This window comes from Salmo salar, chromosome ssa09, assembly GCF_905237065.1.
Source record: "Salmo salar chromosome ssa09, Ssal_v3.1, whole genome shotgun sequence".
NCBI lineage: Eukaryota > Metazoa > Chordata > Actinopteri > Salmoniformes > Salmonidae > Salmo > Salmo salar.
The window spans coordinates 24,414,047-24,558,225 of NC_059450.1; the positions used below are offsets into that span (position 1 = coordinate 24,414,047).

The window sequence follows — 144,179 nt, forward strand, 5'->3', positions numbered from 1 at the left end:
AACTCTGTTCAGTGCGCTCTCCGGTGTGATACCCGGATGTATTGCAATGTACTGAACAAGACCGGTTACTCGCATCAATGTCTCTGTCATTTAACATTCAAACATGGTGTCAGTCGAACAACTAACCATGATTTCCGCAAATTAGAGACCCCTGTTCTGGTTTACAAAAAAAACGCTTATGAGTAAAATTTCGCCGGAATTGACCATAGAGTGAGTTTGCTAGTTAGCTTCAGTGTTGTTAGCACCAGTTAGACATGGCAGCGAACATTTCCCCCTCTCAACGTTATGAAGCTTACCGGAGATTGGAGCACGAACTGGGATACGTTTAGAGGTGAATGGGAGGGCTATGCACTAGCAACGGGACTTCTGAAAAGGACGATGAGGTAGTGGCTGCCACTTTGAGGACCATAATGGGAACTGATTGCCGACAAGTATACAAACAACTTGAACCTAACAGCAGCTCAGCAAGGTAACGCAACAGCTATTCTTGATGCTCGTTAAAATTACTTTAAACCAGTAAAGAACGTTATCTACGAGCGTTATATTTTCGGTTGTTGCAAACAGTAACTGATGAGGACACGCGCAGATGTTTGTTGAGTGAATGTGATCTGATGCTGGTCTTGGCAGTGGAGACATGCCGTGCAGCAGAGCTTACTGATATAAATAAGGATAAGGTCCATGGAGCTAGAAAGGCAACATATTGTAATGACCTGACTAGATCATAAAGGAACAATTGTCCAGACAGAGGATGGAGTTAACGAATTGACGGTTTATTAACCCAACTTAACACAGGCTACTGTTTGGCCGTAGCCCACGCCAAATAAATGAAAGGTACCCTCCAAACCAACCGTGACGTTCTCTTGTGAAGCCCAGACGTAAGTGAGAGAACAATGGCTAAACCCGGTCTTAACTTCCAATGCTCCATCCCCCTGCCCAACCCCCCTCCACGCCACTTCGCCAACCACGGTATCAGAATATTCCAGGCATTCCCGTCATTGGCAGATAGCAGGTTGATTGGCATGACCCCGCGAACACTGGTAAGTACAACACAACCCACTAATAGCCTAACACATAACCCACAGCTGTCTGTGCGGGTCGCTACAATATGGACATTGTCAATGCTACATTCAGGCAGCCAGTAAAGGAATTCCCCTTTGCCACAGCTAATGCTAATACTACAGCAAACTCTGCAGTAAGGAAAAGAACACTGCCCAGCAATATGCAAATCATGTGGTACAGCTAATCTCTTCCGCAAGGGTCTGCATGAAAAGCAAGAGAAAGGAGGATGAAGTGCACTCCATTTAAACAAACACAGATGAAGGGAACAACAGCACTGATGATGTATATGTTAGCGAGTGCTTAGGGGCAGTGAGGGCAAAAGGAAAAAAGTGGTTTGTCACTCTACTACTTAATAATAAAGCACAACAATGCCAGCTAGATTCAGGGGCCACATGTAACGTTATGAGCCTTAAAGACAAAAGGAGGCTGGCGCCCAGAGACAAACTCACACAGAGTAGCACCAAGCTGAAACTGTATTCAGGCCAGTTCATGACCTCTTTAGGCGTGTTTGTGACAGTGTGTTTTACGTGGCCAGAAACACACCCTTGAGTTTGAAATAGTTGAGGCTAGTCAACAGCCATTACTGTCAGGTTCTACATGCGATCGCCTTGGGCTTATTAACTTAACCATCCCAGCAGACTGTAACAATATAGACAAAGTCCAGGCTGGGCCCCTGATCAAGGAGACACTTCTAAACAAATGCCATGATGTCTTCAATGCACCGGTCGAGTCAGTTCCCGGCGAAGTCCACTTTGAGTTGGATGCAGCAATCCAGCCTGTCCAGTGTGCACCCTGCAATGTACCAGTGACCATGAAAGCAGCTACGAAGGCTCAGCTTGACAAATGATGCAGATGGCCACATCATATCCGTCACTGAGCCTACAGACTGGTTAAGTAATATGGTTATCGTCAAGAAACCAGACAAGCTACGGATATGCATTGATCCTAAACACCTCAACTGGGTTCTGCGACGTTCACATTACATCATGCCCACGTTGGAGAATGTTCTTTACAAGCTTCTTCACGATCATTGACGCCAGAGATGCCTTCCTGCAGTGCATGCTCGACGAGCCCAGCAGCTACATGACCATCTTTTGGACACCCTGGGGCAGGAAGAGGTGGTTGAAGCTCCCTGTTTGGGGTGTCCGTGGCTCCAGAGGTGTATCATCGGAAACAGCACGAGCTGTTGGTGGGAATCAGTGGCGTGGAACCCATAGCAGATGACATCCTCGTAGTGGGCTGTGGGGACAGTGATGAGGAGGCAGAATGTGACCATGACGCCAAGCTGCTGGCCCTGATGGTCAGATGCAGACAGTTCAAGCTAAGGCTAAGCATAAAAAAAGCTTCAGTTTAAAGTGCCAGAGGTCAGCTTTCATTGGCACATCTTGTCCTCCACTGGATTGAAGGCAGATCCTGAGAAAGTGAAGGCTGTCTTGGAAATCCCCCCCCCCATCTTGCAGCGCTTTGTCAGATTCGTCACCTACCTGGCCATGTTCCTACCGCGGCGGTGAGGTTCCCAAAACACGACGCAGCGGTGAGGGAAATGAAACAACTGGTCACCCAGACACCTGTACTGTGATACTACGATGTGTCTCAACCTGTCACGATTAGAGGTCGAGCGATATGATTTTTCCACGCCGATACAGATTTCTTGGAGGACCAAAAAAAGCTGATACCGATTAATCAGCCATTTTTTTTTTTTATGTATGTATGTATTAGAGGTCGACCGATTAATCGGAATGGCCGATTTTAATTAGGGCCGATGCAAGTTTTCATAACAATCGGTATTTTTCGCCAGTGATTTGCCGATTTCTTAGTTTATTTATTTTTAATTTTTTACTCGTTGTTTTTTTTTTTTTTGTATTTTATTAACAACATTTAAAAAAATGTATTTATTTATTTATAAAATTTATTATTTTTAGTATTTTATTTTTTAAATAATATTTTTTAATTTATTTTTAATTTTTATTTGAAATTTTTTCTTTTCTATTTTATTCAATTTTTTACTTTTTATTATTTTGTAATTTTATTTATATTTGTATTTTTTGTATTATTTTATTTTTTTAAAAATTAATTTTTAATAATATTTTTTAACTAGGCAAGTCAGTTAAGAACACATTCTTATTTTCAATGACGGCCTAGGAACGGTGGGTTAACTTCCTTGTTCAGGGGCAGAACGACAGATTTTTACCTTGTCAGCTTGGGGATTCAATCTTGCAACCTTACGGTTAACTAGTCCAGCGCTCTAACCACCTGCTTTACATTGCACTCCACGAGGAGCCTGCCTGTTACGTGAATGCAGTAAGATGCCAAGGTAAGTTGCTAGCTAGCATTAAACTTATCTTATAAAAAACAATCAATCAATCATAATCACTAGTTAACTACACATGGTTGATGATATTACTAGAGTATCTAGCCTGTCCTGCGTTGCATATAATCGATGTGGTGCGCATTCGCGAAAAAGCACTGTCATTGCTCCAACGTGTGCCTAACCATAAACATCAATGTCTTTCTTAAAATCAATACACAAGTATATATTTTTAAACCTGTATATTGCCTGCTAACATGAATTTCTTTTAACTAGGGAAAATGTGTCACCTCTAGCAACAGAGTCAGGGTATATGCAGCAGTTTGGGCCGCCTGGCTCGTTCCGAACTGTGTGAATACTATTTCTTCCTAACAAAGACAGCCAACTTCGCCAAATGGGGGATGATTTAACAAAAGCGCATTTGCGAAAAAAGCACAATCATTACACGACTGTACCTAACCATAAACATCAATGCCCTTCTTAAAATCAATACACAGAAGTATATATTTTTAAACCTGCATATTTAGCTAAAATAAATCCAGGTTAGCAGGCAATATTAACCAGGTGAAATTGTCACTTCTCTGGCGTTCATTGCACGAAGAGTCTGGGTATATGCAACAGTTTGGGCCGCCTGGCTCGTTGCAAACTAATTTGCCAGAATTTTAAGTAATTATGACATAACATTGAAGGTTGTGCAACGTAACAGGAATATTTAGATTTAGGGATGCCACCAGTTAGATAAAATACGGAACGGTTCCGTATTTCACTGAAAAAATAAACGTTTTGCTTTCGAGATGATAGTTTCCGGATTCGACCATATTAATGACCTAAGGCTCGTTTTTCTGTGTGTTTATTATATTATAATTAAGTCTATGATTTTCTATTTGATAGAGCAGTCTGACTGAGCTGTGGTAGGCACCAGCAGGCTCGTAAGCATTCATTCAAACAGCACTTTTGTACGTTTTGCCAGCAGCCCTTCGCATTTCTTCAAGCATTGCGCTGTTTATGACTTCAAGCCTATCAACTCCCAAGATTAGGCTGGTGTAACCGATGTGAAATGGCTAGCTAGTTAGCGGGGTGTGCGCTAATAGCGTTTCAAACGTCACTCGCTCTGAGACTTGGAGTAGTTGTTCCCCTTGCTCTGCATGGTTAACGCTGCTTCGAGGGTGGCTGTTGTCGACGTGTTCCTGGTTCGAGCCCAGGTAGGAGCGAGGAGAGGGATGGAAGCTATACTGTTACACTGGCAATACTAAAGTGCCTATAAGAACGTCCAATAGTCAAAGGTATATGAAATACAAATCGTAGAGAGATAGTCCTATAATAACTACAACTTAAAACTTCTTACCTGGGAATATTGAAGACTCATGTTAAAAGGAACCACTAGCACAGAAAAAAAATGTATGAAATGTATGCATTCACTACTGTAAGTCGCTCTGGATAAGAGCGTCTGCTAAATGACTAAAATGTAAATGTAAAATGTTCTAATAGGTACCATTGCCAGCCTAATCTCGGGAGCTGATAGGCGTGAAGTCATAAACAGCGCAATGCTTGAAGCACAGCTTACGAGCCTGCTGCTGCCTACCACCGCTCAGTCCGACTGGTCTATGAAATCATAGACTTAATTATAATATAATAACACACAGAAATACGAGCCTTTGGTCATTAATATTGTCAAATCCGGAAACTATCATTTCGAAAACAAAATGTTTTCTCTTTCAGTGAAATATGGAGCCGTTCCGCATTTTATCTAACGGGTAGCTTCCCTAAGTCTAAATATTGCTGTTACATTGCACAACCTTCAATGTTATGTCATAATTATGTAAAATTCTGGCTATTTAATTACTGTCTTTGTTAGGAAGAAATGGTCTTCACACAGTTCGCAACGAGCCAGGCAGCCCAAACTGCTGCGTGTACCCTGACTCAGAACGCAAGAGAAGTGACACAATTTCCCTAGTTTAAAAGAAATTCATGTTAGCAGGAAATATTAACTAAATATGCAGGTTTAAAAAGATATACTTGTGTATTGATTTTAAGAAAGGCATTGATGTTTATGGTTAGGTACACATTGGTGCAACGACAGTGATTTTTTTTTTCGCGAATGCGCTTGTTAAATCACCCGTTTGGCTAAGTAGGCTGTGATTCAATAATAAATTAACAGGCACCGCATCGACTATATGCAACGCAGGACCGGCTAGATAAACTAGTAATATCATCAACCATGTGTAGTAAACGAGTGATTATGTTAAGATTGATAGTTTTTTATAAGATAAGTTTAATGCTCGCTAGCACCTTACCTTGGCTCCTTGCTGCACTCGCATAACAGGTAGTCAGCCTGCCACGCAGTCTCCTCGTGGAGTGCAAGGTAATCGGTGTCCAAAAATTCAGATTACCGAGTGTTACGAAAACTTGAAATCGGCCCTAATTAATCGGCCGTTCCGATTAATCGGTCGACCTCTAGTCAGATTTAGAGTGACTCGAGCCAGTATGGCCTTGGCTGTTGCCTCATGCAGGAGGGCCAGCCTGTGGCATTCGCCTCTAGGGCACTCACTCCAACAGAGCAGAACTATGCCCAGATAGAGGAGTGCCTCCGCATTGTGTTTGCATGCCAACACTTCCACCACTACCTGAACGGGCGCAACAACATTACCGCAGAGACAGATCACAAGCCCCTTATTGGTATATTCAGCAAGCCTCTCCTGAATGCCCCGAAATGACTGCAGAGCATGCTACAGGCCCTACTAAACTACAACCTCAAGGTGGTGTATAAGCCAGGGCCAGAGATGTACAGTTGAAGTCGGAGGTTTACATACACTTAGGTTGGTGTCATTAAAACTTGTTTTTCAACCACTCCACAAATGTATTGTTAAAAAAAACTATAGTTTTGGCAAGTCGGTTAGGACATCTACTTTGTGCATGACACAAGTCATTTTTCCAACAATTGTTTACAGACAGATTTCACTTATAATTCACTGTATCACAATTCCAGTGGGTCAGAAGTTTACATACACTAAGTTGACTGTGCCTTTAAACAACTTGGAAAATTCCAGAAATTGATATCATGGCTTTAGAAGCTTCTGATAGGCTAATTGACATCATTTCAGTCAATTGGAGGTGTACCTGTGGATGTATTTCAAGGCCTACCTTCAAACTCAGTGCCTCTTTGCTTGACATCATGGGATAGTCAAAAGAAATCATCCAAGACCTGCTTTGCTGCAGGAGGGAATGGTGCACTTCATAAAATAGATGGCATTATGTGGATATATTGAAGCAACATCTCAAGACATCAGTCAGGAAGTTAAAGCTTGGTCGCAAATGGGTCTTCCAAATGGACAATGACCTCAAGCATACTTCCAAAGTTGTTGCAAAATGGCTTAAGGACAACAAAGTCATGGTATTGGAGTGGCCATAACAAAGCCCTGACCTTAATCCTATAGAACATTTGTGGGCAGAACTGAAAAAGCGCGTGCGAGCAAGGAGGCCTACAAACCTGACTCAGTTACGCCGACTGTGTCATAAGGAATGGGCCAAAATTCACCCAACTTATTGTGGTAAGGTTGTGGAAGGCTACCCAAAACGTTTGACCCAAGTTAAACAATTTAAAGGCAATGCTACCAAATACTAATTGAGTGTATGTAAACATCTGACCCACTGGGAATGTGATGAAAGAAATAAAAGCTGAAATATATCATTCTCTTTACTATTATTCTGACATTTCACCTTCTTCAAATAAAGTAGTGATACTAACTGGCCCAAGACAAGGAATTTTTACTAGGATGAAATGTCAGGAATTGTGAAAAACTCAGTTGAAATGTATTATTCTGACTTCAACTCTGTGAGTGACACGCTCAGCAGGGCTACTGCTTCAGGAACACACATATGCTCCATGCATGAACAACACGCAGTGTACAGCTTACAAACAGAGCAAGTGGATGTTTAACACATCAACCAGGCTGACTACCTCAATGTTACGGACCAGCGCGTTTACAAATCAGACAGCACACAGATGGGGACGAGCAACTCCAGGCATTGAGGTCTGTGATTCTCATGGGCTGGCCCGACTGCAAGGAAGAAACTGCTTTAGACGTCAGAGAATATTGGCCAGTCAAAGAGGAGCTCAGTGTTCAAAACGGAGTAATATTCAAGGGTAAGAGTCGTTGTTCCTTTGTCTCTGCGCCCTGAGATGTTGGCGCGCGTGCACTCAAGTCACATAGGAGGTGAGGCCTGTTACAGACAAGCATGTGACACACTGTTTTGGCCAGGAATGTAGAGTGAAATCAGACTGTCAATAAATGCACAGTCTGCAATGAATATGCCATTGAGCAACGGAGAGAGACGATGATGTCCCACGAGCTACCGATGCGCCCCTGGCAGATAGTAAGTCTAGATCTCTTCCAGCACAGTGGCAAAGACTTTCTGCTGGTAGTCGATCATTACTCAGACTTCTGGGAGATTGACCTCCTCCCCGACCTTTTAGCAGAGACAACGATCAAATGCTGCAAGGCTCAGTTTGCCCACTATGGCCAGCCAGATAGGGTAACTTCAGATACTGCACCCCAATTCTCTGGATTTGAGTTCTGAAAATTTGCTGCAGAATGGGAATTCGAGCACGTCACCTCATCACCACGACACTGAAAAGCTAAGGGGAAGGCGGAGTCAGCCATCAAAATCGCAAAGAACGTCTGCAAAAAAAGCTCTGCAAGAGGGCAAAGCTGCCTGGAAAGCAATCTTGTAGTGGCGCAATACCCCGACAGAAGGCATGGATAGAAGCCCGGCCTCATGGCACGGTGCTTAAAAGCAGCTCTGCCTGTAGCCAGCACTCTCCTGGAGCCATGTAAGGTGACAGACATGCTGGTGATGCTACATCACAGAATACAGGTCTCCAAGTTCATCTATGACAAATAAGCAAAAGACTTACTTACCTGAGCTCAGGGTGGGTGAAACAGTGCGAATGAAGCCACTACCAGGGGACCGGACGGGCCTCTGGAGACTCGGATCCTGTGTACAGGAAGTGGCACCACGCTCCTACTTGGTCGAAGTGAATGGATCACTGTACCGTCGTAACGGGGTTGACTTTCGGATTGCTGAGCCAGCACCTACTCAGAACCCTGATGGTCATAGGGGTCGCGTGACAAAAGACGGAACCCCAGCAAGTCACATGGGGCCTGAGGCACTGGGCAAAGAGCCAGGTGATCACTGGTCGGCCGCTCCCTCGCCCATCAATACTCCCCTTAGACAGTCAGGTGACAAGCCTGTGCGGGAACCCGCAGTCCTCGCAGACAAGCCCCCTGTCTGTTCATGCTGCGGCGCGTCTGTCCCAGCCACCTAAAACACTTAATTTGTAGGTTTCCCATTTGGGATTGTTGACAGACAGTCTTTTCACTGTTATCACTATCAAAATGTGTTAAGTTGTTACCTGAAGAAAGGAAGAAAAAAACCCGAAACTGTTCATGTTGGAAATTATTACTAGGTTTGTTTTGTTAGTGAATTGAAAGCTCCTGTCCTATTAAAAAAAAATAAAAAGGTTCAATTTAAATAAAAAAAGGATTTAACATTTTTTTATCACACGGATGTAGACCAGAAAACACACACACAGTCCTAATGAGAGGTGTGCAGCTGGTTGAAGTTTTTAACAAGCATGTCTATTCTGGGCTCATTTTTTGACAGTGTAACATTGAAGTCATGCTCAGCATTCTGTACTTGTTTCTGAAGTAATCCAGAGTTGAGAACCCTGACTGACATAGGTACGTGGTGCAAAACAGGACCAGAACATCTACTGCTTTCTCAGTCAGGCAGGAGACCGCTTCCTGCTGTAGATGAGCAACCCAGAACTGTGTGTGTTTGCCTCCAAAAAGTATATTGCTTCAATCAGTTTATTCCAGTTCAGAATAAAAATTATGACTTGTATTTTAACTGCAACGGTTCGAATGTTAAATGACGAGACAGAGGCATTGATGCGAGTAACCAGTCTTGTTCAGTACATTGCAATACATCCGGGTATCTCAAGCACACCGGTAAAAACACTGGAGTTGCAGTAATTAAAATTTACCAACAGATGGCATCACTGTGCCATCTTACACCCATAGCATCTTCCCTTTTATAAACTAGGCAAGTCAGTTAACCTCCCTGGGAAGGTGGGACGCTAGTCAACAGCCAGTGGAATCGCGTGGCGCGAAATACAAATACCTCCATAAATGCTATAACTTAAATTTCTCAAACATATGACTATTTTACACCATTTTAAAGATGAGACTCTCGTTAATCTAACCACATTGTCCGATTTCAAAAAGGCTTTACAGCGAAAGCAAAACATTAGATTATGTCAGGAGAGTACCCTGCCAAAAATAATCACACAGCCATTTTCAAAGCAAGCATATATGTCACAAAAACCACAGCTAAATGCAGCACTAACCTTTGATCTTCATCAGATGACACTCCTAGGACATTATGTTATACAATACATGCATGTTTTGTTCAATCAAGTTCATATTTATATCAAAAACCAGCTTTTCACATTAGCATGTGATGTTCAGAACTAGCAAACTTCCGGTGAATTTACTAAATTACTCACAGTTAACGTTCACAAAATACATAACAATTATTTTAAGAATTATAGATACAGATCTCCTTTATGCAATCGCGGTGTCAGATTTTAAAATAGCTTTTCGGCAAAAGCACATTTTGCAATATTCTGAGTACATAGCCCGGCCATCACGGCTAGCTAATTTGACACCCACCAAGTTTGGCCCTCACCAAACTCAGATTTATTATAAGAAAAATTGGATTACCTTTGCTGTTCTTCGTCAGAATGCACTCCCAGGACTTCTACTTCAACAACAAATGTTGTTTTGGTTCCAAATAATCCATAGTTATATTGAAATAGCTCCGTTTTGTTCGTGCGTTCAGGTCACAATCCGAAGGGTGACGCGCAAGCTCATTTCGTGACAAAAAAAATTCAAAATATTCCATTACCGTACTTCGAAGCATGTCAAACGCTGTTTAAAATCAATTTTTATGCGATTTTTCTCGTAAAATAGCAATAATATTCCAACCGGGCGACGTTGTATTCATTCAAAGTCTGAAAGAAAAACATGGAGAATTCTCATGAACGCGCATCTCCAATGTCACTGTCCTCAGCCTGACCAGTAACAAACAGAGCTGCTGTACTTCGCCCAGAGACTGCAGACACCTCATTACACTTTCTGGCGCCTTCTGAGAGCCAATGGAAGCCTTAGAAAATGTCACGTTACAGCACAGATGCTGTATTTTCGATAGAGAGGCTACAGAAGGACAATAAATTGTCACACAGGGCACTTCCTGTATGGAATCTTTTCAGGTTTTGGCCTGCCATATGAGTTCTGTTATACTCACAGACACCATTCAAACAGTTTTAGAAACGTTTGTGTTTTTTTTCTATCCAAATCTACTAATTATATGCATATTCTCGTTTCTGGGCAAGAGTAGTAACCAGTTTAAATCGGGTACGTTTTTTTATTTTTTATCTGGCCGTGCAAATACTGCCCCCTAGCCCCAACAGGTTAAGAACAAATCATTACTTACAATGACGGTCTACGCCGGCCAAACCAGGACGACGCTGGGATAATTGTGCGCCACCCTATGGGACTCCCAATCACGGCCGGATGTGATACAGCCTGGATCAATCAGTTTATTCCAGTTCAGAAAAAAAAATGATGACTTCTATTTTAACAGCAACAGCTCCAACTTAGACTTCGACAATAATTTCTACAGTAAGATGTAATGTAGACCTGATCATTTTTCATCTTAATCTGTACTGTTACTTAGGGTTGCACTATCAAAAAGCTTGCGTGTCTGTTCTGCATCTGTGTGATGTGATCAATCAGTTTGTTCCAGTTCAGAATGAAATTATTTATTGAATTTTAACAGCAACAGTTCCAACCTAGACAGATATAAAATAGTTTTGAATGGGGGAAATTAACATGACTAGCTATTTATATGGCTATTTCATTTAATTGTTATTTGTTTTTGTCTAATATTGTATTTATTTTAGACATAAGGGCAATGAATTGTACCAATATTTACATATAGTTGCATGTTTTAATAAGCTTGGGTCCCAGGAAAACACAGAATTTCTAATTTGGGTCCCAGGCTGAAAGGTTTAAGAACCCCTGTCCTACATAATAGTGAAGACATCAAAACTATGAAATGACACATATGGAATTGTGTCTTTGGCATCATTAAACTGAAGACTTATTTTTATCAAATAAATGATCCGTAATTATTATTACGTGATTAAACTAACTTAACTTGTTATGGATAGGGGGCAGTATTTTCACGGCCGGATAAAAAACGTACCCGATTTTAATCTGATTATTACTCCTGCCCAGAAACTAGAAATGCATATAATTATTAGCTTTGGATAGAAAACACTCCAAAGTTTCTAAAACTGTTTGAATGGTGTCTGTGAGTATAACAGAACTCATTTGGCAGGCCAAAAAGATTCCAAACAGGAAGCGCCCTCTCTGACCATTTCTTGGCCTTCTTGATCATCTCTATCCAAAACAGGGGATCTCTGCTGTAACGTGACATTTTCTAACGCTCCCATAGGCTCTCAGAAGGCGCCAGAACGTTGAATGATGACTTTGCAGGCCATGGCTGAAAAACAGTAGCGCATTTGGATAGTGGTCGATCTGAGAACAATGAGACTGGGGGCGTGTGCACGAGACGACTCCATGTTTTAATTTTTTCGTCTTTGAACGAAAACAGGGTTTCCCGGTCGGAATATTATCGCTTTTTTACGAGAAAAATCGCATAAAAATTGATTTTAAACAGCGTTTGACATGCTTCGAAGTACGGTAATGGAATATTTCGAAATTTGTCACGAAACGCGCCGGGCGCGTCACCTTTCTTTACCCTTCGGATAGTGTCTTGAACGCACGAACAAAACGCCGCTATTTGGATATAACTATGGATTATTTGGAACCAAAACAACATTTGTTGTTGAAGTAGAAGTCCTGGGAGTGCATTCTGACGAAGAACAGCAAAGGTAATCCGATTTTTCTTATAGTAAATCTGAGTTTGGTGAGTACCAAACTTGGTGGGTGTCAAAATAGCTAGCCATGATGGCCGGGCTATCTACTCAGAATATTGCAAAATGTGCTTTCACCGAAAAGCTATTTTAAAATCGGACACCGCGATTGCATAAAGGAGTTCTGTATCTATAATTCTTAAAATAATTACGTTTTTTTGTGAACGTTTATCGTGAGCAATTTAGTAAATTCACCGGAAGTGTTCGGTGGGAATGCTAGTTCGCTGTACACAAAGAGGGCAATGGCATTGACATCAAAACTATGAAATAACACATGGAATCATGTAGTAACCAAAAAAGTGCTAAAAAATAAAAATAGATTTTATATTTGAGATTCTTCAAAGTAGCCACCCTTTGCCTTGATGACAGCTTTGCACACTCTTGGCATTCTCTCAACCAGCTTCATGAGGTTTGAAAGGACATCCAGCCAACTTGACACTACTGTGGGAAGCACTGCAGTCAACATGTGCCAACATCCCTGTGGAGCGCTTTCGACACCTTGTAGAGTAAATGTCCCGACGAATTGAGGCTGTTCTGATGCGGAGGGTTTACAATCCATTCAGCAATCATTAGACTGTTCTCTTATATTTGGCTGATTGTAGAGTGTTTAGGTTATATTACTTCTTGCCAAAGTGTTAGGCTACAGGCTTGAAAAGTTGCAGTAAAGCAGAACATGCTGTTTAACTAATTGAGAATCAATTTCATTTTAAATCAATACCTAATTTGAAGTAAGTTTCATGCTGTTGTAAGGATAATATTGCTTGTTATTTCTCTCTTCAAGTAGAATTAACCCCTCTACTACTTGTTTATCTCACATCCAGTAAAACTGCTGCAGCTGATGCATAGAATCCCTAATGCAGAGACTGGCGTGGAGTTGGCAGTAGAGTTCATGCATTATATGTGCTGTAAACTCCCTCTCTGATTGATGGCATTTGTGTGTGGTAGTTGGTGGAAAAAATTACAATACAATAAAGTTTCTTTACTAATCGTACTGGATTCCAAGTGTATCAACCAATCACTCTAATCTTAATTCCATTGAAGCATGATTGTTGTTGCGGATATAGAATAAGCTACTGAATGTAGTGCCGTAATTGTTTGGAACAAAAAACAGACATTTGAGGGATACGTCATCACTGTATTGGACACACATCACCAATGGGTTGTGCCAACCCATCTGAATATTTCAGCCCTCACCACACACCTGTTTCCCTGACCTCTCTTCAGAGACCAGCTTCATCCTGGGGAATGCCCAGATCGTGGAGTGGCCTGTAGTTTACAGTAATGACGAATTCTGCAAGCTCTCAGGGTTCTCCAGGACGGAGGTTATGCAGAAGAGCAGCACTTGCAGGTAAGGATGGTTGTGGTATAGTAATCATCTTATTTTCCCCTTTGTAGGTGTAATGTATCTGCTGTTAAAGATGAACTCTAAACCACTGTAGAATGCTTTCAAAAGGGCTTTCATGAAGTGAAGTAATTCTGAACATCACAGTACAGGAGTCACTGAAAACCCCTTGGTATCTGGTGTTCCACTAGTACTGAATGAGTGCCTGTACTGCCTGGTGAGCATAGAAATTGTTTCAAATGGAACCAATTTCCAAATCAAACTGTATTGGTCACATACACATGGTTAGCAGATGTTATTGCGAGTGTAGCGAAATGCTTGTGCTTCTAGTTCCGACAATGCAGCAATATCTAACATGTAATCTAACAATTCAACAACATATATATATATATATATATATATATATATATATATATATATATATATATATATATATATATATAACACACACACACACACACACACACACACACACACACACACACACACACACACACATCCTAAGTAAAGGAATGGAATAAGAATATGTACATGGAAATATATGGATGAGCAATGACAGAGCGGCATACGCAAGATGCAACAGATGGTATAAAAGACAGTATATACATATGAGATGAGTAATGCAAGATATGTAAACATTATTAAAGTGGTATTATTAAAATGACTAGAGATCCATTTATTAAAGTGGCCAATGATTCCAAGTCTGTATGTAGGCAGCAGCCTCTGTGTTAGTGATGGCTGTTTAACAGTCTAATGCCTTGAGATAGAAGCTGTTTTTCAGTCTCTCGGTCCCAGCTTTGATGCACCTGTACTGACCTCGCCTTCTGGATGGTAGTGGGGTAAACAGGCAGTGGCTCGGGTGGTTGTTGTACTTGATCATCTTTTTGTCCTTCCTGTGACACTGGGTGCTGTAGGTGTCCTGGAGGGCAGGTAGTTTGCTCCCGGTGACGTAACCCTGCACCTTAGACACCTTAGTATTTCCTCACGTGTCCCTTAATGTCCCTTAATGTTGATGATATGGTTGTTACTGACAAGAAGCACATGGCTGAGATCTTTAATCACCACTTCATTAAGTCAGGATTCCTATTTGACTCAGCCATGCCTCCTTGCCCATCCAACATTTCTTCATCTCCCACCCCTTCTAATGCGACTATCCCTGATGCTTCTCCCTCTTTTTTCCCCCCTGCCCCGCTACAAAGTTTCTCCCTGCAGGCAGTCACTGAGTCTGAGGTACTAAAAGAGCTCCTTAACTTCTATGGGCTATATCAGGGTGGAAAATTCAAAAACAGCAAATGTCATAATTCAACTTTCTCAAACATACAACTATTTTACACCATTTTAAAGATGCACTTCTCCTTGATGTAACCACATTGTCTGATTTCAAAAAGGCTTTACAGCGAAAGCAAAACATTAGATTATGTTAGGAGAGTACATAGACAAAAATAATCACACAGCCATTTTCCAAGCAAGGACATGTCAACAAAACCCAAAACATAGGTAAATGAAGCACTAACCTTTGACGATCTTCATCAGATGACACTCCTAGGACATTATGTTACACAATACATGTATGTTTTGTTCGATAAAGTTCATATTTATATCCAAAAACAGCATTTTACATTGGCGCGTGATGTTCAGAAAATGTATTCCCACCAAAACGTCCGGTGAATGTGCACATCAATTTACAAAAATACTCATCATAAATGTTGACAAAATATATAACAATTATTTAAAGAATTATAGACAGACTACCCCTGGATGCAACCGCTGTGTCAGATTTTAAAATAGCTTTACGGAGAAAGCACATTTGTCAATATTTACATTTACATTTTAGTCGTTTAGCAGACGCTCTTATCCAGAGCGACTTACAGTGGTGAATGCATACATTTCATACCTTTTTTTTCCCTTCGTACTGGTCCCCCGTGGGAATTGAACCCACAACCCTAGCGTTGCAAACACCATGCTCTACCAACTGAGCCACACGGGACCAAGCAATATAGCTCAGCCATCACGGTGAGCTATACAGACACCCGCCAAGTTCGGGGCAACCTAAACTCAGAATTAGTATTAGAAATATTCTCTTACCTTTGCTGATCTTCATCAGAATGCACTCCCAGGACTGCTACTTCCACAAGAAATGTTGTTTTTGTTCCAAATAATCCATATTTATGTCCAAATACCTCCGTTTTGTTCGTGCGTACAGATCACTTATCTAAAGGCATAACGCGCGAGCGCGGAACCAGAGACGAAAAGTCAAAATGTTCCATTACCGTACTTAGAAGCATGTCAAACGCTGTTTAAAATCAATCTTTATGGTATTTTTAATGTAAAATTGCGATAATATTCCAACCGGACAATATCGTATTCATTCAAGGAGAAAAAGAAGGAACAGCGTGACTGCGCATATCCAATCCCTTTGTTGCCAGGCAGTCCACTCAGAAACTGAGCTCCTATTATCTGCCCAGTGACAGGAGAATGCTCAAACCACTTTCTGAAGGCTTTAGACAGCCAATGGAAGCCCTAGGAAGTGCAACGTAACCCCACAGATACTGTAGTTTCGAAAGGGACTAGAAAGAAGAACTACAATTCTCAGATCCTCCACTTCCTGGTTGACTTTTTCTGAGGTTTTTGCCTGCCATATGAGTTCTGTTATACTCACAGACACCATTCAAACAGTTTTAGAAACTTCAGAGTGTTTTCTATCCAAATCTACTAATAATATGCATATTCTAGTTTCTGGGCCAGAGTAGTAACCTGTTTAAATTGGGTACGTTTTTCATCCGGCCGTGAAAAATACTGCCCCCTAGCCCAGACAGGTTAAAGACAGTGTAGCACCTATTTCTCAATGCCAGATATGCATATAATAGTAATTTAGAGCACCCCAAGAAAACATTCCCAAATTACAAACTCTTAAATCAGTTGCTATAGTATTGTAATGTTGTTCTAAAAGTTGGGTTTAAGGTTTTCTCCAAAGCAGCTCTAACTTCAGAAACAATCCCACAATACACTGTGGTCAGCGTCACATGGTAAATGAAAAACTTCATGCTAGCAGATACCCATAGTTTTCCAGTCATTGCGATAACGCTAGTTAGCATTGGATCGCGAAACTACCTCATTGCCAAAATCCTGAAGTATCCCTTTAAGGGTCATATGTCAGATGACTAATCCTTTTGATCTTATTTGTCACTTTTCTTCCAGTTTTATGTATGGAGAGCTGACGGACAAGAAGACGACAGACAAAGTCAAAGAGACCTTTGCTTCTTATGAGTCCAACTGCTTTGAGGTCCTTCTATACAGGAAGAACAGTGAGTGTTCCAATTTAATTGTTGCCATTGTATATGTACTGTAGATTATTGTATAGAAAGGAAAATATAAACAAAATGTAATGTGCACCTTATGAGAAAAGCAATTATTAATACTACATTGTAAAGAATCTATTCTGCCTGCAGGGGTACCAGTGTGGTTCTACATGCAGGTGGCCCCCATCAGAAATGAGAATGACAAAGTGGTTCTCTTCCTGTGCACCTTCAAAGACCTCACTTTCGTCAAGCAGCCCATCGAGTACGAGTCCACTAAGGATAAGGACGAGTCCACTCCAGGTAAGTCTCTGGCTATTTGCTTGTTATGAAGAGCCAGTCTATGAATTACTGGAGATGGAATGGTCTTGTGGCTGATATGATCAGAAGTGGTTGTTTTTCCCCTTTCCTCTTATATGAGTGCCCTCGGAAAGAATTCAGACCCCTTGACTTTTTCTACATTTTGTTACGTTACAGCCTTATTCTAAAATTGATAAAAACCTTTTTCCCTCATCAATCTACACACTATACCCCATAATGACAAAGCAATAACTGTTTTTTAGAATGTTTTGCAAATTTATTAAAAACGGAAATATTATATTTATATAGGTATTTTTACTCAGTGTATAGGTATTTTTACCCTTTACTCAGTACTTTGTTGTAGCACTTTTGGCAGCGATTTAAAGCATTGAGTCTTCTTGGGTATGACTCTACAAGCTTGGCACACACTGGTATTTGGGGAGTTTCTCCCATTTTTCTCTGCAGATCCTCTCAAGCTCTGTTGGATGGGGAGCGTTGCTGCACAGCTATTTTCAGGTTTCTTCAGAGATGTTCGATTGGGTTCAAGTCCGGGCTCTCGCTGGACCGCTCAAGGACATTCAGAGACTTGTCCTGAAGCCACTCCTGCGTTGTCTTGGCTGTGTGCTTAGGGTCATTGCCTGGTGGAAGGTGAACCTTCACCCCAGTCTGAGGTCCTGAGTGCTCTGGAGCAGGTTTTCATCAAGGATCTCTCTCTGTACTTTGCTCCGTTCATCTTTGCCTCGATCCTGACTATTTTCACAGTTCCTGCCTCTGAAAAACTTCCCACAGCATGATGCTGCCACCACCGTGCTTCCTCGTAGGGATGGTGCCAGGTTTCCTCCAGACGTGACGCTTGTCATTCAGGCCAAAGAGTTCAATCTTGATTTCATCAGACCAGAGAATCTTGTTACTCATGGTCTGAGAGTTTTTAGGTGCTTTTTGTCAAACTCCAAGCGGGCTGTTAGGTGCCTTTTACTGAGGAGTGGCTTCCGTCTGGCCACTCTACCATAAAGGCTTGATTTGGTGGAGTACTGCAGAGATGGTTGTCCTTCTGGAATGTTCTCCCATCTCGACAGAGGAGCTCTGTCAGAGTGACCATCGGGTTCTTGGTCACCTCCCTGACCAAGGCCCTTTTCCCCCGATGGCTCAGTTTGGACGGGGGGCTAGCTCTAGGAAGAGTCTTGGTTCTTCCAAACTTCTTCCATTAAAGAATGATGGAGGCCACTGTTCTTGGAGAACTTCAATGCTGCATACATTTTTTTGGTACCCTTCCCCTGATCTGTGCCTTGACACAATCTTGTCTCGGAGCTCTACGGACAATTCCTTTCACCTGATTACTTGGTCTTTGCTCTGACATGCACTATCAACTGTGGGACCTTATATAGACAGGTGTGTGCCTTACCAAATAATGTCCAATTCATTGAATTTAGCACAGTTGTAGAAACAACGACTCCAAGTTGTAGAAACATCTCAAGGATGATCAATGGAAATATGATGCACCTGAGCTCAATTTCGAGTCTCATAGCAAAGGGTCTGAGTGCAACCTGTTTTTGCTTTGTCATTATGGGGTATTGTGTGTAGATTGCTGAGGATTGTTTTTTATTTAATACATTTTAGAACAAGGCTATAATGTAACAAAATGTTGAACAATTCAAGGAGTCTGAATACTTTTTGAAGGCACTGTGTGTTGTTTGGTCTTGGCCCTGGGCTCTGTTCTTGCCAGAGGGCACAGGGGAATGTGCCCCCTCAGATTTGTTCTGTTTAAAATATATATACACAATACAAGTCAAAAGTTTGGACACATTCTCATTCAAGGGTTTTTCTAATTTTTTTAAGCTATTTTCTACATTATAGAATAATAGTGAAGACATCAAAACTATGAAATAACACGTGGAATAATGTAGTAACCAAAAAAGTGTTAAACAAATCAAAATAGATTTTACATTCTTCAAAGTAGCCACCCTTTGGCGTGATGACGGCTTTGCACACTCTTGGCATTCTCTCAACCAGCTTCACCTGGAATGCTTTTCCAACAGTCTTGAAGGAGTTCCCACATATGCTGAGCACTTGTTGGCTGCTTTTTCTTCACTCTGCGTTCCAACTCATCCCAAACCATCTCCATTGGGATGAGGTCGGGTGACTGTGGAGGCCATGTCATCTGATGGAGCACTCCATCACTCTCCTTGGTCAAATAGCCTGGAGGTGCGTTGGGTTATTGTCCTGTTGAAGAACAAATGATAGTCCCACTTAGCGCAAACCAGATGGTATGGCGTATCGCTGCAGAATGCTGTGGTAGCCATGCTGGTTAAGTGTGCCTTGAATTCTAAATAAATCACTGACAGTGTCACCAGCAAAGCAACCCCACACCATCACACCACCTCATCCATGGTTCATGGTGGGAACCACACATGTGGAGATCATCCATTCACCTACTCTGCGTCTCACAAAGCCACGGCGGTCCCGTGTGTCTCAGTTGGTAGAGCATGGTGTTTGCAACGCCACCGGGAAAAAAAGAAAATGTATGCATTCACTACTGTAAGTCGCTCTGGATAAGAGCGTCTGCTAAATGACTAAAATGTAAATGGTTGAGTGGGTGTGTTTTCCCTTTGGTCCTCCACGCTTTGAATTCCAAATTGTCCATTATTTACTGTATTTGAGTAGAAAGTATTTTATTATCATATACAGTTTTTTGAGGGGTAATGCTTTGACTTGTTCTTGCTATTTGTATAGTCGTCGCATTGTATTTGGTTGTCATGGTGTTCTGGTCAGGTCGTTTTCTCTTTGTTCTATAAAGCTAGCAGGATGTGCATTAGCCTGTTTTACAAGGCTCTTTTGTGCTGTTCCAGTACAGATTGGGGGCTCTTTACATGTGGAGTGTTGCTCTGCCCTGGTGACACAATGAGTTACACAACTCCTAACCCTCTTTTCATCTGGGAGAGGTCAATTGTATCTGTTGCAGTGTCATAGAGAGCAATATAAGAATATAGGCCCATAGGAATAGCCGAACAAACCAGAGGTAACTAATTTATGTTTTTTTTGGACTACAAACTGGTGAGCTTTATTGTGAGGAGGCTGCTACTGTTGCCTGTATGGGTCTCTGCCACCGGTCTCCTTTTACCTTGATGTACTTTGGGGAAAATAGCTGAATTAATCTCCCTAAGAGACAAAGTGAAAGAGGATCTGAGCTTTGAGACCTGAGGGCTATTTCAAAGCCCTAATTCTCTCTGGTATTTATTTCACCTTCATTTTGGGGCTCCCGAGTGGCGCAGCTGTCTAAGGCACTGCATCTCAGTGCTAGAGGTGTCACTACAATCCCTGCTTCGTTTCCAGGCTGTATCTTAACCGGCTGTGATTGGGAGTCCCAAAGGGCGGCGCACAATTGACCAAGAATCGTCCGGGTGAGGTTTTGACCGGGGTATGCCGTCATTGTAAATAATAATTTGTTCTTAATTAACTGACTTGCCTAGTTAAATAAAGGTTAAATTAAAAACTTGTTTTTAACCAGATAAGTCAATTGAGGAGAACCAATTTTAATTTACAATAACGACCTAGCCAAGAGGGATAACATTGCAACAGTGAGCAAGAGAACACACAATACCATATTAAAGGTACAAATTCATCAAATATACAACAATAACAAATATTCACAGTGGGTTAGAGCAGAAAAGTCCAAGGCAAAACAACAGACATAATAATCAGATAGCAGCACAGTTAATGTTTTTGAAGGAGTGTGCTGGGATAGTATTGTCTAGTTTAAGGGTCTTTTGCAACTCGTTCCAGGTGTTGGTGACGGAAAACTGGAATGAACGCGATATAGGAGGTGCAGGCTTTGGGAATGGCCAGTGTATTCAGACCCCTTCCCTTTTTTTATGTTACAGCCTTATTCAAATTTTATTTTTTAATTCTCGTAAATTTACACACAATACCCAATAATGACAAAGCGGACAGGTTTTTTGAAATTTTTGCAAATGTATTAAAAAATAAAAACAAATAGCTTATTTAGATAAATATTCAGACCCTTTGCTATGAGATTTGAAATTGAGCTCAGGTGCATCCTGTTTCCATTGATCATCCTTGATGTTTCTACAACTTGATTGGAGTCCACCTGTGGTAAATTCAATTGATTGGACATAATTTGGAAAGGCACACACCTGTCTATATAAGGTCCCACAGTTGACAGTGCATGTCAGAGCAAAAAACAAGTAATCAGGTCGACGGAATTGTCTGTAGAGCTCCGATACAGGATTGTGTCGAGGCACAGACATGAGGAAGGGTACCAAAACATTTCTGCAGGATTGAAGGTCCCCAAGAAAACAGTGGCCTCCATCAATCTTAAGTGTTTGGACCCACCAAGACTCTTCCTAGAGTAATCGGGGCAGACACATGTACCCTCAGCGATGAAGGTGAAGGAAGTTCAGGCAACTATTCTTTGTTTGTATCCGCTCTGGGCCTCTCATTGGGAGTGTAGACTGCTTTCCACGGCTCGTGACATGCAACCATCGTTGATTGCCATGCTCCTCTTGCTGTGCTCCTTCGATTCTGCTGTCAGATGGGGGAGGAGAGGCAGGAGATGGCTTCCTGGCAAACGAACTCCGGGCAATCGGATAGCGACAAACGACAAGGCAGAGATGGATTGAACAAGCGCGAACGCCGTCCAGCCACCGGCGTAGAAAAGGTAAACATTCCACTCTGCATTTTCTCCAGTTTCTTACATGGGCTGGTGACCTGCGTGATCAAGGAAGCCACCTCAAGCCTATAATCCTTGGCAAGCAAAGAATTGACAATTGGATCTCTGAGTGACCCAGTCTGTCCCGAAAACAAAGCGTAGTAGATACTGTGCTGGAACTGTTAATTTACTTCTCTAGACAAAGAGGGCTCTCGAGACAGAGTCATTTAAAAATCATGTTAAACACTATTATTGCACACAGAGTGAGTCCATGCAACTTAATATGTGACTTGTTAACGAAGGGGTTGAATACTTATTGACTCAAGACATTTCAGCTTTTCATTTTTTATTAATTTGTAAACATTTTGAAAAACACAATTCAACTTTGACATTATGGGGTATTGTTTGTAGGCCAGTGACAAAAAAGTATTTAAATTCAGGCTGTAACACAACAAAATGTGGCAACAGTCAAAGGGTGTGAATACTTTCTGAAGTGTTACGAACCGGCTCAGAGTTCGCAACAAAAGGGAGACAACGTGGAGACAAGGAGTATCAAAAATATATATTTATTAGCTACCACAACCAAAAACAACAAGGTGTCTGCATGGAGAGAGTCTTCCCCAATGACTGTGGAAGAGGTCTATTTATCATGGGACACAGCCGGGCCCAGGTGCTTCCCATTTAGCTGACGACCCTTCCAACTCCGCCCACCGGCATCCTAACAAGGAAACAAGAACAGAGAGAATACGGCAGACAGAGTGGGAGGGTCGTCACAGAAGGCACTGTATCTACCAGAGCGCAGGTTACTTTTGGTAGTGGAGATGTTGAGGAGTGAGCTGAGGTAGAGGGGGGATTCGCCTATGACGGATTTGTAAATAAATTGGTACCAGTGGGTCTAGTGTCGTGTATGTAATGAGGGCCAGTTGACCAGGGTGTAAAGGGGGCACTGGTAACAAAGCGGATGGCAGTGTGGTAAAAGAAGTCTAGTTTATTGAAGGAGGTTTTGGGGGCAAGCCTACTGTACATCGCCATAGTCCAGCATTGGCAGGATGGTCATTTTTACAAAGGTGTGCTTGGAAGAGTGGGTGAAGGATGCTTTGTTGAGGTATAGGAAACCAATTCTGGATTTAACTTTAGACTGCAGGTGGGTGATGTGGGTTTGGCATGAGAGTAACAAGTCCAGCCATATACCAAGGTATTTATATGTTTCGACATACTGTAGGTCTGACCCATTCAGGGTGAGAATGTTAGGAAGGTAGGCAGGTTGAGGTAGGTTTCAGTTGAAGAGCATACATTTCGTTTTTGGGGTATTGAGGAGTAGGTGAAGGTCAGAAAAGGCATGCTGGATATTGTTAAAGCTATGTTGAAAGGTGATCATAAGTGTTCATAGAGGGGCCAGTTGTGTACAGGATAGTGTCGTCGGCATAAAGGTGGATGAGGGAGTCACCAGCAGAATGTGCAACATTGTTAATATTCGCAGAGAATAGGGTTGGCCCAAGAATCGATCCTTGTGGAACTCCAAAAGATGCTGCCAGTGGTTTGGACAGCAGCCTCTCGGATTTACACATTGTACATGGCCACGTAGCCATCTATTTAACACCACAGAACGAAGCTGGAGCTAAGACCACTCTCAACCAACTCTAAAGCAATAAGCAAAGAAGACCAGTCACGTCTTGTTGTAAACAACACACAGATTCTGCTTACGTTCTGTTTTTTACGTGTCTAATAGTCAATTTGATATTGATCCAGCTTTGTACACTCACATGGGCTGGGCCTTCATTCTGTTTACACATGTCTAATATTTAAACTTATATCGATTCTTCTTTCTACTTCAAAGATAACAGTATAGGTGTCTGAAAATCACCAGATGACTGGAAACTTCTTCACTGTCAAGTGTCTTCACTGACATTTTCAACTTCTCCCTGACCGTGTCTGTAATACCTACATGTTTCAAACAAACCCCCATAGTCCCTGTGCCCAAGGAAGCGAAAGTAACCTGCCTAAATGATTACCACCCCGTGGCACTCGCATCGGTAGCCATGAAGTGCTTTGAAAGGCTGGTCATGGCTCACATCAACAGCAAACTCCCGGACACCCTAGACCCACTTCAATTCGCCTTTCTCACCTGGACAAAAGGAACACCTATGTGAGAATTCTGTTCATTGACTACAGCTCAGCGTTCAACACCATAGTGCCCACGAAGCTCATCACTAAGCTAAGGACTCTGGGTCTAAACACCTCCCTCTGTAACTGGATCCTGCACTTCCTAATGGGCCGCCCACAGGTGATAAGAGTAGACAACATCACATCTGCCACGCTGATCCTTAACACTGGGGTCCCTCAGGGGTGTGGACTTAGTCCCTTCCTGTATTCCCTGTTCACCCACGACTGCATGGCCAAACACGACTCCAATACCACCATTAAGTTTGCTGACGACACAACAGTGGTAGGGCTGATCACCGACAACGATGAGATGGCCTATAGGGAGGAGGTTACAGAGCTGGTGGTGTGATGCCAGGAAAACAACCTCTCCCTCATTGTGCGCAAGACAAAGGAGCCGATCGTGGACTACAGGAAAAGGCGGGCCGAACAGGCCCCCATTAACATTGACAGGGCTGTTGTGGAGTCGGGTCGAGAGTTTCTTTGGTGTCCACATCACCAACGAACTATCATGGTCCAAACATACCAAGACAGTCATGAAGAGGGCACGACAAAACCTTTTCCCCCTCAGGAGACTGAAAAGATTTGGCATGGGTCCCCAGATACTCAAAAGGTTCTACAGCTGCAACATCGAGAGCATCCTGACCGGTTGCATCACCGCCTGGTATGGCAACTGCTCGGCATCTTACCATAAGGCGCTACAGAGGGTAGCGTGAACGGCACAGTACATCACTGCGGTCAAGCTTCCTGCCATCCAGGACCTATATAATAGGCAGTGTCAGAGGAAAGCCCATAAAATGTCTCCAGTCACCCAACAGTTATAGACCGTTTTCTCTGCTACCGCTCGGCAAACGGTAACGGAGCGCCAAGTCTAGGACCAAAAGGCTCCTCAACAGCTTCTACCCCCCCCCCCCAAGCCATAAAACTGCTGAACAATTAATAAAATCACCACTGGACAATTTACATTGACATTTTTTTACACTGCTGCGACTCGCTATTTATTATCTAGGCATAGTCACTTCACCCCCACCTTCATGTGCAATTTACTTATTACTTTTTATTTTAGTGTACTTGGTAAATATTTTCTTAACTCTTCTTGAACGGCACTTTTGGTTAAGGGCTTGTAAGTATTTCACTGTAAATTCTACACTTGTTGTATTCGGCGCATATGACAAATAAAGTTTGATTTGAATGAGTGTGAGACTTTAGTTCCATATGTATTTACAGTTGAAGTTTACGTACACCTTAGCCAAATACATTTAAACTCAGTTTTTCACAATTCCTTACATTTAATCCCAGTAAAAATTCCCTGTTTTAGGTCAGTTAGGATCACCACTTTATTTTAAGAATGTGAAACATCAGAATAATAGTAGAGAATGATTTATTTCAGCTTTTATTTCTTTCATCACATTCCCAGTGGGTCAGAAGTTTGCATACACTCAATTAGTATTTGGTGGCATTGCCTTTAAATTATTTAACTTGGGTAAAATGTTTCGGGTAGCCTTCCACAAGCTTCCCACAATAAGTTGTGTGAATTTTGGCCCATTCCTTATGACAGAGCTGGTGCAACTGAGTCAGGTTTGTAGGCTTCCATGCTCACACACACTTTTTCAGTTCTGCCCACAAATGTTCTATAGGATTGAGGTCAGGGCTTTGTGATGGCCACTCCAATACCTTGACTTTGTTGTCCTTAAGCCATTTTGCCACAACTTTGGAAGTATGCTTGGGGTCATTGTCCATTCGGAAGACCCATTTACATTTTAGTCATTTAGCAGACGCTCTTATCCAGAGCGAATGCATACATTTCATACATTTTTTTTCTCCGTGCTGCAGGACCCATGCGGTAGAGTTGTGGGTATGAACAGCCTACTACCTTGTTGTAGAGCTGAGCATTGAGTCTGTAAGAGCGGTACTCCTCTCTCCTCTTCTCCTCCTCTCTCCTCCTCTGCACCTCTGGCAGCTGCTCATACATCCTGATGGGGAGGGGGGGTGACAGGGGGGAGGAGAGAGAGGGGAGAGATGAGAGGGAGGGAGGAGAGAGAGGAGGGTGAGGAGAGATGACAGGGGAGAGAGAGGAGGGTGAGGAGAGATGACAGGGGAGAGAGAGGAGGGTGAGGAGAGAGGAGGGTGAGGCGAGATGACGAGAGAGAGGAAGGAAGGAGGAGAGATGACAGATGACGGGAGGGGGGAGGAGAGATGACGGGAGGGGGGAGGAGAGATGACGGGAGGGGGGAGGAGAGATGACGGGAGGGGGGAGGAGAGATGACGGGAGAGCGGAGGGGAGATGACGGGAGAGCGGAGGGGAGATGACGGGAGAGCGGAGGGGGGAGGAGAGATGAGAGAGGGAGGAGAGAAAGGGGGGGAGGAGAGATGCGGTGAGATGGATAAAACATTACCTGTCCATATATAATCATGAGTAAGAATCATTAGGTTGTCCAGTATATTATAACTGTATTCTGACCATCAGCAGCTCTTGATTTTTCCAGCAGCATTCCTTGGGCTCTATTTTAACAAACCTAAGGCAAGGCTACGTCAAGGCTAAATCTTAGCGCTGGCAGTAGCACTATACAGTTCATTCTGAAAGTATTTAGACCTCTTGACTTTTTCCACGTTTTGTTACGTTACAGATTTATTCTAAAATGGATCTCCACACAATACCCGATCATGACATCACAACACCCCATCATGACATCACCCCATAATGACATCACAATACCCCATAATGACAAAGCAAAACGTTTTTTTTATACATTTTTGCAAATGTATTAAAAACTGAAATATCACATTTACATAAGTATTCAGACCCTTTACTCAGTACTTTGTTCAAGCACCTTTGGCAGTGATTACAGCCTCGAGTCTTCTTGGGTATGACGCTACAAGCTTGGCACACCTGTATTTGGGGAGTTTCTCCCATTCTTCTCTGCAGATCCTCTCAAGCTCTGTCAGGTTGGATGGGGAGCATCACTGCACAGCATCGTTGTCTTGGCTGTGTGCTAAGGGTCGTTGTCCTGTTGGAAGGTGAACCTTCACCCCAGTCTGAGGTCCTGAGCTCTCTGGAGCAGGTTTTCGTCGAGGATCTCTGTACTTTGCTCCTTTCATCTTTCCCTCGATCCTGACTAGTCTCCCAGTCCCTGCCGATGAAAACCATCCCCACAGCATGATGCTGCCTCCACCACCATGCTTCACCGTAGGGGTGGTGCCAGATTTCATCAGAACAGAGAATCTTGTTTCTCATGGTCTGAGAGTCCTTTAGGTGCCTTTTGCAAACTCCAATCAGAGTTTGCAAAAAGCCACTGAGGAGTGGCTTCTGTCTGGCCACTCTACTATAAAGGCTTGATTGGTGGAGTGCTGCAGAGATATTTGTCCTTCTGGAAGGTTCTCCCATCTCAACAGAGGAACTCTGGAGCTCTGTCAGTGACCATTGGGTTCTTGGTCACCTCCCTGACCAAGGCCTTCCTCCCCCGATTGCTCAGTTTGGCCGGGCGGCCAGCTCTAGGAAGAGTCTGCCAAGCTGCAGCAAAGCACCCCCACAACATGATGCTTCCAACCCCGTGCTTCACGGTTGGGATGTTCTTCAGCTTGCAAGCCTCCCCCTTTTTCCTCCAAACATAACGATGGTCATTATGGCCATACAGTTCAATTTTTGTTTCATCAGACCAGAGGACATTTCTCCAAAAAGTACAATCTTTGTCCCCATGTGCAGTTGCAAACCGTAGTCTGGCTTTTTAATGGCGGTTTTGGAGCAGTGGCTTCTTTCTTGCTGAGCGGCCTTTCAGGTTATATCGATATAGGACTCATTTTACTGTGGATATAGATACTTTTGTACCTGTTTCCTCCAGCATCTACACCAAGGTCCTTTGCTGTTCTGGGATTGATTTGCACTTTTCGCACCAAAGTACGTTCATCTCTAGGAGACAGAACGTGTCTCCTTCCTGAGCGGTATGATGGCTGCGTGGTCCCATGGTGATTATACTTGCGTACTATTGTTTGTACAGGTGAACGTGGTACCTTCAGGCATTTGGAAATTGCTCCCAAGGATGAACCAGACTTGTGGAGGTCTACAATTTTTTTTGTCCTGAGGCATGGTCTTGGGAGGGAGAAGACTTTGAGGGAGCACACAGGACACCAGATAAGACAGGAGACTGACCCTAGCCCGCTGACACTTAGACTAATGCAGCATAGATACTGGAGACTGAGACAGGGATGGTCGCGGGACACTTTGGCCCCGTCCGACGATACCCCCGGACAGGGCCAACCAGGCAGGATATAACACCACCCACTTTGCCAAAGCACAGCCCGACACCACTAGAGGGATATCAACAGGAAGATCACGTCAGTGACTCAACCAGCTTAAGTCGAGTATAGCGGAAAAAAAGCCTAGCTCTATGTGATGCACCCTTCCTAGGGATGGCATGTGAAAGTGCTAGAGATTCCCAGTGGAGCGAGGGGAGCCAGCCAGACAGACAGAAAGGGCGGTTCGTCACTCCAGTCCCTTGCCATTCACCTTCGCAACCCTGGGCCAGACTACACTCAATCATAGGACCTATTGAAGAGAGGAGTCTTCAGTATAGACTTAAAGGTCAAGACCTAGTCTTCGTCTCTTACATGGACAGGCAGACCATTCCATAAAAATGTTGCTCTACAGGAGAAAGCCCTGCCTTCAGCTGTTTGCTTACAATGTGTAGGAACAATAAGGATGCTGTAGCTTTGAATCCATAGCTGCTAGTCTTACAACAAATTGTTAAGTAATTTTAAAATGTATGCTTAACAGTGTGCACTTTTAGTTTTCTCCAAGTGGTTTTGAAGCGTATATTATTTATGCACCCTTTCCATATGACCAAGCTGTGCTAAATGTGTCAATGTTTTTGATGTCTGCAGGATGTACCAAGTTTGGACGGCTGACCCGTGCTCTGACACATAATAACCGCAACACCAGTCACCACACGACACCACAGGAGCTCACTCCTATGAGCAGGCATGAGGTCAGCCAACCCAAGCAATCCCATCTGGCAGAGGTAAATGCTACGTCATACACTGTAAATCTGTACACACCAAGGTTATTATAGTAAACCGAAAATAAAATGAAAACTAATCATAAAAAAAAAACCGATTCAGTCAACTGAAATAAAATTAACAAACCCGTTTGAAAAACTAAAACTATTAAAATCCATCATGAATTATGTTCATTTAAAAAAAAAAAATTATATTAACTTTGGGCAAATATTGAATGGGGCTTTCAATGGGTTTTTTAAGCTTTTCGGAGGGTGTTCAAGTACTGAAGCTGGTGGATAAATGCGGCCATGAGATGGCGACGTTTCAAATAGGCCTAGCTTGTGAATCATTACAGAGAGGAAGAGGCGAAGTGAGAGGTTTGACTCCACCCCTGTGTCTGCGTGAAAATACAGCGAGAAGCAGAGGATTTTTTGCTATGTGAGGCTTAATTGATCTAATAGCCGTAATGTTTAGGTTGTTACAAAAGTACTGATATAAGTGGACGTAAGTGGCATTCCTGAACTTTGAGAAAGGACCTATATTCTAAGCAGTGTCAGAGGAAGGCCCAAAAAATTGTCAGACTCCAGTCACCCAAATAGACTGTTCTCCCTGCTACCACACGGCAAGCGGTACCAGAGCGCCAAGTCTTGGACCAAAAGGGTCCTTAATGGCTTTTACCCCTAAGCCACAAGACTGCTGAACAATGAATCAAATGGCCACCCAGACTATTTACATTGACACCCCCTTTGTTTTTACAATGCTGCTACTTGCTGTTTATTATCTCTGCATGTCACTTTACAAATTACCTCGACTAATCTGTACCCCGCACATAGACTCGGTACCGGTACCTCTTGTACAGTGGTTCCTCAAATAAAAGTTTTGAGATTATGCTGCGGGTTTTAGAGGTAATTTGTGGTTTAGTACGTTACCCTGCGTCATTGCTCCAGACCACCGCAAGGGGGAGCACTGATTATGCTTTTGGGTCCCAAGGCACTAATGTGTGTCTAACTGACAATGAATGGGTGATATAAACCAAATAGAAACTGATAATTGTGCACAACTTCAAAATTGAATTTCAATGAACTGAATAATGAGGATGAAGAAGGTGATTGAATTTAGAACAATAGTGTAAGAATTGCTATTCCTCTGTCCTGGACGCACACCTGAAAAAATACATTTATTTTTGTTTTTACTTGCTCAGAAGAAGCTGTAACTGGACTGTAGCATATGACTTACTAAAACTGTTGTTACACTAAGGTATTTATTCTAAGAGAAATGAAAATGTTCAATTATATTCCATGATCTTCTTAAGATACTCACTACCGTTCAAAAGTTTGGGGTCACTTAGAAATGTCTGTGTTTATTAAAGAAAAGCACAATTTATGTCCTTTAAAATAATATAACATTGATCAGAAACACAATGTAGACATTGTTAATGTTGTAAATCACTATTGTAGCTGGAAATGGCAGATCTTTTTTATAATGGAATATCTACATTCGCGTACAGAGGCCCATTTATAAGCAACCATCACTCCTGTGTTCCGATGGCACGTTGTGTTAGCTAATTCAAGTTTATAATTTTAAAAGGCTAATTGATCATTAGAAAACCCTTTTGCAATTGTTAGCACAGCTGAAAACTACTGTTCTGATTAAAGAAGCAATAAAACTGGCCTTCCTTAGACTAGTTGAGTATCTGGAGCATCAGCATTTGTGGGTTTGATTGCAGGCTCATAATGGCCAGAAACAAAGACCTTTCTTCTGAAACTCGTGAGTCTATTCTTGTTCTGAGAAATGAAGGCTTTTCCATACGAGAAATTGCCAAGAAACTGAAGATTTTGTACAACGCTGTGTACTACTCCCTTCACAGAACAGCGCAAACTGGCTCTAACCAGAATAGAAAGAGGAGTGGGAGGCCCCGGTGCACAACTGAGCAAGAGGACAAGTACATTAGTGTCTAGACAGAGGAACTTCTAGTTTGAGAAACATCGGTTTCTCAAACTAGACACTAATGTACTTGTTCTCTTGCTCAGTTGTGCACCGGGGCCTTGCACTCCTCTTTCTATTCCGGTAAGAGCCAGTTTGTGCAGTTCTGTGAAGGGAGAGAACAAAATACACAGGGGATAATGGGGAAGATGGGCGACACCTGGAGAGGGGTGGAGACAATCACAAAGACAGGTGAAACAGATCTGGGTGTGACAGATATTCCATAAAAGATCTGCTGTTTCCAGCTACAATAGTCATTTACAACATTAACAATGTCTTCACTGTATTTCTGATCAATTTTATGTTATTTTAATGGACAAATAATTGTATTTTCTTTCAAAAACAAAGACATTTCTAAGTGACCACAAACTTTTGAACGGTAGTGTATGTGTTGACTAAACATAAGCAGCAAGTGTTGTCTGCTAAATAATGAAGTTGATTGCGTGGTCATAAAGCCTCGGCACCTACATAAAGCTGAGTGACTCACTCATTCCTGGCTTTGGAGCACAATAAATAAGTACCAACATGTTTTTAGACAGTCTTTAATAATGAAATGTTTTGACTGTCCGCCGCATGACCTCAAACAAAGTTAGAGCACTGATTATGCTTTTGGGTCACAAGGCGCACCATTTTGTTTCTCTCTGTCACCCACACGCACTTTAAACATTTGGATAATAAAGCATTTATTATTATTATTGTTATTATTATTATTAACCCTGCATTATAATTATATTAAAGCAATCATTTTATCACAGACCAGATTTTCCCTAACGAAAAATGACATGAAAAGCACACATTTGTAAATCCCAAACTCTAAAGGTAATTGGAAAGGTAGATACAAATGATTTGTGACATTGTGGTTACAAAAAAGAATGTAAACAAGATGTTGATAGTGTTTGCGAATAGCACTGTCCATGACCAAAATCCCCTAGTCTACCAGTATTTTTGGAAATGTCTCCAGTTGATTTTGCATTCCTCCTGAAAGCCCTAATCTGCTCACTTAAATGAATAGAGATTCTGGTCATGGTGCTACAGTATGTTGTTACAGCATAGTCAAAGTGAGGACAATCGGCGATCTGCTGTATGCTTATGGCCTATTGTAAGCTGAAAGTCGCACCTTTTCAGTACTCCTCACCCCGCCCCAAACTCTACCCGAAAAAATGCATGGTTGCCAAGAAAACGGTTAGTTTTGCTAGATTCTAAAAATGTGTACGCAGCATTTGTGTTGGAGTCACTTTTTTAATTCTTAATTGATCTATCGTTTCTATCATAGGCCACTGTAATCGTCAGTCACTTTCTCTCTCTCCATCCCTCTGTGTGTGTTCTCAGGTTCTCCAGCTAAGTTCCATCATCCTCCCCCAGTACAAACAGGAGGCTCCTAAGACTCCCTCCCACATTATCCTCCCCTACTGCACCTTCAAGACCCCCTGGGACTGGGTCATCCTCGTCCTCACCTACTACACGGCAATCATGGTGCCCTATAATGTGTCCTTCATTACCAAGCTGAACAACTTTGTGTGGTTGGTGCTGGACAGTGTGGTGGATGTCATATTCCTGGTGGACATCGTGCTTGACTTCCACACCACCTTCATGGGGCCTGGTAGGGAGATAATCTCACACCCCAAGCTGATCAGGAGGAACTTCATAAAGATCTGGTTTGTCATCGACCTGCTGTCCTGCCTGCCCTACGGCATCATCATCGCCTTTATGAATGTGGATGAGGTGCGGTAGGCTTGCTCAGGGAAAGGGTAGTGGGGGGGGGGATCTTTGAGATAATGTTTTTAAGGACATAATCTAAAGGTACTTCTGGCGGGATGTATAACACAGTCAGAGAGCGTGATCACACAGTTGTCCAGAACAGCTGATGCTCTCATACATGTTTCAGTGTTACTTGCCTCGAAGTGAGCATAGAAGTAATTGGTAGGCTCGTGTCACTGGCTCGTGTCACTGGGCAGCTCCCGGCTGTGCTTCCCTTTGTAGTCTGTAATAGTTTGCAAGCCCTGCCACATCCGACAAACGTCGGAGCCAGTGTAGTACAATTCAATCTTAGTTCAGTATTGACGCTTTGCCTGTTTGATGGTTCGTCGGAGGGCATTATATTACAGTTTTTAATGTCCCGTTGGTAGGATATACATGCTCGTATTTACTCTATTTTATTATCCAGTGATTGTACGTTGGTTAATAGGACCGATGGTAAAGGCAGATTACCCACTCGCCCTACAATGCACCCAGACCTACGTCCCCAATATCTCCGTCTCCATTCTTCTGCGAATGACGGGGATGAGGGCCTTGTCGGGTGTCTGGAGTAAATCCTTTGTATCCGACTCGTTAAAGAAAAAATCATCTTCCAGTACGTGGTGAGTAATCGCTGTCCTGATATCTAGAAGCTCTTGTCGGTCATAAGAGACATTGGCAGAAACGTTATGTATAAAATAATTTACAAATAACGTGAAAAAACACACAATTGCACAATTGGTTAGGGGACCGTAAAACGGCAGCCGTATCCTCCGGCGCCATTAACTACATAATTTTACTGCTCCTCTTTAATTATTTGTTGTTTTTATTTTTTACTTAACACTTATTTTTCTTAACTGAGTTGTTGGTTAAGGGCTTGTAAGTAAACATTTCAGTGTAAGGTCTTCACCTGTTCTATTCGGCGCATGTCAAATAACATTTGATTTGATCTCTGTGGTTTCAAGGCTTAAAAATCCTTCTTTAACCTGTCTCCTCTCTTTCATCTTCACTGATTCATGTGGATTTAACAAGTGACATCAATAAGGGATCATAGCTTTCACCTGGATTCACCTGGTCAGTCTGTCATGGAAAGAGCAAGAGTTCTTAATGTTTTCCACACTCGGTGTGTATATATGTTATATAAAATACATGTTTTCTGTATTAATGGCCGAGGTGCCCAGGTGGCTAGAATGGGAGGTTCCCTGCTGTTACTTGAAGCTGGTGTGAAGGGGTGAATTATGTCTTGTATTGGTGTCTGTTCAGGATACAATAGATGAATAGTCTCCTGCTGTATATTAGTTTAGGTTTGTGTGCCTCTCTAGGGTTTACCAGTGTGGGCCTGATCAGTTTGGGGTTAACATTAGCCTAGCACTAAGGCTATCTGGCGGGGTTTGGGTTAGCATTAGCTTAGCGCTAAGGCTGGCATTGGGGGTTTGAGTTAGCATTAGGCTAATTTAGCGCACTGGTATAATGATATAAGAAGCATGATACCTGGTAAACAGCGTACTACATCCTGATAGCCAATGTCTCAGGAGCAATGATGTAGGCTCTAGAGTGGTGCAGTGGTCTAAGGCACTGCATCTCAGTGCTAAAGGCGTCACTACAGACCCTGGTCTGATCCCTGGCTGTATCACAACCGGCCGTGATCGGGAGTCCCATAGGGCGGTGCACAATTGGCTCAGCCTTTTCTTGGTTAGGGGACGGTTTGGCCGGGGTAGGCCATCATTGTAAAATAAGAATTTGTTCTTAAGTGACTTGCCTAGTTATATAAACGTTAAAAAACATCGGCGCGCCTCTCTCGCATTGATAGTTAACCTCTTTGTGCCCCACCTGCGGGACACACTCGCCAACAGCCAGTGAAATAGCAGGGCGCCAAATTCAAAACAACAAAAATCTCATAATTCAAATTTCTCAAACATACAACTATTATATCCCATTTTAAAGATACACTTCTCGTTAATCCAACCACAGTGTCCGATTTCAAAAAGGCTTTACGGCGAAAGCATAACATTAGATTATGTTAGGACAGCGCCTAGACAAGAAAAACCACACAGCCATTTTCCAAGCAAGGAGAGGCGTCACAAAAACCAGAAATGCAGTTAAAATGAATCACTAACCTTTGATGATCTTCATCAGATGGCACTCATAGGACTTCATGTTACACAATACATGTATGTTTTGCTCGATAAAGTTCATATTTATATCCAAAAACCCCATTTTACATTGGCGTGTAATGTTCAGAAATGTTTTGCCTCCCAAAACTTCCGGTGAATGAGCACATCAATTTACAGAAATACTCATCATAAACGTTGATAAAATATACAACTGTTATTCAAAGAATTATAGATACACTTCTCCTTAATGCAACCGCTGTGTCAGATTTCAAAAAAGTTTTACGGCGAAAGTACACTTTGCAATAATCTGAGTACAGCGCTGAGACATCAAAACAAGCCATACAGATACCCGCCATTTTGGAGTCAACAGAAGTCACAAATAACATTATAAATATTCACTTACCTTTTGATGATCTTCATCGGAATGCACTCCCAGGAATCCCAGTTCCACAATAAATGTTTTTTTTTTCTTCGATAAAGTCCATCCTTTATGTCCAAAGCGCAGTAAGTTCAGACAAAGTGAAAAAAGTTATATTACAGTTCGTCGAAACATGTCAAACGATGTATAGCATCAATCTTTAGGATGTTTTTATCATAAATCTTCGATAATATTCCAACCGGACAATTCCATTGTCTTCAGAAATGAAAAGGAACACACCTAACTCTCACGGGCGTGCGCCTGTCTGAGCTCATGTCATTTTCTCAGTCATCTGATTCCAATGGCTCTTATTCTCTCCCCATTCACAGTAGAAGCATGAAACAACGTTCGAAAGACGTTCTAAGAACGTTCTAAAGACATCTAGTGGAAGTCTTAGGAAGTGCAAAATGACCCCACAGACACTGTGTATTAGATGGGCAATCACTTGAAAAACTACAAACCTCAGATTTCCACACTTCCTGGTTGGATTTTTTCTCAGATTTTTACCTGCCATATGAGTTCTGTTATACTCACAGACATCATTCAAACAGTTTTAGAAACGTCAGAGTGTTTTCTATCCACATCTACTAATAATATGCATATCCTACCTTCTGGGCCTGAGTAGCAGGCAGTTTCTTCGGGCACGCTTTTCATCCGGACGTCAAAATACTGCCCCCTACCCCGATGAAGTTAAATGAAGGGAATTTATCATGAGCTGAGCTGGGGTCTCAGGGGAAGCCTTTGATGCTGTGAGAGAAGAGGGGATGAGAGGAGAGATGAGAAGAGGGGCAGAGGGGAGGCGATGATGGGGATGGTGGCATGTTAGTTAGAGCTGCCCACAGCTACAGTACAGCTCCTCCACTGACTTCTTTAATGTCATATTAGTGGATAGAAAGTTTGTCTTTTATGTACTTTCATGTTGCTGCAATACTTCATCTGATAAAAGCAGCGTATGGAGATTCATGTTTGTAAACATTTCACTATCTCTGGATGTTGTTGCCTTGTGGAGACTCCCCTGCCTTCCACCTGTGCTTCAGTTTGTGCAGAGATAATGTAGATACAGTAGCACAATTTACACGATGCCATCTACTAGAGTTTTTTTTCCTCTTTTCCATATTAGCAGAATCCTTTTGTTTGTTGTCTGCTTGTTTTCTCAGCCAACTGCTTTTGTGTCCTCTCTGGGAAAGTTGTTATTACAGAGACAGAACACAAGCACTTTGGAGAACATGTGTTGCTTACATCAGAAGAGAGAACTCTGAATACAAGATGAGCTGTTTGATTCAGACATCAATTTTGTGTGAAGTGAGATATGAAGGCTAAATTACATCTGTATTCAGTTTTTTTGAGGCAATATATTCTGTTTTATAAACTAGTGGGAAAGCTGCAATTATGACTACTTTTATCCTATTCAGCTCCACTCATAGAACATTGTTTAGCCTTACTTAGATGACATTTACTGAGATGGAAATGTACCCATGTTTTTGTACCCCAGGTCCAGTTGGGTTGATTACATCATGCTAATTTGAGGGCGGAGGGGGGTTAGTGCTACATGTCAACACATATCATGTAGTTTTGCCCAATGACCCTAACAAACCCTTTACCATGTTCCCTCTCTGTGTCTCTTGCAGGGTATTCACAGACTGTTCAGTTATTTAAAGGTGGTGCGCCTGCTGCATCTAGGCCGGGTGACCCATAAACTGGAACACTACTTGGAGTATGGAGCAGCTGTACTGGTCTTACTGATGTGTGTGTTTGGCCTGGTGGCCCACTGGATGGCCTGCATCTGGTACAGCATTGGACACTACGAGGTCATCGACGAGGTCACCAACAACATCAGGATGGACAGCTGGCTCTATCACTTAGCCATCAACCTCGGCTCGCCGTACTCCTACAATGCCAGTGGCTCAGGCCAATGGGAGGGCGGCCCTGGGAAAAACTCTCTGTACATCGCCTCTCTGTACTTCACCATGACCAGTCTGACCACCATCGGGTTCGTCAACATCGCCCCCACCACGGACAGAGAGAAGATCTTCTCTGTGGCCATGATGATAGTGGGATGTAAGTAAATGGGCTTTGTTGTTTTATCTTCTCCATGGTGTTGGTTGGTTGGGTCGGCAGCTGTTCCAGGGAGATAACTGATAGTAAAGAGTAGAGCTGGCTGGGCGATATGGAAAAAATCCATATCACTATAAATCGCATGAATTGATGCGATAATTTTTCAGCTGAGTTTAGGCTCTCCTTTCTCTAGGAGCACAGCATGTTGGCTGTGGTAACTTGCATCACAGGGCTAAGTAGGTTGAAAAGACCTGTCTCTTCATACCTCATTTTTCTTCGTTGTATTCTCCTCCTACTGAAATTCCTTTTATAATTGAATGCACTCCATGGAAACATTAATAATGGCATGGTGGTATATTTGGACATGTTGCGATGGCAACGGGTCAGGGGGACCTAGCACAAGTGTGGGTGTGTAAAAGGGATATTCTGCAGGTGTTTCATAGTAGAGTTGAACCTCTACTGTTACTAACCAAAATCACCAGTTTTTCTCCATTCAAATTACCCAGAAGTTGCTTTTGTACTGATTCTCACATCATTTCCATAATTATCACTGTTCAAATCGTTCCCATCGACCCAAACTGGCAATCACTTTTTTTTATTGTAATTGTTTTATTTCTCACAGTGATTTATGCGGTGCTGAAAGCGTAGAGTCTTCAGTCTGACTCGCAGTGGGGGAAAATGTAATCATGCAGGATGGATTGGACCTCTTAAAACTTCTTAAGGATTGGTGGGTCCCCTGCGGGACGGTTGAGCTAATGAGATTAGCATGAGGTTGTAAGTAACAAGGACATTTCCCAGGACATAGGCATATCTGATATTGGCAGAAAGCTTAAATTCTTGTTAATCTAACTGCACTGTCCAATTTACAGTAGCTATTACAGTGAAAGAATGCCATGCTATTGTTTAAGGAGAGTGCACAGTTTTGAATATGAAAAGTTATTAATAAATAAATTAGGCACATCAAATCAAATGTATTTATATAGCCCTTCTTACATCATCTGATATCTCAAAGTGCTGTACAGAAACCCAGCCTAAAACCCCAAACAGCAAGCAATGCAGGTGTAGAAGCTCGGTGGCTAGGAAAAACTCCATAGAAAGGCCAAAACCTAGGAAGAAACCTAGAGAGGAACCAGGCTATGAGGGGTGGCCAGTCCTCTTCTGGCTGTGCCGGGTGGAGAATATAACAGCACATGGCCAAGATGTTAAAATGTTCATAAATGACCAGCATGGTCAAATAATAATAATCATAGTAGTTGTCGAGGGTGCAACAAGTCAGTAACACAAGAGTAAGTGTCAGTTGGCTTTTTCATAGCCGATCTTTGAGAGTATCTCTACCGCTCCTGCTGTCTCTAGAGAGTTGAAAACAGCATGTCTGGGACAGGTAGCACGTCTGGTGAACAGGTCAGGGTTCCATAGCCGCAGGCAGAACAGTAGGAACTGGAGCAGCAGCACGGCCAGGTGGACTGGGGACAGCAAGGAGTCATCAAGCCAGGTAGTCCTGAGGCATGGTCCTAGGGCTCAGGTCCTCCGAGAAAGAGAATTAGAGAGAGCATATTTAAATTCACACAGGACACCGGAAAAGACAAGAGAAATACTCCAGATGTGACAGACTGACACTAGCCCCCCGACACAAACTACTGCAGCATAAATACTGGAGGCTGAGACAGGAGGGGTCAGGAGAAACTGTGGCCCCATCCGATGAAACCCCCGGACAGGGCCAAACAGGCAGGATATAACCCCACCCACTTTGCCAAAGCACAGCCCCCACACCACTGGAGGGATATCTCCAACCACCAACTTACCATCCCGAGACAAGGCGGAGTATAGCCCACAAAGATCTCCGCCACGGCACAACCCAAGGGGGGGCGCCAACCCAGACAGGAAGACCACATCAGTGACTCAACCCACTCAAGTGACGCACCCCTCCCAGGGACGGCATGGAAGAATACCAGTAAGCCAGTGACTCAGCCCCTGTAATAGGGGTAGAGGCAGAGAATCCCAGTGGAGGGAGGGGAACCGGCCAGGCAGAGACAGCAAGGGCGGTTCGTTGCTCCAGCCTTTCTGTTCACCTTCACACCCCTGAGCCAGACTACACTTAATCATAGGACCTACTGAAGAGATGTGTCTTCAGTAAAGACTTAAAGGTTGAGACTGAGTCTGCGTCTCTCACATGGGTAGGCAGACTATTCCATAAATTTGGGCAGTCTTGATACATCAGTTTGAACAGAAATGCAATGGTTCATTGGATCAGTCTAAAACTGCACATACACTGCTGCCATTTAGTGGCCAAAATCTAAATCGCACCTGGGCTGGAATAATACATTATGGCCTTTCTCTTGCATTTCAATGATGATGGTACAAAATAAATACAAAAAAAGGTTGACTTTTTCTTTGTATTATCTTTTACCAGATTTAATGTATTATATTCTCCTACATTCCTTTCGCATTTCCATAAACTTCAGTGTTTCCTTACAAATGGTACCAAGAATATGCATATTCTTGCTTCAGGGCTTGAGCTACAGTCAGTTACATTTGGGTATGTCATTTTAGGCGAACATTTAAAAAAAAAGGTGCCAATAAGAGGTTAAGTATAATTGCAGACAGTGGGGGTCAGGCACTCTGGCTGCATTTCAACCTTTATTCATAGGGCTGTTACAGGATGTACCTGCTCACCATTATTCAAGGACCGGTAAGTATTGCCTTCAGAAGTATGCACAGTGCTTAATTTGTACATTTGGATGTGCCGGAACAAAAAGTGAGCCAGAGATGAAGGTGACCTGGTTGGGCTCTGAGGTACCGGAACGGATGAAAAAAAGAATTGCCTTCATAATAAAACATTGCATGCATTATCATCGCTTTTGCGTACTGGCATAGAGCAGTAGCCTAAAGGTGATTGCAGAAGTTTACACATGTGAAAGAAATGCATTTAATGCAATTATGCATCATTTTAGATGACTGGAGACTCAAGCAGAATCTTTTTTATACCTCACAAATGATCAAAATGACAGGCTACTTTGACACTGACAAACTGAGAATACGAGAGCAATAAAAACATTTTCTTGAATCCATCAATAACCTTTCTTTCCCACTTTCGTTCATTTTATTCATTTATATGATTTATTTATTTCTGTCCTCCAATATGATAATGAGGGGTGTCAAGCAAACGTATGAGGGTGGTATCTAACACACCATTGGTTGATCAATGCCACAGCGCGTTAATTGATTGCATTTGACTGGGCGGCGTTCAGTATGACAGAAGGATGTGTCACTATCCAGGTCCATGTCACAGCATGCAGTGGCCTGATGACAATATATGCATTATGTACCTTTCATCACCAAAGCCATGTAAGCATTTACTGCACATGTTGCTGAACAATTTAACCTTTTTGTTAGTGTCATTGATGTATGGAAATTCGCATACAATATTCAACTCCCGAGTAGCGCAGCGGTCAAAGGTACTGCATCTCAGTGCAAGAGGCGTCACTACAGTCCCTGGTTCGAATCAAGGCTGAATCACATCCGGCAATGATTGGGAGTCCCATAGGGCGGCGCACAATTGGCCCAGCGTCGTCCGGGTTTGGCCGGGGAAGGCCGTCATTGTAAATAAGAATTTGTTCTTAACTGACTTTCCTAGTTAAATAAAGGTTAAATTAAAAATAAGCATTGACTAATACCTCTAGGGTAGGGGTAGGCAACCAGGTGTGTTGAATTTAGGCACTGAACTGATCAATTTGGCCTTTCTAGGAAGTTTTTCCTAGCCACCGTGCTTCTACACCTGCATTGCTTGTTGTTTTCGGTTTTAGGCTCGGTTTTTATAAAGCACTTTGTGACATCAGCTGATGTAAGAAGGGCTTTATAAATACATTCGATTGATCAATTCGTTTAGTTGGTCAGGGCTGCGTTCAGTACATAAAAACATAATAGAACTTTCAATTGAACGGAAACGGTGCTGTACTGAACGACTAGTTGAAAAACAGGGAAAGGTTGGGTTGTGGGTTCAAAATACACTACAGCGCTTTAATTACATCACTTATTGCTACAAGCCGCAACAAATTCCGAACGGATCAAATGTATCTCAAAGTCTGTTCAAGAACGTACAATAATGTTTTGGGAAAACGTGACGTTCAGTACAATCTGTTCCTCAAAGTAGCAAACATTCAAGAGAACTGAACGCACTCCTGGTGTGGTGCCTAGTTGGCACAAAATCCTTCAGTACCTGCAGCATGTCTGGAACAGGGTTTCCTACCCCTGCTCTAGGGTTCTGTGGTAAAAGGACTACTGTGCAAGGTATTGGGCATCATCTTTCTTCTAGGGCCCATATTCAAATCAACCTTTATTTGTCACATGGCCAAATACAACAAGCGTAGACTTTACCGTGAAATGCTTACTTACAAGCCCTTAACCAACAGTGCAGTTCAAGAAGAGTTAAGAAAATATTTACCAAATAGACTAAAATAAAAAGTAAGACACTAAGAATAGCAACTGTACCGAGTCAGTATGCGGGGGTACAGGTTAGTTGAGGTAATTTGTACATGTAGGTGGGGGTGAAGTGACTATGTATAGATAATAAACAGCAAGTAGCAGCAGTGTACAAAAGGGGTGGAGGGGTCAGTGTAAATTGTCCAGTGGCGATTTTATTAATTGTTCAGCGGTCTTATGGCTTGGGGGTAGAAGCTGTTGAGGAGCCTTTTGGTCCTAGACTTGAAGCTCCGGTACCGCTTGCCGTGTGGTAGCAGAGAAAATTGTCTAACTTGGGTGACTGGAGTTTCTGACAATTTTATGTGCTTTCCTCTGACACTGCCTATTATATAGGTCCTGGATGGCAGGAAGCTTGGCCCCAGTGATGTACTGGGCCGTTCGCACTACCCTCTGTAGCGCCTTACGGTCAGATGCCGAGCAGTTACCATGCCAGACGGTGATGCAACCGGTCAGGATGCTCTCGATGGTGCAGCTGTAGAACCTTTTGAGGATCTGGGGATCCATGCCAAATCTTTTCAGTCTCCTGAGGGGGAAAAGGTTTTGTCGTGCCCTCTTCATGGCTGTCTTGGTATGTTTGGACCATGATAGTTTGTTGGTGATGTGGACACCAAGGAACTTGAAATGTTCAACCCGCTCCACTACAGCCCCGTCAATGTTAATGGGGGCCTGTTCGGACAACCTTTTCCTGTAGTCCACGATCAGCTCCTTTGTCTTGCTCACAATGAGGGAGAGGTTGTTGTCCTGGCACCACACTGCCGGTTCTCTGACCTCCTCCCCATAGGCCGTCTCATCGTTGTTGGTGTTCAGGCCTACCACTGTTGTGTCGTCAGCAAACTTAATGATGGTGTTGGAAAAATGAAGGCGAAGAAGACACTAAAACAGATATATATTTCATAATATATATTTTTAATTTTCTTAGCTAGAGAATGCAGCTAGATAGTTTTATCCTATTAAAACACCCGGTTCAAACAGAGAGAGTGATGCTATATTAGTTAGCCGGCTATGGATATCCAACACTGGAATTCTTCCAAGTCAAGGTAAGCTTTTGGTTTTATTAATGTATTGTCACCGGGGTCCGCCGGTGTAACTGCTGAGCTGCTGACTGTACACTGTACTGCATGATTGTAGCGGGTTTACTAGCACGTTACTTCTAGTAGCTATGTTGACAATGACGTTATATGGTGACTACGATATAGGCTGTGTGTAGCGATTTATGATATGAAGGTTGGGCTTGGAAAGGTTTTTCGCCTGGTCACAGACTGCTGATGTGCTGTGCACTAAAATGAACAAGCGTAGGGAAAAGGTGAGGAGGAGAGCGCATAGATGTGAGAAGGAATTATACAACTATCAAAGGGACCATGCTATTTGTATGTGGCTTCTATGAAAGTGAACTGTGTTTGCGTGTGATCAGGGGTGTATTCATTCTGCCAATTCTGTTGAAAAACGTTTCTTAAACAGAAGCAAATGGAACGAAACAGTGATAAACATACCTGAATTTGTCCAACAGAAACTATCGTTTGCAACTGTTTGACTAATAATTACACCCTAGATCAGCTAGATTCAGGCAAGAGTGTGCAAGGTGGTATTGAATGTGTCAATGTCTGTCACCTTGATTATTCAAATTTCATTTTTTTTCTGCATCAGGGAAAGCGTAGACAGACGTTTCGGCTTTACTGCCTTCTTCAGTGTGTAGGTACAATTTGCTTTAATTAAAAACAGCATTTGTAAAGAACAACAGATGAGCAGCAGGTTCTTCTAATCAGGTTTGCCACTCATCTGCCAATCAGAAATGTGGCCTCCTATGATCTACCTGTATACAAATGAGTCACAAAGAGATACAGAATTATGGAGTATGATCGCGGGCACGAAGGGCAAGTCACAAATCAGTTGACCAAGGTGGCAGCTTCATTAAATTAGTACCCTTAAAACTAGAGGTTGACAGATTTATGATTTTTCAACGCCGAGATGAACACGTTTTATTATATATATATATATATATATATATATATATATATATATATATATATATATATAAAAAAATAAGTGTTCATTCAGTATTGAATGATTACAATGAACACTTATTTTAACTTAATATAATACATCAATAAAATCTATTTAGTGTCAAATAAATAATGAAACATGTTCAATTTGGTTTAAATAATGCAAAAACACAGTGTTGGAGAAGAAAGTAAAAGTGCAATATGTGCCATGTAAAAAAGCTAACGTTTAAGTTCCTTGCTCAGAACATTACATTTACATTTACATTTATGTCATTTAGCAGACGCTCTTATCCAGAGCGACTTACAAATTGGTGCATTCACCTTATGATATCCAGTGGAACAACCACTTTACAATAGTGCATCTAAATCTTTTAAGGGGGGGGTTAGAAGGATTACTTTATCCTATCCTAGGTATTCCTTAAAGAGGTGGGGTTTCAGGTGTCTCCGGAAGGTGGTGATTGACTCCGCTGTCCTGGCGTCGTGAGGGAGCTTGTTCCACCATTGGGGTGCCAGAGCAGCGAACAGTTTTGACTGGGCTGAGCGGGAACTGTGCTTCCTCAGAGGTAGGGGGGCCAGCAGGCCAGAGGTGGATGAACGCAGTGCCCTTGTTTGGGTGTAGGGCCTGATCAGAGCCTGAAGGTATGGAGGTGCCGTTCCCTTCACAGCTCCGTAGGCAATCACCATGGTCTTGTAGCGGATGCGAGTTTCAACTGGAAGCCAGTGGAGAGAGCCGAGGAGCGGGGTGACGTGAGAGAACTTGGGAAGGTTGAACACCAGACGGGCTGCGGCGTGCTGGATGAGTTGTAGGGGTTTAATGGCACAGGCAGTGAGCCCAGCCAACAGCGAGTTGCAGTAATCTAGACGGGAGATGACAAGTGCCTGGATTAGGACCTGCGCCGCTTCCTGTGTGAGCATGAGAACATATGAAAGCTGGTGGTTCCTTTTAACATGAGTCTTCAATATTCCCAGGTAAGAAGTTTTGGGTTGTAGTTATAGGACTATTTCTCTCTATACCATTTGTATTTCATAAAGCTTTGACTATTGGATGTTCTAATAGGTACTTTAGTATTGCCAGCCTAATCTCTGGAGTTGATAGGTTTTGAGTAATAAACAGTGCAATGCTTGAAGCACAGCGAAGAGCTGCTGGCAAATGCAGAAAAGTGCTGTTTGAATGAATACTTACGAGCCTGCTGCTGCCTACCACCACTCAGTCAGACTGCTCTATTAAATCATAGACTTAATTATAATATAATAACACACGAAATACGAGCCTTAGGTCGTTAACATGGTCAAATCCGGAAACTATCATTTCGAAAACAAAACGTTTATTCTTTCAGTGAAATACGGAACTGTTCCGTATTTTATCTAATGGGTGGCATCCCTAAGTCTAAATATTGCTGTTACATTGCACAACCTTCATTGTTATGTCATAATTAGTTCGCAACGAGCCATGCGGCCCAAACTGTTGCATATATCCTGACTCTGCGTGCAATGAACGCTAGAGAAGTGACACAATTTCCCTAGTTAATATTGCCTGCTAACATGAATTTCTTAACTAAATATGCAGGTTTAAAAAAATATACTTCTGTGTATTGATTTTAAGAAAGGCGTTGATGTTTGTGGTTAGGTACACATTGGTGCAACGACAGTGCTTTTTTTCGCGAATGCGCTTGTTAAATCACCCGCTTGGCAAAGTAGGCTGTGATTCAATGATAAATTAACAGGCACCGCATCGATTATATGCAACGCAGGACAAGCTAGATAAACTAGTAATATCATCAACCATGTGTAGTTAACTAGTGATTATGCTAAGATTGTTTTTTTATAAGATAAGTTTAATGCTAGCTAGCACCTTACATTGGCTCCTTACCGTACTCGCATAACAGGTAGCCAGTCCGCCACGCAGTCTCCTCGTGGAGTGCAATGTAATCGGTGTCCAAAAATGCCAATTACCGATTGTTATGAAAACTTGAAATTGGCCCTAATTAATCGGCCATTCCGATTCATCAGTCGACCTCTACTTAAAACACCAGTGTCAACGTCAACATTGAAGAGGCAACTCCGGGATGCTGGCCTTCTAGGCGGAGTTCCTCTGTCTAGTGTCTGTGTTCTTTTGCCCATCTTAATCTTTTATTTTTATTGGCGAGTCTGAGATATGGCTTTTTCTTTGCAACTCTGCCTAGAAGGCCAGCATCCCGGAGTCGCCTCTTCACTGTTGACGTTTTTTTTGTTTTGTTTTTTTGCGGGTACTATTTAATGAAACTGCCATTTGAGGACTTGTTAGGGGTCTGTTTCTTAAACTTGACACTCTAATTAAAAAAAAAAATACATTATTTAACCAGGTAGGCTAGTTGAGAACAAGTTCTCATTTGCAACTGCGACCTGGCCAAGATAAAGCATAGCAATTCGACACATACAACAACACAGAGTTACACATGGAATAAACAAAACATGCAGTCAATAATACAGTAGAACAAAAGAAAACAAAAAGTCTATATACAGTGCGTGCAAATGAGGTAAGTTAAGGCAATAAATAGGCCATGGTGGCGAAGTAATTACAATATAGCAATTAAACACTGGAATGGTAGATGTGCAGAAGATGAATGTGCAAGTAGAGATACTGGGGTGCAAAGGAGCAAGGTAAATAAGTAAATACAGTATGGGGATGAGGAAGATAGATGGGCTGTTTACAGATGGGCTATGTACAGGTGCAGTGATCTGTGAGCTGCTGTGACAGCTGGTGCTTAAAGCTAGTGAGGGAGATATGAGTCTCCAGCTTCAGAGATTTTTGCTGTTCGTTCCAGTCATTGGCAGCAGAGAACTGGAAGGAAAGAAGACCAAAGGAGGAATTGGCTTTGGGGGTGACCAGTGCGATATACCTGCTGGAGCGCGTGCTACGAGTGGGTGCTGCTATGGTGACCAGTGAGCTGAGATAAGGCGGGGCTTTACCTAGCAGAGACTTGTAGATAACCTGTAGCCAGTGGGTTTGGCGACGAGTATGAAGCGAGGGCCAACCAACGAGAGTGTACAGGTCGCAATGGTGGGTAGTGTATGGGGCTTTTGGTGACAAAACGGATGGCACTGTGATAGACTGCATCCAGTTTTTTGAGTAGAGCGTTGGAGGCTATTTTATAGATTACATCACCGAAGTCGAGGATCGGTAGGATGGTCAGTTATACGAGGGTATGTTTGGCAGCATGAGTGAAGGATGCTTTGTTGCGATATAGGAAGCCGATTCTAGATTTCATTTTGCATTGGAGATGCTTAATGTGAGTCTGGAAGGAGATTTTATAGTCTAACCAGACACCCAGGTAGTTGTCCACGTATTCTAAGTCAGAGCCGTCCAGAGTAGTGATGCTGGACAGGCGAGCAGGTGCGGGCAGTGATCGATTGAATAGCATGCATTTAGTTTTACTTGGGTTTAAGAGCAGTTGGAGGCCACGGAAGGAGAGTTGTATGGCGTTGAAGTTCGTCTGGAGGTTAGTTAACGCAGTGTCCAAAGAGGGGCCAGAAGTATACAGAATGGTGTCGTCTACGTAGAGGTGGATCAGATAATCACCAGCAGCAAGAGAATTTAATCCTGTGGCACACCAATAGAGACTGCCAGAGGTCCGGACAACAGGCCCTCCGATTTGACACACTGAACTCTATCAGAGAAGTAGTTGGTAAACCAGGCGAGGCAATCATTTGAGAAACCAAGGCTGTCGAGTCTGCCAATAAGAATGTGGTGATTGACAGAGTCGAAAGCCTTGGCCAGGTCGATGAATACGGCTGCACTGTGATGTCTCTTATCGATGGCGGTTATGATGTCATTTAGGACCTTGAGCGTGGCTGAGTTGCACCCATGACCAGCTCTGAAACCAGATTGCATAGCGGAGAAGGTGTGTGGGATTCGAAATGGTCGGTAATCTGTTTGTTAACTTGGCTTTCGAAGACCTTAGAAAGACAGGGTAGGATAGATATAGGTCTGTAGCAGTTTGGGTCTAGAGTGTCACCCCCTTTGAAGAGGGGGATGACCACGGCAGCTTTCCAATCTTTGGGGATCTCAGACGATACGAAAGAGGTTGAACAGGCTAGTAATAGGGGTTGCAACAATTTCGGCAGATAATTTTAGAAAGAGAGGGTCCAGATGGTCTAGCCCGGCTGATTTGTATGGGTCCAGATTTTGCAGCTCTTTCAGAACATCAGCTATCTGGATTTGGGTGAAGGAGAAATGGTGGGGGCTTTGGCGGGTTGCTGTGGAGGGTGCCGGGCAGTTGACCGGGGTAGGGGTAGCCAGGTGGAAAGCATGGCCAGCCGTAGAGAAATGCTTATTGAAATTCTCAATTATAGTGGATTTATCAGTGGTAACAGTGTTTCCTAGCCTCAGAGCAGTGGGCAGCTGGGAGGAGGTGCTCTTATTCTCCATGGACTTTACAATGTCCCAGAACTTTTTTGAGTTAGTACTACAGGATGCAAATTTCTGTTTGAAAAAGCTAGCCTTAGCTTTTCTAAATGCCTGTGTATATTTGTTCCTAACTTCCCTGAAATGTTGCATATCAGGGGGCTATTCGATGCTAATGCAGAACGCCACAGGATGTTTTTGTACTGGTCAAGGGAAGACAGGTCTGAAGTGAACCAAGGACTATATCTATTCCTAGTTCTACATTTTTTGAGTAGGGCATGCTTATTTAAGATGGTGAGGAAAGCACTTTTAAAGAATAACCAGGCATCATCTACTGACGGGATGAGGTCAGTGTCATTCCAGGATACCCCGGCCAGGTCGATTAGAAAGGCCTGCTCGCAGAAGTCGTTTGGTCGCAGACCCATTACGGATGCAGGCAATGAGGCAGTGATCGCTGAGATCTTGATTGAAAACAGCAGAGGTGTATTTGGAGGGCGAGTTAGTTAGGATGACATCTATGAGGGTGCCCGTGTTTACGGATTTGGGGTTGTACCTGGTAGGTTCATTGATAATTTGTGTGAGATTGAGGGCATCAAGCTTAGATTGTAGGATGGCCGGGGTTTTAAGCATGTCCCAGTTTAGGTCACCTAGTAGCACGAGCTCAGAAGATAGATGGGGGCAATCAATTCACATATGGTATCGAGGGCACAGCTGGTGGCAGAGGGAGGTCTATAGCAAGCGGCAACATTGAGAGACTTGTTTCTGGAAAGGTGCATTTTTAGAAGTAGAAGCTCGAATTGTTTGGGTACAGACTTGGATAGTAATACAGAACTCTGCAGGCTATCTTTGCAGTAGATTGCAATGATTAACAATGTACTTGTCCTCTTGCTCAGTTGTGCACCGGGACTTCCCACTCCTCTTTCTATTCTGGTTAGAGCCCGTTTGCGCTGTTCTGTGAAGGGAGTAGTGCACAACGTTGTACAAGATCATCAGTTTCTTGGCAATTTCTCGCATGGAATAGCCTTCATTTCCCAGAACAAGAATAGACTGATGTGGTGCAGAAGAAAGTTCTTTGTTTCTAGCCATTTTGAGCCTGTAATCGAACCCACAAATGCTGATGCTCCAGATACTCAACTCGTCTAAAGAAAGCCAGTTTTATTGCTTCTTTAATTAGAACAACAGTTTTCAGCTGTGCTAACATAATTGCAAAAGGGATTTCTAATGATCGATTAGCCTTTTAAAATGATAAACTTTGATTAGCTAACACAACATGCCATTGGAACACAGGAGTGATGGTTGCTGATAATGGGCCTCTGTACGCCTATGTAGATATTCCATTAAAAATCAGCTGTTTCCAGCTACAATAGTCATTTACAACATTAACAATGTCTACACTGTATTTCTGATCAATTAGATGTTATTTTAATGGACAAAAAATGTGCTCTTCTTTCAAAGACATTTCTAATTGGCTCCGAACTTTTGAACGGTGGTGTACGTGACTTTATCTCATATGTCCTAATGTTAGAACATTTCCTTATGGTGCTACAAGAGGAACAATATCTACAGGGGAAGCATCCTTTTATGAACGTCTCTTTTCTCTCTCTGACCACATCTGATTTAACCAATATGTTTGATAGATTTCTTGATCGTTTATAGGTGGATTCTGGAAAGCAGAATTTAAAGAGGAGTCTGATAATTTGTGCCAATGTTTATTAACAATAGACTTGATGACATTATGGCTATCATTGAAAGTAAGTATATAGTTTACAGAAAACTGTTCTGTTTTTGTTGGGATTTATTAAGTAATTGACTTCTGTTCAAGCTTTTAACTTATATTTTAGCTTTATCAAGCCAGGTATCAGGGTAATGTTATCCTCTCAAGCGAAAACGCTTAAGGAAAGAATTTGATTGTCTATCATATTCTTCCTCTGTGTCGCAGATGCAACACAGTCTATGAAGTTGGCTTGCTGGTAAACCTCTTTTTAGGGGGTTGTCAATATAGTACTTTTATCTGTTGGTTTTCTGTAGACTGTCGTACTTAGAGATTGTCCCTTCTTTGTAACAAGTACATCCAAGAAATGTATAGAGTTAATGTTATTTTCTATAGTGAAGGAAATTGATTGTGTAGTTAAGATATTAATTTAATTTCGGAACCCGTCCAGATCATAAAGCAATCGTCTATATAGCGGGTCCAATATTTAACATGATCTTTGTTAGGATTATTAATGTAAATAATATCCAGTTCGAATTTCCACATAAATAGACTTGCATAGTTGGGAGCTAATGGAGTTCCCATTTCTGTTCCAAAAGTCTGTAGATAGTAAAATGTATAAAATATCATATTTTTTAGTAAGCACTAATTGTGCAAGCGCAATTATATAATTTGTAGGCACATCGCTTAAGCAGTTGGAGAGGAAGAATTTGAGGGCCTCCATCATTCAGTATATTGGTATATAGCAATGAGTCATCAAGAGTGAATTATCAATCTCCTTCACTATTACCTGGCATAGGAAATCAGAAATAAGGCCCATTAAAAAAAAAATGTCTTCCTCCCTCATCATAAACGGCACTGAGGGAGAATGACTAACAAAATCAATTGAGTTCCCATGGAGGTCAGGGCCTTGGGCACTTTCTCTGTGTGCTCTGTCTGTATTTGGCTGGGATTACTAGTTTATATAACCACATTTTGATATTGCAACTGGTGTATTATAATATTCTTACTCTCAATAGTATGTTGAAACCCAAACTGAGTTCCGGGTGCTACCTAGCAGTCGGGGGCCCTAAGCGACCACTTATGTTGCTTATTCCTGGAACCGGCCCTGCCTGTCATTACCACTCACTTCAGCTCATTTCATCTTATGACAACTGTATTCCTTTCTTCTCCAGCTCTTCTGTACGCCGCCATCTTTGGAAATGTGACCACCATCTTCCAGCAGATGTACACCAACACCAACCGCAAACACAAGATGCTGACCGATGTGAGGGACTTCCTCAAGCTCTACCAGGTGCCCAATGAGCTGAGAGAGAGGTTGATGGACTCCATCGTCTCCACATGGTCTATGTCCAAGGGCATCGACACTGAGATGGTGAGCCATGGCCCTGAGCTTGGACCCCGGAGTGATAACATCTAACACCAGGGCTGCCTGGGGTTAGAGTACAGGAGGGCTCCGTGCAGTTAAAGCACAGGAGGGCTGCATGGGGTTAGAGCAGGTGTTACACTTTTTCAGCCTTGGACCCAAATTAGAAATTCTGTGTTACCTGGGACCCAAGCTTATTAAAACATGCAACTACACGTAAATATCGGTACATTTAATTATGCCCTTATGCCTAAAACAAATAACAATGAAATGCCTATGGAAATAACAATTAATGTTTATTTTCCCCCATTAATAACAGTCTTACATATCTGTCTAGGTTGGAACTGTTGCTGGTAATATACAAGAAATCATTTTCATTCTGAACTGGAATAAACTGATCACATCACACAGAGGTATAGCAGAACACACAATAGGGCTGTCCCAGACAATTTTTTTTTCTTTGTCTATCGAAAGTAATCTGTTCTTTCGATTGGTCAAAAGAAATTCAAGTGTAATTTTTCATATATAGATACACCCTATGCGTTTTAATGAAATCAACTATATGCATTAAGCTTGTCTGATGCTTAAAGCTTATGGTTTGATGAAATAAGACAAATGCCTCGAAGGCACCAGAGAGAAAAAAAAACTTAACCTGAACCAACTATTCTCCTCCCGTCCTTGCTGGCTTTCGCAGATTCTGCCATTACTCACCTGAAATTGCAGGTAATGGACTTCACGAGGAGTTGGCAACCTTTCTCTTGTTGAATGCCAATTTATCTTACCATTTCTACCGATCTGTGTTCCAGTTATGGTTTTCATATGCACATTTTTGTGACAGTCATTTAATTCATAATAACGTCTTCATATCTCAAAATCATTGCTGTGGTTAATCAAGTCTATCCAAATCTAATCTAAAAATGATACAAACCTAAAAAGTAATTTATATTGTCATTGACAACTATGTAAAAATAGCTTACATAAAGCCAACAAATGAAAACATTGCAGCGTTAACAAATATACAGTTGAAGTCAGAAGTTTACATACACCTTAGCCGAATACATTTCAACTGAGTTTTTCACAATTTCTGTCATTGTAAAAATTCCTTGTCTTAGGTCAGTTAGGATCACCACTTATTTTAAGAATGTGAAATGTCAGAATAATAGTAGAGAGAATTATTTATTTCAGCTTCTATTTCTTTCATCACATTCCCAGTGGGTCAGAAGTTTACATACACTCAATTAGTATTTGGTAGCATTGCCTTTAAATTGTTTAACTTGGGTCAAACGTTTTGGGTAGCCTTCCACAAGCTTATCACAATAAGTTGGGTGAATTTTGGCCAATTCCTCCTGACAGAGCTGGTGTAACAGAGTCAGGTTTCTAGGCCTCCTTGCTCACACACACTTTTTCAGTTCTACCTACACATTTTCTATGGGATTGAGGTCAGGGCTTTGTGATGGCCACTCCAATACCTTGACTTTGTTGTCCTTAAGCCATTTTGCCACAACTTTGGAAGTATGCTTGGGGTCATTGTCCATTTGGAAGACCCATTTGCGACCAAGCTTTAACTTCCTGACATGTTGGCTGTCTCATCATTGTTGGTAGTCAAGCACACTACTGTTGTGTCGTCTGCAAACTTGATGATTTGAGTTGGAGGCGTGCATGGTCACGCAGTCGTGGGTGAACAGGGAGTACATGAGGGGGCTGAGCACACACCCTTATGGGGCCCCAGTGTTGAGAGTCAGCGAAGTGGAGATGTTGTTTCCTACCTTCACCACCTGGGGGCGGCCTGTCAAAGTCCAGGACCCAATTGCACAGGGTGGGGTTGAGACCCAGGGCCTCCAGCTTGATGAGCTTGGAGGGTACTATGGTGTTGAATGCTGAGCTGTAGTCAATGAACAGCATTCTTACATAGGTATTCCTTTTGTCCAGACGGGGTAGGGCAGTGTGCAGTGGGATGATGATTGCATCGTCTGTGGACCTGTTGGGGCGGTATGCAAACTGAACTGGGTCTAGGGTGGTCTTTAACCTCTATGGGCTAGGTGGGACGCTTGCTATTACTTCAATTTCTCAAACATATGACTATTTTACACCATTTTAAAGACAAGACTCTCGTTAATCTAACCACACTGTCCGATTTCAAAAAGGCTTTACAACGAAAGCAAAACATTAGATTATGTCAGCAGAGTACCCAGCCAGATATAATCAGACACCCATTTTTCAAGCTAGCATATAATGTCACATAAACCCAAACCACAGCTAAATGCAGCACTAACCTTTGATGATCTTCATCAGATGACAATCCTAGGACATTATGTTATACAATACATGCATGTTTTGTTCAATCAAGTTCATATTTATATCAAAAAACAGCTTTTTACATTAGCATGTGACTAGCATGTGACTAGCATTCCCACCGAACACTTCCGGTGAATTTACTAAATTACTCACGATAAACGTTCACAAAAAACATAACAATAATTTTAAGAATTATAGATACAGAACTCCTTTATGCACTCGCTATGTCCGATTTTAAAATAGCTTTTCGGTGAAAGCACATTTTGCAATATTCTGAGTAGATAGCCCGGCCATCACAGGCTAGCTATTTTGACACCCACCAAGTGTGGTACTCACCAAACTCCGATTTACTATTAGAAAAGTTTGATTACCTTTGCTGCTCTTCGTCAGAATGTACTCCCAGGACTTCTACTTCAATAACAAATGTTGGTTTGGTTCCAAATAATCCATAGTTATATCCAAATAGCGGCGTTTTGTTCATGCGTTCAAGACACTATCCGAAGGGTAAAGAAGGGTGATGCGCCCGACGCGTTTCGTGACAAAAAAAATCTAAATGTTCCATTACCGTACTTCGAAGCATGTCAAACGCTGTTTAAAATACATTTTTATGCGATTTTTCTCGTAAAAAAGCGATAATATTCCGACCGGGAGTCGTTGTTTTCGTTCAAAGAGAGAGAAAGTAAACATGGTGTCGGCTCGTGCACGCGCCTCCAGTCTCATTGTCCTCAGATCGACCACTATCCAAATGCACTAATGTTTTTCAGCCAGGGCCTGCAAAGCCACCATTCATCGTTCTAGCGCCTTCTGAGAGCCTATGGGAGCGTTAGAAAATGTCACGTTATGCCAGAGATCCCCTGTTTTGGTTAGAGATGATCAAGAAGGCCAAGAAATAGTCAGAGAGCGCTTCCTGTTTGGAATCTTCTCAGGTTTTGGCCTGCCAAATGAATTCTGTTATACTCACAGACACCATTCAAACAGTTTTAGAAACTTTAGGGTGTTTTCTATCCAAAACAAACATGATATGCATATTCTAGTTACTGGGCAGGAGTAGTAACCAGATTAAATCGGGTACGTTTTTTATCCGGCCGTGCAAATACTGCCCCCTATCCCCAACAGGTTAAGGTGGAGGTGATATGATCCTTGACTAGTCTCTCAAGCACTTCATGATGACAGAAGTGAGTGCTACGGGGTGGTTGACATTTAGTTAAGTCATCTTTGCCTTCTTGGGTACAGGAACAATGGTAGCCATCTTGAAGCATGTGGGGACAACAGACTGGGATAGGGAGCGATTGAATATGTCTGTAAACACACCAGCCAGCTTGTCTGCGCAAGCTTTGAGGACGCGGCTAGGGATGCCTTCTGGGCCAGCAGCCTTGCGGGGATTAACACATTTAAATGTTTTACTCATGTTAGCCACGTTGACATCATTTGAGTCAATTGGAGGTGTACCTGTGGATGAATTTCAAGGCCTACCTTCAAACTCAGTGCCTCTTTGCTTGACATCATGGGAAAATCAAAAAATTGTAGACCTCCACAAGTCTGGTTCATCCTTGGGAGCAATTTCCAAATGCCTGAAGGTCCCACATTCATCTGTACAAACAATAGTACACAAGTATAAACACCATGGGACCACGCAGCCGTCATACTGCTCAGGAAGGAGACACGTTCTGTCTCCTAGAGATGAACGTACTTTGGTGCGAAAAGTGCAAATCAATCCCAGAACAGCAAAGGACCTTGGTGTAGATGCTGGAGGAAACAGGTACAAAAGTATATATATCCACAGTAAAACGAGTCCTATAACCTGAAAGGCCGCTCAGCAAGGAAGAAGCCACTGCTCCAAAACCGCCATAAAAAAGCCAGACTACGGTTTGCAACTGCACATGAGGACAAATATCATACTTTTTGGAGAAATGTCCTCTGGTCTGATGAAACAAAAATAGAACTGTTTGGCCATAATGACCATCGTTATGTTTGGAAGAAAAAGGGGGACGCTTGCAAGCTGAAGAACACCATCCCAACCGTGAAGCACAGGGGTGGCAGCATCATGTTGTGGGGGTGCTTTGCTGCAGGAGGGACTGGTGTACTTCACAAAATAGATGGCATCATGAGGGAGGAAAATTATGTGGATATATTGAAGCAACATGTCAGGAAGTTAAAGCTTGGTCGCAAATGGGTCTTCCAAATGGACAATGACCCCAAGCATACTTCCAAAGTTGTGGCAAAATGGCTTAAGGACAACAAAGTCAAGTCAAGGTATTGGAGTGGCCATCACAAAGCCCTGACCTTAATCCCATAGATAATTTGTGGGTAGAACTGAAAAACTGTGTGTGAGCAAGGAGGCCTAGAAACTCTGTTACACCAGCTCTGTCAGGAGGAATTGGCCAAAATTCACCCAACTTATTGTGGTAAGCTTGTGGAAGGCTACCCAAAACGTTTGACCCAAGTTAAACAATTTAAAGGCAATGCTACCAAATACTAACTGAGTGTATGTAAACTTCTGACCCACTGGGAATGTGATGAAAGAAATAGAAGCTGAAATAAATCATTCTCTCTACTATTATTCTGACATTTCACATTTTTTAAATAAAGTGGTGATCCTAACTGACCTAAGACAGGGAATTTTTATAATGATTAAATGTCAGGAATTGTGAAAAAACTGAGTTTAAATGTATTTGGCTTAGGTGTATGTAAACTTCCAACTTCAACTGTTTAAAATGATTACTTGTATTTTAACAGCAACAGTTCCAACCTTGACTTGTTTTCAACAATATCTTATACACTAAGATAAAAATGGAGGCCTACTTTACATCTTCATATGTACTGTTATTTAAGGTTGAACTATCAGTAGCAAGCTAGAAAACTTGCTTTGGCTAATGTTAGCTAGCTGGCTTTTATCTGTGTACAAGAGGATCGTTTGAAAGACAAGACAAACTCACATCTACTACTATGATAGATAGTGCCGTCATGTTGTGGAAGTTTAGTCAGGACATACACTACCATTCAAAAGTTTGAGGTTCTTAGAAATGTCCTTATTTTTGAAAGAAATGCAATTTTTTGTCCATTAAAATAACATCAAATTTGAATAGACATACAGTGTAGATATTGTTCATAATGTAAATTACAATTGTAGCTGGAAACGGCTGACTTTTTATGGAATATCTACATAGGTGTACAGAGACCCATTATCAGCAACCATCACTCCTGTGTTCCAATGTCACGTTGTGTTAGCTAATCCAAGTTTATAATTTTAAAAAGCTAATTGATCATTTGAAAACCCTTTTGCAATTATGTTAGCACAGCTGAAAACTGTTGTTCTGATTTAAAGAAGCAATAAAACAGGCCTTCTTTAGACTAGTTGAGTATCTGGAGCATCAGCATTTGTGGGTTCGATTACAGGCTCAAAATGGCCAGAAACAAAACTTTCTTCTGAAACTCGTCAGTCTATTCTTGTTCTGAGAAATGAAGACTATTCCATGCGAGAAATTGCCAAGAAACTGAAGATCTCATACAACGCTGTGTACTACTCTCTTCACAGAACAGCGCAAATTGTCTCTAACCAGAATAGAAAGAGGAGTGGGAGGTCCCGATGCACAACTGAGCAAGAGAACAAGTACATTAGAGTGTCTAGTTTGAGAAATGGATGCCTCACAAGTCCTCAACTGGCGGCTTCATTAAATAGTTCCCGCAAAACACCAGTCTCAACGTCAACAGTGAAGAGGCGACTCCGGGATGCTGGCCTTCTAGGCAGAGTTGCAAAAAAAAGCCATATCTCAGACTGGCCAATAAAAGATTAAGATGGGCAAAAGAACACAGACACTGGACAGAGGAACTCCGCCTAGAAGGAGAAGAGATGCTTGTAGGACTCCCATTAGATTCTAATGTATGTGAATACACAATGTCTTAATGGCTCAGTAAGATGGTGAAACCCATACTATACCATGCAAAGTAATAGAAACGACCTGAAAGCCTGATTGCCAGGTGTCTGTCTCTCCATCTCCAGGTGCTGTCCATCTGTCCTAAAGACATGCGGGCTGACATCTGTGTCCACCTCAACCGGAAGGTGTTCAGTGAGCACCCAGCGTTCCGCCTGGCCAGTGACCGCTGCCTGCGCTCACTAGCAGGGGAGTTTCAGACCATCCACTGTGCCCCCGGGGACCTGACCTTCCACACAGGAGAGAGCGTCGACACCCTGTGCTTCTTGGTGTCAGGGTCACTGGAGGTCATCCAGGACAATGAGGTCATCGCCATTCTAGGTGAGCAGCAGAGTGTATCTTGGCGCCTCGCCTGTTTCCGCACCAACTTATTGGCTAGTTCTTGAGTTTGTCTGTGGATGATGTTGTTTCAGTGGTTTGGCTGATACCTTGTCAACTCAAAAACGAACAGATAAAGCAGCACGAGAGGAGGGAGGCACATGAGTCTAACATCACTCAGAGCATTAACTCTGCGGAATGGTAGTCTGTAAGTTTGAGCTATCATGTTTAAAGGCTCAATGCAGATGCTTTTTTATTTCAATGTGAAATCATTTCTGGGTAGGAAATAAGTACCTTGGCAGAGAGGTTTGGAACTCTCTTTGTTGTTGATATATTAACTTAAACTGCATGGTGTTGTCACCAGGCAACCCAAAACTACACCCATGCAAAAACTTCTGATTAAAAGGTCCTGTGTAAATTGTATTTAAATTGTATCTATCAGGAAATAACAATGATCATATTGTTTCACACTTTTACAATGTGATCATCAGCAGATAAAACAGAATTGTGACTGCACTGGGCCTTTTTGGTATTTGGTATTTTATTAGGATCGCCATTAGCTATTGCAACAGCTACTCTTCCTGGGGTCCACACAAAACATGAAACATGACATAATACAGAACATTAATAGACAACAGATCAAGAACAGAAGTACATAAATGTAAAAAATTTGAATACAAAAGGCACACGTAGCCTACATATCAATACATAGTCACAAATTATCTAAGTCAAAGAGGGGAGAGGCATTGTGCCGTGATGTGTTGCTTTATCTGTTTTCTTAAACCAAGTTTGCTGTTCACTTGAACAATATTAGATGGAACGGAGTTCCATGCAATAATGGCTCTATATAATACTGTATGCTTTCTTGAATTTGTTCTGGATTTGGGGACTGTGTAAAGACCCCTGGTGGCATGTCTGGTGGGGTAAGTGTGTGTGTCAGAGCTGTGTGTAAGTTGACTATGCAAACAATTTGGGATTTTCAACACATTCATGTTTCTTATAAAAAGAAATGATGCAGTTAGTCTCTCCTCAACTTTTAGCCAAGAGAGAGTGGCATGTATAGTATTTATATCACCCCTCTGATTACAATGAAGAGCAAGGCATGCCACTCTGTTCTGGGCCAGCTGTAGCTTAACTAGGTATTTCCTTGCAACACTCAACCGCAAGACTGGACAATAATCAAAAGACAAAACTAGAGCCTGCAGGACTTGGTTTTTGGAGTGTGATGTCAAAAAAGCAGAGCATCTCTTTATTACGCACATACCTCTCCCCATCTTTACAACCATTGTATCTATATGTTTTAATCATGATAGTTTACAATCCAAGGTAACGCCAAGTAATTTAGTCTCCTCAACTTGTTCAACAGCCTCACCATTCATTACCAGATTCAGCTGAGGTCTAGAACTTAGGGAATGAGTTGTACCAAATACAATGTTCTTAGTTTTTAGAGATGTTTAGGACCAGTTTATTCCTGGCCACCCATTCCAAAACAGACTGCAAATCATTGTTAAGGGTTAGCTGTGGTTGCTGATGTGTGTATGGTTGAATCATCCGCATGCAATCAAATCAAATTGTATTTGTCACATGAGCTGAATAAAAACGGTGTAGACCTTACAGTGAAATGCTTACTTACAAGCCCTTAACCAACAATGCTTTAAGAAGTTAAGAAAAACAAATAAAAATAAGTGTAGAAAATAATAGTCAATGTGCAGGGGCACCAGTTAGGTGAGGTAATTGAGGTAATATGTACATGTAGGTAGAGTTAAAGTGACTATGCATAGATTATAAACAGAGTAGCGGCAGTGTAAAAGAGGGGTCTGGGTAGACCTTTGATTAGATTTTCAGGAGTCTTATGGCTTGAGGGTAGAAGCTGTTAAGAAGCCTTTTGGATCTCGACTTGGCGCTCCGGTACCACTTGCCGTGCGGTAGCAGAGAGAACATGGACACACATGCTTTGTTTAACGCCAGTTGCAGATCATTGGTAAAAATAGAAAAGAGTACAGGGCCTAAAGAGCTATTCTGCGGTACACCACACTTTACATGTTTGATATTATAGAAGCTTCTATTAAAGGAAACCGTTTGAGTTCTATTAGATAGATAGCTCTCAATCCACGATATGGCAGAGGTTGAAAAGCCATAACACATACGCATTTTCAGCAACAGTTTATGGTCAATAATATCAAAGGCTGCACTGAAATCTAACAGTACAGCTCCCACAATCTTCTTATCAATTTCTTTCAACCAATCATCAGTAATTTGTGTCAGTGCAGTACATGTTGAGTGCCCTTCTCTATAAGCATGCTGAAAGTCTGTTGTTAATTTGTTTACAGAGAAATAGCATTGTATTTGGTCCAACACAATTTCCAACAGTTTGCTAAGAGCTGGCGCAAGCTTACATGTTTGCTGTTAGAATCATTAAAGGACGCTTTGTCATTATTTATCGATAACAATAATTTTTATACCTCTCCCACAATAATTTTACACAATTCAAACTCGCAATGCTTTTCTTTCATCATTTCATTTTTTGATGTATGAATACGATGGCTCACAGTTCGTTGTTGGCATTTCCTTCCTAAGTTTGCCCACTTTGCCAATGAAGTAATAATTAAAATAATTGGCAACATCAAATGGTTTTGTGCTCAATAAGCAATCTGATTCAATAAAAGGAGTAGAATTTGTCTTTCTGCCCATAATTTCATTTAAAGTACTCAAGTTTTTTTATCCAGCATTCGTTATATCATTGATCTTGGCTTCATAATACAGTTTCTTTGTCCTTTTGTTAAGTTTAGTCACACAATTTCTCAATTTGCAGCCAGTCAGATGTGCAACTAGACACTCCTTTTGCCCCATCTCTTTCAACCATGCTGTTTTTCAATTTCTCATCAATCCATTGAGCCTTAACAGTTCTAGCAGACAGTTTCTTAACAGGTGCATGTTTATCATTAATTGGAAGACGCAATTTTATAAATTCATCAAGTGCAGCGCCTGGATGCTCCTTATTAATCACATCTGACCAACAAATATTTGTAACATTATCCACTTAAGAGTCACAGCAACAACAACAAAAATGATCTCTTATACACTATTTTAGGCCCAGATTTTGGAACTTTGGCATTCCTGGATATAGCCACTATTTTGTGATCCCTGCATCCAGTGGGTACAGATACAGCTTTAGAACAACGTTCTACAGTATTAGAAAAAAAGATTATCGATACATGTGGATGATCTTGTTCCTGTAGTGTTTGTAAACACCATGGTAGTTTGATTAATAACTGAACCAGATTACAGGCACTGGTTACACTGAGAAGCTTCCTTTTTGAGCGGAGAGCTTTATGAAAACCAGTCAATATTCAGGTCCCCAAGAAAGTAGACCTCTCTGTTTACATCACATACACTATCAAGCATTTCACACATATGATTTAGATACTGACTGTTAGCACTTGGTGATCTATAGCAACACCCCAAAAGAAAAGACTTTAGATGTTCCAAGTGCAACCACAACACTTCATTAACACTTGACATAAGATATTCTCTAACATTACAGGTATATGGCTCTGAATATATACAGTACGGCAACACCTCCCCCATAAGCATTTCTGCATCTTCTATAGATGTTATATCCTTGAATTGCTACTGCTGTATCATCAAATGAATTATCTAAGTGATTCTCAGAAATGGCTAAAATATGAATGTTATCTGATGTTAGCAAGTTATTGATTATATGAACCTTATTTCTAAGGCTACGTATATTAATATGGGCTATTTCCAGCCCTTTCCTGGGTAGTTTATCAGAGATAGACGTAATAAGGAAAAGAGCAAACAAAGCATGATAAAAAAAATATACATTCAGCAGTCCATTAATCAATTGGTGTGTGTGCTGCGGGGTTGAAGCTACAAAACCATAGGCTTGGCTCTCTCATCCCTTCCAGGCTTCTGGTTTGAAGGGTGGACAATGAGCCTTTAATATTGTTGATGGTAAGTTATGAGTACGACTAGAGATAAATCGGGAGACACTCCTATGATTTCCCCTGGCTAACACTAAGCTTACTCTGAGCTCTGGGTACGCTCTCTATTCCTCATTAGCAGCCCAGTAGCAGATGAGAGGAGCTGCCTGCTACACTCCCACTGTAGCAAGCCTATATCTGGACAACCTGCAGAAACACTTTTAATAATCCACTCCACTGGCCATGCGGCCATAGCCGCGGGAAGTAGGAGTGCTGAGGGTGCTGCAGCACCCCCTGAAAAATCATTTTATTTATATATGAAACACTTTTCCCCCTCACAAAAGTAGCGCACTGGGCCTTTACTAGTCCTATATTAGCGGACCGATATATCCGTCTGTAGTGCGGGCAAAAAAATAATTCTGCTCCTTTACAAAACATTCTCACCTTAACCTCGGATCTCAAAATATCCATTAAATTTGTGACTGCTGATTTCACTGAGAAATGACTAAATATTGTACTTTGTCTCCCACACAAATCTCTCCATTTCTCTTTTTCCTCTCTCAGGTAAAGGAGATGTGCTTGGAGATATGTTCTGGAATGAGACCACTCTTGCATACTCGTGTTTTAACGTGCGGGCGCTGACATACTGCGACCTGCACATCATCAAGAGAGAGGGGCTGCTCAAGGTTCTGGATTTCTACACATCCTTTGCTAACTCCTTCTCACGCAACCTCATCCTCACCTGCAACCTACGCAAACGGGTAAGACTTAAGCAGTGACACGCACGCAAACACACACACACACACACTGACAACCACCTGCCTCTCCTCCTTCCTCCCTCTTCTGTAACCAATTTTTTGCGTGTGTGTTGGCATGTGTGTTTGTGCTATGGCTGGACCTGTGTGTGTTAGCTGGTACTATGGTGCGTGCGTGCGTGTGCGTGTGTGTGCGTGCGTGCGTGCGTGCGTGCGTGCGTACATGTGTGCAGTGGTGGAAAAAGTACCCCATTGTCATACTTGAGTAAAAGTAGAGATACCTTAATAGAAAGTTACTCAAGTAAAAGTGAAAGTCACCCAGTAAAATAGTACTTGAGTAAAAGTCTAAAAGTATTTGGTTTTAAATATACTTAAGTATCAAAATTAAATGTAATTGCTAAAATATACTTAAGTATCAAAAGTAGAAGTAAAGTATACATCATTTCAAATTCCTTATATTATCAAAGCAGACGGCACCATTTTCTTGTTTTTAAAATGTACGGATAGCCAGGGGCACACTCCAACACTCAGACATTATTTACAAAAGATGCATTTCTGTTTAGTGAGTCCGCCAGACCATAGGCAGTAGGGATGACCACATGTTCTCTTGATAAGTGCGTCAATTTCACCATTTCCCTCTCCTGCTAAGCATTCGAAATGTAACGAGTACTTTGGGTTGTCAGGGAAAATGTATGGAGTGAAAAGTACAATATTTTCTTTAGAAATGTAGTGAAGTAAAAGTTGTCAAAAATATAAATTGTAAAGTACAGATACCCCAAAAAACTGCTTAAGTAGTACTTTACACCACTGCATGTGTGTACGTATGTGTCGAACTGCCACTATATGGTTGGGCCTACATGTGTGTGATCTGGTACCATGTGTAAGTGAGCTGGTGCTTGGGAGTGAAACAATTTTAATTACGCTTTTTTGCCGACGTTTACTGACAACTGGTGTTGTTTACTGCTCAACTGGTGTTGAGCGCTCGTAAATTCATTATTCTGCGCTCTGGTACACTCAGACGAGAGTGCTCTGAAATCCATGTAGATACCCAGAGCGAATTTACGAAAGCACCCGAATGTCCATTGAGAATGCACAACGACTATACCATTTAGCTAAGCTAAGAATGACGGGAATAATCAAGTCAATAAACGTTGGGTAGTTAGATAGCCTATAGTTAATATACTGGCAACTTTGATGTGTAACTACTAACGTTAGGTAGCTAGCTAACATACCAGTACATACTGCTGTAATGATATGCTATGTGGTTCGTAAGGACAGCGTAGCTAACAAATTGTCAGCCAACATAACGTGTAAGGTAACTTATTTGAAAAGTCATTACTTTATTACATTGAGTAGGCAGCTACCCCTTGGTCATTAGGGCAAATCTGGTCTGTGATAGGAGGGGGGGATTTCACATCTAGCTCAGCTATTAGACTATTCTTTAGTAAAGGTTGAATAGTCTATTGTTCAGCTATTAGCCCCGCTCCCCAATCTCATTCCTTTCCCTCTTCCACGGGTCATCATTCTGCACCCGAGTGGCTCGCTTGTGGGCGTGCTGGCAGGATCTGGCAGCATCTTCAGTTGTGCGTCAAGAATTCAGCATACAGTAGCACGTTTGTATGAAGGTGTGGTTATTCACAGGCAAATTGTTATATACTATGGAGGTAGATTTGTGTTTTTTGTTGAGAGCAAAACTTTTTTATTTTCAATCAAAAATAATTTTACTTTTTTCCGACACAAAGGAAGTCATAGCGGACACCTACGAAGAAGGACTGTGTGATGATGGCATCTCAGGTACTCAGCACTGGGTGTTCTTCCGTCCAACTTTTACATAGCTAGTAGTTAGCTCCTACGATTCAGTGTTGGTTCATAACATTGTACTATATTACATACATACATACCGTAGAATGATAAATCATGCAATTATTATTCTCAACCTAACCAAAAGCATTTAGCTACGAACGCCTGTTCTCGCCATTTTCAGTTGGATTAATCTAACTTTGTTTCATGGCAACTCATAAGCAGGCCATGTCATATTTGTTTCATAGTCGATATATAATCATATTTCATGACAGTGTGTAGATGGTGCAGGTATCATTGCATATTTCCCATCACCTAATGAACAACCACAATATTAGTCTGGTGTTAACCTGTTGGGGCTAGGGGGCAGTATTTGCACGGCCGGATAAAAAACGTACCCGATTTAATCTGGTTACTACTCCTTCCCAGTAACTAGAATATGCATATAATCGTTTGATTTGGATAGAAAACACTCTAAAGTTTCTAAAACTGTTTGAATGGTGTCTGTGAGTATAACAGAACTCATTTGGCAGGCCAAAACCTGAGAAGATTCCAAACAGGAAGCGCTCTCTCTGACCATTTCATGGCCTTCTTGATCATCTCTAACCAAAACAGGGGATCTCTGGCATGACGTGACATTTTCTAACGCTCCCATAGGCTCTCAGAAGGCGCCAGAAAGCTGAATGGTGGCTTTGCAGGCCCTGGCTGAAAAACATTAGCGCATTTTGTAAGTGGACGATCTGAGAACAATGAGACTGGGGCGCGCGTGCCCGAGCTGACACCATGTTTACTTTCTCTCTCTTTGAACGAAAACAACCACTCCCGGTCGGAATATTATCGCTTTTTTACGAGAAAAATGGCATAAAAATGGATTTTAAACAGCGGTTGACATGCTTCGAAGTACGGTAATGGAATATTTAGAAATTTCTTGTCACGAAACGCGTCGGGCGCGTCACCCTTATTTACCCTTCGGATAGTGTCTTGAACGCACGAACAAAACGCCGCTATTTGGATATAACTATGGATTATTTGGGACCAAACCAACATTTGTTATTGAAGTAGAAGTCCTGGGAGTGCATTCTGACGAAGAACAGCAAAGGTAATAACATTTTTCTTATAGTAAATCTGACTTTGGTGAGGGCTAAACTTGGTGGGTGTCTAAATAGCTAGCCCTGTGATGCCGGGCTATCTACTTAGAATATTGCAAAAATGTGCTTTCACCGAAAAGCTAAAGGCTTTACAACGAAAGCAAAACATTAGATTATGTCAGCAGAGTACCCAGCCAGAAATAATCAGACACCCATTTTTCAAGCTAGCATATAATGTCACATAAACCCAAACCACAGCTAAATGTAGCACTAACCTTTGATGATCTTCATCAGATGACAACCCTAGGACATTATGTTATACAATACATGCATGTTTTGTTCAATCAAGTTCATATTTATATCAAAAAACAGCTTTTTACATTAGCATGTGACTAGCATGTGACTAGCATTCCCACCGAACACTGCCGGTGAATTTACTAAATTACTCACGATAAACGTTCACAAAAAGCATAACAATTATTTTAAGAATTATAGATACAGAACTCCTCTATGCACTCGATATGTCCGATTTTAAAATAGCTTTTCGGTGAAAGCACATTTTGCAATATTCTCAGTAGATAGCCCGGCACCACAGGGCTAGCTATTTAGACACCCAGCAAGTTTAGCACTCATCAAAGTCAGATTTACTATAAGAAATGTTATTACCTTTGCTGTCTTCGTCAGAATGCACTCCCAGGACTTCTACTTCAATAACAAATGTTGGTTTGGTCCAAAATAATCCATCGTTACATCCAAACAGCGGCGTTTTGTTCGTGCGTTCAAGACACTATCCGAAAGGGTAAATAAGGGTGGCAAGCATGGCGCAATTCGTGACAAAAAAATTCTAAATATTCCATTACCGTACTTCGAAGCATGTCAACCGCTGTTTAAAATCAATTTTTATGCCATTTTTCTCATAAAAAAGCGATAATATTCCGACCGGGAATCTGCGTTTAGGTAAACAGACAAAAGAAAAGAAAGCATTCGGTCGACTCGGGCACGCGCCTAAGCCCATAGTACTCTGAGCAGCCACTTGCCAAAAGCGATAAAGTGTTTCAGCCAGAGCCTGCCTCGATATCGTTCAGCTTTTTCCCGGGCTCTGAGAGCCTATGGGAGCCGTAGGAAGTGTCACGTTATTGCAAAGATCCTCAGTCTTCAATAAAAAGAGCCAAGATGAAACACTACTTCTCAGACAGGCCACTTCCTGCATGGAATCTTCTCAGGTTTTGGCCTGCCATATGAGTTCTGTTATACTCACAGACACCATTCAAACAGTTTTAGAAACTTTAGAGTGTTTTCTATCCAAAGCCAGTAATTATATGCATATTCTAGTTACTGGGCAGGAGTAGTAACCAGATTAAATCGGGTACGTTTTTTATCCGGCTGTGTCAATACTGCCCCCTAGCCCTAACAGGTTAATTTTTAAAAAAAACTTAAGATGTCAGCTGCTAATTTTCAGATTTACAACATGTATTTTGTATTTATAACACCTGGATAATGAACTTTCAATAAAGCATTTCACATTCTCCACTGGTTGAAATTAAGTATCTTATTGAAATACTATCTTGTGTCCTCAGATTAATGCAGATGAACGGAGATAGATATGCATATTTTTTTTCCTGTATATATGAATTACAAACAATAATTGTTCTAGTCTATTGCATAGTTACAATGTGTAATAATTGATGTCCCAGGAGCAGGAGTGGTAAACACTGTTGAAGTGTATAATTGTAATACATACATGCAGACACAGCATCATTCAAATAATAGAGTTTGATATGACTGAAATAATGTCTCAGAGATTCATACATGAACCGCACCTTTATTTGCCAAGGAAAAGTACATGATCAGTGAATATATTCAATGTACAGGCTACAATGTGGGAATCTCATGCGTGGCGATAACTACAGTACATGTATATAGGACTTGCTTCCTTGGCACAATAAAGTTATTATATTCTACTCTATCCATAGGCTTCATTAATGCCATTCAGACTTGAAGTTGAAACAACAACTATTATAGCTGAGGTTCATAGATTGGTATGAATATTAGTTATATGAATATCAGGCAGCTAAAATGTTAAAAGCAGAAATTAAAGATTTTGGACTTGTATACATATGGAGATTTCACAACCAAAGGCTAATTTTACTCCCCTGTCGCTTACAGTTACTCTGGAATCGACTCCTTTCTTATTCCAGCAGGCAAGGGAAGTTTAACTACTGGGTGTAAAGTATTTACCAATAATTATGTCAGAATATTCTGCCCTGCTGGCTTCATTACCAGTCGGTAAAACCCAACCACCCTCAAGAAGGTGGAGGTTTGGCACTTACTTACTAAATAATCCCACATTTGTAACATTTCTGAACACTCATCAACATATTTTTTTGCACCAATAACCACTCTGCCTCCCCCCTAATTTTATGGGAAACTCCTTGCATATCTGAGGGGCAAATACTTTTGTTTTGTTCGGGTGTTTGTAAGATGTATAAGGCTCAAGTAAATTCATTGGAGAAAGAAATTTGAGATCTGGAAAATTGGAATTTAATCCTGACGACCCACAAAGCAGAAAACACACTTAAGAGAACAAAACTACTATGGAGATAAAGCAGGAAAGTTGCTTGCTTGGCAGATAAGGCAAGAGGAAGCTAGTATAGTTTTTGGCTCTATTAAGCTGCCCAATAACACAGTTGTTCACAGTCCTGAGCAAATCAATCTAGTCTTTAGGGAGTTTTATGAAACATTGTACAAGTCTGAAGGGGATGCCCCTGCCACAATGCATGAGTTTTAGAACAAACTCAATTTAAAAGCTTTAACTGATGAGGATAGAGAATACTTGGAAAAAGTGATTACATCTGAAGAAATTAGGGAATCCATTTTCAACACTGCTGGGGGAAAATCACCAGGGTTCAACAGATACCCTATTGAATTCTATAGATCATTTTTACCCAAACAAATTGAGCCTCTTTGCAACATGTTTAATTATGCCATAGAGACAGAAAAGCTCCCAGACACACTTGAACAAGCACTGATCACAGTTTTGTTAAAACCTAGGAAAGATCCTCTGCTTTGTGGGTCGTATAGACCATATCTCTATTGAACACTTCAATAAGATTCTTCTAAAACTCATAGCTCTTAGACTGGATAAGGTTCTTGCTGACTTGGTTGATATGGAACAAACAGGCTTTGTAAGAAACCGCTCATCTCCTGATAATATCAGAAGATTATTTAACATTATGCATTATGTAGAGAATGACCAAGAACCTGTAGTGGTGACTTCATTAGATGCGGAAAAAGTTTTTGACCGCATAGAATGGAACTGCCTATTTTTGAAGTTTTACAGAGGATGGATATTGGACCTAAGTATGTAGGTCTGATTAGATTACTGTACAGATGTCCAGTAGCTCAGATCCTGACTAATGGAAATGTTTCCTCCCAGTTCTCCCTATCACGTGGCACAAGACAGGGTTGTCCTGCTAGTCCTCTCCTTTTTTTCTTTGGCCATCGAGCCACTGGCAGAAGCTTTTAGATCTCATCCATCCATCCATCCTATACAGGTGGGTGCGAGCATCTGGTCTCGCTATATGCTGATGACATTTTGCTTTACCTCACTAAACCAGAAATTTCACTCTGAGCATTAGTTGACATCCTGAAAGAATATGGGACCTTTTCAGGATATAAAATAAACCTATCGAAGATTATAATTATGCCTTTTAACAGGGCGGCTATGCAGAACCCAATCTTATACCAGACGTTTTCTTGGAGACCTCAGAAAAGGACATATCTTGGATTGCAAATTCCTTCTGAAATTATTAAGACATATCAACTTAACTATACTCAACTTCTCAAAAAGGTTGGAGAATAATTGGATAGATGCGGGGATTTACCAATTTTTCTTAATGGGTGGGTCAATTGTGTCAAATTCTTTTACCTTTAACCTTTAACATTTAACAGAAGGTCATTCTGTTAAATGTTTTTGTTGTTAATCACTGAAGATAATACCAGTAGAGGGGAGGGAGGGGGTTGTTCATGTGTTGGGGAGGGAAGGGTTTCGTTCGATGTGCTCCCATGTTGCATGCTGTTTTGTGTAGGTGGAAGGAATAACGGGGCATTATGTGTGATATTTTGCTGATGATTTTTAAATTGTAAATAATGCCTAAAAACATATTGTAAAATTTAAAAACAAAACTCCTACAGCCATTCGGCTCCCAAGTGGCGCAGTGGTCTGACACTGCATCTTAGCGCCAGAGGCATCAATGCAGTACCTGGTTCAAATCCAGGCTGCATCACATCCGGCCGTGATTGGGAGTCCCATAGGGCGACGCACAATTGGCCCGTTGTCGTCTGGTTTTGGCCAGGGTAGGCCGTCATTGTAAATAAGAATTTGTTCTTAACTGACTTTCCTAGTTAAATAAAGTTTAAATAAAAATTTAAATAAATAAAAGGCCTACCTCCAAGAAAACCATCTTAAATGGAATGCAATCAGGTTTTAGGTCTGGCCACAGTACTGTTTTAGCAACATTTAAGGTTTTAAATGACATTCACTGTGCTCCTGACAAGAAGTTAATTTTTTTTTAAAATCTAGCCAAATCTACGATGGCTACGAAAGAGATATACAATCGGAAGTTATGTGAACTAAACAAAGAAGATACAGCTGTACCTTCTGTATTCCCATGTACTGGATCTGGTGCCGTCCAAAATACAGAATAACTTTTCAGAAGAGAAAGCATCAAAGTGAGCCTTCAGAGATATGTTAGACAGTGGCGGTCAGTGCTGTTAGATTTTTTTTTCTATGAGCATGGCCTTATTTCTATTACAGCATATTGGATGACTCATTCATACAGTATTCCATTCACCCAGTTCAATGTAACAGCGATAGGTTTAGGCTACTACATTATACTCAAATTTTCCCTAAACCCATCATGAGGTTTTTACAACTAAGTCTATGAATTAAAGTTTACAGCGTAGGTGCACAGAAGTCGAGAGAACAGACAGTGACACATTCAATACTGCCTTTCACACTCTTGCTGCATCTAGCTGATCTAGGGTGTAATCATTAGTCAAACAAATGAGAGTTTCTATTGGACAAATTCAGGTGTGTTTATCCCTGTTTTGTTCCGTTTGCTTCCATTAAATAAATATTTTTCAACAGAATCGGCGGAATAAATACACCCCAGGCTAGAGAACCTGTCCAAGATATTATAACCTCTACACACAGCTTACATCGTTGTCACCATTTTAGCTAAAGTAACATCATAGTCAACATAGCTAATAGAACTAACGCATTAGCAAACCCGCTACAATCATGTAGTAACGTTACAGTGTACAGTCAGTAAGCAGTTTAGCACTTACACCGGCAGGCCATAGTGGCAATACATTTGTAAAACCAAAAGCTTAACTTGACTTGGAAGACTTCCAGTGTTGTGTTGGATAGTTATAGCCAGCTAGCTAACATAGCATCCCTCTGTTTGAGTAAGGGTGTTTGAGTAGGCTAAACTAGCTAACTGCATTTGCTAGCTAAGTTAGTGAATCTGAAAGTGAAAAAAAATTATGAAATCTCTCTCTCCCTCTCTCTTGCTTCTTGTTCATTTTGGAAGAAATACATTTTTTTCAATCAATCAAATTCAAATGTATTTATAAAGCCCTTTCTACATCAGCCGATGTCACAAAGTGATGTACAGAAACCCAGCCTAAAACCCCAAACAGCAAGCAATGCAGATGTAGAAGCACGGTGGTTGGGAAAAACTCCCTAGAAAGGCCAGAACCTAGGAAGAAACCTAGAGAGGAACAAGGCTCTGAAGGGTGGCCAGTCCCCTTCTGGCTGTCCCGGCTGGAGATTATAACAGAACATGGCCAAGAGGTTCAAATGTTCATAGATGACCAGCAGGGTCAGATAATAATAATCACAGTGGGACCATAATTTATATTTATTTACTGACCTGATTAAAAAAGAACAGAGATAAAGTGGCATTTTACCCAGTATGGTCTTGTAAATCAGTGTATACCAGTGTTTTAGCCTACGCAACGTCAATGACAACCAGCCAAGTCCAGGACAAAAAGGCTTCTCAACAGCTTCCCCCAAACCCTCTTTTTACGCTGCTGCTAGTCTCTGTTTATCATATATGAATAGTCACTTTAACTATACATTCATGTACATACTACCTCAATTGGGCCGACCAACCAGTGCTTCCGCACATTGGCTAATTGGGCCGACCAACCAGTGCTTCCGCACATTGGCTAACCGGGCTATCTGCATTGTGTCCCACCCACCACCCGCCAACCGGGCTTTTACGCTACTGCTACTCTCTGTTCATCATATATGCATAGTCACTTTAACCATATCTACATGTACATACTACCTCAATCAGCCTGACTATCCGGTGTCTGTATGTAGCCTCGCTACTTTTATAGCCTCACTACTGTATATACCCTTTCTTTTTACTGTTGTTTTATTTCTCTACATACCTATTGTTCACCTAATACCTTTTTTGCACTATTGGTTAGAGCCTGTAAGTAAGCATTTCACTGTAAGGTCTACACCTGTTGTATTCGGTGCACGTGACAAATCAACTTTGATTTGATTTAATGTTAACTCCTAGTGTCCATATTGCACTAGTAACATGTTGTGCTTTCATGCTGTTCACTATGGTTGCTACTGCGTGTGGAACATACAAATCTACTTTTTTACCCATTGTAATCGAAGCCATGTTATGCAACACCATTTCTGTCGCCTGTACCGCCCTAAGGCACGGTGGCATTCCTCTTGCCACCGAGTCTAGCGATTTTCTCCAGTACATTACTGGTCTTTCCCTACCCCCATGATTTGGCATAACCACCACGCTACAATGTCCTTCCTGTTCATGAACAAAACATTTTAAATGTCATTTTAGGTTTGGTAATCCCAATGCTGGTGCTTCACACAATTGCTTCTTTAGCTCGACAAACGCCTCCTCACACTCTTGAATCCGCTCTATCCTGTCATGTGTACCCTTCCCCCCTTTCGCCAACTCTGTAAGTGGCTCAGCAATTTCAGAGAATGACGGAATAAAATGTCTAACAAAATTGAAAACTCCTCCTGTGTGAGGAGTGTTTGGCCGTGCCAAAGAACGCATTGTTTCTACCCAATCCCGGGTGATGTGTTTCGTGCCTTTAGAAATCGAAACCCCCAAATATGTTACCTCTTGCTTTGCTAATTGTGCTTTCTCATATGATGCTTTATGACCCTGCTCCGCCAAATAGTCTACCAATGTGGTGAGGTCTCGCATATGAGTTTCTTCGTCTTTTGACGCTAATAACAAATCATCCGCGTATTGTGCCAACACAATCACGGTACTCCATTTTGTTTATTTTTTTTGTTTATCTGTCGGCCCCAGCCTCGAACTCAGGCCCTGTGTGTAGTTAACTGACCCTCTCTGCCCATTCATCGCCATTTTACCTGTTGTTGTTGTCTTAGCTGATTAGCTGTTGTTGTCTTACCTGTTGTTGTCTTAGCTAGCTCTCCCATTCAACACCTGTGATTGCTTTATGCCCCGCTTTATGTCTCTCTCAAATGTCAATATGCCTTGTATACTGTTGTTTAGGATAGTTATCATTGTTTTATTTTACTGCGGAGCCCCTAGTCACACTCAACATTCCTCAGATACCTCCTTTATCCCACCTCCCACACATGCGGTGTCCTCAACCCAGCATAACTAGCGCGTCCAGAGATGCAACCTCTTATCATCAGTCAGTGCCTGGGTTTACCTCCACTGTACCTGCACCCCACCATACCCCTATCTGAACATTATGCCCTGAATCAATTCTACCACACCCAGAAATCTGCTCTTTTTATTCTGTCCCCAACGCACTAGACAACCAGTTTTGATAGCCTTTAGCCGTACCCTCATCCTACTCCTCCTCTGTTCCTCGGGTGATGTGGAGGTAAACCCAGGCCATGCGTGTCTCCAGACACTCTCATTTGTATGACTTCTGTAACTGAAAAAGCCTTGGTTTCATGCATGTTAACATCAGAAGCCTCCTCCCTAAGTTTGTTTTACTCACTGCTTTAGCACACTGATGTCAACCCTGATGTCCTTGCCGTGTCTGAATCCTGGCTTAGGCAGGCCACCAAAAATTCTGAGATTTCACTACCCAACTACAACATTTTCCGTCAAGATAGAACTGCCAAAGGGGGAGGAGTTGCAATCTACTCCAGAGATAGCCTGCAAAGTTCTGTCATACTTTCCAGGTCTATGCCCAAACAGTTCGAGCTTCTAATTTTAAAAATTAATCTCTCCAGAAATAAGTCTCCCACTGTTGCCACCTGTTATAGACCCCCCTCAGCTCCCAGCTGTGCCCTGGACACCGAATTCATTGCCCCCATCTATCTTCAGAGTTCGTTCTGTTAGGTGACCTAAACTGGGATAAGCTAGATGCCCTCAATCTCACACAAATTATCATGGAACCCTCCATGTACCACCCTAAATCCGTAGAAATGGGCACCCTCATAGATATTATCCTGACCAACTTGCCCTCCAAATACACCTCTGCTGTTTTCAATCAGGAACTCAGCAATCACTGCCTCATTGCCTGCATCCGGTATGGGTCCGCGGTCAAACGACCACCCCTCATCACTGTCAAACGCTCCCTAAAACACTTCTGCGAGCAGGCCTTTCTAATCGACCTGGCCCAGGTATCCTGGAAGGATATTGACCTCATCCCGTCAGTCGAGGAAACCTGGCAATTATTTAAAAGTAATTTCCTCACCAACTTAAATAAGCATGCCACTTTCAAAAAATTCTAGATCTAAGAACAGATCTAGTCCTTGGTTCACTCCAGACCTGACTGCCCTAGACCAGCACAAAAACATCCTGTGGTGGACTGCACTAGCATCGAATATTCCCCGCGATATGCAACTTTTCAGGGAAGTCAGGAACCAATACACTCAGTCAGTCAGGAAAGCAAAGACTCGCTTTTTCAAACAGAAATGTGCATCCTGTATCTCTAACTCCAAAAAGTTTTGGGACACTGTGAAGTCCATGGAGAATTAGAGCACCTCCTCCCAGCTGCCAACTGCACTGAGGCTAGGTAACACTGGCTGACTCTTTTCTCTGTATATATCAACGATGTCCCTCTTGCTGCGGGTGATTCCCTGATCCACCTCTATGCAGATGACACCATTCTGTATACATCTGGCCCTTCTTTGGACACTGTGTTAACTAACCTCCAAACGAGCTTCAATGCCATACAACACTCCTTCCGTGGCCTCCAACTGCTCTTAAACGCTAGTAAAACCAAATGCATGTTTTTCAATCGTTCGCTGCCCGCACCTGCCCGCCCGACTAGCATCACTACTTTGGACGGTTCTGACTTAGAATATGTGGACAACTACAAATACCTAGGTGTCTGGCTAGACTGTAAACTATCCTTCCAGACTCATATTAAATATCTCCAATCCAAAATTAAATCTAGAATCGGCTTACTATTTCGCAACAAAGCCTCCTTCACTCACGCCGCCAAACATACCCTCGTAAAACTGACTATCCTACTGATCCTCGACTTCGGTGATGTCATTTACAAAATAGCTTCCAATACTCTACTCAGCAAACTGGATGCATTCTATCCCAATGCCATCCGTTTTGTCACAAAGGCCCCATATACCACCCACCACTACGACCTGTATGCTCTAGTCGGCTGGCCCTCGCTACATATTCGTCGCCAGACCCGCTGGCTCCAGGTCATCTATAAGTCTATGCTAGGTGCTCAGCTCACTGGTCACGATAACAACACCCACCCGTAGCATGCGCTCCAGCAGGTATATCTCACTTGTTATCCCCAAAGCCAACACCTCCTTTGGCCGCCTTCCCTTCCAGTTCTCTGCTGCCAATGACTGGAACAAATTGCAAAAATCGCTGAAGCTGGAGACTTATATTTCCCTCACTAACTTTAAACATCAACTATCTGAGCAGCTAACCAATCGCTGCAGCTGTACATAGCCCATCTGTAAATAGCCCACCCAATCTACCTACCTCATCCCCATATTGTTTTTATTTACTTTTCTGCTCTTTTGCACACCAGTATTTCTACTTGCACATCATCATCTGCTCATCTATCACTCCAGTGTTCATTTGCTAAATTGCAATTACTCTGCTACTATGGCCTATTTATTGCCTTACCTCCTCAAGCCATTTGCACACACTGTATATAGACTTTCTTTTTTTCTATTGTGTTATTGAATGTACGCTTGTTTATTCCATGTGTAACTCTGTATTGATGTTTGTGTCGCACTGCTTTGCTTTATCTTGGCCAGGTCGCAGTTGTAAATGAGAACTTGTTCTCAACTAGCCTACCTGGTTAAATAAAGGTGAAATAAAAAAAATAATAAAATAAAATAACCTTCAAATTGATACCCTTTTAACAGTTGTTTCAATGCAGAATGATACCAAGTGGGACTATTTGTAAATCCCATCGGTGCCCTAGCCCACGTATATTGCCCCGCTGGCAACAGAATCCAAACCAGTGTCATGACTCCTCAGGCACCGGCACAGACCAAAATCTGTTTTTCATGTCTAACACACTGTACCATTCTGTCTGAGGGAATAGATGCCAATAGGTCTGCCAAATCTGCTACCAATGGTGTGATTTTCACTGCATGTTTGTTTATGCCTCGAAAATCCACAGTAATGCGTCATTTTACTCCCCTTTTCACTGTCTATAAAGGGCTGTTGCATCGAGCTGGTCCGTGGATCACTATGCCACGTGGATCACTATGCCAAATAATATTGGAAGGTCCTTTACCACTGATTTCCCAGCCTCCGGTTTCATAGGGTATTGCTTCATTGGTTCTCCCTTAACCACAACAAATCAAATCAAATTTTATTTGTCACATACACATGGTTAGCAGATGTTAATGCGAGTGTAGTGAAATGCTTGTGCTTCTAGTTCCGACAATGCCGTAATATCCAACGAGTAATCTAACCTAACAATTTCACAACAATTACCTTATACACACAAGTGTAAAGGAATGAATAAGAATATGTACATTAAAAAGAATATATATATATATATATATGAGTGATGGTATAGAACGGCATAGGCAAGATGCAGTGGATGGTATTGAGTACAGTATATACATATGAGATGAGTAATGTAGGGTATGTAAACATTATATGAAGTGGCATTGTTTAAAGTGGCTAGTGATACATTTATTACATAAATTTTTCCATTATTAAAGTGGCTGGAGTTGAGTCAGTATGCTGGCAGCAGCCACTCAATGTTAGTGATGGCTGTTTAACAGTCTGATGGCCTTGAGATAGAAGCTGTTTTTCAGTCTCTCGGTCCCTGCTTTGATACACCTGTACTGACCTCGCCTTCTGGATGATAGCGGGGTGGTTTTTGGCCTTCCTGTGACATTGGGTGGTGTAGGTGTCCTGGAGGGCAGGTAGTTTGCCCCCAGTGATGTGTTGTGCAGACCTCACTACCCTCTGGAGAGCCTTAAGGTTATGGGCGGAGTAGTTGCCATACCAGGCGGTGATGCAGCCGGACAGGATGCTCTCGATTGTGTATCTGTAAAAGTTTGTGTGTTTTTGGTGACAAGCTGAATTTCTTCAGCCTCCTGAGGTTGAAGAGACGCTGCTGCGCCTTCTTCACCACGCTGTCTGTGTGGTTGGACCATTTCAGTTTGTCTGGGATGTGTACGCCGAGGAACTTAAAACGTTCTACCCTCTCCACTACTGTCCCATCGATGTGGATAGGGGGGTGCTCCCTCTGTTGTTTCCTGAAGTCCACGATCATCTCCTTTGTTTTGTTGACGTTGAGTGTGAGGTTATTTTCCTGACACCACACTCCGAGGGCCCTTACCTCCTCCCTGTAGGCCGTCTCGTCGTTGCTGGTAATCAAGCCTACCACTGTAGTGTCGTCTGCAAAATGTATGATTGAGTTGGAGGCGTGCATGGCCACGCAGTCGTGGGTGAACAGGGAGTACAGGAGAGGGCTGAGAACGCACCCTTGTGGGGCCCCAGTGTTGAGGATCAGCGGGGTGGAGGTGTTGTTACCTACCCTCACCACCTGGGGGCGGCCCGTCAGGAAGTCCAGGACCCAGTTGTACAGGGCGGGGTCGAGACCCAGGGTCTCGAGCTTGATGACGAGTTTGGCTTGCAACCTTTGATTAGATCACAATCTAACGTGTCTTTTGCCCATAGTGGATGGTCCTGAAACAACAATTGTTCAGCTTTCGCTGTTCTTACTGCCAATTTGAATTTGTTACTTTCCAAAATCCATTCTCCCGGCATCTCGCAAAGATTATCCAACCCTAAAATCGGTTCTATTCCTGTCGCCATGTAAAATGATCCTGGTATTGTTACTAGTCCGATGTTTATGACATAGGTAATAATTAAATCGCCTTAGATTGTGCCCCTGTTACCCCGCTAAAAATGTGATATTTTTTCCTGTCGCAAATTTAGTCAATTTTTCGTTGTAAGGAATCAGTGATATTTGAGAGCCTGTAGCTATTAGAAGGTTGTGTGAGACATGACCTCCTACGTCTCCCTTCACATAAAAAACGTAATCTCTATGAACCACTATTGATCGAACGGAGGCCATGTACTGCTATGCAAAATGTTTGTGTCCCGCTGCCTTCAAGAGGGTTTGCCGATGCTCTTTTGACAAAGACGCAAACGCTTGTATAGCAGCATTTCCTCCAAAGTCAGCAGGTTCCAGTACCACCCTACAATCCATTTTCCAATTACCCACAGCTCAACACCTAAACCAGGGCTTAGTTGACTGTCTTCCACCACATTTCCCTCTCTGTCCATTTGTCTTATTTGGGCCATTGTAACCACTGTTAGTGACTTTCACGGTAGCAGCATTAACAACTCGTACAGCTGTGGAGTAAACAGAATTAGATTCTACTCTCAACGCTGCTTGCACTATTTCATCCCAGCGAGAATGCTGATCAACCACCCCTGCAATAGCCGTTTTGATAACAGGTTTCAAACCATTCGATCCACATAAGCGCGTACTCCTTCTTTCGCACCCTGAGTACAGTTATTCATTTTGCTAGCATCTGGTTGAAACAATACACTCCCAACCGTAGTTAGGAATCCTTCAATTTTATAATTTGCTGTCGCTGGGTCACAATCTTCTCGTCCTGAGGACCAAGCCGAAGTTCTATATCCCGTTGCGAGTGTTGGCAACATGGCCCCAATATGATCACAATCATCAGTATGGAACCCAAAAATTCTACCCTGTCTCCTCAAGAAACTGATAAATTCCTGTCTGTCCCTTACTGGATCTGGTGCCTCTTTCATAATACTACGCATTTCGCTCACTCTCAACAGCTGATGGTGATGCTGTATTTGTATTTATACTTGAGGTTGCGCGTCATCTGGAATAGGGTCGTTCTCCCCTGGTACTATTTGTCCCGGATAATATGTAACCTGGGTTGCGTATGTTCGTACTGGTCACACCTCTCTATGATTTCATGGATCATGCTGATCAAGTATCCAGTCCGGAACTACTATGTCCGGACTCGTAATGTGCCTGTACCCTGCCTCTCGCAACTCATATCGCTCTTTTTCCTCTTTAAGAGAGGGGTATAATGGTGACCCACCAATTGTGACCTGTTTCACCTTATAGCATGGGGCGAACAGTGGAGGATTTGCAATTGCATATACTCCTCTACACGTATTCTGATACTGTTGAACGTAACCCTGAGTTGTCTTTCTCTAAATTTTGATTTAGGTTTTGACTCTTTTCTAGCGCATTTGCCAATTCCTGTTTCTGTTTATCTAATCTATACGCCTGCCATTCGGATATTCCTAGTTTTTTATTTGGCGCCTCATTCTTGTCTACTGCCTGCTCCATTTTACCTCGCAGATCTGTAGTTTTATCCACTGCTGATAAAATGCTGTGATTAGGATGCCTGCGTAATGTGGTTTGGTCCAACCAGGCAGTATTTTGACGTCCGGATGAAAGGCGTGTCCGTAGTAAACTGCCTGCTACTCAGGCTCCGAAGGTAGGATATGCATATTATTAGTAGATTTGGATAGAAAACAGTCAGAAGTTTCTAAAACTGTTTGAACGATGTCTGTGAGTATAACAGAACTCATATTGCAGGGAAAACCTGAGAAAAATCCAACCAGGAAGTGGGAAATCTGAGGCTTGTAGTTTTTCAAGTGATTGCCTATCCAATATACAGTGTAAATTGGGTCATATTGCACTTCCAAAGGCTTCCACTAGATGTCAACAGTCTTTACAACGTTGCTTCTACTGTGAATGGGGAGAGAATAAGAGCTGTTGGATTCAGGTGTCTGGAAAAAAGGCATGAGCTCAGTCATGCGCGTGGCCTTGGGAGCGAGCCGAGTTCCTCTTCATTCCTAAAGACAAAGGAATTGTCCGGTTGGAATTTTATTGAAGATTTATGATAAAAACATCCTAAAGTTTGATTCTATACATCGTTTGACATGTTTCTACAAACTGTAGTATAACTTTTTTGACTTTTCGTCTGGACTTAGTAAGCGCGCGCCTTGTGCATTTGGAATAGTGAACCTAACGCGTGAACAAAATGGAGGTATTTGCACATAAAGATGAACTTTATCGAACAAAACAAACATTTATTGTGGAACTGGGATTCCTGGGAGTGCATTCCGATGAAGATCATCAAAGGTAAGTGTATATTTATAACTCTATTTCTGACTTTTGTTGACTCCACAACATGGCGGGTATCTGTATGGCATGTTTTGGTGTCTGAGCGCTGTACTCAGATTATTGCAAGGTGTGCTTTCGCCGTGAAGCTTTTTTGAAATCTGATACAGCAGTTGCATTAAGGAGAAGTGTATCTTTAATTCTGTGCATAACACTTGTATATTTTATCAAAGTTTATGATAAGTATTTCTGTAAATTGATGTGGCTCTCTGCAAAATCACCGGAGGTTTTGGAGGCAAAACATTACTGAACGTAACGCGCCAATGTAAACTGAGATTTTTGGATATAAATATGAACTTAATCGAACAAAACATACATGTATTGTGTAACATGAAGTCCTATGAGTGCCATCTGATGAAGATCATCAAAGGTTAGTGATTCATTTTCATCTCTATTTTTGCTTTTTGTGACTCCTCTCTTTGGCTGGAAAATGGCTGTATGTTTTTTTGTGACTAGGTGCTGACCTAACATAATCGTTTGGTGTGCTTTCGCACGTTCTGGAATGGCCTTTTTGAAATCGGACACTGTGGTTGGATTAACGAGAACCTTATCTTTAAAATAGTGTATAATACTTATATGTTTGAGGAATTTTAATTGAGATTTCTGTTGTTTGAATTTGGCGCCCTGCACTTTCACTGGCTGTTGTCAAATGGGAGGAGGTAATGGCCCCCTGTGTGCCCCCCCCCCAAAAAAATATTGGGGCTGCCTCTCATGCTTCCGTCGTTGCCGTGCTAGTTCCTCGTATTGTCGCCGTTCCTCTCTCGCTATCTCCGCCTGCTTCCATGGCAGGGTCTTGTCCCCTGCCATTACCTCCTCCCAGGTCCAGGATGTCCTCCACTCTTTTCTCTCCCGGGCCCAGAATCCCTGCTCCTCCTGGGCACGCAGCTTGGTCCTTTGGTGGTGGGAGATTCTGTCACGGTTGTCATAGGATGAAGGAGCGGACCAAAGCGAAGCGTGTGTATCATTCCACATTTTCTTTATTTAACTGTGAAACTATGCAATACATACAAATAAACGAATAAACAAAACAACAAACCGTGACGAAGAGGTGCAACATACACTAACTCAAAATGTCATCTCCCACAAACCCAGGTGGGAAAAACAACTAAAGTATGATCTCCAATTAGAGACAACGATGACCAGCTGCCTCTAATTGGAGATCATCCCGCCCCCAAAAAACATAGAAATACAAAAACTAGAACATAACAACATAGAAAATCTAAACTAGGAAAACCCCCTGTCACGCCCTGACCTACTCTACCATAGAAAATAACAGCTTTCTATGGTCAGGACGTGACAGATGGCTCATTCATCACAAAACCCACTGATACTGCGAACTACTTTAATTTGTTATTCATTGGCAAGATTAGCAAACTTAGGCATGTTCTGAAATTCTGAATTTACATATCCATGCATAACTGAATTCCGTAAAGTGAGTGTGGGAGAGGTAAAAAAATGTTTTTATCTATTAACAATGATAAGCCACCTGGGTCTGAAAACTTGGTTGGAAATTACTGAGGATGATAGGGGATTATATTGCCACTCCTATTTGCCGTCTTTTCAATCTAAACCTACAGGAAATTGTGTGCCCTCGGGCCTGGAGCAAAGCAAAATTAATTCCGCTGCCCAAGAATAGCAAATCACCCTTTACTGGCGCAAACAGCAGACCAATCAGACTGTTACCAACCCTTAGTAAACTTTTGAAAAAAATGGTGTTTCACCAGTAAACAAAAAATGGTGTTTCACAGTAAACAAATTAAGAACTGACTTTCAGCACGCTTATAAGAAAGAGCACTCAACATTTACGGCACTTACACAAATGACTGATGATTGGCTGAAAATTAATGTATAATAAGAAGATTGTTGGAGCTGGTTTGTTAGACTTCAGTGCAGCTTTTGACATTACCGATCATAATCTGCTGCTGGAAAAACTCATGTTTTATGGATTTACATCCTCTGCTATATCATGGCTCGAAAGTTGTGTGTCTAACAGAACACAGAGGGTGTTTTTTAATGGAAGCCTCTCCAACATAATCCATGGTAGAGTCGGGCATTCTCCAGGGAAGCTGTCTAGGCTTGACCTGCCACTGGCTCTGAATAAAGCCTGTGTGTCTATGTATGCTGATGACTCAACATTATACACTTCAACCAACTACCACAGCGTAGTGAACCTGCCCACACCCAACCCTAACTCGCAAATATCGAAAATGTGCTATAGGCTACAGTCAAAAACATTCAACAAGGGGTGCAAAATTTTTTTTGCATGATTTAGATATGTTTCTGCTTATAATTTCAGACATTTTGGTAGGCTATTTGTTTGTCAACTTGTCTATAATTAGATACATGTAGCTTCTCTTTTGTCATTAGAATAATGTAATAGATTGATAGAATGAATGCTTTAATCTAGTTGACATCGGCAAAGATGTCCAAATGACATCACTTTGACAGGTTGTAAGGAAAAAGAAAGCTGTGAAAACCATCCATCGTTTTTCTGATAAGATTTCAGTTCAGCTTTGATGCATATTTTATGTGGTTGAAATACTATCAGCTTTTATGATGCTTTTATGTTGAAGACAGCACCTCTACAGATCATATCGAACTGAGCATTGCATTCTCTCAAGATGAAGAAAGAAATAAATCATATTTCTCCACTTCTGTTCCCAAGTCCAAATTTTGCCTACATTTGGTGTATAATTTTACTGCAAGAAATTATTCATTCTGCAGGCGTTATTAAGGCTATAGCCCTATTCGCACGGGACTAGTATTACTAGAGAATGTTGGTTGTGTATTTATTACACCATAATGTCCGTTATTCCAGGGGACAATTTTGACACCACACTACAAGAAGCAAGATCTGCAGGTTCTAGTTTTGTTTAATCTTGATTATTGTCCAGTCGTGTGGTCCAGTGCTGCAAGGAAAGACCCAGCTGCAGCTGGCCCAGAACAGAGGAGCATGTTTTGCTCTTCATTGTAATCAGAGGGCTGATATAAATACAATGCATGCATTTCTCTCTTGGCTAAGATTTGAGGAAAGACTGACTGCATCACTTCTTATAAGAAACATTAATGTGTTGAAAATCCCAAATTGTTTGCATAGTCAACTTACACACAGCTCTGACACACACACTTATCCCACCAGACATGCCACCATGGGTCTTTTCACAGTCCACAAATCCAGAACAAATTAAAGAAAGTGTACAGTATAATATAGAGCCCTTATTGCATGGAACTTCCTTCCATCTCATATTGCTCAAATAAACAGCAAACCTGGTTTAAAAAAAACACAAAGCAACACATCAAGCCACAACGCCTCTTCCCTAATGGACCGAGATAGTTTGTGTGTATGCAATTATATGTATGTGTGCCTTTAAAAAAAAAACTGGATGTAGTTCTGTCCTTGAGCTGTTATTGTCTATTGATGTTCTGTATTGTCATTCTCTATTATGTTTCATGTTTTGTGTGTACCCCAGGAAGAGTAGCTGCTACTTTTGCAACAGCTAATGGGGATTATAATGAAATACCAAATACCCCATAATGACAAAGCAAAATCAGGTTTTTAGACATTTTTGCAAATGTAATACAAATAAAAAACTGATATCATGTTTACATAAGTATTCAGACCCTTTACTCAGTACTTTGTTGAAACACCTCTCACAGCGATTACAGCACTGAGTCTTCTTTGGTATGACGCTACAAGCTTGGCACACATGTGGGGAGTTTCTCCCATTCTTCTCTGCAGATCCTCTCAAGCTCTGTCAAGTTGGATGGGAAGCGTTGCTGCACATTTATTTTCAGGTCTCTCCAGAGATGTTTGATTGGGTTCGAGTCCGGGATCTGGCTGTGCCACTCAAGGACATTCAGAAACATGTCCATGTACTTTGCTCTGTTCATCTGTGCCTCAATCCTGACTAGTCTCCCAGTTTCCAGCACTGCTGAAAAATATCCTCACAGTATGATGCTGCCACAACCATGCTTCAACGTAGGGATGGTGCCAGGTTTCCTCCAGACATGACGCTTGTAATTCAAGCCAAATAGTTTCTTTGTTTCACCAGACCAGAGTGCAGAGATGGTTGTCCTTCTGGAAGTTTCTCCCATCTCCAAAGAGGAACTCTAGAGCTCTGTCAGAGTGACCATTTGGATGTTGGTCACCGCTCTGACTAAAGCCCTTCTACCCCGTAGGCTCTGTTTGGCCAGGCGGCGAGGTCTAGGAAGAGCCCTGGTGGTTCCAAACTTCTTCCATTTTTGAATGATGGAGGCCACTGTGTTCTTGGGGACCTTCAATGCTGCAGACATTTTTTGGTACCCTTTCCCAGATCTGTGCCTCGACACAATCCATAATCCTGTCACAATTCTTTCGACCTCATGCCTTGGTTTTTGCTCTGACATGCACTGTCATGCACTGTCAACTGTGGGACCTTATGTATACAGGCATGTGCCTTTCCAAATCATGTCCAATCAATTGAATTTACCACAGGTGGACTCCAATCAAGTTGTAGAAACATCAAGGATGATCAATGTAAACAGGATGCACCTGAGCTCAATTTCAAGTCTCATAAAGGGTCTGAATACTTATGCAAATAAGGTATTTGTTTTAACATTTGCTATAAGTAAAAAAAAGAAAAGTTTTTGCTTTGTCATTATGCTGTATTGTTTGTAGATTACTGAGGAAAGGTTTTTATTTAATCCATTTTAGAATAAGGCAGTAACGTAACAAAATGTGGAAAAAGTCAAGGGGTCTGAATACTTTCCGAAGGCACTGTAGACCGTTTCAGAAAAAACTGAATAGTCACTACCTCCCAATTAATCCACAGGCTATCTGCAGGTAACCTGATTGACAATTCCTCTCTGTCCCCGTCCTTGTCCCCACACTAGCCCGCTGACCCAGCAGGGGACTTGATACAATGACATTAAGTGACGTTATGCAGCCTCTTCCAACAGAGGTGCCGGGTACAGAGGAGAAGGGGGCATGTCCTGACAGGGCTGACAGAAAGAATGTGAGGGAATAATATAATAATATACTGTATTTCCACCATGCGAAAGAGCCACATGCCTAGACTGTCAGCTACAGAGGTACCATTATTATTTTAACTAAGAATAACACTTTGGTCTTCTGGCTGAGATCCTTGTCATTACTTATGTAATTAGTGTCTAAGGAGCGCCAGGAGAGGAGACCAGGCTGGCGGCGCCAGGCAACACAGGTTGGATAATAGAGGGAGACAGATCATTTAACAGAGATCCTCCCTAAAGCCAGCTGCAGTAGAGGGCCTGACTGGCAGCACTGCAGTGTTAATGGGACACATGACAAGTGGATCGACAGATACACAGGCAGACAGGTGATTTAAAAAAAAAAGTAAGAATATAAAGTTTCTAAACAATTCTACATTCATGTGGATGCTACCATGATTACGGATAATCCTGAATGAATCATGAATAATGAGGAGTGAGAAAGTTAGACGCACAAATATCATACCCCCCCCCCAAAATGCTAACCTCCCCTGTATTGTAATGGTGAGAGGTTAGCATGTCTTGGGGGTATGATATTTGGGCGTCTGTAACTTTGTCACTCATCGTTATTCACGATTCATTCAGGATTAACTTAATCATGGTAGCAGCCACATTAATAGGGATAGGAGTCCCGCTAGCTAACTTCTGGTGAAACTGGAGGGCGCACAATTCCAATAAATGATCATAAATATTATGGATTTTAAACATTTATGTACATAGAAGTGTCTTATATCGGCTGAAAGGTTAAATTCTTGTTAACCTAACTGCTCTGTCTGATTTACAGTAACTATTATAGCGAAAACATGCCATGCGATTGTTTGAGGACGGCGCCCCACATCAAAATATTCTTTTTTTTGTCTTCATGGCGCGCGCAAACACAAATTTACAAGACTGTGTCCCACTATTAAAACTGATATTTCTTATTATTTTTTTAAGTTACAAGCCTGAAACCTTGAACACAGACTGCTGACACCCTGTGGAAGCCATAGGAATTTCATCCAGGGAGCTAATTTTCAATATGACCTTACTCTTGCATTTCTAAGAGGATGGTCTCTCAAAAAATAAAACTTCTGGTTGGTTTTAATTTGGATCGCCTCCTACCATATCTATTGTGTTATATTCTCCTACATTATTTTAAAATTTCTACAAACTTCAAACTGTTTTCTTTCCAATGGTACCAATTATATGCATATCCAGGCTTCAGGACCTGAGCTACAGGCAGTTTACTTTGGGCATGTCATTCAGACAGGAAGTAGAGAAAAAAGGGGCCTAGCCCTAAGAAGTTGTAGAAGTGTTTAGAAACATATTCTATTCTTACTTACAATAAAAGTGTAGAGTGACAGGCTTGATATAGCAATTGTGTGCTATGACTATGGGACGAAATACTTTAATAACACTTTAATGCACATATAAGTGTATTTGTGCCAATACCTTTGGTCCCCTAAAATGGGAGAATTGCTGTAATTTCTAAACAGTTCACCCAATATGGATGAAAATACCCGCAAATTAAAGCTGACAGTCTGCACTTAGGCATTGTATCATTTAAAATCCAAAGTGCTGGAGTACAGGGCCAAAACAACAAAACATTTGTCACTGTCCCAATACTTTTGGAGTGCACTGTAAATATTTTATATTGCCCATTCACCCTCTGAATGACACACATACACAATCCATGTCTCATGGCTGAACAACGACATGAAAAACATACAGCTGGCGGGTTATACACTGTACCAGTAGGATAGAACAGCAGCCTCTGGTAAGATAAGGGGTGACGGTCTATGTATATTTGTAAACATCAGCTGGTGCACGATATCTAAAAGTCTCAAGGTTTTGCTCGCCTGAGGAAGAGCATCTCATGATAAGCTGTAGACCACACTATCTATCTAGAGAGTTTTCATCTATATTCTTCGTAGCTGTCTATTTACGACCACAAACCGATGCTGGCACTAAGACCGCACCCAATGAGCTGTATATGGCCATAAGCAAACAGGAAAGTGCTTATTCAGAGGCGGTGCTCGTAGTGGTCGGGAACTTTAACCCTTTCACGCGTGAGTTCCAAATATCTCTAACGGTCGCCCCAGCGTGAGTTTTTTTATGCACGTGATGTTCGAACGTTCTCTCCATTCCAGGATGTGATTGTTACATAAACAACAACACTGAATGGCTCAGAGTGGGAGTGAGAGGTTACCGTGATTGACTGCCTAAACGCGCAATTTGTATCAATAAATCACTATCAGAAAATGTTTTGTGTGGTATTATTGATATATTTACCATTTTATTTACGTTTTTCAATTACCCGTGATAAATCATGCGTTCCGATTTTTGCATAAATTGTAAAGGGCGCATAGTATGTGTGTAAAATAATGTTTTGAAGGTTGTACTGATTATGATGAGCTAAGCTAATTCCAGCTTTGTGTATGGAGCCATGTTTGTTGACATACAATGCATTCTGGGTTTCACTTGATCGTCTGTCACACCAAAGATGCTATAACAAAATGAGGTGAGTAAGGGTTCACTCATTTTTTGAGAACTTCAGGAAGTGAATGATGGTAGACCCCTTCAACAACTCATCTTGTCTTCTCTTATTATCTTCGGTTTCTGTGAGGTTAAAAAAGCATGGCTGCGCGCTGAAACTAATCGTCGGATTACTTTCGATTTCTAGAAAGTGTTTTACTCAATTATTTTGATCAACGGTGAGCTCACCCGTGATGTGATTAATTGTACATAGTAATTGCTATTAGCTAATTCATAGTGTAGTTTATGTCAGCCGAGAGTTAGAAAATATGACCGCTTGTGTTGCATCAATCTTTCCTCAGCGCTAGGACAAATGTAGCCTACATTTTTCCGGTTAGGATGATTGTGTTATGCTATAGATACTTCTGTGAATATCTGAACATTGCATCCAAAAATAAACTGCTCACATTCTGGACATAACTTTGTAAGGACTGTGTTTGTGTAAATAGTTTCTGAAAAAAGTGTGGCCAGCTCAAATGTTGATTGTTGCGTCATTCGAAACTGGCCGTTCTAAATGAGTGTTCTAATCACACGGGGTGTGATCGTACGCTTCAGGGACTACTGTAGAACGATCACACCCTGTGTGATGGTACGTGTGAAAGGGTTAATGCAGGGAAACTTAAATCCGTTTTACATCATTTCTACCAGCATGTTAAATGCGCAACCAGAGGGAAAAAAACTCTAGACCACCTTTACTCCACACACAGTGTCAAGACTTCCGCCGAAGTCGGGTCCTCTCCTTGTTCGGGCGGCGCTCGGCGTCGCCGGTCTTCTAGCCATCATTGATCCACTTTTTATTTTCCATGTGTTTCGTCTTGTTTTTCCTCACACCTGGTTTCAATTCCCTCAATCACTTGTTGTGTATTTAACCCTCTGTTCCCCCCATGTCTTTGTGTGGGATTGTTTATTGTAAGTGCTTGTGCATGTGTTGATTGGTGCGCGACGGGTTTTTGTACCCATATCTTGTTATTTTTATGGCGTTGGTTTTGCTACTAAACTGCACAGGCTATTACCAAGTTCTGCTCTCCTGCGTCTGACTTCCCTGCCACCGGTTACGCATCCCTTACAGAATCCCACACCAACTATATGGAGTCAGCAGGAGCAGGTGCCCCTGGAATAGAGGTGGAGGAGCGCGTCTGGGAGTATGCAGCGACGCTCCACCATCTCGGCGCCGCCATGGACCGCGTTGTCCAAACTATGGACCGCTGGGAGAGACGGAGTTCCTCCAGCGCCTCCACCAGCACAACCAGGGTCTCCACTACTCGCCCCCCTTTCACCCAGTCTCAGTGGGATTCATCTCGCCCTTCCCCAGGAGTATGATGGGATGGCTGCACGCTGCCAGGGTTTCCTGTTACAGCTCAACCTCTACCTGGCAACCGTCCACCCGGCTCCTTCAGGTTCGTGAGAAGGTCTCCACCCTCGTATCGTGCCTCTCTGGGAAATCATTGGAGTAGGCCAACGCCGTGTGGGGAGAAGTGGATGCGGCGCTGGACCATTTCGAGGATTTCACCCGCCACTTCCGGGCAGTCTTCGACCATCCACCCGAGGGTAGAGTGGCGGGTGAACGTCTCTTCGCCAAGGAATTTGCCATGGATTTTCGGACCCTGGCCGCCGGCACGGGATGGAAAGATAGGGCCCTGATCGACCGCTATCGCTGCAGTTTGCGTGAGGACGTCCGTCGGGAGTTGGCCTGCAGGGACACCACACTCACTTTCGACCAGCTGGTGGACCTGTCCATTCGGCTGGATAACCTGCTGGCCACCCGCGGACGTCCAGATCGGGTTATATCGGTTCCATCCCCCAGCACCGCCGCTCCGGTACCCATGGAGCTGGGAGGTGCTGTGCATAGGGAGACTGGAGGAGGTTACGGCTCGTGCACCATCTGTGGCCGCAGAGGTCACGCTGCCGTTCTGTGCCGGGTTGGTTCCTCTGGGGATCGAGGCAGCAGGTAGGGCACTCTGGCGTCATCCCAGGTGAGCCTGCACCCTTCTCAACCAGAGCCCTCTGTTGCACACGTTTTTTTGTATGTTTCTTTCCCTGAGTTTTCCCCGCATTCCCAGCATAAGGCGCTCGTCGATTTCAGGCGCGGCTGGGAATTTTATAGACAGATCGTTCGCCCTTAGTTTAGGGATCCCCATTGTTCCCGTGGCTGTGCCCTTCCCCGTTCACGCCTTAGACAGTCGACCATTAGGGTCAGGGTTGATTAGGGAGGCCACCGCTCCTCTGGGTATGGTGACACAGGGGGGTCATAAGGAGAGAATTAGTCTCTTCCTCATTGACTCTCCTACGTTTCCCGTGGTGCTAGGCCTACCCTGGTTAGCTTGTCATGACCCCACTGTTTCTTGGCAACGGAGGGCTCTCACGGGGTGGTCGCGGGAGTGCTCGCGGAGGTGTTTAGGGGTTTCCGTGGGTGCTACTATGGTGGAAAGTCCAGACCAGGTCTCCACCGTGCGCATTCCCCCTGAATATGCCGATTTGGCTCTCGCCTTCTCCAAAAAGAAGGCGACTCAATTACCACCCCATCGACGGGGCGATTGTGCGATAAATCTCCTGGTAGACGCTGCACTTCCCAGGAGTCACGTGTATCACCGCTCACAGGCGGGGATGGCGGCTATGGAAACATATGTCTCCGAATCCCTGCGTCAGGGGTACATTCGGTCCTCCACTTCACCCGCCTCCTCGAGTTTCTTTTTTGTGAAGAAGAAGGAGAGAGGTCTGCGCCCGTGTATTGACTACCGAGGCCTAAATCAGATCACGGTGAGGTACAGTTACCTGCTACCTCTTATCGCCACAGCAATTGAGTCAATCCACGGGGCACGCTTCTTCACCAAACTAGATCTCAGGAGTGCTTACAACCTGATGCGTATCCGGTAGGGAGACGAGTGGAAGATGGCGTTCAGTACGACATCAGGGCATGAGTACCTCGTCATGCCGTACGTATTGATGAATGCTCCATCAGTCTTCCAAGCCTTTGTAGACGAGATTTTCAGGGACCTGCACGGGCAGGGTGTATATTGATGAAATTCTGATATACTCCGCTACACGTGCCGAGCATGTGTCCCTCGTGCGCATGGTGCTAGGTCGACTGTTGGAGCATGACCTGTACGTCAAGGCTGAGAAATGCCTGTTCTTCCAGCAGTCTGTCTCCTTCCTAGGGTACCGCATTTCCACCAAGGGGGTGGAGATGGAGAGTGACCGCATTTCAGCCGACTCCCACCACGGTAAAGGAAGTGCAGTGGTTCCTAGGGTTTGCCAATTACTATCGGAGGTTTATCCGAGGTTTTGGTCAGGTAGCGGCTCCCATTACCTTACTGCTGAAGGGGGGCCCGGTACGTTTGCAGTGGTCGGCTGAGGCGGACAGGGCTTTTGGTCACCTGAGGGCTCTGTTTACCTCGGCTCCCGTGCTGGCCCATCCGGATCCCTCTTTGGCGTTCATAGTGGAGGTGGACGCATCCGAGGCTGGGATAGGAGCCGTGCTCTCTCAGCGCTCGGGTACTCCACCGAAGCTCCGCCCTTGTGCCTTCTTCTCGAAGAAGCTCAGCCCAGCGGAGCGAAACTATGACGTGGGGGACCGGGAGCTATTGGCTGTCGTCAAGGCTCTGAAGGCATGGAGACATTGGCTTGAGGGGGCTATACACCCTTTTCTCATCTGGACTGACCACCGCAATCTGGAGTACATCCGGGCAGCGAGGAGACTGAACCCTCGCCAGGCAAGGTGGGCCATGTTTTTCACCCGTTTAGTTTTTTCCCTTTCCAACAGACCAGGTTCCCAAAACGTGAAAGCAAACGCACTGTACCGACTGTATGACACAGAGGAGCGGCCCATGGATCCCACTCCCATACTCCCGGCATCCTGCCTGGTGGCGCCGGTGGTGTGGGAGCTGGGCGCAGACATTGAGCGGGCGTTATGTGCAGAGCCCACTCCCCTTCAGTGTCCCGCTGGGCGTCTGTACGTTCCGTCTGCTGTCCGTGACCGGTTGATCTATTGGGCCCACACGTCACCCTCCTCTGGTCATCCTGGGATCGGTCGGACAGTGCGCTGTTCGGTTGGGAAGTATTGGTGGCCTACCTTGGCCAAGGACGTGAGGGTTTATGTTTCCTCCTGCTCGGTGTGCGCCCAGTGTAAGGCTCCTAGGCACCTGCCCAGAGGGAAGCTACACCCCTTACCCATTCCACAGCGGCCTTGATCGCACCTGTCGGTGGATTTTCTCACCGACCTCCCCCCCCCCCTCACAGGGAAACACCACGATCCTGGTCGTTGTGGATCGGTTCTCTAAGTCCTGCCGTCTCCTCCCTCTGCCCGGTCTCCCTACGGCCCTACAGACTGAGGAGGCCTTGTTTATACACGTCTTCCGGCACTACGGGGTGCCTGAGGATATAGTGTCTGATTGAGGTCCCCAGTTCACTTCGAGGGTCTGGAAGGCGTTCATGGAACATCTGGGGGTCTCGATCAGCCTTACCTCAGGGTTCCATCCCAAGAGTAATGGGCAGGTGGAGAGAGTGAACCAGGATGTGGGCAGATTTCTGCGGTCGTATTGCCAGGATCGGCTAGGGGAGTGGGCAGCGTTCGTGCCCTGGGCCGAGATGGCTCAGAACTCACTCCGCCACTCCTCCACTAACCTCTCCCCCTTCCAGTGCGTACTGGGGTACCAGCCGGTTCTGGCGCCTTGGCATCAGTCAGACCGAGGCTCCTGCGGTGGACGACTGGTTCAGGCATGCAGAGGAGACATGGGACGCCACCCATACCCATATCTTGTTATTTTTATGCCGTTGGTTTTGCTATTAAACTGCTCCGGCTATTACCAAGTTCTGCTCTCCTGTGTCTGACTTCCCTGCCACCGGTTACGCACCCCTTACACACAGAGACACATACAAAGCTCTCCCTCGCCCTCCATTTGTAAAATCTGACAATAATTCTATCCTCCTGATTCCTTTTTACCAGCAAAAATTAAAGCAGGACGCACCAGTGACTCGTCAATAAAAAAATAGTTTTATATGAAGCAGATGCTAAGCTACAGGACTGTTTAGCTAGCACTGACTGGAATATGTTCCGGGATTCTTCCGATGGCATTGAGGAGTACACCATATCAGCACTGTTGCCAACTCCTCAGTAAGGAAAGTAGCTATTGGCTGTCCTAAAAGTAGCTAGAAGTCGCTAAATGATGTCATCACCTAATTTGCATAATTGGCCATGTGCATGTAATTGTGTGGGAGAGACAAAAAGTGAGTAAAAAACACCCTAAATATGTTTACAACTACAAATGAGCAAGCTGCAGAGAGTGGCACCCACAGCAAATGAGAACCATATATTTGAGGCCATACTCCTCCTTCAGCACTTTATGGACCCCATTGTTAATCCCCGTCATAACAGAGGCATTGTCAGTCCCTATCCCCAGGAGTTTCTCTTTTTTAAGACAACACTTCGAGGAAAGAGCACGGCTATAGATTTGGCATCTCCTCCCTCCAACTCAACAAGCCCCAGAAATGTTGATACAATTGTCTGCTTGGCGTCACTAAAGTACCTTATCTAGGGTGACCATACGTCCTCTTTTTGGACCTAAATAAATGCGTCCGGCCGGGATTTCTAAATCGCCCAAAATGCCCGGGATTCGGCTTTTGCTTTCTACAGTCGCCATTCATTTTGTGCGTTTTGGGGGTTTTGCATTGCTTTGACCTTTCTCTTTAGGTCCCGCCTTCTCACACGCCACCATTGGTGGGTCATGTAGGCCTACGCAAACATTGGTCAAACTGCATTTCAATCATTACCCTCACCATGGCAACAGCCAAGAGACAGCGCAGCAGCTTGCTTGTCAACAGTGGCACATGGCTCCAGAACAGCGTAAAATGCCCAAATGCAAATGTAAATTCAGACGATTTACAGAGAAAATTCCCGTGTTTTCGTCTTGGTCGGGATCCGTGTGAAGCAGAATGCATGACCTGCAAAGCTGGCACGTACGTGTCATTGTCAAATAAAGGTGCTAGCGACCTAGAAGCCCACATAAGCTCTGCAAAACACAAAATTGCAGCTAAAGGAGAGAGTTCGTCAGGTAAATTAACTGACTATTTTGTGAGAGCAGGTAAAACAGAAGATGCTGTTACTGCTGCGGAGGGAGTTTTTGCATTCCACAACACGAAGCATCACAATAGCTACAGATCAATGGACTGCACGTCTGCCTTGTTAAAAAAGGCATTCCCTGATTCCGAGACTGCGCAAAAATTTTCAAGCGCTCGTACTAAGAACGAAGAAATTCTTACCGCTGTGATAGCACCACATTCTGTCGACATAGCTCAGAAAGCACTAGAAGACATACCTTACTGTGGTGTTTCTACTGATGGGAGCAATCACGGTGCTGTGAAAATATTCCCTCTGCTTATTCAGTATTTTGATTGGAAGAATGGTGGCGTGCAAAGTAAATTAGTCGAAGTTAAAAACACTCCAAATGAGACAGCTGATACGATCGCGCAATACATCAAAGAAACACTGGAATATAATGGGATTTTTTCCAAATGTATTGCATTTACAGGTGACAACTGCAATACAATGTTCGGGGGAATCCGCCGTGACGAAGAAGGAAAGAATGTTTTCGCAAACTTAACGAAGTCATTGCAGAACAAGTCTTTAATCGGTGTGGGCTGCCCAGCACACGTCTTGAACAATTGTGTTCATTACGGGCAGACACACTAGATGTCGATATTGAGAACATCATCTTCAAAATATGTCAATACTTTCACATCTACACTGTGCGCACAGAGAATCTGAAGGAGTACTGTGAATTTGTTGATGTTGAATACAGAAGTCTCCTTTCTCACAGCAAGACGCGATGGCTGTCATTATTCCCAGGTATTGAGAGGCTGCTACAGATGTTTCCAGCCTTGAAAGCATTCTTTTTGTCACAGGAAAAAACACCCTCCTTGATCAAGAAGTTTTTTGAAGATGAGTTCAGTGAAATTTACCTCTGGCACATGCACTCGCTCGTGTGTGTTTCATTCACACATTCAGGAGATGGAAAGGGATAGTAATTCAATTGTGGAAGTGAAGAACCTTTTGAACAAAGTCCACACCATGCTTCTTGAACGCAAGACCAGAAGGGGCTTCTGTGTACACAATACAACTTTAAAAATATGTCTTGCAAAGACTTTCATGCCTACTTGATTGGTAATAAAGGACTGCTGGGAAAGATTCGATCTTCGGGAAAGTATCAGGAGGACTGACATTATTTTTGACTGAAATAGTAGATTTTTTTATAACTGTTTTTTAAATTTTATTTTAACCTATGGCCATTTATTTTAACCTATGGCTAAACTATTTTTTTATTTTTTATTGTATTATTCTATTGTTGAGGGCCAACAGTTGAATGGAAAGGATGCATTACTTTATGTATTAAAGTTCAATAACATAGTTGCATGGTTGTGAACGCATTTGTATTTACCGCCCACTGTGTCCGTCTGCCTCCCGCTCCCACTGTCCTCTTTTTTGAAAACTAAAATATGGTCACCCTAACCTTATCACAACCCCCAGGTACTTAGAAACACTTACATCCGTGCACTCGAGGAGGAGGCTGAAACGCTGGTCACCCACATCTGCGACCAACTTCAGAAAGTATGGTACTAGAACACCATTAATAATTTCTGGGCACTTTGTCCTGTGCATTTTGAAGTGGGTAGCAGCAGTGGAGTCTGAGAAAGCAGCTCTACATGCTTTTCCGATGTGATCACATGCCAGCATGGAACAGTGTTTAGCGATAGCTAATGCCATGGTGGCCTCAGCCTTTTTTGCAGTCAATTTTTTTTACCATAAATGGCAGCTTGTTTAGGGTGGAACTGTTATAAGGCTTTGCCTTTTGAGTATGTTTTTGAGTTGTCATGTGTTTTTTACATCACTAAGTATGGCGTAGAAATCAGCCTTACAATACAGGCAGTATGCCCGTGTATCATCTCCAATATACGGCTTCAACCAGCCTTTGAATTCAGGGTTTGATTCCCACTCCTTTCTGTATTTTTGAGTGTACAGTTTAGACTGAGACATGATGAACTAGACAGCTAGATGTTTAGCTTATGTCACAGAGAGGCACACACACAGTGGACAAGGTGAGTGACTGAGGCTGTGTGAGTCAAATGCAGTGATTTATTTTTGTGCCTTGATTTATTTTAGACAAAACCTTTTACATTCCGCCCTGAATGTAACCCAGGGCGGGATCAGCCAGCGGCGGCTTCCCACATGCGCGATTCATTTGCATTCTGGACGCGGAGGGGTGAACATCTTCTGCTCTGACTGCACCGCCTGTGAGTGCTTTGGGATGGGGGGGTGGGACCCACGGCAGCACCCGCTGCTCGTTGAGAAGAGGAAGAATGATACGTGCTTTCACGCCAGAGTCTCCAATAACACCAGAAAAAGTCGCATGATTTGTCGCAAGTCGATTTTTTGAAAATGTGTCGCTTGAGGGGTCTGAATACTCGCTTAATACAGCGACAGAGCCGCTAAATTGGCAACACTGCACATCAGTCACTGGCTTCATCAATAAGTGCATCAATGAAGTCGTCCCAACAGTGACGAGCCTCAACTAATCCCTGGCATGTCCAACGTCATCTGAAAGCGACGTATGTTTGTTGTTGAGCGAAGAATGAGAGAACTCGGTTCATTGTTTTTGTAAAATTGACAGTTTTTATATACTTTTATTTTGGATCCTGCGGCTCTGTTGGGCTTAGTTGCTGTAAGCGCTGCTGTCTGTCCCGGGATCCCTCCAGATTCTGTAGAGGGGGAGAGACATGGAAGTCCAGCTAGCCTAGCTGGCTCGGCGGTCTCAAATGGAGGTCGCTATTGAACGTTTCCAGCGCTGCAGGGGCTGTGTTTACTTTGCTTTGTTCCAAGACCATGTGGACCACGTTGACTTTCAATATAGCAACTCTTGCGGAGGACTACATGGGCGAAGTGGCTACTCTTAGCAAGCAAGTAGCAAACCTACACTAGCTACTTGGGAATCCACACTCACCTACTTTTTATTTTTCTTCCACCCCAGTAGCCGGACGCCGCTTTGGTCTAGTGGAAGTGAGCCGACTGGCCGGTTCTCAGCAGGTTTCCAACCCCGAAGGCGTCTCCGCCTTCCCTGGAGAACGGAGCTGTTCTCGACCCAAAAGGGTCTGATCCTTAATTAATAACCATACCTACATGTACATATTACCTAAATTACCTGACAAATACGATTTGATTTAATTTGAATTGTCTCAAGGCTTCGAAATCGTTTTTTGACCTGTCTCCTCCCCTTCATCTACACTGATTGAAGTGGATTTAACAAGTCATAACATTCACCTGTTCAGTCTGAGTCATGGAAAGAGCAGGTGTTCTTAATGTTTTGTACACTCAGTGTGTATTGTATTAAAATGATAAAGAATAAATGTTTGTATGAAATTATTAATTTGGTACCGTTGTGTGTCCCTGTAGGTGATTTTCCGTAAGATCAGTGACATGAAGGAGGAGGAGTGCCAGCGTCAGCGGAACCAGGGTGCGTCCTCTCAGCTTGGCCTGGAGAAGAACCAGGTCCAAGTGGAACACCACCAGCACCCCATCCACCACAGCCTGCAGCTTTCCTACTCCAGCCTGCAGCACTCCCTGCCCCTCAACATCCAGCTACCTGGGCCCCATTCCTCCCTACACGGGCTCCAGAATGGGGCTCCCCTTCTGGGTTGCAGCAGCAGTGTGCTCACTGTGTCCCAGGTCACGCCCAGTTCATGCCCTCCTGCTGCCAGGGGCTGGGGGCGCATCAAAAGCTTGACTCCCCCACCTCCAGAGGTCAGGAAGGTGGGACTGAACAATGTAGCTAAAGCCGTCTCCGAGGAGATGCTCTCTCAGGAGGGCAGTGGTCAGGAGGCTGGGCTTAGAGGAGGAGAGGAGGAGGACAACCACCTCCGTAAGACAGACTCCTGCGACAGCAGCACCACTAAGAGTGAGCTGCGTATAGACGGGGCCGGGGAGGTTCGGGTTCACCTCCAGCAGAGACCCCTGCCACACCCGTTCGGCCCCATCCCAGAGCAAGCCCTGCAGGCTGTGCTGCAGGAGACCCGGTTAGTGCTCCGGGGGGACAGCCAGACTCTGGGGGGCCGGCTAAGGGCCCTGGAGACACAGGTGGCTCAGATCCTCAAACTGCTGACCTCTACAAAGAGGAGGATGTCTCTACCTCTGGCCGCCACCCCCAAAACCAAAAGTCAGGACGTCTCCGCTGTCTCCAGACCCGTTTCTCCTGACTCAGTGGACGACGATGGACACATCTGAAGAGGATATAACACCACTGTTCCACATACCTTAATATTTGCAAACAAACTTTTAACTAATGTCAATCATTATTCCTTTCTTGATTGTAAATACTTCTCTATTCATGTCCAGCTGGATTCTGGCTTGTCAAAGAAACTATAACTATTTACTTCTTGCCTGTGTATGATGCATTTGACTGCATGCAAATGTATTTAAAAATAACCAATATTTTATTGATCTACTCTGTATATAAATATGTTTTAAGTATTGACAATTTCCAATGTTGACATTGAGGGTATGCATAGAGGTAGCGCTATTAACCATGAGTTACCAATGGGTTCTGAAACTGCATTGATACTTGGTGTATTGGGAAATCCATGAGGTTAAGGTTTTTCCCACAGAAAGAAAGTCCAGAAGCTGTAGGCTATACTGTTATGTGGCCCTTTCTTGATGATATGAGTGCCCATGCAAGTAAGTGATAACTGATATGAATTATTGAGCAACGTCATGATTTGAAGGCAGTAGTCCTTTTTTTTCTCCCAAGCCTTGGTCTGTTCCAGTTAGTTGTTGCTACTTACATTGATTTATATTTTTTATGATCACCCTATATATCTCCTATCACTGTCTGATTTCCTGTAGAGAAAAATATTATTTCCAGAGGTATTTTAGTGTTAATAGCGTAACAGTTGATTTTCCTCATGTCTATGCATAATTTAGATACATGTTGTGTATGGACTTTATGTTGACATGATGTCTAAAGAAGGCTTTTTATGTTCACCCTGCAGCATGAACTAGATGTGCAACTGACTGCACTATGGTAAATAAAGTAGGGAAGTCTGAAACAGACTGACAGCATGGCTTCTGGGAAATAGAGTCCCATCCAGTGACACACAGTCCCACTCTCCTTACACATGACACGAGCCACACAGTTGCATGGTGTATCACAAAGCCTGCTCCGACTTCTATTATTGAAGATTCATTTGTTGAGAGCACCTTCACCAGCTTATCTCTCATTTCTTATGTTGTGGGTGCTGAGGTTGCCTGCCTGCCTGCCACTTAGCCTCTCCCCAATTCAACTCAACTGCACTGAACGACGGTTGGGCTGGCTTCTGTTTAAAACCCACCTTTGATCAGCTAGCCTGCTGCCAAGTGATCCCTCTGTGGCACAGCTATTCCAATAGAGATACATGCCTGGTTTGTGAAGTACCAATGTGGATGTCTTCTGTCCATTTTACGGCCATGTTTATGGTTATGAATTTGTTTTGAATATTGCAAGCTATACAACCTGTGATTTTCTGGTGAGTGAGAACATATTTATTCTTACTGGCACTTGTAAACTCACAGCAGAGTCATATATACAGTATGTATGTGTATGGCTCTGGGTCTTAGTCCACTGATGAATACCTGTCTGCTACACAGGGAGCCTGTCTTACTACAACGTAATAATACAGAGATATATTAGGATGCAGTGGTAGCATTCAGTCGAGGGATCTGTGTACATATAAGTCATCTATGCAGTAACCCATTTCTTGAAAGTGTCTCTCAAACTTACTTCTGAAGTTCATAAAGGGATAGAGCGACTAGGAGCAGTGTCTTTGACAATCGACTAAGAGAGTCCTGTGGTCTGAGTGTGGTCCACAGCAGGAGAGAGAAAGAGAGAGCATGTCCAGCCTTCCCTTCATTACAGGGAGAGAACTAATCGCGTCTCAGCTCAGTCTCAGTCACCTGAATGTATTGCTGCATCCTCAATCCCTCTCTCACCTGACACTGCTCTCTCCTCTCTTCTATCTCTCTCTCACACCTCACACTGGTCTCTCGCTTTCTCTCAATCCCTCATATTTCTTCTTCTCTCTCTCGCATACTCTCTCTCTCTCTCTACCCCCCCTCTTCTCTCTCTCCTCTCTGTAAATAACTTCTATTGAAACTCACTGATTGTGTCCTGAGCATACTAATATCTAGCCTCTTTCTCTCTGTTGGTGTGCTAGCTGGATACCTCTCCCTATAGGGACAGGACAGACAGGATTGGGAAGCATTTCTTTACACCTGGACTATAAGGTCCAATCCTTTTCTGCTGGAATATTGCTTTCAAATGTTTGGTAAAGTAATGGCATTAATAAGTAGCACTGATCATTCCCACTATGGTTCATGTATTGTTTTACAGTTGCACACCTTGATTGTAGCGTCAGCTAAATAAACTACTGTCTGGAACATCTCTGTCTGGGGCTTTCTAGTGTAATTGTCATCTTGAAAATGTGCTTCTCTACAGGAATGGGAATGTATTATTACTGGGATACCTGCAGGATATCAGAATCACTCATTCAATGTATTCTCTCTTTATACTTTGAAATGACTAAGAAGCTAAAGTTTCACCGCAAAGTTCAATTTGTGATACCGTATAGTAGTTAAATCGGAACTCCCAGAAATTTGATTTTGTTTTTACGTTGTATTTATAAATTGAGATATATATATACTGCTGAAAAAAATAAAGGAACACTAAAATAACACATCCTAGATCTGAATGAATGAAATAATCTTATTCAATTCTTTTTTCTTTACATAGTTGAATGTGCTGACAACAAAATCACACAACAATAATCAATGGAAATCCAATTTATCAACCCATGGAGGTCTGGATTTGGAGTCACACTCAAAATTAAAGTGGTAAACCACACTACAGGCTGATCCAACTTTGATGTAATGTCCTTAAAACAAGTCAAAATGAGGCTCAGTAGTGTGTGTGGCCTCCACGTGCCTGTATGACCTCCCTACAACGCCTGGGCATGCTCCTGATGAGGTGGCGGATGGTCTCCTGAGGGATCTCCTCCCAGACCTGGACTAAAGCATCCGCCAACTCCTGGACAGTCTGTGGTGCAACGTGGCGTTGGTGGATGGAGCGAGACATGATGTCCCAGATGTGCTCAATTGGATTCAGGTCTGGGGAACGGGCGGGCCAGTCCATAGCATCAATGCCTTCCTCTTGCAGGAATTGCTGACACACTCCAGCCACATGAGGTCTAGCATTGTCTTGCATTAGGAGGAACCCAGGGCCAACTGCACCAGCATATGGTCTCACAAGGGGTCTGAGGATCTCATCTTGGTACCTAATGGCAGTCAGGATACCTCTGGTGAGCACATGGAGGGCTGTGCGGCCCCCCAAAGAAATGCCACCCCACACCATGACTGACCCACCACCAAACCGGTCATGCTGGAGGATGTTGCAGGCAGCAGAACGTTCTCCACGGCGTCTCCAGACTCTGTCACGTCTGTCACATGTACTCAGTGTGAACCTGCTTTCATCTGTGAAGAGCACAGGGCGCCAGTGGCGAATTTACCAATCTTGGTGTTCTCTGGCAAATGCCAAACGTCCTGCACGGTGTTGGGCTGTAAGCACAACCCCCACCTGTGGAAGTCGGGCCCTCATACCACCCTCATGGAGTCTGTTTCTGACCGTTTGAGCAGACATATGCACATTTGTGGCCTGCTGGAGGTCATTTTGCAGGGCTCTGGCAGTGCTCCTGCTCCTCCTTGCACAAAGGCGGAGGTAGCGGTCCTGCTGCTGGGTTGTTGCCCTCCTACGGCCTCCTCCACGTCTCCTGATGTACTGGCCTGTCTCCTGGTAGCGCCTCCATGCTCTGGACACTACGCTGACAGACACAGCAAACCTTCTTGCCACAGCTCGCATTGATGTGCCATCCTGGATGAGCTGCACTACCTGAGCCACTTGTGTGGGTTGTAGACTTCGTCTCATGCTACCACTAGAGTGAAAGCACCGCCAGCATTCAAAAGTGACCAAAACATCAGCCAGGAAGCATAGGAACTGAGAAGTGGTCTGTGGTCACCACCTGCCGAACCACTCCTTTATTGGGGGTGTCTTGCTAATTGCCTATAATTTCCACCTGTTGTCTATTCCATTTGCACAACAGCATGTGAAATTTATTGTCAATCAGTGTTGCTTCCTAAGTGGACAGTTTGATTTCACAGAAGTGATTGACTTGGAGTTACATTGTGTTGTTTAAGTGTTCCCTTTATTTTTTTGAGCAGTATATATATATATATATATACGAAAGTATGTGGACACCACTTAAAATTAGTGGATTCTGCTATTTCAGCCACACCCGTTGCTGACGTCTATAAAATCGAGCACACAGCCATGCAATCGCCATAGACAAACATTGGCAGTAGAATGGCCTTACTGAAGAGCTCAGTGACTTTCAATGTGGCACTGTCATAGGATGCCACCTTTATAACAAGTCAGTTCGTAGAATTTTTGCCCTGCTTGAGCTGCCCGGTCAACTGTAAGTGCTGTTATTGTGAAGTGGAAATGTCTAGGAGCAACAACGGCTCAGCCGCAAAGAGGTAGGCCACACAAGCTCACAGAATGGGACCGCCGAGTGCTGATGAGAGTAGCACCTAAAAATGATCTGTCCTCGGGTTGAAACACTCAGTACCGAGTTCCAAACTGCTTCTGGAAGCAATGTCAGCATAAGAACTGTTCGTCGTGAGCATCATTAAATGGGTTTCCATGGCCGAGCAGCCACACACAAGCCTAAGATCACCATGCGCAATGCCAAGCATCGGCTGGAGTGGTGTAAAGCTCACCGCCATTGGTTTCTGGAGCAGTTTAAATGCGTTCTCTGGAGTGATGAATCACGCTTCACCATCTGGTAGTCCGACAGCCGAATCTGGGTTTGGAGGATGCCAGGAGAACGCTACCTACCCGAATGCATAGTGCCAACTGTAAGGACTGGTGGAGGAATAATTTTTATGGGACTGTTTTTCATGGTTCGGGCTAGGCCCCTTTCAGTTCCAGTGAAGGGAAATCTTAACACGACAGCATACAATGACATTCTAGACGATTCTATGCTTCCAACTTTGTGGCAACAGTTTGGGGAAGGCCTTTCCTGTTTCAGCATGACAATGCACAATGCAAAATCCATACAGAAATGGTTTGTCGAGATCGGTGTGGAATAACTTGACTGGCTTGCACAGATCCTGACCTCAACCCCATCGAACACCTTTGGGATCAGTTGAAACGCTGACTGCGAGCCAGGCCTAATCACCCAACATCAGTGCCCGACCTCACTAATGCTCTTGTGGCTGAATGGAAGCAAGTCCCCGTAGCAATGTTCCAACATTTAGTGAAAAGCCTTCCCAGAAGAGTGGAGGCTGTTATAGTAGCACATGGGGGACGAAGTCCTTATCAATGCCCATGATTTTGGAATCAGATGTTGGACGAGCAGGTGTCCACATACTTTTGGTCATTGAGTGTACTTGGTTGGGCTGGATTTGGCAGCAATAATCTGTCCACTCAACTCCTGTGTTGTGCTGACTCCAGTAGGCTCATTAACACTGGTGTTACAGTCTGTGTTCAGGGAGAATGCAGTAGGGTTTGAATATGAACCGCCAATTAAGACTGAGCAGGTTGACAGAAATTATTATAGTTCATTTACCATCATTTGTGTATATTGACACCAAGCCAAAGAGAACAGTTGAGAGAAATTAACTTGTCAAGAGCTACTAAAAATAAAGCTTTATAAACTCATTGACTTGATCACTCCTGGGAGTGTGAAAATGTAAGATGTTATGACTATTCCTATTTTTCTTAATCGTTTTTGGCCACAGAATTCGAACCTAATACCCTTGGTTAAGTGCTCTTAAAAACTGAGCCTGGTTTCTTGTCTTTGGCATACTCTCGTATAAGGACATTGATTATCAGACTTCTAAGATCGACAAACCAAGACACCAGGATCCCCTTACACTCAATATAGACCGCTATAGATTTTCCAGTAAAACCACCAGCTACATTATGTGGTCATTCTTTCACAGCAGTCAGTTAGAGTTGGATTTGGGTTCAGCATGTTCTCTGCTTAGGGTAACAATGTTTATGTTTTTGTTTAGAATTTTCCTTTTGAGTGAAAATCGTACAACTTGTGTGTTTCATAATGGAGGCTCTCAGCAGGTGTGACAGAGGGGTTCACTGTTGTGACTGAGGTCTGAAGGACAGGGTTGTCATCATCTTCATCATCATCCTTATCATCATCATCATCATCTGTACCTTCCTCTCAGATCCTGCCACCTCTTTTTCCATTAGGATGTTGCAGTGTGGCACCAGGGGTGCCTCCCCCTCAGTCCTCCAGGAGCTATTGCAGCCCCCCCCCTCCTCCCCCAGCCCGAGGAGGAAGCGGCTGAAATGTCACACGAGTACAACAACAGGGGCTGTTACAGCAGCTCTCGACAGGGCCATAAAACTGTGCTCTCTTGAGACACAACTATTGTAAGGCTTCTTACCTCGCCTCTTCCTTTGACAGTGGCAGCGCTGTAGATGGTCAATGTGTTTGAGAGGGAGACTCAGGAGACAGGGCCAGCTGACAGTGCACAGAGGCCCAGGTCTGGTCACTGCTCCAAGTTAGGTGTACTGGGTCGAACGTGTTTGCACTATGTATTTTTTTAAGTAAGGCAACTTTGGCCGGTTTTACTGATGTCAGGAGTAGTCAAACAGGAACTGAAGATGGAAGAACAGTTGGTTGCTTTTCCATGGTCATGTTTAACAGATATCTCTTCATTCCCTCTCCGTAATGTCTCCCATCCTAAGATGGTGGAACTCCGTTGACCCCTGAATGTGACATTTTGAATGATCCTGGTGTCACAACATGAAAACCCCAAAAGCATGAATCACAGGGAGATTGTACGATTAATATCTGGGGAGAGGGGGTGATGAGTGTTTATGTTCCCAGTCTTGAATATTTTGTGAGGAACCATAAGGGAGTATGACACCACTGACACCATAAGGAGTATGTGCGTGTCTGTGTGTGTGTGCCCGTATGTGTGTGCCCGTGTGTGTGTGTGGCGTGCGTGCGTATATGCTCTTTATGAATGATTTTAAGTTCGTTATCAACCACTATGCTCTGAATGTCTTGACTCTTCTTTGTTCTCATCTGCTTTTTTAGTGAAGAGAGCTGAGTGATCTATATCTAATTTAAATAAAGTATTCAGATTCAGATGACATTATTTATTAACATGTTTTAAGTTTTTCCAAGTTGTATAATGACTTGAAATAGAAAGGTGATTTCCATTCTCTCCATAGAGTAAACATCCAGCGCTGCTGCTCTCCCTGTCCAGTGCCAGTGATGGTGCTGCAGTCAGACAGAGGTGATACACTCAGTGGTACTGGTCAGGCACACTCCACAGTCACACCTCAGGGCTACAGGGTAGGTGTACATGGGGTCCACGTTGGCTGAGCAGTTAGGCAGCCGCACCGTCACCAGGCGGGTCTCGTTGTAGGTACACACACGCTGGTATGACTCTATGTAGGGAGGGTCAAGGACAGGCTTCTGAAAAGACACACAGAACCAGGGTTAATTTACATTAACATCTGTTCATTTATTTCAACAAGCTCCACAATTATGACTTTATAATAAAGTACTTTATTACTGACTTATTACGTTATTATGTCAGGGGTGGATTTAGCCTTTAGCCGTGGTACAGTGATGCATTTTTCTTCAATAATCATCATAGTTTAGTTACTGTTATATTTTCCATTTGATTGATTTTGTTAACATCTACTGATTTCTAACACTTCTCTCCAGTCTGACTGCGTAGGACTCTCTCCCTCTCTCTGCCCTCACCTCCCAGGTCTCACAACGCCCCCAGCAGGCGTCGGTGGTGATGTGAAGCCCTCCACAGCCTGGTTTCCTGGCCAGGAAGGTGAACTCCCGGACGGCACAGCCAATGAAGCGGCGCAGGTTGACGGCTGAAGCCTGACTCAGTGTCTCTGGGTGAAGCCATGACCACAGCCCTGTACAGCACAGCAGCACAGCACACCACCTCCACACAGACACCACACACATCACATGGTTACCTCTAATGCCTAACATATTTCGCTCTTTCTCTATCTCACTTTTAGCAAAGTCTTCAAATAGTTAGAGTATGGCAAGTTAATGTCAATAGTATTTTTAGACTATATTGTTGGCATTTTAATGAAAACAATCAAATGAAAAAAACAGATTGTTGACGAAACTAAAAACAACAACTAAAACATGAAATATTCCAGAGATCTCAGTGATTCCTGACCCTAACTTCATACAGAGTAAGTGTGACTGATCTAACTAAAGTGTTATAACTCACCACTGAGTACCTCTCCTCTGGGTCATCTCACAACTGGTCTCACTGCAGTGGTTCTCCACTGGAGAAAACTGCCACTACTGAACCTCTGAATCAGGAGCTACAGTAACTCCAGTAGCTGTGATGTCTCTGACAGCAGAATCACCCGATAATGGATCCCAGGGAGGAACTCCCAGCTATTTATCCCAGCATCTCATGTCAATCAGGAGCCATTTAAGGCCTTAGTAACCACCATGTCTCTAGCTCCTGCCAGAGAGTCAGGCTCCTGTCTGATCCCCCTTAGGCCTGTCTACTCTGTCTCACCCATCAGCCCAGTCACCAATCAACTACAGACCATTAGCCTGATTAGGGATTGAGACTGGTCCTTTGTTCATAGCCATCCACATGGAAGAGGGGAGAAAACACTCATACCTGTAGATTAGACTCATTTAGCTGATTGACCTCAGGAACTGTTCTTACAGGTGAGAACCTTGCCCTGGAGCGCTAACTTTTACTATCCAGTTCAGTGCAGGTCTGTTATAATTTAGATGTTTTTTTTCTGCTATGACATTTTCACAGAGCATTTACTGTAGCTCTAACGTGTTTGTTGTGTGGATCCCATGGAGACAGAGGAATAATTCACGGTCTGGTCTGATGTATGGAGGCCGCAGTAGGGTAGATGAGAGCGAGAAGAGGGCTGAGTTTATTTGGGTGAGTAAGCACTTCGCTCATTATTAAATCACCATTTCCCAAAGCCCTCAGGATACTGGGGATTGGAGCAGAATAACTCAAGTACTTTAGGAGATTAACCTCAACCTCCAACCAATTAGAGTTAGATTAGAATAGCAGGAAGGGAGGATGAGTCTGGGATACACTCTTAGAAAAAAAGGGCTTCAAAAGGGTTATTCGGCTGTCCCCATAGAAGAACCCTTTTTGGTTCCAGGTAGAACTCTTTTGGGTTCCATGTAGTTCCACCCTCTGTGGAAAGGGTTCTACATGGAATTCAAGAGTTCTACCTGGAACCAAAAGGGTTCTACCTAAAACCAAAAAGGGTTATTCAAAAGATTATTGTCACGTCCTGACCAGTATTAGGGATTATTTGTAATTGTAGTTTGGTCAGGACGTGGCAGAGGGTATTTTGTTTATGTGGTTCGGGGTGGTGGTTTATTTAGTAGGGTGTTTGGTTAGTTAGTTCTGGGGTTATGTTCTGTGTTAATATTTCTATGTTCTTTCTGGTTAGTTGTATATCTATGTCTAGTTAATTGGGGTTGGACTCTCAATTGGAGGCAGGTGCTTTCTAGTTGCCTCTGATTGAGAGTCCTATATATGGGTATGTGTTTGGTTTAGTGTTTGTGGGAGATTGTTTCTTGTTTTGCTGTGTGTGTGTGCACGCGCCTGACAAGACTGTCTAGTTCGTTTGTGTTTTTGTATACGTGTTTATTTTGGTTTTTCCTTCTTTGTCCTTAATAAAGAAGATGAGTATACACTTCCCTGCTGCATTTTGGTCCTCTCCTTACGATATGCGTGACAGAATCTCCCACCAATCAAGGACCAAGCAGCGGGGTAAGGAGCAGAAAACAAATATATGGACTATCAGGAGAAATGGACCTGGGAGGAAATTCTGGACGGGGCTGGACCTTGGCACCAGGCTGGGGACTACCGTCTCCCTCCGGAAGAAATCGAGGCAGCCAAGGTGGAGAGGCGTCGGTACGAAGCTATATACGCGCCGATAAAGCACGAGAGGCATCCCCAAGACATTTTTTTGGGGGGGCACACGGGTAGTTTGGCTGGGCCAAGGGTGAGCCCTAAGCCAGCTACCCGTGCTTATAGGAAGGATCGTATGGAGTGGAGAGCGCCGTGTTTTGCAGAAGTGCGCACGATCTCGCCCATACGCACGCACAGTCCAGTGCGAGTTATTCCAGCCCCTCGCAGATGCCGTGCTAGAGTGGGCATCCAGCCTGGTAGGAGGATGCCTGCAGAGTGCGTCTGGTCGCCGGCACGCCTCCTAGGACCAGGCTACCCTACTCCCGCTCTACGCACGGCAACCATCAGGGCCCTGCACAGCCCAGTTCGCCCTGTACTAGCACCCCGCTCGTACAGGGCTGCTAGTTCCATCCAGCCAGGACGGGTTGTGCAGGAGGTGCGTTCAAGACCGCCTGTGCGCCTTCATGGCCCAGTTCTTCCAGTTCCTGCCTCTCGTGCTGACCCGGAAGTTCGAACCCCTAGTCTGGCACGTCCAGTACCAGCACCACGCATGAAGCTTCCAGTGAGTCAGCCCAGTCCAGTACAGCCTGTTCCTGCTCCTCGCACTAGCCCTGAGGTGCGTGTACCTAAACTGGCATTTCCAGTACCAGCACCACGCATCAGGCTTTCAGTGCGTCAGCCCAGTCCGACTTGGCCTGTTCCCGCTCCCCGCACTAGCCCTGAGGTGCGTGTCCCCAGACTGGCACATCCAGTACCAGTACCACGCATCAGGCTGCCAGTGCGTCAGCCCAGTCCGACTCGTCCTGTTCCCGCTCCCCGCACTAGCCCTGAGGTGCATGTCTCCAGCCTGGTACCTCCTCTACCAGCCCCACGCATCAGGCTTCCAGTGCGTCAGCCCAGCCTCGAGAGTCCAGAGACAGTGCCCCGTCCAGAGGGTCCGACAACAGTGTCCAGTCCAGAGTATCCGACAACAGTGTCCAGTCCAGAGTATCCGGCAACAGTGTCCAGTCCAGAGTATCCGGCAACAGTGTCCAGTCCAGAGTATCCGGCAACAGTGTCCAGTCCAGAGTATCCGGCAACAGTGTCCAGTCCAGAGTATCCGGCAACAGTGTCCAGTCCAGAGTATCCGGCAACAGTGTCCAGTCCAGAGTATCCGGCAACAGTGTCCAGTCCAGAGTATCCGGCAACAGTGTCCAGTCCAGAGTATCCGGCAACAGTGTCCAGTCCGGAACCGAGTGAGTCTAAATATAACTTTGAACTGTGTGAGTCTGCCTACAGCTCGGAACTGAAGGAGTCTGCCTACGGTCCAGAACCAAGCGAGTCTCCCTACAGTCTAAAGGGTAGAAGACCGGAGCCAGAACCACCTCCAGTTTAGGTGGGTTGGGGAGGGGGGGTGTTGCACAAGTGCCATCGGTGACGGCAGCCACCCTCCCTTCCCTCCCTTTTTGTTTAGGGGGATTATATTTTTTTGGGGGGGGGAATTTATGTTTTTCATGGAGGTGCATGGTATGCACCTTTGGGGGGGGGGGTAATGTCACGTCCTGACCAGTATTAGGGATTATTTGTAATTGTAGTTCGGTCAGGACGTGGCAGAGGGTATTTTGTTTATGTGGTTCGGGGTGGTGGTTTATTTAGTAGGGTGTTTGGTTGGTTAGTTCCGGGTTTTGTGGTTATGTTCAGTGTTAATATTTCTATGTTCTTTCTGGCTAGTTGTATATCTATGTCTAGTTAATTGGGGTTGGACTCTCAATTGGAGGCAGGTGCTTTCTAGTTGCCTCTGATTGAGAGTCCTATATATGGGTATGTGTTTGGTTTAGTGTTTGTGGGAGATTGTTTCTTGTTTTGCTGTGTGTGTGCGCACGTGCCTGACAAGACTGTCTAGTTCGTTTGTGTTTTTGTATACGTGTTTATTTTGTTTTTTCCTTCTTTGTCCTTAATAAAGAAGATGAGTATACACTTCCCTGCTGCATTTTGGTCCTCTCCTTACGATATGCGTGACAATTATTCTATGGGGTCAGCCAAAGAACCCTTTTAGGTTCTAGATGCCACCTTTTTTCCTAAGAGTGTAGGTCTCCACCTGATCTCAGTCATCTAAGCACCCTCCTCCCTTCCTTGATATCACACTCCTAAAGAATTATAAAGCTCAAGTCAGGTTTTCTAAGCTCAAATCAGATTTTCTAAACTCTGCGCATCTCAGGCTCTGTTTAGGATGATGATACAGTGACCTCTTCTGCCTGCTGGCAGTACCGAATATTCCCATAAAGCAAAGGACATCATCCAACATTCATGACACTCTGTAGTTGTTGAATAAAAACGGACAATTCTCAAAGGAAATACATTGATGGTGGACTGGCTGCCTTAAGACTACTGCTGTTAATAAGTGTTCAAAACGGTATATTTCATGTATTTATTTTCAAAATACTAATCTATATATCTTAGTACATGGTTTTCGGACAGCAGACCTTAAACTGTTGAGAAATTACTGAGTCTAGTTAGCTATAGAGACCTACTGACTGAGAGGGAGTGGAGTGTTTACTTGCTAATGTGACATTATTTTCATTCCATCAAAGCCACCATTCTGGCTGGCAATAGTGTTGCTAAAGTACATTCCAGATCTAAAAAGGACATAAGATCTGAGTTTGGTGGTGGATGGGTTTTACATCAATATAATAATGAATTCTGAGGAGATGTGATTAGAAAAACAAGTCATGCAGGGACTATCATTGTTCATGAAATGTGTTGTTGTTCCACATGGTACAGTGGGATTCACTTCTGTAGGCTAGCCCCCAACCCTTACAGGTGGACCAAAATGGGCAGTATGTCCGACCTGACTGGTTGATATGTTTTGCAGGGACAGCCGGGCCTGGGTCTGAAACCTAGTCCTCCAGCGACAGAGGCTCGCTTTACTCTCTGAGATTTAGACATCTCCAAATGTGTGTGCTGTGGTAGGGGTGTAACGGCGCTGGTGTTTCACAACTTGTACTGAATAGCGCACTCTATTTTGCCATATCCCAATTAATGCTTATTGTTATTGCCGGATCTGCATATGAATGTAAGTGGCTATGAGGAAACCTGGCACCATTCCTACAGTGAAGCAAGGTGGTGGCAGCATCATACTGTGGGGATGGTTTTCAGCTGCAGGGACTGGGAGACTAGTCAGGATCGAGGGAAAGATGAACAGAGCAAAGTATAGAGAGATCCTTGATGAAAACCTGCTCCAGAGCGCTCAGGACCTCAGAATGAGGTGAAGGTTCACCTTCCAACAGGACAATGACCCTAATCACACAGCCAAGACAACGCAGGAGTGGCTTCGGGACAAGACTCTGAATGTCCTTGAGTTGCCCAACCAGAGCCCAGACTTGAACCCGATCTAACATCTCTAGAGAGATCTGAAAATAGTTGTGCAGCGACGCTCCCCATCCAACCTGACCGAGCTTGAGAGTATCTGCAGATAAGAGAAGAATGGGAGAAACTCCCCAAATACAGGTGTGCCAAGCTTGTAGCGTCACACCCAAGAAGACTCGATGCTGTAAGCACTGCCAAAGGTGCTTCAGTAAAGGGTCTCAAGTTAAGGGTCTTAATACTTATGTAAATGTGATATTTCATGTTATTTTTTTGGTTGAAAAAAATTCTAAAAACCTGTTTTTTGCTTTGTCATTATGGGGTATTTATGTGTAGATTGAAAAGGGGGGGGAAATCTATTTTAGAACAAGGCTGTAGCTTAACAAAATGTGGAAAAAGTCAAGGGGTCTGAATACTTTCCTAAATGCACCGTATGTAACATTAACTGGATATGGTGTCAGCTGTTTGTGGTATAGAACAGGTGGCACCTTAATTGGGGATGACGGCTCCTAGTAATGGCTCCAATGGAATGGTATTGAACACATGAAACACATGTTTTCCATGTGTTTGATACCATTCCATTTACTCCATTCCAGCCATTATTATGAGCCGTTCTCCCTTCAGCAGCCTCCTGTGTTGTATAGTATAGTTGTACAGTTGTCCTGTAGTACTACAAACCTATGGTCGCTTAGATTACAAAAATGTAGAACAAGAGACATTATTATTTCTGTTTCAAAACATACTAGTGACTGAAAAAAACTGCTTTTTAAGTCATTATGTAACTTAAAATCAAAGTAGAACGCCGTAGTTGTGGACAAAGAGGTGCTGATTGGGAATTAATTTCAGATGGATACATGACTGGAAATAGGACCCCCATCATGTAATACATTATGCAGTGTTTTCCACTAGCGCCGGCTATAGCCTACAGCTGATCACAAAGACATTTTCAGTCGGCTACTTTTTCCACCTGAATTAACTGGGCTACTTTTAAATTTACTAGTCAGACAAAAGTCTACCGTGAACTCTAGTCGACTGTAAAGGCATTCCTAGTCGATCACCATCAGATACAGGTACCATAAAAGCAAATTTTTTCAAATTATGCTCCACTATGCCTCGCAAGTGATATAACAACTGATCTATTTTATTATCAAAGCTCGAGTTTTGAATATAATATGGTATGAGAAGAACAATATTGGCAGGCCAATCATAGCCAGTATGCTGTGATAATGTATTAGGCCTACTGCACAAACCTTTAGGAATGTTTGTCTTAAAGGGGCAGCGTCCTATTTTCAAATCTTCTCAAAATGACATATTTAAGAAACTAAAATGAATGCAATTAATACAATGCAATTCTAAAGAATAGAGTAATGACTTGTATTGCTAAATTATATTACACCACTCTTTAATACATATCATAATAACCAAATGTAGCCTATTAATAGCTGAATATAGAGAGAAAGCATACCAACCTATTGGCCCTTCATGACCCCAATGCATTTAAAAAACTACACCATGTCCGGGCTAGTAGAAATTCTGTTCGAGCCAGTAGATTTTTGGACACTGGCATGTTTCATATGCAGCCACAGAGTGGTGCGCATAGGCTATTTACTGTGCTTTGATTGACGAACAGCAAGCTTTACTAAAAGGTGTCGAACTGACTGAATAAAGTTGATCTTATATATCCTTGCCATTCATAGATCATACAGCGTAGTTATATGGTATCGCATCGGGACAAGTAAATTAAAATCTTGGGGGTTTTTCTATATGAAGTCCATCATGACTTGCCAGACAGTGACGTTAAAGGCATACTTCGGGATGTTGGCAATGAAGCCCTTTATCCAATTCCCCAGTCAGATGAACTCATGGATACCATTTTGATGTCTCTGCATCCAGTATGAAGGTGTCATGGTTCCTCCGGGCACCAGAAGACAGCAGAGACCGCCCTAGAGATACCTCGACACAATCCTGTCTCGGAGCTCTATGGACAATTCCTTCGACCTCATGGCTTGGTTTTTGCTCTGACATGCAGTGTCAACTGTGGAACCTTATATAGACAGGTGTGTGCCTTTCCAGTTCATGTCCAATCAATTGAATATACCACAGGTAGACTCCAATCAAGTTGTACAAACATCTCAAGGATGATCACTGGAAACCGGTTGCGCCTGAGCTCAATTTCGAGTCTCATAGCAAAGGGTCTGAATACTTATGTATATTTTTATTTTTTATAGATTTGCAAAAATGTCTAAAACCTGTTTTCACTTTGTCATTATGGGGTATTGTGTGTAGATTGAGGAAACATTTTTATTTAATCCATTTTAGATTAAGGCTGTAACGTAACAAAATGTGTAAAAAGTCAAGGGGTCTGAATACTTTCCGAATGTGTAGTAATGTATTCAGACTCAATGCGTTCTGATTCAAAATGTTTTGCCAAAGAAATTATTCTGCATACCAGTCTTTCTCAAGTTCTTAGCAAACTGATTTATTGATGGTTAATTGATTGTTTGACCTAAGCGAGGTTATCCTGGCTGTTCACCCAGCTGCAGACTCTAAATACATAATGCACCAGATGAAGGAGATGGAGCATGGCTCAGCCTCCCATGCCCTCGCACAGAGACCAGAGGTACAGACAGAAACACTACACTAACCTGCACCCTTGTCGACAATACAGGGGTATACCATGCCCGCTCTTAACAAACATATAGCCATCACTTCCCCCCATCTGTTCCTCAAATGTATTATTTTTCAGTATTAATGATGAGGTGTTTGTTTGTTGCTCAGGTGACATCTGAGTATGTCAGAGTGGAGTTCCTGCCAGGCCCATCTGAATGAGGTGGTGAACTTCCTTGTCTGGCTGACTGACCCCATGACTGGGCTGACTTCGTCAAGATAACACAATTTGTAAGTCAGAGATAACGCTTCCATGACAAAATTAGAAATGCAGTGCTGTTATGCACTCTTGTTACATTTCAGTAAAAAAATGTTTTTTTTCCCCCCAGACTGTCATAGCTGAGCCCAGAGGAGACGCAACCAGACCCCAAGACTTCCAGGCACTCTTCAGATAGGCCACTCAGATCCTGAAGGAACCAGTGGAGGCCATATCTGGACCCTTGAAGACTTACAGGAAGAAACTACAGGTACACTATGCCAGGGGACTTCCAGTAACTCAGACATTTGGTGAGTGACTGCGGTATTGGCCTGACATGCTAAGCAGATTCTAACAGTGGTTTCTGCCTGTCGAGCTATGGAGGGAAACCATAGCTCTTCTCTGAGGGGTGTCTTAGTCTTTACATTGCCCTGATATCCTTCATGGGAGAGCTGAAGCACTCTGCTTTGAAGAACTGGGAGGATGACGATCCTTTTGCCTTGGAGGATGATGTCATCGTTGTTTGACACAGTAAGCTCACCACTGACTTACTTGCTTGTACTGTTTCAGTGCAGCAGAATGTGGTGTGTTATTTGTGATTGTGTGCCATGTATTGTCTATGGGCACTGACCTTTTGTAGGGTAGGGTCTTTCTGTGTCTCTGTTTTGATTTCCTCCAGTGTCATTGCTTTTGGTGTGGTGTGCTGTGCCACAAAATTGACATATTCCTCTGCCACAATCGCTGCTTGTGTGCTGTCACCTACCTTTAAGTGGAGTGGGTGGTGGGACATGTAGTCTGCTGGGTTGTCAGGTCATTTTCGGTAGTCAACTCTGTAGTTGTATGGCTGAAGCCAGAGTCCCCATCTTTTTATCCAAGCAGGTGGCTTTGACCTTCGGCTGTTCCTGATCATCTCCAGTGGTTTGTGATCTGTCACCAGAGTGAATGGGTTGCCATATACACTACATGAGTACAAAAGTATGTGGCACCACTTCATATGAAGGCCAGGCTTCACAGGCAATAATTGTGCTTTTGCTTCCATCTGTCAATTTTCAGATTTTGGGATATTTTTCAACTATAACGTCCCTACTTTCATAAAATGTACAAATAAATCGTCAATAATGTATTTAAATACTTGATTTGTATAATTATATCCCAACTCTGTCAACTACACCTAGCATACATTTTGTTCTTGATAGCATGTTTCATGTAGAACTATATTTAAAACTCTCGATGTTGAATCATATATCATTCAAAAGCTTGTTTTCTGGAGCATATCATTAGCTAGTCAACACATGGCTATATGCTTTGTAGACGTAGTGCTTTGTGCTGAAAGATGAGTAATTCCCTGACATCCGATTGGTTACTGGCATTTAAAGGCCCTTTCCGTCAACCTGATTGGTTAAAATGCCTCAAGTGCCGCGCAGCACTTCTTTGTTTGAAAATAGCTCTTGTGAATAATCTACGTGAAGAGAGACAAAATTAACAAATTTCGAAGAATATACCTACAGTATTTGAATAAAAATAAGCGATCTCAGTTAGTCAATGTGAGCAAATCAGTGAATGAAAAAAAAATGAGCCTAATCAGCCGATTGAGGCAGTGGCAGTACAGGTAGAGAAGGAAAAGGAGGTAGCCGACAGCAGTGCATTGAGACGCAAATTAGATGAAGATGACGATCAGACAGCAGCCTGCCAGCAAGCCAACAGTGGTTTTATTCCATATGCCACAAATAAACCAACTTGTACATGGTTTGATTTTCCTGAGTGTCTATACACTAGACTGAAAATCACCACAGACCCCACCAACCAAGGATTCTATAATTCTGTCATGATAGAATATGCACACTGTGAAGGTGATCGTGATGCATTTAGGAGTGTTTACACCTCCTCCAGGCTGCAGGGGTGCTTCAGGGGAGATGTGGCATTTGACAAATGTGAAGATGGTTCTTCTAGCCCACGAACTTGTACTTGGTTATGCAGCTCTAAAGAAAATAAGCAGTCCTAGTGATTCCTTCCTTGCATCTCAGCTCATATCTGTCACAAGCGTTGTTGTATGGAGTGGACCAAACTGCAGCGGGTATATTTATCATATTTTATTGAAGGAAACCAAAAACACTTAACCAAAACAAATGACGAAAACAGTCCCGTAAGGTGCTCAGACTATACAAGGAACAACCACCCACAAACACAAGAGAAAACAAACCCACTTAAATATGGCCTCCAATTAGAGGCAACGACAACCAGCTTCCTCTAATTGGAGGTCGTTCCAAAACTAACATAGATATAGAAAACCTAGAAAACCCACATAGAAATAGAAAACATAAACCAAAAACCCCGAAACACACTAAGCAAACAGCCCCTGCCACGCCCTGACCAAACTACAATAACAAATAACCCCTTTTACTGGTCAGGACGTGACAATATCAGAGACATGACAGGAGAGTGACAGGTAAATAAAAGGGGAAAGTAGCCTATTATTGTCAGGTGACTTGCTGTGTATAAATAATATGTATTTCCTTGCCCCAGCAAATGTAATCAAAGTGAATAAAAAGAGTGATAGGAAAACATAACTATACAACGAGACTGTCACATAGGCCTACTGTGATTACTGATAAATTGGCTTAAGATAAAGTAAATACATGCTGATATGCTAATATTTACATAGGGTAACATGCTGATATTTAGTCCTGCAGTTATGACTGTAATGTCGACAGACATCGTAATAAGTCCCCCCCCCCCACACACTTTAGTTGCAGAGATTCAGAGAGGGCTACAGTCAATGGAGAGTGCTACAAAGACAGTTAGAAGAGTATACGCAGATATAGACCCAGCCATAGCAGAGTTGCTGAAGAAGGATGCCATCATAGACATTCATGTATCCTTTTATGGCATTTGGCACAAGAGAGGATTAACTTCCAACTACGGGATAGGTGAATGCTGGCCTTCTAGGCAGAGTTCCTCTGTCCAGTGAACGTGTTATTTTGCCCATCTTAATCTTTTATTTTTAATTGGCCAGTCTGAGATATGGCTTTTTCTTTGCAACTCTGCCTAGAAGGCCAGCATCCTGGAGTCGCCTCTTCACTGTTGACGTTGAGACTGGTGTTATGCGGGTACTATTTAATGAAGCTGCCAGTTGAGGACTTGTGAGGCGTCTGTTTCTCAAACTGGACACTCTAATGTACTTCTCCTCTTGATCAGTTGCGGACCGGGGCCTCCCACTCATATTTCTATTCTGGTTAGAGCCAGTGTGCGCTGTTCTGTGAAGGGAGTAGTACTCAACATTTTACGAGATCTTCAGTTTCTTGGCAATTTCTCACATGGAATAGCCTTCAATTCTGAGAACAAGAGTAGACTGACGAGTTTCAGAAGAAAGGTCTTTGTTTCTGGTCATTTTGAGCTTGTAATCGAACCCACAAATGCTGATGCTCCAGATACACAACTAGTCTAAAGAAGGCCAGATTTATTGCTTCTTTAACCTGTCTGGGCCAGTGGGACGTCAGCGTCCCACTCTATTCAACAGCCAGTGGAATCGCGTGGTGCGAAATACAAATACCTAAAAAATGCTATAACTTCAATTTCTCAAACATATGACTATTTTACCATTTGAAAGATAAGACTCTCGTTAATCCAACCACATTGTCCTATTTCAAAAAGGCTTTACAGTGAAAGCAAAACATTAGATTATGTCAGGAGAGTACCCTGCCAAAAATAATCACACAGCCATTTTCAAAGCAAGCATATATGTCACAAAAACCAAAACCACAGCTAAATGCAGCACTAACCTTTGATGATCTTCATCAGATGACACTCCTAGGACATTATGTTATACAATACATGCATGTTTTGTTCAATCAAGTTCATATTTATATCAAAAAACAGATTTTTACATTAGCATGTGACGTTCAGAACTAGCATTCCCACCGAACACTTCCGGTGAATTTACTAAATTACTCACGATAAACGTTCACAAAAAACATAACAATTATTTTAAGAATTATAGATACAGAACTCCTTTGTGCAATCGAGGTGTCCGATTTTAAAATAGCTTTTCGGTGAAAGCACATTTTGCAATATTCTGAGTAGATAGCCCAGCCATCACGGCTAGCTATTTAGACACCCACCAAGTTTAGCCCTGACCAAACTCCGATTTACTATTAGAAAAGTTTGATTACCTTTGGTGTTCTTCGTCAGAATGCACTCCCAGGACTGCTACTTCAATAACAAATGTTGGTTTGGTTCAAAATAATCCATAGTTATATCCAAACAGCGGCGTTTTGTTCGTGCGTTCAAGACACTATCCGAAGTGTAAATAAGGGTCACGCGCACGACACATTTTGTGACAAAAAAATTCTAAATATTCCATTACCGTACTTCGAAGCATGTCAACCGCTGTTTAAAATCAATTTTTATGCCATTTTTCTCGTAAAAAAGCGATAATATTCCGACCGGGAATCTCTGTTTAGGTTCAGAGACGAACGAAAATAAAAACATGGGGTTGACTCGTGCACGAGCCTGAGTCTCATAGTACTGTGACCGGCCACTATCCAAACGCGCTAATGTTTTTCAGCCAGGGGCTGCCTCCATATCATTCAGCTTTTTGCCGCCTTCTGAGAGCCCATGGGAGCTGTAGGAAGTGTCACCTAACAGCAGAGATCCCCTGTATTGGATAGAGATAATCAAGAAGGCCAAGAAATGGTCAGACAGGGTACTTCCTGTACAGAATCTTCTCAGGTTTTGGCCTGCCAAATGAGTTCTGTTATACTCACAGACACCATTCAAACAGTTTTAGAAACTTTAGGGTGTTTTCTACCCATATATAATAAGTATATGCATATTCTAGTTACTGGGTAGGATTAGTAACCAGATTAAATCGGGTACGTTTTTTTTATCCAGCCGTGAAAATACTGCCCCCTAGCCCCAACAGGTTAAGGAATACCTAGGATAGGATAAAGTAATCCTTCTAACCCCCCCCTTAAAAGATTTAGATGCACTATTGTAAAGTGGTTGTTCCACTGGATATCATAAGGTGAATGCACCAATTTGTAAGTCGCTCTGGATAAAAGCGTCTGCTAAATGACTTAAATGTAATGTAAATGTAATTGTTTGGTGCATACATGTAAACAGTTGTCATGGCATTGTCATGGAATCTCCTTTGGTCAAGTGTGTACGCATTAAGGTTTAGAATGTTTTCTGTGTTTGTAGCATAAGTGAATCTCAAAGTGACCATAGTGGTGCCCAACTGCCATGACCTCTTAGTGAACCTACAACCGAGAACCATCTTGCTTGAGTCTGACTTCCTTCGTACTCTTGTTCCCCATCCCAGTGAAGTCGGTGGCTGACCTCCCCAGCTTGCACTCCCCTAAGCCCCAGGAGAGAACGCATGTTCCCAGGGACATTATCTGGGGCCTGAGCTCCTCTCCCACCCACACCACCAGTACCCCCTTCCATCAGCAGTAAGTCACCATACTACCTGCCTCTTGATAGGTTCTAAATAAACTGAGTAAAAACTGACAGACAACTATAAAAGCTCAAACCAAATGTATTCAACCATAGGGTCAGACAGCTAAACAGACCAAGACATATTCACACAAGTACTGGTATTTAACCATTACTCCTATGCTGAGTCTCCTCCTTACACATCTGAACAGCCAATACACCTCTGTTGCTAGACAGAACAACTTTAGTGATATCTGTTCTTCCTCACTTCATCTGACCTGACCTCAGCTGAAATTTCTCACTCACGGCTGTCCTGTTGACTTGTACCAGACTGTGGCCCTTCTCCTTCCCATCTAACAATAACATATTCTGACCGAATGTAAACGTTCTGCATTGCCCTCCCTCAGTGACATGAATAGGGATATTTCATATTTCGAGTTTAGAAGTCAGAACCCATCAGTCCCCACTTTTGAACATTAACACCAAACTGTTCAACATTATATAAACTTGGAAATTACTTATAAATGAACAAAAAGTAAAACATGAACAAAAACATGATTAACATTCACAATTAATGATTAGGTTTACAACTCCGAGACTTATGGCTTCTATTTTATAATAACACTATGAACACTCTTATTTCCATTTCTCATTGTACAACAGAATGACATTTCAGCTGGAGCTTTTGACATCCTCCATTTCCGCTGGAGCTTTTGACTTTCTCCATTTACTCCTTCTGGTTCCTATCAAGGCACAAGGCGAGACCCAGATGCAGACACAGGAGGCAGATGGTTGGAGTCTTACAATGTTTAATAATCCAAAGGGGTAGGCAAGAGAATGGTCGTGGACAGGCAAAAAGGTCAAAACCAGATCAGAGTCCAATAGGTACCGAAGGGCAGGCAGAATCAAGGTCAGGGCAGGCAGGAAAGTAGTCCAGAGTCAGGCAGGGGTCAGAACCGGGAGGACTATAAAAAGAGAATAGAAAAGGAGTACGGGAAAAACACGCTGGTTGACTTGACTAAACATACAAGACGAACTGGCACAGAGAGACAGGAAACACAGGGATAAATACACTGGGGAAAATTAGTGACACCTGGAGGAGGTGGAGACAATCACAGGAACAGGTGAAACAGATCAGGGCGTGACAAACGTGTTAAGACTTGCACAATTATATATGCATAACAATCCAAAGCTTGATAGCATGACAATTCCCCCTCTCTCTTAGCCGGACTATGCCTTCAGGATACTTTGAGGTTGGCAAAAATGAAATCCCTAAAAAGCCTCCTCCTGCTTTCGCCCAGTCTTCCCCGTCAGACTACAGGATCCAAGATGTGTTCCCAAGCCATGTCATTCTCACTTTGCTCCCCATCATCTTCCTACATAGCCACCCGATATATACGTGCGTTAGGCTTAATCAATTTTACCTCATCTTGAGGTAACTCAACACTGTGTACCGTAATTTCCGGGCTATAAGCCGCAACTTTTTTCCCACGCTTTGAACCTCGCGGCTTAAACAATGACGCGGCTAATATATGGATTTTTCCCGCTTTCAAATAAAAAATAAAAAAACATTCTGTGACGTGCTCAGTTTTTTGGCGGCATGAAGCTTTCATTAGACCAATGAAATTGCCGAACGGGTTAAGGTCTAACAACTTTTTTGTTTACTGTTTAGATTAAATCGAGCGTGCTCAAACTTCCCATCATTCTGATTACGGTAGTCATTTTGTCACCCTCATCATGGCAAAGACACAGAGAAATGCATATGATGCAGCTTTCAAGTTGAAGGCGATTGATCTGGCAGCGGGGGATTTGCCTCCGGATGAAAGTGACGAGAGCGACAATGAAAACGATCCAATATCGGATTAAGCAATTCTGAGGCTATTCAACTCCGACACCGAAGGAGATGACTTCAGTGGTTTCAGTGCACAGGAGGAGGAAGATAGTGACCAATGACTTTCTTGGTAGGCTACTGTTTACTGCTAATCTTTTATTTTTTGTTACAAGCCGTGTTTCGTTAAAGCCTATTTATTTTTGCTACAAGCCGTGTTACGTTAAAGCCTATTTATTTTTGTTACAAGCCGTGTTTCGTTAAAGCCTGTGTAAAGTTAATTTGTTTCAATGTACCGGTAGGCACCTGCGGCTTATAGACATGTGCGGCTTATTTATGTTCAAAATAATATATATTTTTTAATTCAGTGGGTGCGGCTTATATTCAGGTGCGCTCAATAGTCCGGAAATGACGGTAGTCATTTTAACATCAATGCCCTCAGCACATGATATCCCAACAATATCACCAAAGTAACCCCTGCTATTACTAACAGTGCCCCTGACACATATCTCACAATACCCCTCATTTGCACCGTAGTCCAATTCCATGCTGTCAATATAGCATCCTTCGCTACTAGTACTGTTCCTTCAGTTACTGTCCCTACAGCGACTGCAGTGGGAATAGCTATTGCCCGGAATCTGTCTCCTGCTCTCCTATTATCTTCGGGTTTACTGATAAGCCTAGGACTGAACCTTTCAAATACTCCCTACCTGTTTCCCAGTTAATTCCCTGGTTCTTAGCCACCAACATCTCCAATGACCTCCTGTGTTCTGCTACAGTTGGTAACTGTGGATAATACTTTCCTGTGCTCAAGTTAGGTACACATCGCTCATCCCAAGGCCGATCTACACGCCACCCGTTTGTGAACACCCATGTTACGGTGTAAACTTTGGGTCCCAACGGTTGATAAGCAGCCACCTTCTGACACTTTACGTTTACCGTCACTCAGGTCCCAATCTTCTGGGAGGTATGTCAAGTGTTTACTAGCAGTCAGAAACAGGGGAGAGATTAATGGCGTTGGAAGAGTATCCAAGTCACATGTTCCTTAACCTCTATGGGCTAGGTGGGACGCTTGCGTCCCACCTACTCAACAGCCAGTGTAATCCCGTGGCGCGTTATTCAAATTCCTCAAAAATGCAAAAACTTCAATTTTTCAAACATATTACTATTTTACACCATTTTAAAGACAAGACTCTCTTTAATCTAACCACACTGTCCGATTTCAAAAAGGCTTTAAAACGAAAGCAAAACATTAGATTATGTCAGCAGAGTACCCAGCCAGAAATAATCAGACACCCATTTTTCAAGCTAGCATATAAAGTCACATAAACCCAAACCACAGCTAAATGCAGCACTAACCTTTGATGATCATCAGATGACAACCCTAGGACATTATGTTATACAATACATGCATGTTTTGTTCAATCAAGTTCATATTTATATCAAAAACCAGCTTTTTACATTAGCATGTGACTAGCATGTGACTAGCATTCCCACCGAACACTGCCGGTGAATTTACTAAATTACTCACGATTAAACGTTCACAAAAAGCATAACAATTATTTTAAGAATTATAGATACAGAACTCCTCTATGCACTCGATATGTCCGATTTTAAAATAGCTTTTCGGTGAAAGCACATGTAAAAAGCAGTTTTTTGATATAAATATGAACTTGATTGAACAAAACATGCATGTATTGTATAACATAATGTCCTAGGTGTGTCATCTGATGAAGATCATCAAAGGTTAGTGCTGCATTTAGCTGTGGTTTTGTTTTTTGTGACATTATATGCTAGCTTGAAAAATGGGTGTCTGATTATTTCTGGCTGGGTACTCTGCTGACATAATCTAATGTTTTGCTTTCGCTGTAAAGCCTTTTTGAAATCGGACAGTGTGATTAGATAAAGGAGAGTCTTGTCTTTAAAATGCCGTGAAATAGTCATATGTTTGAAAAATTGTTTTTGTATTTTTGAGGAATTTGTAATTCGCGCCACGCCTATCATTGGATATTTGAGCAGGTGTTCCGCTAGCGGAACGTCTAGATGTAAGAGGTTAACCAGGTCAGAGTCCGAAAGGTACAGGGGGGCAGGTAAGCTTGAGGTCAGGGCAGGCTGAATGGTCAGGCAGGTGGGCGCAGGCAGAACAGGTGCAACTCTGCCTAGAAGGCCAGCATCCCGGAGTCGTCTCTTCACTGTTGACGTTGAGACTCCAGCTACAATAGTCATTTACAACATTAACAATGTCTACACTGTATTTCTGATCAATTTGATGTTATTTTAATGGACAAAAAATTGCCTTTTCTTTAAAAAACAAGAACATTTCTAAGTGACCTCAAACTTTTGAACGGTGGTGTATTGAACGGTGGTGTATTGTCCTGCAAATAACAGGGTTAGTAATATATCTGTGAGAATATCCAAGGGACTTTTATATCATTCTAAATGAATAATAATCGCTTTGTTTTAAAAATAACAGTATTTTGGAGATTATTTTGTTTTCAAATAACGTAAAATTAGAGAGAAAAAGGCCATTCTTGGACATGGGGTAAGACATTGTTACTAATTTGTAAATTAAGCCAGTTGGTCATTTAGAATTATATTTAATTTTTAATATTACAATATTTAAACAGGGACAGTTTCGTTGCAAACAAGACACACTCATTTGGCATTGGAGAAATATGATAAAATGAACACATAGGCCAATCTCTCTGTCCATTCTTAGCCTGTAATTTCGGTAATTTGTGTGGTATTAAAAATTGATTCAACTAATATCTAAAATGACATAGAATTACATCTAATTTTAATAAAAGGCCATTTTTACTTGGACCTGCAAATATGATGATTGAATCATGCAATGCTTTAACTATGAAAGAGATCTTTACACCCCTACTCTTGTCCATAGTGGTTAGAGTTTAGGTAAAATATATTTTGCCGAAGGGAGGGCCATCCATTTTCATTTTAGAGAGTTCCAATTTTCTCCATGTAAACCTTATTATAAACGTTCACTCCCTAAGGGCCCCTACATTTAAAGGGACTAATAAAGGACAGATGAAATGCATAGTAAAGCCCTGATAGACTAGGAACACCATAAAGCGCACAACAGTCTTAGCTGGACAAGTACTGAAGGATGGATATTGGAACAAAGCCGAATGCTGAAGAACCTTGCATTAATGAAATTGCAGTGCTCTCTGGAGCAAATCCACAATACACAGCTAGTCTGTAGAGTTTTTGTTCTTCTTTATAACTGACAATACAAGCTAATTTTCACATCTCCTTATTTCACCAAACCCCCAAAGCCCCATTTCAGACAAAAAAGTGTGTGAACTCAGACCCATCTCCCCTGAGAGGACACCTGCTGGGCTCATTTCTACAACCATGAGTGAGGGGAGAAATATGCTCTGTAGCAGGGTAGAGAGGAGGAGTAACCCCTTCATAGCCTGTATGATTTCCTGTCCCTCGGGACTACACAGCCGTGTGGCTGGCTGCAGTACATGGGGTAATGAGAAGGCTAAGGGCCAACTACTACAGTACTGATCACAGTTAGTAGATATAGAAGTAGGGTAGGGTCTACAGCCAGCCAGCCAGGTAGTCTTTCTTTCTTTAGACATACCTACTGCATCTCACATATAAACCTGAGGCATCAACCAAACCTTGAACATGTTCTGCACTCAAGCTGACACACACACACACACACACACACACACACACACACACACACACACACACACACACACACACACACACACACACACACACACACACACACACACACACACACACACACGGTGTCTCACCAGGGATCATTTTGGCCCAGCTGATCATGAGGAACAGCTCCTTGTTGGCCAGTTTGGTGAGTAACATCATCATGCTGGCCTCAGTGAAGGGCCTCTTTACGTCCTCCATCAGGTAGATCTCTGGCGGCTCCACATTCATGATGCAGGATATCAGCTGTTCAGGGGTCAGGGATGAGTGGTGCAACTCCAGCCAGGGGAGGGAGCCCCCCACCAGATTCCTCTGGGCCCTGGCACCGACCCCCACCAGCCCGCCTGGTGACGCCTGCCCATGAGGTACATGCCTGTGCCTCGCCCCCCTGTAACTGTAGCGCTCTGGCCTCATACTTGAACAACAGCACAGACAAACAACTGATGGATTTCACTCCGACAGATACTTCTACAAGCTCACAGGCTCACAGCTCACACGTTTGACTACGTAAGGTTGGGTTTCACAACCCAGCTAGTGAGAGAGAGTAGATGGCTGCCTACCACACGACGATGGCTGCCTACCACACGTCTTCATGCCCACTTCATAACACTTGCGTAGGCGGCAGGACTTGCATCTTTTACGGAGGTTCTTGTCGATAGTGCACTGGTTAGTCCTTGGACAAATGTAGTCGTTGTGCCCTAGAAAAGATAGAGCTTGACATTGGGAGATATTACATGAATTGTATACATCACATCTGATCGACCTACAATGAACCGTATTACTACATAATAGACTGCAGATAATCCTTGGAGACCTATAGTACAGTAGGTAAAACAGGATATAATGAGGTCTCAGCAGAGAACACAGTGATTAGACTCAGCAGTGGACACCATGACCCCAGTCCCCAGGGCAGAGACACTGTAATGACACCACACAGCTCCCCTGTTGGTCCTACCTTGGATGCTCCTCTTGAAGAAGGCCTTGCAGCCCTCACAAGACCACACGTTGTAATTGTAGCCCGAAGCATGGTCATTACATACGGCACAGAGTTTCTTCCCCGGAAGCTTGGTAGGGTGGAGGAGAGGGCTATGAGAAGGAACATCAATCACACTGTAACACACAAACTCCAAAATAGGAGCCTATGTTTTGCTAAGAGGCTGTCTCCTTTTGTTTACCCATCTGAGATGTTACAGGAGACAAGCAAAGGTCAAATAAGACAGGTGTAAAGATTGAAAGATACAAACGGGTGTGTCAGTGTCAGATGCTGGAAGACAGTAGCTACCTGCTGGGGGTGAGGTTGAGGTTGTGGGGTTTAGGCTCTACAAAGGGGGCGTGGTGGTTGGGATTGCTGTACACCAAGGGTTGGGGACAGTGCTGGATCAGCGAGGGCATGTTGTGCTGGCCATGGTCATGGGGGGGCCAGCAGAGAGGGAGACTGAGTGGGGGACATGGAGAGGGGCTGTCAGAGATGGTTGGTCTGCTGTAGCCCAGCGTAGAGTGGTTGTAGAAGGCTAGAGAGCTGTAATCATGGCTGCTGCCTGTGTGGGAAGAGGGGATGCAGTGGCTGGAGCTCTCCATGCCACTGAGGGGCTGTAAATGGTGGGCAGGAGTCCAGGGCCTTGATGGAGCCCACCTTCTGGACCTGGAGCAGGGGAGAAGTGTCAGTCCCACTCCCAGGGAAACAGGCCATGCTGGGGCTAACGTTGGGCTGAAGTTGTGGCTGCTGCTGATGATGTCTATTGCATAGCTCACTGGACCCAGTCAGAGAGAAGTCCATCTGCAGTATGGAGGGAGGGGTGGAGAGTGGGATAGAGAGCGGGATAGAGAAAATGGATACGGAGTCACACTCAAATACCACATAGATATTCTCAAGTGCACACCAAGTCACTCAATGATAATGTTATCTTCACTCATCCTCCTCAACAAAAACTATTTGATCATTATTTGAATTAATTTAAGGAGTCCCTTAGGAGTCATGGTGACGAAGAAAAAAAAAACAGCCAGGCAAAAGAGTTCCCTCTGTTTTTTTTATTTGTTCCCTCAGTTTTTTGTTTTTATTAATACCCTGAATATTTATTTCCCTAAACATATTAATTAATTCCCTCACTTTATTAATTTGTCCCCTAAATGTTATAATCCTTGGAATCAGCGAGATTGTCCATACGTTGCATCTCCCTCTGCACCCCGAAGGCCTTCCCAAGAAACATGCTGTGTGTGTGTGTGTGTATTGTGTGTGTGTGTATTGTGTGTGTGTGTGTGTGTGTGTGTGTATTGTGTGTGTGTGTGTGTGTGTGTGTATGTGTGTGTGTGTGTGTGTGTGTGTGTGTGTGTGTGTGTGTGTGTGTGTGTGTGTGTGTGTGTGTGTGTGTGTGTGTGTGTGTGTGTGTGTGTGTGTGTGTGTGTGTGTGTGACTGACTCAGCTGTGCTAGCTTGATAGATTTTTGCTCTGTTCAATATGTTCAGCTGGATACTAAAAGCCAGGCTATGATAGGTAGCTAACACATTTTTGATAGCTAGCTAGCTAGCTGGCTAGAGTCTGCCCATCTCTATCCCCTGGAGTATAGCACAGCTAAGATAGATCAGAGCCAGATGGAATTCATGCCTAGTGTATGGAAGAGAAAGCATCATTGCACCGTCGCCTCCTGGAAATTATGCACAATACATTTGCTTGCCTTTCCTTTCTACCTCTGATGAGTGACATGCACAATCGTAAAAGAATCATAAACACATACAGGCGGTTGGCTGGTGCCTTGATTTACTGGACGCAGGTTATGGCCCTAACTTTATGCATGTGGGGTTAAACACTGGGTCACATGGATGAGAAGCACGCAAAATGTCCATGTTGCATGAATCCGAGTTTGCACAAAGTCTATAGGCCTACTTATATTTAATAATAGAACATGTTCAATACTCATATATAAATAATATAACTAGGTGCAACATAAGGAGTTTTTATGTAGGTATTCAGTTTTTACATATACTATAGGTAAAATACTGTGTTATTAGGCTGGGACAAACAGGCCATCAGCACGTTAATCAGGGTCAAAGTGAATAACACAGCTACCAACAGCACAGGTAGAGGACAGCACAGCCAGGGCCGCCGGAAAACGTGGCGAGGAAGCATTTTCCTCAGCAATTTTCAATCAGGTATGGCAGCAACACAACACTTTTGCTTTAGTTGAATAAAATATATCGATGTAAAGTGTTAAAAGAGGGACAAAGTGCTGTTTTTCTTAGACCGATTCACTTCTTCACATCAGAGTGCTGCGGCAGGCTCTTTGTGTGTCTTGAACAAATCAGATTCACCAAAATCGCATGTTGCGCGGACCGATGCAACGCACAAATATAAAGGCGCACTACACTTTCATCTGGTATTTATTAGCAAGCGTTATAACACATCCCTCACACAAGCAAAAACTCTTACATAAATGTAGCAGTTTATAGGCCTACACCTAAACATTAGCGATCTGACATGTTGTATTGCATGGAAGCGAGACTATTTTTCAGTCTGATCAACTATAGGCTACTAACAGCAGCAGCTGCATAGTCTAGCCTACTATGCGCCCTGTCTCTCTGGCCAGGGTACATGAAGCGGTAACGTTTTGTATTTATAGCCCATTTGTTTGGGCTATCTAGCTGACATAGACTGTGAGTAAATGTTCTATTAGGCCTACAGTTCAGTAAGACAGGACTATATGCAAACCGGCTTTCTCTTTGTCTGTGTATAGGAAACCCCCCTAGTCCTTCTTTAAAATATAATTACAATATAATTAATATGAAGTGCAAGGTTGCTGCAGTCTGACTGCGTTTTCGTCCTACCGAAGGCCAAAAGTTTCTCCAGGAGTTTTTTAAAACCCTGTGATCTGATTAAAAAACCTCTGGTCCCATCATAGACAATATGAAAGGGGAATGGAAACACTTCAGGAAGAAAAGCTGAGCAAAGAGATGTATTCAATCCACTAATACTAAACATGTAACACAGAACATCTACTGTATATAGAGGGCTTGCAGATGACGTACGATGCCTTCTGCCGGCCATGTTGGAAGACCACCACATTAATTCTTCCGACAACAACAGCTAAGTGGCTGTAAGTCCTGCTGTTTTTTGATAAAGAGCAAATACAGTTGATGTCGGAAGTTTACATACACTTAGGTTGGAGTAATTAAAACTTGTTTTTCAACAAGTCCACAAATTTCTTGTTAACAAACTATAGTTTTGGCAAGTCGGTTAGGACATCTACTTTGTGCATGACACAAGTCATTTTTCCAACAATTGTTTACAGAGAGATTATTTCATTTATAATTCACTGTATCACAATTCCAGTGGGTCAGAAGTTTACACACACTAAGTTGACTGTGCCTTTAAACAGCTTGGAAAATTCCAGAAAAGGATGTCATGGCTTTAGAAGCTTCTGAGAGGCTAATTGAGTCAATTGGAGGTGTACCTGTGGATGTATTTCAAGGCCTACCTTCAAACTCAGTGCCTCTTTGCTTGACATCATGGGAAAATCAAAAGAAATCAGCCAAGACCTCAGAAAAAAAATTGTTGGGAAAATGTTTGAAATGCCTGAAGGTACCACGTTCATCTGTACAAACAATAGTACGCAAGTATAAACACCATAGGACCACGCAGCTGTCACACCGCTCAGGAAGGAGATGCGTTCTGTCTCCTAGAGATGAACGTACTTTGGTGCGAAAAGTGCAAATCAATCCCAGAACAACAGCAAAGGACCTTGTGAAGATGCTGGAGGGAACAGGTACAAAAGTATCTATATCCACAGTAAAACGAGTCCAATGTCGACATAACCTGAAAGGCCGCTCAGCAAGGAAGAAGCCACTGCTCCAAAACCGCCATAGAAAAGCCAGACTACGGTTTGCAACTGCACATAGGGACAAAGATCGTACTTTTTGGAGAAATGTCTTCTGGTCTGATGAAACAAAATAGAACTGTTTGCCATAATGACCATTGTTATGTTTTGAGGAAAAAGGGGGAGGCTTGCAAGGCAGAGAACACCATCCCAACCGTGAAGCACGGGGGTGGCAGCATCATGTTGTGGGGGTGCTTTGCTGCAGGAGAGACTGGTGCACTTCACAAAATAGATGGCATCATGAGGTAAGAAAATTGCGTGGTTATATTGAAGCAACATCTCAAGACATCAGTCAGGAAGGTAAAGCTTGGTCGCAAATGGGTCTTCCAAATGGATAATGACCCCAATCATACTTCCAAAGTTGTGGAAACATGGCTTAAGGGCAACAAAGTCATGATGTTGGAGTGGCCATCACAAAGCCCTGACCTCAACTCTATAGAACATTTGTGAGCAGAACTGAAAAAGGGTGTGCGAGCAAGGAGGCCTACAAACCTGACTCAGTTTCACCAGCTCTGTCAAGAGGAGTGGGCCAAAATTCATCCAACTTATAGTGGGAAGCTTGTGGAAGGCTACCCAAAACGTTTGACCCAGGTTAAACAATTTAAAGGCAATGCAACCCACTAGGAATGTGATGAAAGAAATAAAAGCTGAAATAAATCATTCTCTCTACTATTATTCTGACATTTCACATTCTTAAAATAAAGTGGTGATCCTAATTGACCTAAGACAGGGAATTGTTACGAGGATTAAATGTCAGGAATTGTGAAAAACTGAGTTTAAAGGTATTTGGCTAAGATGTGTGTAAACCTCCGACTTCAACTGTATATATATATATATATATATATATATATATATATATATAATATATATATATATATATTAAGTTGAAGTAGTGTGTGTGTGTGTGTGTGTGTGTGTGTGTGTGTAGATATATACATTAATTTGTATTTTTTTGCTAACAAGTGGGGCTCTAAATTACAGGTCGCCACTGAAAACATCACAACGAATCAGGCTGCATAATACTCAAATTAGACAGCACTGAATATTATGTTGCTATATCTCTCTGTCCTCATAGGTTCATGCTAAGGATTGGAACTGGATAATTTTTTCATAATGTCCTCCCACAAAGGTACATGCCCTATCCAGAATTACTATAGGTACATGCCCTATCCAGCCTACTCTCCCTTCTGACAGCTAGTAATGATAGCGAATCCTTTCACCATATTCCATGGTTTTTAGTTAGCATAGCTAACTGGCTACTACTACTACTAGCTATAACTAACATAGCTACATAGCTACAAATGCATTTCGAGTTACAACAATAAATACATCAAGATAGGTAGCTAATATTAAGTTAGCTAGCAGGTGATATTTAATTCACTTTGCTCCCGAGTGGCGCAGCGGTCTAAGGCACTGCATCTCAGTGCTAGAGGTGTCTCTACAGACACCCTGGTTCGAATCCAGGCTGTATCACAACGGCCGTGATTGGGAGTGCACAATTGACCCAGCGTCGTCTGGGTTTGGCCGGTGTAGCCCATCATTGTAAATACGAATTTGCTATTAACTGACTTGCCTAGTTAAATAAAGGTAAAAATACATTAAAAAAATGTAAAGCTAGCTAGCAAACACATTATGTTAGCAGCTCATTTGAGTTCGCCTGCACACAAAGTTCCTCTATCATTTTCAAAATATAATTTGAATAGGTTCTTCCACTGCCTCCGTTTTCTCGATCATTAGAAAAAAAACGAAATAATGTGGGCAATCTTCCCAAAGCTTCCGGTCATAGAAAAACACACCCAGCCATGTGGGGGATTGGAGGACTTCCAACAGACTGACTGGTCTTCCAACATGGCCTGGTGGGATTGCTAGGGGATTTTTGATGCAACTGCAAGCACTCTATTTTAAGTATTTTGATCTTGAACAACATTTGTTAGAGGTATGGGTAGCGCCATTGTCACGTAATGATCATAGAAGGCTTTTATTTTTCTATGGTAGAGTAGGTCAGGGCGTGACAGAGGGTTTTGTCTAGTTTATTTATGTCTATGTTGGTTCTAGTTTCTTTTTTCTGTGTTGGGTTTTTTGTCTAGTTTATGTATTTCTATGTGGGGTTCTAGTTGTTGTATTTCTATGTTGTTGTTTTTTGGGATGATCTCCAATTAGAGGCAGCTGGTCATCGTTGTCTCTAATTGCGGATCATATTTAAGTGGTTGTTTTTCCCACCTGGGTTTGTGGGAGATTATTTTGAGTAAGTGTATGTTGCACGTCTTCATCACAGTTTGTTGTTTTGTTTATTTGTTTATTTGTATGTCTTACATAGTTTCACAGTTATAATAAAATGTGGAATGATACACACACTGCGCCTTGGTCCCATTCTTCAGACAAACGTGACAGAATCTCCCACCACCAACAGACCAAGCAGCGTGGTCAGGAGGACTGGACCTGGGAGGAAATCCTGGATGGGGCAGGACCCTGGACAAGGCCCGGGGAGTATCGCCATCCAAAGGAAGAAATTGAAGCAGCGAGAGCAGAACGGCGATATTACGAGGCGTTATACCATCAAGGCAAGCAGGCGGAGACAGCGAGAGAGGAACGGCGACAATACGAGGAACTAGCACGGCAACGACGGAAGCCTGAGAGGCAGCTCCAAAAATATTTTTTTTGGGGGGGGCACACAGGGAGTTTGGTGGAGACAGGTTTGGGACCTGAGCCAACTCCTCGTGCTTACCCAGTCAGGGAGACAAGTGAGGAACTCGACGCAAGATTCCGGAGAGAGGTGGTGGCATTGAGATTGCTGCAGAGCGGGCGTGCTGAGGTGCGTGACACCAGTCCGGTGTCATATGCACCAGTTTCACGTATCTGGCCTTCAGTGCGCCTCCCCAGTCTGGTACGTCCTGTGTCTCCTCCATGCACTCGCTTGAGGGAGCGTGTGACCTGTCAGGCACCATGTTTTGCGGTGATACGCACGGTGTCTCCAGTGCGCATTCACAGCCCAGTGCGTCCTGTGCCAGCGCCCCGCACTTGCCGGGCTAAAGTGAGCATCCAGCCAGGACGGAGTGTGCCAGCCCTACGCTCCAGACTTCCAGTGCGCCTCCACAGTCCAGTACGCCCTGTGCCTGCTCCTCGTACTCGCCCTGAAGTGCGTGTCACCAGTCTGGCGCCACCTGTGCAGCCCCACGCATCAGGCCTCCAGTGAGCCTGCCCAGTCCGGGGTGTCCTGTTCCTGCTCCCCGCACTCGCCCTGAGGTGCGTGTTACCAGGCTGGCGCCACCTGTGCCCGCCCCACGCATCAGGCCTCCAGTGCGCCTGCCCAGTCCAGAGCTTCCGGCGACAGTTCCCAGTCCAGTCCGGAACCTCCTGAGACGTCCGCCAGTGCGCGCGTCACCAGTCCGGAGCCTCCAGCGACGTCCCCCAGTCCGGAGCCTCCAGCGGCGTCCCCCAGTCCGGAGCCTCCAGCGGCGTCCCCCAGTCCGGAGCCTCCAGCGACGTCCCCCAGTCCGGAGCCTCCAGCGGCGTCCCCCAGTCCGGAGTCTCCAGCGGCGTCCCCCAGTCCGGAGTCTCCAGCGGCGGTCTCCAGTCCGGAGTCTCCAGCGGCGGTCTGCAGTCCGGAGCCTCCGGCGATGATCCACGGTCCGGTGACATGAAAGCGGAGGGATCAGCTAGCGGAGCGGGGGCTACGCCCCGAACCGGAGCCGCCTCCTATGCTGGCGGATAAGCAGGATGTGAGGGTTCTTTGTCCCGCACCAGAACTGCCTCCGATGCAGGAGGATCTGTGGGATGTGAAGGTTCTTCGTCCTGCACCAGAGCCGCCCCCGACATTAGACACCCATCCTAACCCTCAATGTTTTTTTGTTGTTTGGGGTTTGTTTGGGGTTTTGTTGTTTGGGGTTTGGGGTTGTGCGTTCGGAGTCCGCACCTTTGGGGGGGTACTGTCACGTCCTGACCATAGAAAGCTTTTATTTTTCTATGGTAGAGTAGTTCAGGGCGTGACAAAGGGTTTTGTCTAGTTTATTTACGTCTATGTTGGTTCTAGTTTATTTTTTCTACGTTGGGTTTTGTCTAGTTTATGTATTTCTATGTGGGGTTCTAGTTGTTGTATTTCTATGTTGTTGTTTTTTGGGATGATCTCCAATCCATCGTTGTCTCTAATTGGGGATCATATTTAAGTGGTTGTTTTTCCCACCTGGGTTTGTGGGAGATTATTTTCAGTAGGTGTATGTTGCACCTCTTCGTCACGGTTTGTTGTTATGTTTATTCGTTTATTTGTATGTCTTGCATAGTTTCACAGTTATAATAAAATGTGGAACGATACACACCCTGCGCCTTGGTCCCATTCTTCAGACAAACGTGACAGACATCTTGAATTGCCATAGTAACAACTGATGGCAATGCGTAATTGATAGGGGTGAGCAAATTAAATTGTTAGTTTTGGTGTGGAGGCTGAAAGGGAATGCTGTCCGAGAGGCATCTAGCCTCTAGTGGACCTGAAAGATTTCTCACAACTTCGATAGCTCTGTCATTAAGATCATATTGAGCTAAAAAACAATACAATTTGTTTTTATGTTGGTAATTATAATATGTACTTTTTAGAATATTTTTTCCGATTGATAAGATGTCTGTGAAATGAAGTTTTACTAACAAGCTGAGTAAACAATCAGACAAAATGAGGCAAAGTAGCTAGCTAGTCTACCTAATTTAGTTAATCTCTTGTCTTGTCTTTTCAATGTTTTTATTGATAACTTTACAAAATGAAATACTCATATTGACAATTTGAAGAGCATTTGTTATTAGGTATGAGCTAGACCGAGCTAAAATGAACTGGCTAGGGATTAGATCAGCCAGGCAGAAGAGATGACTGCTGCAGGATTGCTATTTTACCAGTAAAATGTATGATCCCAATATAGCTATCTAGGTAACTACAGTAATTATTAGCTAGCCTGTTAGGGCTAGGGGGCAGTATTGACACGGCCGGATAAAAAACGTACCCGATTTCATCTGGTTACTACTCCTGCCCAGTAACTAGAATATGCATATAATTATTGGCTTTGGATAGAAAACACCCTAAAGTTTCTAAAACTGTTTGAATGGTGTCTGTGAGTATAACAGAACTCATATGCCAGGCAAAAACGTGAGAAGATTCCTTACAGGAAGTGCCCTCTCTGACAAGATCTTGTTCTTCTTGTCTCTGTTTATTGAAGACTGCTGTAACGTGACACTTCCGACGGCTCCCATAGGCTCTCAGAGCCCGGGAAAAAGCTGAATGATATCGAGGCAGCCCCAGGCTGAAACACATTATCGCGTTTGGATAGTGGCCAGTCAGAGTACTCTGAGACTCAGGCTCGTGCACGAGATGTTTTTATTTTCTCTCTCTTTGTACGTATACACGCTTTCCAGGGCAGAATATTATCGCTTTTTTACGAGAAAAATGGCATAAAAATTGATTTTAAACAGCGGTTGACATGCTTCGAAGTACGGTAATGGAATATTTAGAATTTTTTTGTCACGAAATGCGCCATGCTCGTCACCCTTATTTACCCTTTCGGATAGTGTCTTGAACGCACGAACAAAACGGCGCTATTTGGATATAACAATGGATTATTTGGGACCAAACCAACATTTGTTATTGAAGTAGAAGTCCTGGGAGTGCATTCTGACAAAGAACAGCAAAGGTAATAACATTTTTCTTATATTAAATCTGACTTTGGTGAGTGCTAAACTTGCTGGGTGTCTAAATAGCTAGCCCTGTGATGCCGGGCTATCTACTGAGAATATTGCAAAATGTGCTTTCACCGAAAAGCTATTTTAAAATCGGACATATCGAGTGCATAGAGGAGTTCTGTATCTATAATTCTTAAAATAATTGTTATGTTTTTTGTGAATGTTTATCGTGAGTAATTTAGTAAATTCACCGGCAGTGTTCGGTGGGAATGCTAGTCACATGCTAGTCACATGCTAATGTGAAAAGCTGGTTTTTGATATAAATATGAACTTGATTGAACAAAACATGCATGTATTGTATAACATAATGTCCTAGGGTTGTCATCTGATGAAGATCATCAAAGGTTAGTGCTGCATTTAGCTGTGGTTTGGGTTTATGTGACATTATATGCTAGCTTGAAAAATGGGTGTCTGATTATTTCTGGCTGGGTACTCTGCTGACATAATCTAATGTTTTGCTTTCGTTGTAAAGCCTTTTTGAAATCGGACAGTGTGGTTAGATTAACGAGAGTCTTGTCTTTAAAATGGTGTAAAATAGTCATATGTTTGAAAAATGGAAGTTTTTGCATTTTTGAGGTATTTGAATATCGCGCCACGGGATTACACTGGCTGTTGAGTAGGTGAGAGGCTAGCTACCTACATAGCTAGATATATTATGTATTTTTATCTGTGATAGCTATGATTCCTAACTGACTGCTGATTGCAAGAATGCAAGTAGCCTAAGGCTGAAGCCTAACCATTGATTGATGGATAGCTATAATGACCTTTCGAAGCTCCGGTTGGTAGTCAACTTGGTAAGAAAATTGTCCTGGTCTAGCTGGTTTGTGACTTTGCTACTTACAGACATACATTATCATATTATTTCAGTTATGGACTATCAAATATGAAATTGTTACATGTTTTCTCAAATGTTACAGTGAAAACCTTTGGATAATAAATGTAACTTCATCACCTTGCAAGCCTATTGATAACTTGTACAATTCCCTTCCATTCACGATTCCCTTTTTTATGTGCTGAAGATGTATCACTATTTCGGGAAGATGAGGACAAAGAGGAGATTGAAATGGAGCAGCCAAAGGAAGTTGGAGCCCCCACGTGATGCTACAGCCCCTCAGCCAAGCTTTTCGAGAAGAAGGTAACTGTCAATTGAGTATTATTGTTAAGCACTATTAGGCCTACATATAAATGACGTCTATATTTATAAAAAACAATCTCTCTCTTGCTCTCAGACACTGTGGTGGACTGAGCTCTCAGACCTTTGAGGAGGACAACACTATAGATATGTCACCTGTGCACCAAGGGAGTCAATAGCTGCCCCCAAGGTGGTAAGGATAGGCGGGGGCTGGAGAGAAAGGACAACATGCTGCTGAGGCTGCAAACAGGGCCGAAGGACAATCACATCTTCACCCTCGGAGGACACATACAGTGCATTCGAAAAGTTTTCAGACCTCTTCACTTTTTCCACATTTTGTTACGTTACAGCCTTACTCTAAAATTGTTTAAATAGTTTTTATCCCTTATCAATCTACACACAATACCCCTTAATGACAAAGAAAAAACAGGTTTAAGAGAAATGTTTGCAAATGTAACTCTTTGGCCTGAATGCCAAGCATCACATCTGAATGAAACCTGGCACCATCCCTACGGTGAAGCATGGTGGTGGCAGCATCATGCTGTGGGAATGTTTTTAGAGCGGGAGGGACTGGGAGTCTAGTCAGGATCGATGAAAACCTGCTCCAGAGCACTCAAGACCACAGACTGGGGCGAAGGTTCACCTTCCAACAGGACAACGACCCTAATCACACAGCCAAGATACCGCAGAAGTGGTTTTGGAACAAGTATCTGAATGTCCTTAAGTGGCTCAGCCAGAGCCCGGAATAGAACCTCATCGAACATCTCTAGAGAGACCTGAAAATAGCTGTGCAGCGACGCTCCCCATCCAACCTGACAGAGCTTAAGAGGATCTGCAGAGAAGAATGGGAGAAACTCCCCAAATACAGGTGTGCCAAGATTGTAGCATCATACCCAAGAAGACTCGAGGCTGTAATCGCTGCCAAAGGTGCTTCAACAAAGTACTGAGTAAATACTTATGTAAATGTGATAATTCTGTTTTTTGCTAATTTTTCTAAAAACCTGTTTTGCTTTGTCATTATGGGGTATTGTGTATAGACTAAGGGGGAAAAAACGATTTAATCAATTTTAGAATAAGGCTTTGACGTAACAAAATGTGGAAAAGTCAAGGGGTCTGAATACTTTCCGAATGCACTAAATCCCCCACAGTTGAGTTATTTGTAAGTAAAAAGGATGATAGTAACCCACAGTAACAGTAAGATAATTATTACTCTGTGAGCATTCTCAAGGCTATCTATCAAGGCTATCTAAGACCATTTTCATTTATATAAAATATTCTTCTGGTGCATAAAAAGATAAAAGAACCAAGTAAATAAGATAACACGAGAAACAAAAACGGACTTGCTGCCATTTTGGTAATATGTATGATGTGATGCAAGCCAGTGGCAGATAAGATAATATTTGTATAATAAAGTGGGGTCCATTATTATTGGCACCCTTGATAAAGATTAGCAAAAAATACTGTATAAATAAATACATATATTGAGCTATATTGTATGCTAAAAATTATATTTTATACTAAGACAATTGCTCAGAGAAAGAGATTTAGTTTAACAAGTCATTTCATAATAGCACCCTCCCCTTGCGAGGATAACAACACTATAATTAGCGAGTGAACTATTTTTCTGCCCCTCTGTATCTTAAATCCATACTAAATCCAAATCTAACTGTACATTTTAAATGTGTTATAAGCTGGTTGTTACAATCCCCATTTGGCAAGAAAACCAAACAATATCGCTGAAACAGAAGAGGAACTAACAAAGAGTCACAAACAAAACAGGTGAGGTTTTAGGAGGGGTTCTGAAGACCCTTATGGGGGTGTCCACTGAAAGTTGACTAGCAACAACAACTGGAACCTAAAAGACACCCACTAAATTTGCCCACGAAGAGGCAAACAAAAGAAAAGCCCACACCAAACTTAAAGAAAAGAAGCAATCCAAAACGTGGAGCAAAATGAAAACAGGGAGCACTGGGCAAGCCGCTCTTAAATATTACCTATGCCAGCACAGGTGGAACAAATACTGACTAACGTATTATATGTGCTAAAGTCCAACCTCAAAACATAAATGGAAAAACCTAAATCTGTAACATGGTACTCATAAAAGCAAATTACCCATCTATCCATTAATTCTCTGTTTCACACAGCCTGGACATTATTTCTTTAAATTGAGGAGCGAGCAAGCATGCAAACATAAAGGCATGAATCTCTTATCTTACTGGTGTCTTGTCAACCAATGTTATTTCCCACAGACAAACCCAGCTTTCCAAATATCATGTCCTCAACCTCTGATTGTCTTCGTTTGCACAGCTCATTTCATGCATGCCTCATTAAAGCCTAAATTAACATAAATCTTGTTGTCTCTCAAATTGCCAATGTGTTTTTTTTGTTGTCAAAATCTCATTCAATTTGCTATTTAAAGTCAGCATATTGTGAGACATGAGTAAATATGTCAAAATAATAGAACTGAAAATGGGCACACAATTAATGATGCCGTAGCCTAGACTATACAACTATTTCCAGTAAAAGAGAATAATGTAGTGTCAAGTCAATTGCATAATATTTCTTGTTATTCAACTTAATGAATCCAGATCTGTTATCAGTTTGTCACCAAACCTGTATTAAATCTTACCGCTACTGTTAATCGAAATCACAGTGTAGCCTAAACAAAATGTCTCATTGATTCACTGACAGTAGCCCAAGGGTATTTACAGAGCACAATACCAGTTATAGATTTGAAACAGTATAGCATAGGCTACCCTACCAAATCACACATAAAAAGTACAATTTTACAAAGCTTTAACATAGTTACTTTAATCATGTGTAAAAGGCTAGTAATTTCATAGACTATATAACAATTTTGTGAGTTACCTTTTCAACAACATCTACAACTTGTCACTTTCGTACATAGAATTTTTTTTGTCTTTTTACTTTAACTTTGTTTCTCATTTCAAAGATGGCAATAATAACAATAGTTTGATCAAACCAACCTCTCACTTGTATTTCGATCTTCTGTGATCAGTGAATGGTGACTTTTCTTATAGTCAGTGAGTTGAGCCAAGTGCCAGTCACTGAGGTCTGCAGGGCATCTAAAAAACAGAGAAAGAAGCTTGCAATTTATTTGGGGGGTAGTTCAAAATGTTGCTTTGGGGAGGGTTGTGTGTTTTTTATAGGGCACAGGGGAGGGTAGTGCATTTTTTCCCCTGGTTTACATTCATTTCTTGCAGGTTTTACTATATCATTTTTCCATCCTAGCCAAATTTCCTAATCTGCTTGCATGCGCCTCCCTTAAATGAAGGTGTTTTGGTACTTCCCTTATGCGCTATGCATCTCTGTGTGCTAACTTATATTATAAACTGTGTGGTTCGAGCCCTGAATGCTGATTGGTTGAAAGCCATGGTATATCAGACCGTATACCACGGGTATGACAAAACATTTTATTTTAACTGCTCTAATTACGTTGGTAACCAGTTTATAATAGAAATAAGGCACCTCGGGGGTTTGTGATATATGGCCAATATAGCACAGCTAAGGCCTGTATCAAGGAACTCCGCCTTGTGTCGTGCGTAAGAACAGCCCTTAGCCGTGGTATATTGGCCATATGCCACACCCCCTCGTTCCTTATTGCTTAATTATAAACTGGGTGGTTCGAACCCTGAATGATGATTGGCTGACAGCCGTGGTATATCAGACCGGATACCACGGGGATGAAAAAACATTTATTTTTACTGCTCTAATTATTTTGGTAACCAGTTTATAATAGCAATAAGGCACCTCGGAGGTTTGTGATATATGGCCAATATACTACGGCTAAGTGCTGTATCCAGGCACTCTGCGTTTCGTCGTGCATAAAGAACAGCCCTTAGCCTTGTTATATTGGCCATATACCACACCCCCTCAGGACGTATTGCTTAACTATACCACAGGTCAGTATAGTCTACCAGTCTAATGGTCCATCTTGCCCTCTACCCACCATTTATAGTGACAATAATCCTAGGTAGATCATTTGTCCAATTTCCAAAATGAATCCACGAGAACAAATAGAAATAGCATATAGGCAGCTGGATGGCCACATTCATCATTGTGCATTAAAGAACAGTGAAGACATGACACACAGCTCAAAAAGCTCCCCTATTGATCTTGTTTAGGTACAATGGAATTATCCTACCTAGACTAACCTACAACTCCACAATGTAATGAAGAATTCTTTATTGTTTTCAAGCGAGTACACATTCTACTCTAGGCTGCAGTAAAAATGTAATTTGAATAATGGCACAAAAGCCCTGTGATTTGAATGTTTCATTCAAAAGTTTCTATCTCTGTCTAAGCTTCTCTTCCTTTAAATAGGATATATATATACAGTGCATTCAGGGTTGGGGAGTAGAAGATTGCATGTAAGGGATTACATACAAAAAACAGTAACTGTAATCCGGTATATTACCAGCAAAAATATTGTAATCAGATTACCGATACTTTTCGAAAACTAGATGATTACTTCGAAGATTAGTTTTAAATTCAGAAAGTATATTTGCGAGAAAAAAAATCTTTGACACTTCTCATTTTTCTCAATGACATTCAAATCAGCATTGAATAAAAGCCGCAAATTGAAATTAGTTCCACCTGTGCAGTCTGACCACAAATCAGAGACCACTATGATGACACACCAAACGTGTTTGATGGATCGCGGAAAAAGAGCAGGAATAGGCTTTTGCAGGCTAAAGTTGAAGCTATGTCTTCCAATGGTGCGACTGCTGTCGGCATCAAAATATTATCCAACTTGAATAAACGCTTGAAGGTAAGGATGACAAATGGGGTGTAGTCTACGGTGATACAGCTTTTACTTATTATTGATATCTACATAGCGCATTGATGTTTGTTAACAATTTGCGCCTTTGTTAACAATTTGCGCCAATTTGCGCCTGGTTGTTGCGGATGGCTGTTCACAAATCGAAATGTGTATTTTAACCCAATAATGGTTGAATTTAAGAAATTAAAGCTGGCTATCAATCATTGTTGTGGACAGCCAGTGAAACATGTGCTCTTGCAACAGCTCCATAGTGTGAATCCAAGTCTACTGAATAAAAGTGGGGCTTTTATGGCTCAATCTAATTCACGCTGATAAATTTAAAAAAAATCCATAAACCTAATGGACACCTGCTCAAATTGCACACTTTTGATAGACTTAAAAGGGCAGTCTGTAGTTGCTGCATCTATTTTGGGATTTATAAACGATATATACAGTACCAGTCAAACGTTTAGACACACCTACTCATTCAAGGGTTTTTCTTTATTTTTACTATTTTCTACATTGTAGAATAATTAACACATCAAAACTATCAAATAACACTTAAGGAATCATGTAGTAACAACCAAAATAGTGTTCAACAAATCAAAATATATTTTAGATTCTTCAAAGTAGCCACCCTTTGCCTTGATGACAGCTTTGCACACTCTCGGCAAAGCATGCCATTTCATGAGCGAAGCATTTATTTTTCAACTCGAGTCAATGAGCCCAATCAGTCCTCCATGACAACAAAATCATAAACAACAGAGTAGGGCTCCCAAATAATTCCTTAGTTTTGGGGTCATGCTCAGGTAAAACAATTTGGCTAATCTATACTTCCATATTTCCAAGTCCTATTCTTGAAGATCAAGGGGTATAACATTTATTGGAATGACTGGAATTCTGATAGACTTTGGTTTTTAATGTAAAGATCTAATTTAATCGTATTATTATTATATGTAATAGAAAGGGATGTTTTACAAGAAGCCTACATAACCAATCCATTATGTAAAATTGAACATCTATATGTAGCCAGCTATGTACACTTTAACATTGATTTATCCTGCAATAGATGTTGTTCAATTGGTAACATACATTTTTGTATTTTTCTAATGCCTCTTAAGGGGGAAGTAATCTGAAAGTAATGGAATTTAATCAGATTACGTTACTGAATTTGGGTAATCCAAAAGTTACGTTACTGATTACAATTTTGGACCGATAACTTGTTACTAATGGATTACATTTGGAAAGTATTCAGACCCCTTTCCCTTTTTCCACATTTTGTTACGTTACAGCCTTATTGTAAAATTGATTCAATCCATTTAAGAATGATGGAGGCCACTGTGTTCTTGGGAACATTCAATGCTGCAGAAATGTTTTGGTACCCTTCCCCAGGTCTGTGCCTCGACACAATCCTGTCTCGGACCTATATGGACAATTCCGTCAACCTCATGGCTTGGTTTTTGCTCTGACATGCACTGTCAACTGTGTGGACCTTATATAGACAGGTGTGTGCCTTTCCAAATCATGTCCAATCAATTTAATTTGCCACAGGTGGGCTCAAATTAATTTGGAGAAACATCTCATAGATGATCAATTGAAACAGGATGGATCTGAGCTCAATTTCGAGTCTTGTAGCAAGGGGTCAAGTTAATACATTTGCAAAAATGTATAACCTGTTTTTGCTTTGTCATTATGGGGTATTGTGTGTAGATTAGTGAAGGGGAAAAAACTATTTAATCAATTCTAGAATAAGGCTGTTACTGTAACAAAATGTGGATAAATTCAAGGGGTCTTAATACTTTCCGAATGCACTTGTCACGGCTGTCAAAAGGAGAGGACCAAGGTGCAGCGTGTGTGTAGTTCCACATTTTATTTACTCTGTGAACTATGCAATATATCAAATAACTGTCACAGAAGTTGTCATGGAGAGAAGAGGACCAAGGCGCAGCGGGATTGTGGACACTCATGTTTATTAAATAAAACACGTAAAGCATCCACTTGAAAAAAACAATAAACAGTCCTTACAACAGCTATAGTCTTGCAGGCACATACAATGCAGTGCAAGGACAACCACCCACAACCCCAAAGAAAAACACACACACCTATATAGGACTTCCAATCAAAGGCAACTCAACACACACCTGCCTTCAATTGGAAGTCCCAATCACCAACACAACATTTAACAAACACAAACCACCTGCCACATCCTGACCAAGACTAACACAATTACGCCCTCTGCTGGTCAGGACGTGACAGTACCCCCCCCCCTCAAGGTGCAGACCCCGGGATGCACCTAAAAAAAAGAAAAACACAAGAAAATCCCCAATACCCCAACACAACCAACAAACAATAACCCCTAAACAATAAGGGAGGGAAGGGAGGGTGGCTGCCGTCACCGACGGCACTGTGCTACACCCTCCCTCCCCAACCCACCTATCCTGGAGGTGGCTCAGGTGCAGGACGTGGACCTTGCTCAACCTTCGGCGTCGCCCACTTCGGTGGCGCTGCTAGCTGTGCCGGGCAGACGGGCCACTTGGGCTGACCCTGGCAGACGGACCACTCGGGCTGGGCCGGAGGACAGGAGGGCCACTCGGGCTGGGCCGGAGGACAGGAGGGCCACTCGGGCTGGGCCGGAGGACAGGAGGGCCACTCGGGCTGGGCCGGAGGACAGGAGGGCCACTCGGCTGGGCCGGAGGGCAGGAGGGC

The 144,179-nt window shown here is 42.8% G+C and overlaps 2 protein-coding genes and 1 pseudogene across 2 annotated transcripts; 1 reads left to right on the forward strand and 2 right to left on the reverse strand.

The window, feature by feature from the left end:
* Positions 1–7,705: 7,705 nt before the first annotated feature.
* LOC106610918 (potassium voltage-gated channel subfamily H member 5) lies at positions 7,706–100,218 on the forward strand. The gene is made up of 12 exons (XM_045724261.1): positions 7,706–7,900; positions 8,373–8,654; positions 13,619–13,779; positions 16,972–17,078; positions 17,223–17,372; positions 29,074–29,210; positions 32,500–32,892; positions 37,065–37,494; positions 51,241–51,440; positions 57,727–57,979; positions 62,485–62,681; positions 97,200–100,218. Exons 1-12 carry the CDS (start codon positions 7,706–7,708, stop codon positions 98,025–98,027), a joined length of 3,333 nt encoding a protein of 1,110 aa, XP_045580217.1. The 3' UTR covers positions 98,028–100,218.
* Positions 100,219–105,000: 4,782 nt separating this feature from the next.
* LOC106611087 (glycoprotein hormone subunit beta 5) lies at positions 105,001–106,395 on the reverse strand. Its single transcript, XM_014210951.1, has 3 exons — positions 106,131–106,395; positions 105,632–105,830; positions 105,001–105,337 (listed from the first exon to the last, which is right to left on the reverse strand). Exons 1-3 carry the CDS (start codon positions 106,154–106,156, stop codon positions 105,146–105,148), a joined length of 417 nt encoding a protein of 138 aa, XP_014066426.1. The 5' UTR covers positions 106,157–106,395; the 3' UTR covers positions 105,001–105,145.
* Positions 106,396–119,273: 12,878 nt separating this feature from the next.
* Positions 119,274–126,665, reverse strand: LOC106610917 (estrogen receptor beta-like; annotated as a pseudogene).
* Positions 126,666–144,179: the final 17,514 nt, after the last annotated feature.

What these genes read in the sequence shown, in the direction of transcription:
- LOC106611087 (XM_014210951.1), bottom strand. Translation starts at nt 106,156, where the DNA reads ATGACCCAGAGGAGAGGTACTCAGTG. An exon ending in CAGAGGAGAGGTACTCAGTG is followed by an intron (nt 105,831 to 106,130) that starts GTGAGTTATAAC and finishes GTCTGTGTGGAG; the next exon opens with GTGGTGTGCTGTGCTGCTGT. An exon ending in GGCGTTGTGAGACCTGGGAG is followed by an intron (nt 105,338 to 105,631) that starts GTGAGGGCAGAG and finishes GTGTCTTTTCAG; the next exon opens with AAGCCTGTCCTTGACCCTCC.
- LOC106610918 (XM_045724261.1), top strand. Translation starts at nt 7,706, where the DNA reads ATGTCCCACGAGCTACCGATGCGCCCCTGGCAGATAGTAAGTCTAGAT. An exon ending in CAGAAGAGCAGCACTTGCAG is followed by an intron (nt 13,780 to 16,971) that starts GTAAGGATGGTT and finishes CTTTTCTTCCAG; the next exon opens with TTTTATGTATGGAGAGCTGA. An exon ending in CCTTTATGAATGTGGATGAG is followed by an intron (nt 32,893 to 37,064) that starts GTGCGGTAGGCT and finishes TGTCTCTTGCAG; the next exon opens with GGTATTCACAGACTGTTCAG.